The 136,581-nt window shown below is 43.9% G+C and overlaps 3 protein-coding genes across 8 annotated transcripts; 1 reads left to right on the forward strand and 2 right to left on the reverse strand.

Moving 5' to 3' along the window:
* Positions 1 to 11,871: 11,871 nt before the first annotated feature.
* Positions 11,872 to 59,557, reverse strand: LOC115473086 (sulfotransferase 1 family member D1-like). Of its 4 annotated transcripts, none has more exons than XM_030207731.1 (8): positions 59,524 to 59,557; positions 50,738 to 50,877; positions 44,389 to 44,511; positions 43,843 to 43,940; positions 22,464 to 22,590; positions 20,529 to 20,623; positions 12,534 to 12,714; positions 11,872 to 12,278 (listed from the first exon to the last, which is right to left on the reverse strand). In XM_030207731.1, the coding sequence occupies exons 2-8, from the start codon at positions 50,862 to 50,864 to the stop codon at positions 12,154 to 12,156; spliced, it is 876 nt and encodes a 291-aa protein (XP_030063591.1). In that variant the 5' UTR covers positions 50,865 to 50,877; positions 59,524 to 59,557; the 3' UTR covers positions 11,872 to 12,153. The 4 variants fall into 4 exon arrangements, with proteins under 4 accessions (XP_030063591.1, XP_030063592.1, XP_030063590.1 ...); XM_030207732.1 differs by lacking the exon at positions 59,524 to 59,557 and adding an exon at positions 56,510 to 56,653 and having other exon boundaries at positions 50,738 to 50,869; XM_030207730.1 differs by lacking the exon at positions 59,524 to 59,557 and adding an exon at positions 56,510 to 56,652.
* A 941-nt stretch (positions 59,558 to 60,498) lies between these two features.
* Positions 60,499 to 97,601, forward strand: LOC115473084 (surfeit locus protein 1). The gene is made up of 9 exons (XM_030207725.1): positions 60,499 to 60,988; positions 64,009 to 64,093; positions 75,130 to 75,257; positions 75,728 to 75,810; positions 76,221 to 76,412; positions 80,592 to 80,664; positions 90,719 to 90,881; positions 91,927 to 92,008; positions 94,454 to 97,601. The coding sequence occupies exons 1-9, from the start codon at positions 60,923 to 60,925 to the stop codon at positions 94,518 to 94,520; spliced, it is 939 nt and encodes a 312-aa protein (XP_030063585.1). The 5' UTR covers positions 60,499 to 60,922; the 3' UTR covers positions 94,521 to 97,601.
* Positions 97,602 to 109,047: 11,446 nt separating this feature from the next.
* LOC115473085 (sulfotransferase 1 family member D1-like) lies at positions 109,048 to 126,514 on the reverse strand. 3 transcript variants are annotated; one of them, XM_030207726.1, is made up of 8 exons: positions 126,428 to 126,514; positions 120,116 to 120,255; positions 118,931 to 119,053; positions 116,312 to 116,409; positions 114,295 to 114,421; positions 112,101 to 112,195; positions 110,671 to 110,851; positions 109,048 to 109,452 (listed from the first exon to the last, which is right to left on the reverse strand). In XM_030207726.1, exons 2-8 carry the CDS (start codon positions 120,240 to 120,242, stop codon positions 109,328 to 109,330), a joined length of 876 nt encoding a protein of 291 aa, XP_030063586.1. In that variant the 5' UTR covers positions 120,243 to 120,255; positions 126,428 to 126,514; the 3' UTR covers positions 109,048 to 109,327. The 3 variants fall into 3 exon arrangements, with proteins under 3 accessions (XP_030063586.1, XP_030063587.1, XP_030063589.1); XM_030207727.1 differs by lacking the exon at positions 126,428 to 126,514 and adding an exon at positions 122,675 to 122,834; XM_030207729.1 differs by lacking the exon at positions 118,931 to 119,053.
* Between the last annotated feature and the right edge of the window lie 10,067 nt (positions 126,515 to 136,581).

The raw sequence follows: 136,581 nt of genomic DNA on the forward strand, positions 1-136,581 counted from the left end.
GGGCTAAATTAAATAATAATGGGGAGATGGGACAACCCTGTTGAGTTCTATGTGTAATATAAAGGAGTCTGACACCTCTCCATTTGCTAAAATATTTGCTGAGGGGGAGGAATAGAAAAGTTGAATCATTTGAATAAAAGGGTCCGGGAAACCAAAGTGATGTAAAACAGAAAACAAGTATTTATTTTATTTATTTATTGCATTTGTATCCCACATTTTCCCACCTCTTTGCAGGCACAATGTGGCTTACAATACATCATGAATAGTGGAAATACATAAGAAAATATACATTTAGTATTACAGAAGGATCTTGGGTAGCATGATAATGATAAAACATGGTAGTAGTTTAACAAGCAAATATTATAAGACAGTTCCGGATATTTGTATAGGAGTTCACATTTGTAGATCTTTGTGATATGCCTTGTTAAAGAGATGGGTCTTCAGTAGTTTACGGAAGTTAGTTAGTTCAAGGATCGTTTTTAAGTTGATCCACTCCACCCGATCAAAGGCCTTTTCAGCATCTATGGCAACTGCCATGGATAAGACCAGACCTCAATCGGGGAAAGTGGAGAAGATGGCAAAAAATTCTAATGTTGTCCAACCCAAGCCTGCCCTTTAAAAAGCCAACTTGGTCTGGATGGATGAGAGGGGCTATCACTTGTTCCAGCCTAGTGACCAGTAATTTGGTAAAAATCTTGTAATCTAAATTTAACAAGGATATAGGACAATAATTCTGAACCAGTTGTGGGTTGCGATTGGGTTTCGGTAGAACAGCAGCAGTGGTTTCTAAGAAGCGGCCCAAATGAGAACTGTTAGATATGAGATCTTGAAAATATGTTCAATTTGGGAACAAGTAGTGAAGCAAAGGATGTAAAAAATTCTGCTGGCAACCCATCTGGGCCTGGTGTTTTGGCTGGAACTAGTGATTTGATAGGCAAGAGTATTCTGGTGATTCGTTGTTTAATTCTTCTTCGTCCTGTCTTATTAGCTGATGTGTAATAGACAGAGCTTTGATTGAAATGAATGGCAGTTGCTATTTGGCTCAAAATGTGATTATATTTAAATTTGAGTTTACATAGTTGGGAGAAAGAATTGGAGTTATTTTTTTTTAAATAAAGCTGATTCTAATTCATAGATTTCTTTCTCCAATAATGATATTTGTTTCTTCTTGTGAAAAGCTCTGTAGCTTATTAACTCACCCCTTAACCATCCCTTATAGGATTCTCAGCTAATAGAGTAGCTAATAGAGTTTTTTGGGCTATTTTTTGGGTTTTTCCGCTGTTTTTTGTGCGTTTTTTTCAGGCCGCGGGGGCGGGGCTAATGACGTTTTCCATATCATCATGCTGATCAATCCATAGACTGGTGGGTTGTGTCCATCTACCAGCAGGTGGAGATAGAGAGCAATCCTTTTGCCTCCCTATATGTGGTCATGTGCTGCCGGAAACTCCTCAGTATGTTCTCTGTCTCAGCAGGTGGTGGTCACACACAGCAGCAGCTCTGGCTAGGTCTCCAAGCCTAATTTTTAGGTTTTGTTGAGTACCTGGGGTTGAGGGCTCTTCTTGAGCAAGTGCAAACCTGGTGGTGCCAGGTCCCTCCTTTCTCCCCCCTCCTGCTGGCTCCGTTGAAAAAAAAAGATTTGGACGTCCTTTTAGGGTGTTTAATTTCAACGTTTATTTCAACATTTATTGCAGCTGCTCACTGGGACACCAGTTCGTTACAGCACGGAGCGAGAAGCAGGTAATTTTACCTTTTTATAGCGGGCAAGGGGTTCCCCGTTCGATCTCCACGTGGCTTATGGCGTCGGAGGGCGAGGGCGCGAAGATTCGCTCCCCGGACCGCGTGTGTGCGTCTAGCGGGGATGCGGGGGTTTCAAAGACTGAATCGCCTTTGTTGAGCATCAGTTTGGAGTCCGGTCAGTGTCCCGGTTCTTCCTCCGGTGCGGCGTTTTTTCCCGCCATAAGCGCCCATCCCCCGCTGCTCCCCCCCCCCCAATTTTGGCCGGCCACTCTGCTCGGGCGGCTTCTTCTTGGGCCGCCCTCGAGCTGGGAGACGTTAATACTATGGTCGCCCTTGATTCGGGCGACGGTAAGAAAGCGGCCAAAGTTCAGCGCCGTTCTTCCCACGCGGCTCCTTCTCGGAGTTTCGTGCCGGACGCCATTTTGGATGCGCAGCACTTTTCTCCCCCCGCTCTTGCGAGCGCCGGTTGAGGGTGCGTCTAGGGCCGTGGCCCAAGCTGCAGAAGTGCACAGTTCGGGGGCTTCTCCCCTGAGTTCATTTTGCTGCTGCATCAGGCTTTTCATATGCAAAACGCTGCCCCTGCCCCCCCTGTCTGATAAAGGGGTTGAGGCCTCCGGAAGCAAACGCCCTCGGGTGGATTTCCAGGCCCTAGAGGACTCTGTCTCCTCTGATGTAGATGAGGGCAGCGTATCTAAGTTCTCCCAACGGTCCTTTGGGGATTCCTTGGAGGAGACAGATTCCCGCTCGGATGGAGCGGATGACCCCTCTGCAGCGCGGATCTTTCGCTCAGAGGATTTGCCCAACCTGTTAGTGCAGGCCATGAGCATTTTGAAGATTGCCTCTCCCTCAGCCTCTGTTGGCTCCGCCATTATACTGGGGACGAAGCGCCCGCCTAGAACCTTCCACGTGCATGAGGCCATGCGCACCTTGATTTCGGCTCAATGGGATGTCCCAGAAGCGAGCCTCAAAGTGGCTAGGGCTATGTCCCACCTCTGTCCTCTGCCTGAAGGTGAACGGGAGGCCTTTCTTTGGCCTACCGTGGATTCTTTAATCACTGCGGTGACTAAGAAAACGGCATTGCCGGTGGAAGGTGGCACAGCCCTTAAGGACGCCCAAGACAGAAGATTGGAGGCGGCCTTAAGGTCGTCCTTCGAGGCGGCAGCTTTAAGTTTGCAGGCCTCAGTTTGCGGCTCCTATGTGGCTAGGGCGTGCCTGACGATTGTGCAGCGGGCTTCCCCCTCGGATCCTTCCTTGAGGGCTGATTGGCCGGCCCTGGAATCGGGCTTGGCTTATTTGGCAGACTTGCTGTATGATGTCTTGAGAGCCTCAGCTAAAGGTATGGCTCAGACAGTCTCTGCGCGGCGTTGGCTTTGGCTGAAGCATTGGTCTGCTGACCACGCCTCTAAGTCTCGCCTGGCTAAGTTGCCTTTTAAAGGCAAGCTGCTCTTTGGGGTCGAGCTGGACAAAATTGTGACCGATCTCGGCACGTCTAAGGGCAAGAGGTTACCAGAGGTCAGGGCTCGGGCCAGTGGGGCTCGCCCCAGTTCCTCCAAAGGACGGTTTCAGGAAGCCCGTCGGTATCGCCCGGGCAAGTCAGGCTCCTCTGCCCCCTCTTCCTTCAAGAGGAACTTCTCCCCCAAGCAGCATTTCTTTCGCAGAGACCGCCGTCCCGGAGGTACGTCCTCCGGTCCTCCCCCAGGGTCTCGTACCCAATGACGAGGCCCTGGTCCATGGCCCAGTGCGGATTGGAGGACGCCTGTCCTCGTTTCTGGGCGAGTGGACCAGGGTAACTTCAGACGCTTGGGTGCTGGAAGTCATCAGAGACAGCTACAAGCTAGAGTTCTGCCGACCCTTTAGAGACGGGTTTGTGCTCTCTCCCTGCAAGTCTCCGGTCAAAGCTGTGGCAGTGCAGCAGACTTTAGACAATCTGATCCGCCTGGGTGCGGTCGTTCCGGTGCCAGAAGATCAGCTTGGCAAGGGACGTTACTCCATTTACTTTGTGGTACCAAAGAAAGGAGGTTCTGTACGGCCTATCCTCGACCTCAAAGGGGTCAATCGGGCCTTGAAAGTTCGGCACTTCCGAATGGAGACTCTCCGCTCTGTTACAGCGGCAGTCAAGGCAGGGGAGTTCCTGGCATCCTTGGACATCAAGGAAGCTTACTTGCATATTCCCATCTGGCCTCCTCATCAACGCTTTCTGCGTTTTGCAGTCCTGGACCGACACTTCCAGTTCAGAGCCCTCCCATTCGGGTTGGCTACTGCTCCGCGGACCTTCTCCAAAGTAATGGTGGTCATCGCGGCCTTCCTACGAAAGGAAGGAGTACAAGTCCATCCTTATCTGGACGACTGGTTGATCCGAGCCCCCTCTTATGCAGAGTGCGGCAGAGCTGTAGACCGGGTGATTGCTCTGTTGAGCTCCCTGGGGTGGATCATCAACTGGGAGAAAAGCCAGCTGCGCCCGACTCAGTCCCTGGAGTATCTGGGAGTTCGTTTCGACACCCAAGTGGCAGAGTGTTCCTGCCGGACAATCGGATTGTCAAGCTTCAGGCTCAGGTGGACCAGTTCCTAGTAGCCTCTCCTCTTCGGGCTTGGGACTATGTGCAGCTGTTGGGCTCTATGACGGCCACGATGGAAGTAGTGCCCTGGGCCAGGGCTCATATGAGACCACTACAACTCTCTCTGCTGCAGCGCTGGACTCCAGTGTCGGAGGATTACGCTGTGCACCTTCCCTTGGAGCCAGCGGTGCGCAAGGCGCTGAGCTGGTGGCTGAGGACAGACGTTGTCCGCAGGGATGCCTCTTTTGACCCCGGAGTGGGTTGTCGTCACGACGGACGCCTCTTTGTCGGGCTGGGGAGCCCACTGCTTGGGAAGGACAGCGCAGGCACTCTGGTCTCCTGCAGAGGCAAAGTGGACTATCAACCTCCTGGAACTCAGAGCCATTCAGTTGGTGCTTTTGGAGTTTCTCCCGGTACTGGCGTTGAAGCCGGTACGGGTCCTGTCAGAAAATGCCACGGCTGTGGCCTATGTCAATCGCCAAGGAGGTACCAAGAGCGCCCCTCTAGCCAAGGAGGCCATGAATCTATGCCAGTGGGCGGAAGCGAACCTGGAACAGCTGTCGGTGGCCCACATTGCCGGAGTCATGAATGTCAAGGCGGACTTTCTCAGTTGCCATACCTTGGATCCCGGAGAGTGGCAGCTATCGGCTCAGGTATTCTTGGACATCACGAAGCGCTGGGGCCAGCCAAGCCTGGATCTGATGGCGTCATCGGCCAATTGCCAAGTGCCGCGCTTTTTCAGCAGAGGACGGGACCCTCGAACTCTGGGAGTAGATGCTCTTCTCCAACAGTGGCCAACACAGGAGCTTCTCTATGTGTTCTCGCCCTGGCCCATGTTGGGCAGGGTGCTAGACCAGGTGGCAAAGCATCCGGGCAGGATAATCCTGGTGGGTCCGGACTGGCCCAGACGTCCCTGGTATGAGGACTTGATCAGGCTCTCATGGACGGCCCTCTGCGGCTGCCAGCGGGGCCGGGCCTGTTGCACCAGGGTCCCGTGGTGATGGAGGATCCCTCCCCCTTTGGTCTTACGGCCTGGCTATTGAGCAGCAGCGTCTGAGGAAGAAGGGCTTCTCAGACAAGGTCATCGCCACTATGCTGAGAGCGAGGAAGCGCTCTACTTCTACTGCTTACGCCAGGGTTTGGTGTACCTTTGCATCGTGGTGTGAGGCAGGCTCCCTTTCTCCCTTCACTGCTCCAATTTCTTCAGTGTTGGCATTCCTGCAAGAAGGTCTGGAGAAAGGCCTGTCGCTCAGTTCCCTTAAAGTCCAGGTAGCGGCTCTGGCTTGCTTCAGGGGCCGCCTGAAGGGTGCTTCCCTGGCTTCGCAGCCAGATGTGGTGCGCTTTCTCAAGGGAGTTAATCACCTGCGCCCTCCTCTGCACTCAGTGGTACCTGCGTGGAATCTTAATCTGGTGCTAAGAGCCTTGCAGAAGCCGCCTTTTGAACCCTTGTCGAGGTCATTGCTGAAAGACCTGACGTTGAAAGCAGTCTTTTTGGTGGCTATCACTTCAGCCAGAAGAGTTTCCGAGCTCCAGGCGCTATCATGTCGAGAGCCCTTTCTGCAGTTCACTGAGGCAGGAGTGTCTATTCGCACAGTGCCTTCCTTCCTGCCCAAGATTGTTTCTCGCTTCCATGTGAATCAGCAGCTCTGTCTCCCATCCTTTCGTAGGGAGGACTACCCAGAGGAGTACTCTGCTCTTAAATATCTAGATGTGAGACGAGTCATCATCAAATACTTGGAAGTGACCAATGATTTCCGGAAGTCGGATCATCTGTTTGTCCTGTTTGCAGATCCTCGTAAGGGTCTGCAGGCTGCTAAGCCTACAGTGGCAAGATGGGTCAAGGAAGCCATTGCAGCGGCTTATGTGGCCGCGGGGAAGGTGCCGCCTATCTGGCTGAAGGCTCACTCCACTAGAGCTCAGGCGGCCTCGATGGCAGAGGCCGGGTCCGTCTCCTTGGAAGAGATTTGCAAGGTGGCAACTTGGGCATCAGCTCATACCTTCTCCAGGCATTACCGCTTGACTGTGGCTGCTCGGGCGGAGGCCCGGTTTGGAGCTTCAGTGTTGCGGTCAGGGATTTCTATGTCCCGCCCTGGGTGAGTACTGCTTCGGTACATCCCACCAGTCTATGGATTGATCAGCATGATGATATGGAAGGTAAAATTATGTATCATACCTGATAATTTTCTTTCCATTAATCATAGCTGTTCAATCCATAGCCCCTCCCAGATATCTGTACTGTTTTTATTCTGGTTGCATTTCAGGTTCAAGTTTAGTCTTCAGTTCCTGTTCAGGAGGACTTCATGTTCGTTTTTTCAATTGGATTCTTCAGGAGTTGAGACAATTTTGTGTTACAGTGAGCTGCTGCATTCCTCTCCCCTCCGTTTTACGGGGCTGGATTGAGACCTAAATTCTGCCGGCGCTCCCTCCCGCTTCGTGCGGCTGTAGGGCAGCTTTGTACCCCTCCCGCTTCGGCGGTGTTAGGGTCAGTCAGCTCCTCCCGCGGTTGCGGTTGCAGGATAAGCCAGATCCCCCCACATCGGCGGGGTGGTGTCCCTCCCCCGCTCCACGGGGATGAGCTGGACGGATTCCCCTCCCCCACTTGTGTGGGGATGAGCTGGGTTAATTCCCCTCCCCCGTTTCGGCGGTGGTGAGCTGGGCATAGTGTCCCTTTGTGGGTGTAATTCTCTAAGTGCTGAGTCCTGTGGCTGGAGCTTTGATATCGACATACTGAGGAGTTTCTGGCAGCACATGACCACATATAGGGAGGCAAAAGGATTGCTATCTCCACCTGCTGGTAGATGGACACAACCCACCAGTCTATGGATTGATCAGCTATGATTAATGGAAAGAAAATTATCAGGTATGATACATAATTTTACCTTGGGCGTGTTGATGACGTTTTGGGCGGGGCTGATGATGGAGGAGCCAGGGTTGATGACGGCGGGGGCGGGGTTGATGACGGTGGGGGTGTGAACATTTGGGCGGGTTTGGGGACCCGGTAACTGGCAACACTGCATCACAGTCATACCCCTTTTTGAAGATGGCAGCTACTATGGTATGTATCACGTCAGTTCCTGTTTCCACTGCTAGCCTCCATCTTTGATGTTGTCATGTGACAGGAAATGATGTCAAAAAACCCCAACACTGCTCCCTACAGCCTTAGTGGAATTTAGTTGCACATGCGCACCTTAACATTTTTTTTCCTCAGGAAAGAAAAATAGGCATTTGTTGTTTTGTTTTTTTTTCTTTCAAAAAAGGACACAGAAAAAAAAGTAGGCATTTGTTTTTATTTTACTTTCAAAAGGACAGCTTTTTAAGCTGGATCATCTGTTTTAAAAACGACAGGGCTGTTTGCTTTGTTTGCGGGGGGGGGGGGGGGGGGGGGGGGGGGGGGGGGGGGGGGGTTAGGGATTTGTCTCCTGTAAATGTTGATCTTTAGATTCTATTGGATGTATTATTGATAACTTTCAATAAAGTTTTTTGAAAATGAAAAAAAAAATTCATAGCCTTCCAGTTAATAGGTCACCCCTACTCTCACCCCTGTGCTCTGTGGATGTTCAGTAGCCCTTCTGGCAAGTATTTAAGGATTAGACTTTATTATCAACTCTTTTGATCAATAAATAAGCATCTTGATGAGGACCTGTTTTCTGGCATTGCCCCAATTTTGCTCGGTCAAGTTTTATCTCAGTTCCTCTTCTCAGATGACCCTTTTTTATGCTCTCATAATATCCAGGTTAGACTATGGTTACAGTCTGTACAGAATATACTTGGCAAGACTAAGAAATTTGGCCATGTCACACCTCTGTTATCATCACTGACTTCTGATTAGTTTCAGAATTCAAAGTCTTATTCTCTTTTTCTGCCCCTTACCTGACTTCAACCTGTCACCTTGCTCTGCTTGCTCACTGCGCAGTATTCATGATTCTTGGCTCGCTGTCCATTGACAGTGAGAGCCAGACTTGAATTTACATGCGAGTATACCTTCTGTCATACTGCTTCTTCATACTGGAACACTCTCCTCTCTCTAGTCTCTGAATGTTCGCTCCCTAGGTTTAAAAACCACACTCAATACCTTTCTTTTTGCTCATGCTTTTGGCAGTTATGTGGAGTCCATATAGTCTGGCTGTCCAATGGAACACAATGCTTATCACTTTGGTAATTGCTGATAGTGGGGCTCATTTTTGAAACAGAAAAACATCCAAAAAGCGGCACAAAGCAGCATTTCGATATTTTTTTTCCCAAAAACATCCAAATTGCTATTTTTAAAACCTATTTTAAGAAATTTTTCTATGCAGTTCATCTGAAGTGTGTCCAAATCACAAGGGGGGCACGTTGGGGTGGGGGTGTTGGAGGTGGGATTTAGGCATTCCTAACACTTGGATGTTTTTCATCCAAATGAAAAATACACAAAATCAAGCCACTGGGATGCAAGAGGAGCCAGCATTCTTAGTAGACTGGCAAAACAGACATCCACAGAGCAGTGGGGCACTTCACATTAGAGACTTGCACGGGAACGGGGTTTGCAGGAATCCCATGGAACTCACGGGGACAGCAGTTCTGCAGGGTTTCGTGGGGATGGAAGCCGTTCCTGCGGGGTTCCCAAGGGGACGGAAACAATTCCTGCGGGGTTCCCATGGGGACGGAAACAATTCCTGCGGGGTTCCCATGGAAGTGTGTGCTGCACTTGTGCTAGCCTCTCACTTACTGAGTACCAAGTTCTTTGAATGCTGTCTTCTCCTCCTCACTAAAAGCACAGATGCAGAAAGTGTCCATTAAGGAGGTATTATAGAAACAAATGGTGACGGAATTCAAAAAGGCTTGGGATGAACACAAAGGATCTCTAATTAGAAAATAGAAGTTATAAAAAACCTAAATTAATATGACTGCATGTGTGTGGATGTGTCGAGTGACACTTAGATGGCGACTCCAGCTGTGATGAACTAGGGCCAATACCAGGCAGACTTGTATGGTGTGTGTCTCATATATGGCTTAGAGAGCAACTTTAGTAGCTGGAACATGAGGACAGTGCTGGACAGACTTTCACGGTCTGTTTTCTGCAAATGAGAAGACAAATAGGCTGGACTGGGCTTCAATGACAACTTCAGCAGTTGGAACATAAGGATAGGGCTGGGCGGACTTCTATGGTCTATGTCTCAGAAATGTCAAAGAAAGACCATAATCAAGTATATAATATCACATTCATTGTTGATTTAATTATGAATTGATAATGAGTGTGACTACTGGTCAGACTGGATCGCTCAGGTTCTTATCTGCTGTCACCTATGTTACTATGAATCCTCTCTGCTCCTGGGCTGATGCGCAGACCTCAGCTCTGATAGAGGCACAAGCATCAGATGTCACCTGACCTATTGGCGCATGCATGTCCTCTCAGTACACAGAGCCAGTGATTCAGAGACAAGTCTTACGTGTGCACCAGAGTGTGCCAGTTTTCCAACTTCTGTTCCTTCCTTGCCTGCAGCGCTGCGGCTCGAACCCAGAGACAGAGAGCTGACAATTTTTTTTTTTTATGTACCATTAAATTCTTGTGGAGGACAGGTTAAATTCTTGCAGGGATGGGTGGGGATGGGTAAGATTCCAGCGGGGACGGGTAAGATATCTGTCCACATGGAACTCTCTACTTCACATAAAAGGTCCCCAGGTATATATCTCACGGTTACCCCCTTATATTATATGGTGAGCCTCCCAAAACCAACAAAAAAACTACTGTAAGGACTAGGAGTGGCCTAGTGGTTGGAGCACCGGTCTTGAAAGCTTTCCAGCTCTGTCTCTCCCACCTGAACCTCTCTGTAGCAACTTCTTAGCTGTGGTACAAGGAATTTATCCCTTGGAAAAATCTGCAAGGACACTAAAGGTCTCTGGAAGGGGGGGAGGTCTGTTTTCAGAGCACAGTAGCAATTGAAGACAGGAGCTTTTGGACTTTGGGCACCTGCATAGGATTTTATATAAATTAGCTGAAGGACTATGGGAAGGAGCCAGGACAAGTACCTTAAACAAATAAAAGGAAAAACATTTAAAGGCAATGGTCAGACTCTGGACCCTGGAGATTTTCACACCTTCACATTTGGGCTAATCTCTAAAGCAGGGATTCAGAATTTTGTCTTGCATTCAATTACCAGAGGCTGCAGGACCAGTAGAATACTGATGAGACAAGTGTTCTTATAATGGGTTTGTTAGATGCAAAGTGTGATGCCAAGATGCAGAGTCCTGATTTTTATCTATAGGCAGCTTGCAAAACATAAATCTTACTAGTCAATAGAGCTTATTCTCATTTGTGTTTATTTCAGCTTCAGGTTCCTGAACTTTCTCTGTCCCTACTTTTTTAGAAGTCATATTTGGTTGCCTTCTTATTAAAAAAACAAAACAAAGTCTTTACTTCTCCATAAAGGATGCAGTATTTTTCCTCTTCATGTGGCTGTACCTGTCATGCCCTGATGCTGAAAAGCAAATGCGGGCGCTAGAGGCCATTAGCACAAAATGCTCAGAGGATCTAGGGTGGAAAATGAGTGTGCCAAAGATCAGCACAAACAACATGCTAATCTAGTCAAACGGATGTTTATTTCCTAATCCTTCCCAATGCCCATAGAACAACGCACAAAACAAAGCTGCCTTTATCACTGAAAAAATAACACCAGCTCCGAGCAGGCCTTAGGGTGTTTGAAGAGAGGATTTCTCATGATTCTTTAAAATCCAAGCAAAGCTGAAAGTGAAAGCACACATTGGCGCCTGTTTCTTGGGTTTAAATATATGCTTTCCAAGTTTAAAAAAAAAGAAAACAGTTAAAGGCACAGAAAACAGACACCAATGTATGCTTCACATTCGGGTTTGCCTGATGCATGCGCGCACAGGAGCTGGGCTTATCGCAAAACATCTTCCCATGCGCTAAGCACATCCCCCTCCTTGCTTTCGCTTTAACAGCATGCATATAATTTACATACCATTTCCTTTGAGCATTGGTGAGCTAATTTTCTGCGCTGTTCTGGTGCTATAGTTTCTGCACTGTTGGTTTATCGTGGGAGTTCTGAGTATCAGGCCATCAGAAAAAAATGACTATTGCTCTGAACTGGTACTACTTATGTGAACAAGCCATGCTGTGCTGACTGATTGCTTGTAGTAAAGTATACAATAGGGTCATTACTTCAGTCTCACTGTAAGCCCTTGGTTTTCAGTACCAGTAAAGCAGTGGTTCCCAAACCTGTCCTGGGGCACCCCAGCCAATCAGGTTTTCAGGAAATCCACAGTGAATATTCATGAGAGAGATTTGCATGCATATCTATCATGAATATTCATTATGGATATCCTGGAAACCTGACTGGCTGGGGAGCTGCCAGGACGTGTTTGGGAACCACTGCATTAGGGTGAGGTGTTTGGCTCTTTTCCTAGATTAGCACTGTAGCCATCAGTGCAATTTCCAGGAGTGGAGTGGTGAGCCTCTACTAGAGGAGATAGGACAACCAGCAGAAGAAATCTGGGTGGGGGCAGCCTCCTATGCCTTATGAAAAGTATCCGTGAAATACCTAAACTGCACTGCTGAAATCAAGAGACACAAGCCTGAAAAAAGTAAACCTTGTATCCCATATACTTTATTTTTCATCATGGGTAATAAGTAAAAGACTCAAAAACACTAAAATTGAAGCCAAACCAATGCTGGTCAGATCATTAGCTTCACAGACAAAATAAGCAGGAGAAGAGTATTTGCGTGCAGACAGTGTTCTGAACCTCTGATTTCATTTTAATAACTGAGTACCCTGCTGACACCCCTTTGGCATCTACATTTTAAGGAATTTTCTTTACTAGAATAACAGAGTTACCAGCACATTGATTTTTTTTTTTTTTTTTCATTTTAGGACATGCCTTTGATGGAAACTTTGAATTTCAGGGTGGTCTGATTCATTTTCTTGCGATAATCTTCTTCAAATAACTCATTCTGTCTCACAGTAAAGAGATTTTTCCAGTCTCCAACTTGCCCTTAAAAAGAAGCAGAGTTTGACAGTGAAATATGATTTTGTCAAGACCATGCATTTTGTTTCAACTAACAAAATAACTGTATATCCTCTTTTCCAGGGGTAACATGTCTAAATGGGTTAGTTTTGCACATACTTTGACAGTAATGAAACACCCTGGGGCTTAGGAGTGAATGTGGAGCGTTAGATAAAGCCTCTTCCTCTATCAGCAACAAATGCTGAATGGAAGGGAGAAAAGTTGATGGCAGTGCTCTTGTACCTTTCCTCATGAAGGTCTGCTGTGATTGGTCCAGGATCTCCTTGGGGAATGTGGAGTAATTGGCCATGGCATTTTTTTTCATCTGGCTGAAAGAGGTACAGTGAACAATTTTCTCTATAGTGGCATCAGGCAGGTCCTTCCCCAGGAATCGTATGATCTTCCGAATTTCTGAGGCGGGATCCTGGAAGGGAAGGGATTTTAGATTACATTTTTTTTTTTTTTTTTGCAGTTGTAGATCACAGTTACATTCAGGTGCAGTAAGTATTTCCCTGTCCCTGTAGGGCTTACAATCAAAGGCCCTCTTATCAACCTCGGTAGGGGCTCCCGATGCGTTAATGCCAACAAAACCCATTGTTATGATTGGGGTCAGAACCCCTCTCAAACTTACCTCTTTCCTGGGGGTCAGCTTCTTAGCTTGCTTCTGTTTCTTTTGTCTGTCCTTTCTGAGCTGGCTCTCTCTCTCTCTCTCTGTGCTGGCAGCTTCCAGCAGCATGGGGTTAATTGTTTCACTTTACTACAGCTGTGTGGGTGGACTGAGTTAGCTCTACCTCTCTTTGGGTGTACTGGCTTCAAGTGCTTCAGGGTGTTACATTGGTGTGGGTTGGGCCTCTCTGGGTCAGTGTGCTTTTGCCTAGGTCTAGGGAGTGTGACATTATCAGGGAGGGCCTTGATAAGGAAGTGGTGTTGTTTCCTTCAGAGCCGTTGCAATGGTGGTGTTTGCTTTAGGTAGGGTGGTGCAGTGTGCACTTCTGACTTTGTGTCTAGTTTCCCTGCTTGCTTTTGCTAAGGTCCAGGTTAGTGTTAGTGCAGTGTGCACTGGTGTCTGTGTGTTTAGCTTTTCTGCTTTTCACTTGTGGTTCCCCTGCTTTTCCCTCTTGGTTTTGGAAGCATTGCAGTGTGTAGGGCTTTGGTGGCTCTGTTACTGTTAGAAGTAGTTCAGGGTTTGGTGTTATTAGGAACACTACAGATTTTGCTGTTAGAAGTACTTCCGGTGTTTGTGCTATTGGGAGCATTGCAGTCTTTGCTGTTTGGGTTTTGGTGCTGTAGGAAGCACCTTGTTAGTTTCGTATCTAGCTTGCCAGAGTAGTGCTTAGGAAACTCCTTGTTAGTTTTGTATCTAGCTTGCTAGAGCAGTGCTTAGGTAGCTTGTTAGTTTTGTGTTTAGCTTGTTAGTATAGGGCTTAGGAAGTCCTTTTGTTAGTGTAGGCCTAGGAGTGCCCTGGTTAGTCCACTTCCTTGGAGCACTGCTGTCTCTTCTGTTTCCAGTCCTGGTCCTTGTGTCATCCGGTAACCGGTAAGTCCTGCCGGCCACTCGAACCCAAGGGCTGAACCCTTGGGGGGGGGGGGGGGGGGGGTAGTGGCCAAGCGCAGGTGAAGCTGTACGGACCAGTCCAGTGTGCTCCAATCCAGTGTGCTCCGGTGTGTGTTCCAGTCCGGGGGATTGCAGTCCAGTGTTCCAGTCCTGTGTCCTCCAGTCCGGGGGATTCCAGTCCTTGTGTTCCAGTCTGTTGCGCTCCAATCCACTGTGTTCCGGTCCGGTGTGTCCTCCAGTCCAGGGGATTCCAGTCCATGTGTTCCGGCTTGCTGAGCGGTGCCTGCAGTCCCTGCCGGTGCCGGTGTGTTTGCCCAGCGTTGGTTTGTGGGTTTTCCCGGCCCCACGGGCTCTGAACCTAAGAACCTGACACCCATTCACTTTGAATGGGCTCGCTGGTATTGCCATGTGGGAACCACTAGTGCAGCTTGATAAAAGAGGCCCCAAGAGGTTCTTTTACTAAGGTGTGCCCTAAATGCTAACAAACCCTTAGGAATAAAATCTGTTAGCTCACTTTAGTACAAGGAGCCTCAAGTTTGTAGCTAAGGCAATGAAGGGTTCGGTGACTTGCCCAAGAAACAATAGTGGGATTTGAATCCTGGTTCTCAGCCTATTGTTCTAACCATGCCGCTGCTTCTCAGGGAATTCCAGAGAGTACTGCATACCTATAAGCTAAACTTTTCTGAATTTATATTATTTTCATATTTTTGTGTGTGGATTGATTCATCTCACTTGCAAAGCTGCTGGTGCCTATAAGTTGTTTTATTTCTGTCCTCCTCTTGAAAGAGATCATGGATGCCTGTCAAAATGCATTAATCAGAGAAATGGTGACAAAACCCACACGAGAAGGGATCTAGAGCTCACAAATGGAGGAAGCGTTTCCAGCTTCCGGGTAGGTCCCACCTAGGCAATAGTGATCATCACACGATATGGTTTTATGTAAGAGCAAAAGCAGAGTGCAACACACAAAACTCTGGATTTCAGACATGCTGATTTTGGTAAAATGGGTGAATACCTGAAGAAGCTAATGGCATAGGAGAGGTAGAAGCACAGTGGTCCTAGTTGAAAACTGGTTTAAATATTGCAACAGATCTTTATACAAACAAAGCAAACAAAAGCAAGAGAAACAGGAAGCCTATATGGTTCTCCAAACATGTAGCTGAAAAAATAAGGGCAAAAGAGGCTGCGTTCAACAAATGCAGAAGAACGCAACAAGAGGATCATGGAAAAGATTATCGGAATAAACCCAAAGAAGCGAAGAGGGAAATACAGCTAGCAAAAGCATGGTGGAAGAAAAAAATGGCTAAAGATGTAAAGAGAGGTGACAAGACCTTTTTCAGCTATATCGGGGAAAGGAGAAAAGTTCGGAATGGAATTGTATTGAAAGATGCTGAGAATAGCTATGTGGAAATTGATGAGGATAAAGTGAACATGCTAAACAAATACTTCTCTTCAGTGTTCACAGAAGAAACTCCTGGAGGATTGTGATCAGCTGCTGAGGGTATATCTGGGAATGGCATGGATTTTGCATCGGTCACGGAAGAAAGCATTTATAAAACAGCTTGAAAATCTAAAAGTAGACAAAGCTATGGGGCCAGATGGGAAACATCCCAGGATGCTGAGGGAGCTCAGAGAAGTCCTGGTGGTCCTCTTAAGGATTTATTTAATAGATCCTTAGAGATGGAAGAGGTTCCACAGGATTGGAGACAAGTTGATGTGGTCCCTCTTCACAAAAGCGGAGACAGAGAAGAAGAGGAAAACTATAGGCTAGTATGCCTCACAATGGTGGTAGGAAAAATAATGGAATCACTGCTGAAGGAAAAGATAGTTAACTTTTTAGAATCCTACGAGTTGCAGGATTCAAGGCAACATGGCTTTACCAAAGGAAAATACTACCAAACAAATCTGATTTCTTTGACTGGGTGACCAAATAACTGGATAAAGGACATGCTCTAGATGTAATCTACTTGGATTTCAGTAAAGCCTTTGATACGGTTCCTCTCAGAAACTCATAATAAGCTGAGAGGGCTGAACTTAGGACCCAAAGTGGTGGAACTGGATTGGATTTTATTTGACCAACAGGCAACAGATGGTGGTGGTAAATGGAATCTGCTCAGAGAAAAGGAAAGTGAGTAGTGGAGTGCCTCAATACTGGTACTAATTCTATTTAATATATTTGTGAGAGACATTGCTGAAGGGTTAGAAGGAAATAAGTTTGCCTTTAAGTGGATACCCCGGAGGGAGTAGAAACCATGAGAATAGATCTCCAAAAATTAGAAGAATGGTCAAAGGCCTAGTAGTAAAAATGTAATGCCAGTAATTACAGAGTGATGCACTTGGGGTGCAGAAATGCAAAGGAGATGTACTAGATAGGAGGAGAGAGACTGATAAGCACAGCTCAGAAGAGGGACCTTGGGGTGATGGTGTCTGAGGATCTCAAGGTGACAAACAATGCAACATGACGGTGGCCACAGCCAGAAGGATGCTAGGCTGCATAGATAAAACCAGCAGAAGAAAGGAGGTGTTGAAGCCCCTGTACAAGTCATGATTGAGGCCCCACTTGGAATATTGTGTTCAGTTTTGGAGACCATATCTCACTAAGATCGCAAAAAAGACTTGAAGCGGTTCAGATTAAAGTGATGAAAGTGGTATGGTGTTTGTATCACAAGATGTTTGAGGAGAGTCTTGAGGACCTGAACGTGTATACCCTGGAGGAAAGGAGAGACAGGGGTGATATGATCAGACATTCAAATATTTGAAAGGTATTAATCTACAAACCAACCTTTTCCAGAGATGGGAAGGTGGTAGAACTAGAGGACATGAATTGAGGTTGCAGGGGGGCCGACTCAGGAATAATGTCAGGAAGTACTTTTTCATGGAAAGAGTGGTAGATATCTACAATGCCCTCCCCTGGGAGTTGGTGGAGATAAAAACGGTAACGGAATTAAAAAATGTGTGGGATAAACATAAAAGAATCCTGTATAGAAGGTATGGAACCAAACAAGCTTAGCGGTGATTAGATGGCAACACCAGTAATTGGAAAGCAAAGCCAGTGCTGGGCAGACTTCTACAGTCTATGCCCTGATCATGGCTGGACAGATTCAGCTTCAGTAGCTAAAGAACAAGGCCAGTGCTGAGCAGACTTCTACCGTCTATGCCCTGAAAATGGCAAGGTAGAGAAAGTGTTATCAGGTCACAGACAGAAGTCAGAGGAAACAATGTTTATTCTGACTCCGCCTTGTGGTTCTGTCTGTGGCCTAATACACTTTCTCAACCCTATGACCTCTTATGTTGTTATTCCCTCTGATTTGCCTTCTGAAAATGGCAAGGACAAATCAAGAACAAGTATACATACCGTATTTTTCGGACCATAAGACGCACCTAGGTTTTAGAGGAGGGAAATAGGAAAAAAAAATTTTCCTTTTTCCCTCCTCTAAAACCTAGGTGCTCCGGTGCGTCTTGTCCGAATCCCTCCCTCCGAGTTCGGGATCGCCGTCAGGGTTACCTCCTCCCCCCCCCCCCGGCCCTGTCACCACTTCTCCCCTTACTCACGCGATCTTCCCTGGTGGTCTAGTGACGTCGGGGCAGGAAAGAGCCCCCTCTTTCCTGCCCAGCGCGCTGCTCTCCATCCTCCTGTATGCATTGCTGCCTGACTGTCTCTGCGAGATTCAAAATGGCCGCCGAGAATTGAAGTCTCGGCGGCCATTTTGAATCTCGCAGAGACCGTCAGGCTGCATACAGGAGGATGGAGAGCAGCGCGCTGGGCAGGAAAGAGGGGGCTCTTTCCTTCCCCGACGTCACTAGACCACCAGGGAAGATCGTGTGAGTAGGGAGAAGTGGTGACAGGGCCGGGGGGGGGGGGGGGGGGGAGGAGGTAACCCTGACGGCGATCCCGAACTTGGAGGGCGGGCGGCCTGCCAGCCAGCCAAATCTACCTTCGGACTATAAGACGCACCCCCCACTTTCCTCCCAAATTTTGGGGGAAAAAAGTGCGTCTTATAGTCCGAAAAATACGGTATATAGTATTATATCATACCTTATGCTATGAGTTTTGTCTTGAAGGGCAGACTGAATGGACCATAAAGGTCTTTATCTGCCATCATCTACTATGTTACTATGGAGCTCATTTTCAAAACAGAAAAGTGACCAAAAAGTGTCATAAAGCTTAATTTGGAAATTTTTCTTCTCAAAACGTCCAAATCAGCATTTTCAAAACCTATTTTGCAGACGTTTATTTATGCAAATCATTTGCAGTGCGTCCAAAGCACAAGAGGGCATGTTGGGGGCATTTTGAAAGCAGGCTTAGGGCGTGCCTATTTTACAACATTATTGGCACAAAAAGGTTCCCAAAATGACCAGATGACCACTAGAAGGAATCAGGGGTGACCCCCCAGTGATCACTAACCCTCTCCCACCCCCCCAAATATGTGAATAAAATTATGACTTTGTACCATGACAGCCTCAGCTGTTAAAGTCTTAGAGCAGCATGCAGGTCCCTGGACTAGTATAGTGGTCAGTGCATTGCACTATTTTGTTTATATGGTGGAAACTGTAACCCCTTCCCAAAGTCATCAAAACCCTACAGTACCCACATATAGGTGTCCCCTTCACTCATATGGGCTATTGTATTGGTATACAGTGGAGGACAGCGTGTTTTGAGTGGGTTTTTGAGAGCTGATGTACACCTGGGAGCATTTTTATGAAGTGCACAGAAGTGCCCTCTAGATTGCCCCACTGCTCTCCTGGGATGTCTGGGGGGACCAGTGTACTAAAAATGCTGGCTCCTCCTATATCCCGATGGCATGAATCTCTACATTTTGCACTTTTTTTTTAATTAACTAAAAAGCAAAACGTCCAAAGCACAAAACTGTTCGAAACAGTATTTTTGGAAAAGGGGAAAAAAAATTCTTCAAAAATGACCTTCTTTCCTATTCAAATTTAAGTTGGACTTAGACATCATATCGAAAATGGCCCTCCAAGTTTCTCCACTAGAAATATCAAGTGATAGGAGAAAAAAAAAAAAAGTTTCACCAGAGTGAAACTTGGTACTGCTCACATAGGTAGAATTGGGGAGGCATGGTATGCTTCTTCCCCATAGGGCATAAGAAATGATATACTGTTTCCAATAGTGGCCAATGCCACTATAAGCACTGAATTTCCCCAAGTCTACCTTGATAACCATCCATGGACCTTACTTTCAGGAACATCTCCAAACCATTTTTTTTAAAACCCATTGCAGCAATAAATTAATTGTGCACAGAACGAAAAACTTATTTTCTCCCATTTGTTTTAGATATGTTGTCTTTCAGAAAGCATGACGTTAATCATCAATTTGCTTGTATCCATTATATTACATTCATGATTTTACAGACATCTGTGGTATTTCCCCTCATTTGTCTCTTCTCCAAGCTGAAGAACCCTAATTTCTTTAGCCTTTCCGCATAGGGAAATTGTTCCATCCTCTTTATCATTTTGTTTAGTTATAGCCTACAAGTGAAAGCACACAGAATGGTAGAGGTGCATGATCTAATTATACCCTCATTATTTAATGTGTAATCTCAAGGAAATTAGTTTAACTGTGATCAGACTCTCATGTTGCTGGCACAGAGATGGTTATACACCATCTTCACTGATTTGATAGGTAGCAAATCAAATATTTCACTGCATCATCATAGTGCTAAGAACCCAGGAACAGAGTAAGAATATCTTTGTTATATTGGAACTTGTTTACATTGCTGTTGTATTGTATGTTCTGAGCTGCATTCTAGAACAATGTAAAGGTTCAGGAACTATAACCAGCTCTGATTGCCAGCACGGTGTCCTTGAATGTTCTCAAGGTCTGTAAGTATACCCTGGTCTACAAGCTGCGTTTAATTCATTGTAGAATGAGAGGACATGATATGAAAGTGAAGGGGGCAGACTCAAGAAAAATGTCAGGAATTATTTTTTCACGGAGAGAGAGTGGTAGATGCTTGGAATGCCCTCCCGTGGGAGGTGGTGGAGATGAAAACAGTAGCGGAATTCAAGCATGCGTGGGATAAACATAAAGGAATCCTGTGCAGAAGGAATGGATCCTCAGAAGCTTAGCCGAGATTGGGAGGCGGGGCTAGTTCTGGGCAAGACTTTTACAGACTGTGTCCTGAAAATGGCAGATACAAATCAAGGTAAGGTATACACAAGTAGCAGCACATATGAGTTTATCTTGTTGGGCAGACTAGATGGACCGTGAAGGTCTTTTTCTGCAGTCATCTACTATGTTACTATCAAGCTCATTTTCAAAGCACTTAGCCTCCCAAAGTTCCATAGAAACCTATGGAACTTAGCCTCCCAAAGTGCTTTGAAAATATGCCTCTATGTCTGTTATCCTGAAACCGGGCATTCCCTTGCTCCTTCACTGTTCTCTGTACACTGAACACAGGAAAGATTTGTTTAGGGATGTATGCTTCATTTTGGTTTTATAGAACATGGAGATACTGTCTTTGCAATTATTGTTCTTATGCAGGGTGTTACTACTAAAAGGTATGATTGAAGTGTGCACTGCACAGTCCTTTGCCATCCCTGCTTTAAACTTGAGCTTGTACTTGCCCTAGAGTATTTTGCTTCTCTTGCAATATCACTTAAATGATTAACTAGCCAACAGAAAGCTCCCACTGGCCCTCTAGCCCCTTGATCTAGACACCTACCTGCTTGATATCTTCATAAAACAAATACAGCATATCATGTTTGTCTTTTTCTTCCCAAAATCCTTTGACGTGATCATACCATGAGCCCCAGCCAACTGAGAAAGGCAGAAACAAAGCTTAATGTTATTGCCCAATGATATAATGAGGCGGACAGAGTTTACTAGCAGGCTTATTTTCGAAAGTGAAGGGCACCCCTCTTTCGAAACAAATCGGGAGATGGGTGTCCTCCTAGAGTTGCCCAAATCGGCATAATCGAAAGTCGATTTTGGGCGTCCTCAACTGCTTTCCGTCGTGGGGACGACCAAAGTTCACGGGGGGGGGGGGGGGGGGGGGTGTCGGAAGCATAGCGAAGGCGGGACTGGGGCGTGCTTAACACATGGGCGCCCTCGGCCGATAATGGAAAAAAGAAGGACGTTCCTGACGAATACTTGGCCCTTTTTTTTTTTTTTTATACAACCAAGCCACAAAAATGTGCCCTAAATGACCAGATGACCACCGGAGGGAAATCGGGGATGACCTCCCCCTAATCCCCTAGTGGTCACTAACCCCCCCCCCCCCCTCCCACCGTAAAAAAAAAAAAAAAAAAAAGTTTAAAAATATTTTTCCCAACCTCTATGCCAGCCTCAAATATCATACCCAGCTCCATGACAGCAGTATGCAGTTCCCTGGAGCAGTTTTAGTGGATACTGCAGTGCACTTCAGGCAGGCGGGCCCAGGCCCCCCCCCCCTACCTGTTAAACTTGTGGTGGTAAATGTGAGCCCTGCAAAACCCACCACAAACCCACTGTACCCACATCTAGGTGCCCCCCCTTCATCCCTAAGGGCTATGGTAGTGGTGTACAGTTGTGGGGAGTGAGTTTTGGGGAGGGGGCTCAGCACACAAGGTAAGGGAGCTATGCACCTGGGAGCTTTTTCTGAAGTCCACTGTAGAGCCCCCTAAGGTGCCCGGTTGGTGTCCTGGCATGCGAGGGGGTTCAGTGCACTAGGAATGCTGGCTCCTCCCATGACCAAATGGCTTGGATTTGGCCGTTTGAGATGGGCGTCCTCGGTTTCCATTATCGCTGAAAATCAGGGACGACCATCTCTAAGGTCGACCTAAATGTTGAGATTTGGATGGCCCCAGCCGTATTATTGAAACGAAAGATGGCTGCCCATCTTGTTTTGATAATATGGGTTTCCCCGCCCCTTCGTGGGGACGTCCTGCGAGGACGCCCTCAGGAAAACTTGGGCACCCCGTTCAATTATGCCCCTCCACGTTATTTACACTGGACTATGTCCCAGAGGCCTGTCCCTTGGTTCTCCCTATCAGCACAATGATTATGTTAACATAGTAAAAGACAGCAGATAAAGACACACACCAGTTGTCTTCTCCAGTTTTCTACCACTTTGGGTTGATGTGTATATAAATTTCAGTGCTAACAATCACCAGCTTTCCCCCACCTAACCATATCATTTATCAAGCATCTGACCACTCCTCAACCCTGCTCTTCATATCTATTCTGATCATATTTAAATTATGTTTCAGTGCTAGGTCTCCACCACCGTGCTGGTAAGCCATACCAGGAATTTTCACCCTTCACATTGGTTCTGAGAAGTCCAGTCCTTAAGCCAGAAATTAAGCTCCCACCCATGTCTTACCACTAAAGTTTGTAATAATCCAAACAGCCACCAAAACGAAGAAGGTTGTTAACTGAGCATCTAGCCTCCCCAGCTTCATCAATATTAGAATTATAACAAAGTGGTGACCAAACCACTTCTAGTGTGTGTTAATTCTAGTTCAATCTTTGAACTGCACCTCTATAATTAAATGTCTTAACCTTGAAATGTAAATCTTTGCTCCATCTTATTCTATTTTCTTTTAGAACTTATGACTGATAATGAGACCCCCACATGATGGCTGAGTCTGGTTCCTATTATTGTAGGGCTCCACCTTACCATTTCCACTCATAAATCTCTGAAGATATTGGTCCCAAGACCCTGGCTCTGGGTGTAATTTGGCTATATGGTCAAAATGATAGTAGGAAGTAGCTGCGTCTCTGGCATTCCTTGCCAGGTAGATCACCTAGGAGTAATGAACATAGGCAAGTCAGTGGAGTCTGTACATTCATGTCCCATCTTGTTCTTTTCTCTGGTAATGCCATCTCTTGCGACATTTCGAAGGAAAAGGGAGTCAAACCAGCAAAATCTTAAATATTAGTGATCAACACTCCTACACAGGTTTCAAATCAGGTTGGAGGGATTCAGTTTTTAGATTAGATATTTTTTTTTGTTTGTTTTCTTTTGCTGTATTTTTATATATTCCTACTAGGACTCATTATTTGGGCACTCTTCAGATGCTTAATCCCATAGGATTTACAGAGATTATGTAGATGTGTTTACCTCCTTTATTTTTCCAGTTACAACATGCTTCAGTGCTAAGTGATATGTGCAAACCAATTAATCATTAAACATTTGTAAAATATGAAAAAAATACATGTAAAACAAATCATTTTCCATGCCAACAACTTCTAAAAACAAAGAAAGTATCATTGCTTCCTGTCATTCCTTTTCAAGTTTCTTCAGAGTTCCAAGAGATTCTCCGGCCGATATTCAGCACTATTTTAACCAGTCAGAACGACTGCTGAATAGTGCTTAGCCAGCTATGCACCACTATACAGCAGGAGATAACCGGCTATCCCCCACTGAATATCCCTGGTTAGTGGCTAGCCGTTTATATCGCATTTGGCCGTGTCAAACCCTGGCATAGCTTTGACTAGTTTGAGGATAACTGACTAAGTCTGAATATCAACTGAGCCGGTTATCTTCAAATCGGTCAAAAATAACCCAGCTATTCAATGACGGTCACTGGAAACGGCCCAGCATTGAATATCCGGGCTTAGCACAGAATTAGTCGGTCTAATTCCCATGGTCTGAATATCAGCCCCTCTGAATTCATTTCTTTAAAAACTTGCCTTGGAGAAAAAATTCACAACATCTATAGACAAAAACCTATCAGGAAAAATTTTTGCAGTGCTGGCTGTTACAAGCCTAAAATCTCCTAAAGAACTTAGCTTAGAGAAATGTGATTGCATTTGGACTGGGTCTTGGTCAGTGGTGTGCTGGTAAATTTTTAACAACAGGCTCTCTCCCCGGTCCACCTCGGCGCCCCCTCCCCGTCCACCTCTGCGCCCCCCATCCACCTCTGCGCCCCCCAAAATTGCAGAGCTGGCTATAGCCAGTGGGTGGGGGGGGGGGGGGGGCAATGCATTACTCTTTCCAGGAAAAAAAAATTAAATGATCCCAGGTTCCAATCTAATTTATGTTTAATGTGGGATAAAATGCCATAAATAAGTAAATAAATATAAACTTTTAATGTTGAGCACCTGATTCTCAAAGGGAACATATTCCAAACACTATAATGAAAATAAAATGATTTTTACTACCTTTGTTGTCTGGTGACTGTTTTTCTGATCATGCTGGACTAGTATCCGATTCTGCTGCTATCTGTCCTCTTAACTCCATTTCCAGGGCTTCCTTTCTTTCCTTTCCTCCTTTCTTCTTCATTTCTGGTCCTCAGCTTCTGCCTATTTTCTTCATCCATGTGCAGTTTTTCTCCTCTCTTCCTTTTCCCTTATCTTATCTCCTTCCTCACTCTTCCCTCCCCTCCATCCATGTCCAGCATTTATTCTCTCTCCCCTCCTCTCCCCCTGCCCTCCATCCACCCATGGCCACCAGTGACCCTCCTCTCCCCTACCCAGCATGCACCCATACCCAGTGACCCTTCTCTCCCCTGCCCTCCATCCACCCATGGCCAGCGACCCTTCTCTCCCCTGCCCTCCATCCACACATGCCCAGCAGTGACCCTCCTTTCCCCTGTCCTCCATCCACCCATGTCCAGCAGTGACCCTTCTCTCCCCTGCCCTCCATCCACACATGCCCAGCAGCTCCCTTCTCTCCCCTGCCACGCCTTCCTGATTTGTTTCACAAATTCTCCTGCTTCTTCCCTCCCGATCCGGTCCCTCACCGACCCTACCTTGGCCATGAAATTCTTCGGGACAGGCAGTGTTGCCTACCCGCTACCATCACTGACTTTCCTCCGCCGCCCGATCGTGCTTCAAAATGGCCGCCGAGACTTACAGAAGTCTCACGAGGCCGCCTCTGGAAGTTTCGGTGGCCATTTTTAAAGCGCAAACAGGCGGCGGAGGAAAGTCAGCAATAGCAGCGGGCAGGCAACACTGCCTGCCCCGAAGAATTCGATAGTCAAGGTAGGATCTGTGAGGGACCGGATCCGGAGGGCGGAGGGAGGGAGAGCCGGCTCGCCCTTTCCAACAACCGGCTCGCAAGTCCGGCCAAAATTTAACAACCGGATCTTGCGAGCCGGAGCAAGCCGGCTCCAGCACACCACTGGTCTTGGTCCTATTGAGTAGAATGGATGGGATTTGCATGCTATTTAGCATTGTAGATCGTTATAACTAAAGAATAAAGGCTGATGTTTCTCTCTTTTTTAGTATAATAATAATAATAATAAATTGTAATAGTCTAGGAGGGTGAGCCCTTGGGCGTCTGGCAGCCACGGAATAGACCTATGGCCCAGGCCAGACGCAGACAAGTCACCAGGGACAAGGAAGCCGGATGAGCAGAACACAAGGAGCTAGTAGGCACAAAGCAGCCTATTCCAAAGGCACTTTGACTGAACAGGATATAAGCACAAGGCAGCCTATCCCAAAAGGCTTCAGCGCTAAGCAGTCATGACATCATCCTCGTCCTTGGGGGAGTAGGTGAATGTACTTGAGGAAGGAGTTCTGCGATGCTGTTTAAATGTGTTGGTCCCATCAGCCTTGGTGATAGTTGTTGCAGCAGAGTACGCAGGACCAAATGCAATTGCCATCCTAGTCCCATTAATATTTTCAACAGGAGTGCCGTTTGCTGTTCCACTAGAGAAACGATTGTAGCATGGGTTCTTATTTCCACTCATAATCTAAGTCGGCATTTATTTTTCCAATGATGACACCAACTATCCAGCAGAAAATGGCTGGTGTCAGGTGAAATAAACCAGCTGAGCAGGATACAAGCATGAAGCAGACTATCCCAAAGGCGCTTTAACTGAGCAGTTTACAAGCAGAGTGCCAGGGCCTCTGGGAGACTGAGCCGGGCCAAGGCCGAGTCCCCCCCCCCCCCCCCACCCCTAAATTGCTACTTCTGTCGCCTCCCTTTCCTGCTCCCAGACCACCAGTGCTGCAGTTCCCAGTCTCCACCTACTTACCCTCTGCTCCCTTCTACCTGCCATCCGACCCCCTTCATTTAAAAATTAAAAAAAAAAAAAAAAAAAAAAACTAAAGCAGCAGGTGCAGTGCCTTCTGTGTGAAAGCGGCAGATCACCTCGGGTGAGCCTTCCCTCACTGTGTCCCACCCTCGCAGAAATAGGAAGTTACGTCAGAAGAGGACGGGATACAGTGAGGGAAGGCCAGCCCGAGGCGATCTTGCCGCTTTCGCACAGAAAGCGCTCCTGCTTTGGAGATTTTTTTTTTTAATGCAGGGGGTCAGACACACAGAAGGGAGCTGAGGGTAGGCAGGTGGAGACGGGACTGCAGCACCAGTGGCCTGGGAGCAGAAGAGGGTGAGAGACTCCAGCGCCGGGCCCTCCTTGGTGGCCCAGGGAACTTTTCCTCCCCCCCCACCCCCCTCTCGGCGGCACTGCACAGTGCAGCCTATCCCAAAGGGTTTTGGCTGAGCAGGATATAAGCACAGAGCAGCCTATCCTAAAGGAGCTTTGGCTGAACAGGATACAAGGTGCTAGTAAGCACGGAGTCAACACCACTGCCAGAAGGTCAATAGCTGCAAAGGCAAGGAAGCAGGTCATAAGCATCTGGTAAAGAGGCTTGGGGAGGCTTAAGCCCCTGAAGTACCAGGCTCACTCCCTGGATCCAGCACTTCTGGTTCAGCATCTCTTTCACCCTCTCTACCCCCTCCGATGCAGCATCTCTCTCTCTCACTCCCTCCAATTTGATTAGATCTCCACCAGTAAGCACGGCAACAGCACCGTACTAACTAAAAGAGCTTACTTTGGGGCTTTGGCCTGATGGCATTCCTTGTGACGTGTCCCGCTGCCTCTGATGCAGCTTCCTTCTCTCTCCTGATGGGGATGGAGGAAGAGAGAGAGACTGGCGGGTGTAAATAATGAGCATAGATCATGCACCATGGAACAGGGCCAAAGGGCAAAAACTGATAAGCACGTGAACCAGAAACTCATGATCTGATAAGACATTCCTGTGTGCAAGCAGGCATGAGAAAGGAAATGTGGTTTAGCAACAGAGAGGAAACACAGTGTTGAAAGAAAACAGGATGATCTCTGAGGAACATAACTTGCTAAACCTATGTGAAACGTTGTTTAAAATAAAGGTATATAAACAGTTGAATCAGAACAATACTTTGGAGAGACGGTTACAGATAACACCTATGTGTAGCAGTGTTGTCCTCCCATGAGAAACTATTGATTGTATCTGTACTTTCGTAAGTAATAAAAATTTCCTTCTCATATATGGCCTTGGTCTTTTATCACTCCAAATTGTGAATGGCTGCTACATAATTTTGGAGTGGTGATAAAAAGACTAGAATATAACAAGGGGGGGAAGAGGGAGGGAGAGAGCAAGCAAGAGAGCGACCCCACAGGTGAGAGGAAGGGGACAAGGAGACAAAGAGATGCTAGGCATGGAGGGAGTGTAGGGACAGGGACACAAGAGGGGCAACAGAGACAAGCAAGGGCAATGTTGGACACAGGGATGATAGGAACAGAGGGGCAATGCTGATCATGGGAAGGGATCTGGACACAGTGCAAATGCAGGACAGGTCAACCTAGGGACACAGAAGAAATTATGAATATAGAGGAAGATAGGGACACAGAGGGATGATGAATGGAGGACATGGAGAGAGAAGAAATATCTAATGGACAGGAGCCCTGAAAAGAGGGGAAAAACAAAAACAGAAAAGCAACATCAGGACCAAAGCAAATAGAAAAAAAAAAAAAACACAACAACCTAAAAGGTAGAAAAAAGTATTCTGAATATATTAATTGGAATGTGTCAGCTTTTAGAAATGCATATCTTTGGTATTTTGCATTTAAGTTTCTACTTCTCTATAAGTGCTATGGGCAGAGTCTGACTTCCTGAGGTTTCCAGTTGTTTTTTGCCTTCATATCTCCGATGTGTGGTTCATTGTTTCTCACTTGTTAAGGGTCTGTATGTGTGACCACGGTATGGTATTCTACTAGCACGTAGAGTCTATGTAGAGATCTTGTTGCAGTCCTGTTAATTTTTTTTTTCACTGTTTTAGGGCATGACGTAATATATACAGTGCTACCTTTTCCCGCTAAGGTTTTTGCTTTTTGAGTCCTAGAAGTTAGTGCTGCTGTGCAAAAATACTCAGAACCTTATCATACCATAAAAGTTTGTATATATATTGTTTTACAGTGGAGGAGTTGTGTTGGCCTTACTGAGGTGGCATCAAAACTTTAATTTTAGTTTGTCATATCAAAGTGTTGGCATCTCTACATTTTGGTTTAGTATATTCCTTCCCTCCACTACTCCATGTCCAGCAGTTTCCTTCCCCTGGCCCCCAGTGCCTTCCAACTGCATTGTGCAGCCATGGAGCTCTCAGACATATTTGAGCAACTTGAGGTTGATAAAGAACCTGTTGATCTTGTAGCTCCCAATCAAGCTCTCTGAAGGTGAGAGCGCGAGAGAGAAAAAGAGAGAAGATGAACTGCAGGCCTCTATAGAGATGTAGGTATCAGCTACTGCCACTTTTTTAAAAATCCACTTGCCTATCAACCTATAAATAAAAGAGCAAATTTAATTGTCTGAAAATGTTGAACAGAGAAATAGTTCAAACACAGCTCTTAATATCTTAACCCTTCTACCAATAAAGGGGTCCTTTTACTAAGCCATGGCTAAAAGTAGCCTGCGGTAGTGTGGGCGCGAGTTTTTTGTGCACAAGTCAGGTTTTTACAATATCTGGGGAAAAAAAAGAGCTTTTTTTTTTTTTTCAATGGGCCGGGAAAGGGCCTGAGGTAAAATTGAAACCAGTGCACACCTATTTACGGCCTGAGCCCTTAACGTCACCTGTTGATCTAGCGGTATGGGTGCAATGCCAAATCCAAAATTACCACTGGGGGGGGTGCACTATCCTGGTGGTAGTCTTGTAGAACCTACTGCACCTTTGTGAAAGGGCCCCTAAAGGTGAAGGCAGGTTTCTATCCTTTCCAGAACTTATCCAAATAGGAATAAAAAAAAAGCAGGTACAAATAAAGCAGGTACTAAACAGCAATAAAAAAATAAAAATACAAAGCTTCTCTCATAGTTCAAATCAAAATCCTCCGAGTCCGCCAAAAGGCCTCCTGAAGTCCACACAAAGGAGCGCTCCTTCATCAGAGCAATGAGATGGTATTGTCCCTCCGGCACAAGATGCCACCTGAGCTAATTCCAGCAAGTTATGCTTCTGGTACCAACAGTGACATCAGTGAGTGGGCGGAGCAAGCACTAGTATTGTGTGGAAGCATACCGTGCTGATGGTAAGCTACTACTACTACTACTTAACATTTCTAAAGCACTACTAGGGTTACGCAGCGCTGTACAATTTAACATGGAAGGACAGTCCCTGCTCAAGGAGCTTACAATCTAAAAGACAAATGTACAATCAGATAGGTCAGACAGATTGGGGCAGCCTATATGTTCGAAAGGTTAGGTTCCGAAAGCAGCATTGAAGAGGTGAGCTTTAAGCAAGGATTTGAAGATGGGTAGGGAGGGGGCTTGGCGTAGGGGTTCAGGAAGATTGTTCCAGGCATAGGGTGAGCCAAGGCAAAATGAGCGGAGCCTGGAGTTGGCAGTGGTGGAGAAGGGTACTGAGAGGAGGAATTTGTCATGTGAGCGGAGGTTACGGGCAGGAACGTAGGGGGAGATGAGGGTAGAGAGGTAGTGAGGAGCAGCAGAATGATTGCATTTGTAAGTAAGGAGGAGACGCTTGAATTGTATGCGGTATCTGATCGGAAGCCAGTGAAGTGACCTGAGGAGAGGGGTGATATGAGAATAACGGTTTTGGTGGAATATAAGACGTGCAGCAGAGTTCTGAATGGATTGAAGGGGGGATAGATGGCTGAGTGGGAGGCCAGTGAGGAGTAAGTTGCAGTAGTCGAGACGAGAGGTAATGAGAGGATGGACGAGAGTTCGGGTGGTGTGCTCAGTGAGGAAAGGGCAAATTTTGTTGATGTTGAAGAGGAAGAAGCGACAGGTTTTGGCAGTCTGCTGGATATGCGCAGAGAAGGAGAGGGAGGAGTCGAAGATGACTCCGAGGTTGCGGGCAGATGAGACGGGGAGGATGAGGGTGTTATCAACTGAGATAGTGAGTGGAGGAAGAGGAGAAGTGGGTTTAGGTGGAAAGACGAGGAGCTCGGTCTTGGACATATTCAGCTTCAGGTGGCGGTTGGACATCCAGGCAGCAATGTCGGATAGGCAGGCCGATACCTTGGCCTGGGTCTCTGCGGTGATGTCTGGTGTGGAGAGAGAGCTGGGTGTCATCAGCATAAAGATGATACTGGAAACCATGAGATGAGATCAGTGAGCCTAGGGAAGAGGTGAAGATAGAGAAGAGAAGGGGTCCAAGGACAGACTCCTGGGGAACTCCAACAGATAGCGGGATGGGAGTGGAGGAAGATCCATGAGAGTGTACCCTGAAGGTGCGGTGGGAGAGATAGGAGGAGAACCAGGAGAGGACAGAGCCCTGGAACCCAAATGAGGCCAGTGTGGCAAGAAGTAAATCGTGATTGACAATGTCAAAAGCGGCGGAAAGAAAGATCGAGGAGGATGAGGATGGAGTAGTGGCCTCTGGATTTGGCCAGGAGCAGGTCATTGCAGACTTTAGAGAGTGCTGTTTCTGTCGAGTGGAGAGGGCGAAAACCGTATTGGAGTGGATCGAGGATGGCATGAGAGGAGAGAAAATTGAGGCAGCGGCTGTGAATGGCGCGCTCAAGTATTTTGGAGAGGAAGGGTAGGAGAGAGATGGGGCGATAGTTGGAGGGGCAGGTAGGGTCAAGTGATGGTTTTTTGAGGAGAGGTGTGACTACGGCATGCTTGAAGGTGTCAGGGACAGTTGCAGTGGAGAGAGAAAGGTTAAGGATGCGACAGATGGAGGGGTTGACAGTATGGGCGATAGTGTTAAGTAGGTTGGTGGGGATGGGATCAGAGGAACAGGTGGTGCATTTCGAGGAGGAAAGAAGGCGGGAGATTTCATCCTCGGTGATCTCAGGAAAGGAGGAGGAGAAGGAGGCCTGGGTTGGTTGGTTGAGGGAGAGGGTTAATGGGTGAAGAGGAGGTGATGGCTTGGTAGTGAACTCAAGGTTGATCTTTTGCACCTTGTCGCGGAAGTAATCAGCCAGTGATTGAGGAGAGAGTGAGGGGGGAGTGGGAGCGGGGGGCACCTTGAGGAGAGAGTTAAGCGTGGTGAAGAGACGACAAGGGTTGGAGCTGAGAGAATTGGTCAATTGAGTATAATAGTCCTGTTTTGCAAGGAATAGGGAGGAGTGGAAGGAGGATAGCATGAATTTATAGTGAAGGAAGTCTGAATGAGTACGAGATTTCCTCCAGAGGCGTTCAGCAGATCGTGCGCAGGAGCGAAGGTAACGGATGCAAGGGGTCAGCCAAGGCTGGGAATTAGTACGCTTTGTGGGACGGGAGGTGGATGGTGCGAGGGGTGTCCAGAGCAGAGGAAAGAGCGGCATTGTAAGCGGAGACCGCTTTGTCGACAGTCTCGGAGGACATGATGGATGGGAGGAGATTAGAGATACTAGAGGATAAGGTGGGGGGGGGGAGGTGAAGAAGTGTGAATGTGATCAGGTGAGCCGGAGGAGGATGAGGTCAAGACAATGGCCGTCACGGTGAGTAGGGGTGGTAGAGCACAGCTGGAGGTTGAAGGAGGATGTTAGGGTGAGGAACTTAGAAGCGTGAGGGTCGGATGGGTCATCAGCATGTATGTTAAAGTCCCCGAGAATGAGGGATGGAGATGAGGGTTCAAGAAAAACAGAGAGCCAAGCATCGAAGTCGGTGAGGAAGGAAGAGAAGGATTTATTAGGGGGGCGGTAGATGACTGCCACTCTGAGTGGCAGCGGGTAGAATAGCCGGATGGAGTGGGCTTCAAAGGATGAGAAGCAGTGAGACTGCGGTAGGAGGAGGGGTTGGAAACTACAGGAGGGCGAGAGTAGTAACCCAACGCCTCCACCGCGGCCAAGCTGTTTCAAGAGAGGCAGCCTCAGTCTATTCGTGCAGATGGCAAAGAAGCACGGATGGAACAGACAGGAACACTTCAGGTTCTCACAGCAGGGTTGCCTCCGGTGCTAGTACCAACAAGATATTTTGGTGGTGCTGGAAGCATAACACTGAGCAGAGCCATCCCAACTGTTAGGCAAGACTAGGCTTGTAGCTGCAGTCAGAGCAAAGCAATAAATCCTAACAGCAGCACAAACTCAAAAGAAAAAGCACTGGCTTGTACTTTCATGTACAGGGAACAGAGAAATTTCCAACAGTCCTTTTACCCAGGTAAATGGCTTTCAGAAATTGCCCTACTTTGGCATATAGTAAATAAAGATTAATATTTAAATGTATGATGTCAAGTTATTAATTTCTACAAGACTGTTCTGGGAGATGTAGCATTGAGGCAATCATGACTGCTATCAAAATTTCTAAAAGGACAGTGCCTAGGTTCCTTGAAGTTAATTGAGGGAGTGCAAGGCTAAATATTTACCTAGAGCACCTAATAATCTTGCAGCAACCCTGTACATTAAAACTCCATTTGGGATAGATATGACATTGTAACAAAAACACCTTTTCCAAAGGAATAGGAAAATTTTAGGGCTGCATTTCAATTAAAAATTTTAATTGTGATTAATCACACAAAGGTTGTGACTGGGCAAGTCACTTAACCCTCCATTGCCCAAGGTACAAAATAAGTACCTGTATAGACTATGTAAACTGCTTTGACTGTAATCTTAGAAAGTTAGTACTGTATATCAAATCCCATCCCCATGCTCTTCCCTAAAGTACTGATAATCTCCCTCCCTCCTACCCCCAGATCCAGCATCTCTCCCTTTCATCTTCCCCCAGGTCCATTCTCTCTCTTACTCCCTCCTCCACCATGAGCAGCGACAAACTTGGTGGCGAGCAGAACCAAGCTTTTCTCATGGCTGCTTGAGCTCACTGCCTCGGTCATAGCTTCCACCGGTGGCCCCTCCAGTTCTGCTGAAGTCCCATCCCCATTCTCTTCCCTGAAGTACTGATAATCTCCCTCCTTCCTACCCCTAAATCCAGCATCTCTCCCATTCATCTTCCCCCCTCCCCATGATCTCTCTCATTCTCCCTCCCCTCCACCCCCGTGAGCAACGACACAAACTCGATTGTGAGCAGCACCAAGCTCTTCTCATGGCTGCTGGAGCTCACTGCCTCGGTCATAGCTTCCACTGGTGGCCCCTCCACTTCTGCTCACGGGTCTTACAGTTCACTCCCCTCCCTCCATCCAATGTTCAGCATCTGCACCTCCCAATCTACCTTAAAGATGGTCTGCTGTTGGTCCCCAGAAGTGGCAGTGTTTGCGGCCTGCTCTGAAGATTTCCTTCTGACCCATCCCGCCTCCTCTGACACCACTTCTGTTTCTGAATGGGCAGAGTGGCTCAGTGAGAAAGATTTGGATCAGGCTGCAGACAGTTTATGTGCAATGCTGCCATTGGTGAAGATCCACAGAAGACCACCTTTAGGCTGCAGACAGCTTATGTGCAATGCTGACATTGGTGAGGTTCCACAGGAGACCACCTTTAAAGGTAGACTGGCAGCTCAATGTTGAATTAAGATGGGGGGGAGGGGAGAGAGATGTCAGATTGCCCTGAGGATGGGTTGGGGTGTGATTAATTTTTTTTTTAATCACAGTTAATGACTAATGCATTAATCACAGTGTTTACTGCAATTAAATGCAGACAGAACTGTGAGACAGGTTTAAACTATACCTGGGTTGCCTAGGTGGGTACTTCTCTAAGGCTTCCCTCAAGAAAGCAGTGATCAAGATCAGTGCACTGGTACTGAAGCTCTGAGTGAGAAATAGGGCTCAAAGAGTGTTATGTTAAGAGAAAGCTTTCAAATGAGTGTGAGACAGGTGCTGTGGAGGACTTGCTGTGGAGGACTTGCAGCCCTTCTGCATTTCCTCACAGCTGTATCCGGGGTGACTCCAGGTCCACCCCGATCTTCCCAGGGCCCTCGCTCCAAGTGCACAGAGTTTCCAGGTGCTTTTTGGCTACGATCAGGCGACCCTCAGGGGGAGGAATGCTGGCTTCGGCCTAACCCCTGGTAAGCCTTTCCTCAGCTGAGAGGTGCCCAGCTCTACCACCGGCTGCCTTTCAGGTGCTGTGGAGGACTTGCAGCTCATCTGCATATCTTTACAGCCTTCTCTGGGGTGACACCCAGGTCCACTCCGATCCACTCAGGGCCTCCGCTCTAGGTGCGGCGCACGGGGCATTTTTCTCTTTACATTTAACCTTCCCAGTTGCTAAAGTACCTCAGTCGTTTATGGCCCCTATTCACATTATCTTCCTAGCCCTGTCCTTTCCTAATCTTTTCCCTCACCCCCTACTTCTCTCCGCTACAGGAACTCACTGCCCATCCATCGACTTCATCACCTCACCTTCTCTCCTACCCTCTTCCTTCCTCTTGGCTTTTAATCTCCGTCTCTTTCTTCCCTCCATTTTGCCTTCCCCATTCCACTCTTCAGATCTCACCGCGACCTCTCTAACCTCATCTCTATTCCTCTACTCCCCTCCTCTTCTCTGCCCTTCTCTTGCGCCCTATGGAATGCCCGCTCTATCTGTAACAAACTCCCCTATATCCAGGACCTCTTTATCTCGCGTCACATCCATCTGCTCGCCATAACAGAAACCTGGCTCTGCCCTGATGACTCTGCTTCAGTCGCAGCCCTCTGCCATGGCGGTTATCTTTTTTCACATACTCTTCGCCCTGCTGGTCGCAGGGGTGATGTTGGATTACTTCTCTCTCCCTTCTTCCACCTCAATCTCACTGTTTTTCCTCCTTTGAAGTCCACTCTATCCGCCTTTTCTCTCCTCTGCCTCTTCGAATAGCGGTCATTTATCGTCCCCCTGATAAGTCCCTTTCATCCTCTCTCAGTGACTTTGATGCCTGGCTTGCTTTCTTCCATGATCCTTCCTCCCCCTCTCTCATCCTTGGTGACTTTAATATTCCTGCTAACTCTTATATTTCCAAGTTACTTGCTTTAACATCCTCCTTTAATCTCCAACTATGCTCCACCTCCCCCACTCATCAAAATGGTCACTGTCTTGATCTCATCTTCTCCTCCAACTGTTCACCCTCTAGTTTCCTTGCCTCTGATCTTCCCCTCTCTGATCACCATCTTATAACTTTCACACTTAAATCTCCTCCCTCCCAGTCTCGTCCTATCTTATCTAATTTATCTAGGAATCTTCACGATATTGACCCTTCATCTCTATCCTCCCATGTTTCAAACCTCCTCTCTACTGTGGCACCATCCACGTCTGTCAACGAGGCTGTTTCTTCTTACAACAATACTCTATCCTCTGCCTTAGACACACTTGCACCTTGGATGACCCGCCCTATAAGGCGTACAAAACCCCAACCTTGGCTGACTTCTAATATCCGCTACCTATGTTCCTGTACCCGCTCCGCCAAACGCCTCTGGCGGAAATCTTGGGCCCTTGCTGATTTCTTACACTTTAAGTTCATGCTGACCTCCTTCCAATCTGCTCTTTTACGCGCCAAACAGGATTATTATATTCAACTGACCAACTCTCTTGGCTCTAACCCTTGACTTCTCTTCACCACATTGAACTCTCTCCTCAAGGTGCCCCCTCCCCCAACTCCCCCTTCATTATCTCCTCAGACCCTTGCTGAATTCTTTCATGACAAGGTTCAAAAGATAAACCTTGAATTCTCTACCTCGCCACCTCTCCCTCCACTTGTCCGTTCCCCTCTCTCTCCTTCCCCTCATTCCTTTTCCTCCTTTCCTGAAGTTACTATAGAGGAAACTACACTTCTCCTTTCTTCCTCAAAATTTACCACCTGTTCCTCTGATCCCATTCCCACCCACCTTCTTAATGCCATCTCACCTGCTCTTATTCCTTTTATCTGTCACATTCTCAACCTCTCACTTTCCACTGCAACGGTCCCTATTGCCTTTAAACATGCTGTGGTCACACCTCTCCTTAAGAAGCCTTCACTCGACCCTACTTGTCCCTCTAATTACCGACCCATCTCCCTCCTCCCTTTTCTCTCCAAATTACTTGAGTGTGCTGTTCACCACCGCTGCCTTGATTTTCTCTCCTCACATGCTATTCTTGACCCACTACAATCTGGTTTTCGCCCTCTCCACTCAACCAAAACTGCGCTTACTAAAGTCTCCAATGACCTATTACTGGCTAAATCCAGAGGTCAATATTCCATCCTCATTCTTCTTGATCTTTCCGCTGCTTTTGACACTGTCGATCACAGCATACGTCTCGATACCCTGTCCTCACTTGGATTCCAGGGCTCTGTCCTTTCCTGGTTCTCTTCCTACCTCTCCCTCCGCACCTTTAGTGTTCACTCTGGTGGATCCTCTTCTACTTCTATCCCTCTGCTTGTCGGCGTACCTCAGGGTTCTGTTCTTGGTCCCCTCCTCTTTTCTATCTACACGTCTTCCCTTGGTTCATTAATCTCATCCCATGGCTTTTCCTACCATCTCTATGCTGATGACTCCCAAATCTACCTTTCTACCACTGATATCTCAACCTTGCATCCAAACCAAAGTTTCAGCATGCTTGTCTGACATTGCTGTCTGGATGTCTCAACGCCACCTGAAATTAAACATGACCAAAACCGAGTTTCTCATTTTTCCCCCCAAACCCACCTCCCCACTCCCCCTGTTTTCTATTTCTGTTGATGGCTCTCTCATTCTCCCTGTCTCCTCAGCTCTAAACCTTGGGGTCATCTTTGACTCTTCTCTCTCCTTCTCTGCTCATATCCAGCAGACTGCCAAGACCTGTCGTTTCTTTCTTTACAACATCCGTAAAATCCGCCCCTTTCTTTCCGAGCACTCTACCAAAACCCTCATCCACACCCTTGTCACCTCTCATTTATGTTGGAATAATGTATTGTGTTTTACATGCATTGTCTGTGACCTCTGATGTGAATTGCCTAGAGAGGTCACACCCATGCAACTTCCTGTGGGTGTGGTTAGGAACAGCACATGGAGCTCATGATCTCTCCTAACCTGAGGATCTATGGTGTGAGCATCCATTACCATCTAAGCACATGGAAAGAGCTGATAATCCAAATGTATTGTATTATGTTATATAAGCCTACCTGAATATCAATCTAACTAAAACTGTGAGTAAACAGATGTTTTGTTAATTCAACTTTAAAGTGACTCAGCAGTGAATTATTCTGGGGTGTATGTGAGAGAGATGAAGAAAGAAATTAACATTTCTAAAGCTGAAGCTGTGTGTATAAAAATCTGCTAATTATTTACTACAAATAATCCAACAAAAGGGTTATGGGCCCAGCCCAGGAATTGAAAAAGGAAGAAGAGAAATATTACCAGGCAGTGAAAAAGCCAAATTTTTCTCTTAAGTTTTAAAAGAAAGATTCAGTCTGTCTCTCTCTCCCCCCCACACTCCAAACAGAAGGCAAGGCTAAGAAATGGCTGAGGGAGGAAATACACCATTTTTCCACTCTCTCAAGGTGCCTAAATTAACTGAATATAATTATCAGCAATGGGAGCTAAGATTCAGATGTCTCCTTCAAGCAAAGAAATTAAGTGTATGTTTAGACCAAAACAGAACAGCTGAAAATATGGCTGAATGGGACAATGCAAACTATTATGTGAAGTACATGTTTTTTGAAGCTCTCTCAGAGAAACAAGCCATATTGGTGGAGGCAAAAGATACAGCAAAGGAAATTTTAGATAAACTGAGAACTATGTATGCAACTACATATGCAAAACAGCAACCAATTTGGTTGGCAGAGTTGAATGAAACCAAATTAAGGGATAAAAGTAAGTGTAATGATCACATTATGCATCTTATGTCTTCATTTCAAAAGCTAGAACTTTCTGGAATTCCCATGTGTGATGCATTGAAAAGAGCATTTCTTTTTACCTCACTATCAAAGAAGTTTGATGTTTTTAGGTCTGTGAATGAAGCCATTGAAGGGCAATCGTTTGAACAGGCAGCATCAAAACTGAGGCAGGAATGCATAATTAATGATTATGAGGAGATGTGTTCTCAAAGACAGTCAGAGAGAAATGAAACAAATTTCTTGGCAAATAATAGAGGAAGGCGGAGCTATGGGAAAACTCCACCCAAGGGCAAGCTGATTTGCTACTCATGTGGAAAGGAGGGACATGTATCTAAATGGTGTAAGGAAACACAAAACACCCCCTCTAGCTCACCTAAGCCAATGGAACAAAAGAATTTTCCAAGCAGGAAATGTACAAAGGACAATGATAAACATAAGAGCTTTCTAATGGCAGAAAAATCTTTGACTATGGTAAATAATAATTCAAATGAAAATACTTGGATTTTGGATTCGGGGAGCACATGCCATTTAACCAATTGTAAGGATTTCTTTCAGGAAATGAGTCCAGAAGAAGGTGTTCTTCATACTGCAAACGCAGGGACTACTCAGATCCAAGCAAAAGGCATTGGATTCTTAAAATGCAAAGTGTCTAATGAAGTTAAAGAAATTCCTGTAAGTGATGTCTTGTATATTCCCCAAGCAGTTTGCAATATGCTTAGTGTATCTACATTAGATAAGAAGGGATTTGTGATTCATTTTGAAAACAGTAAGTGCACAATCTCTAAAAATGATGAAGTGTATGCTGAAGCTTTTATGCATAATGATATTTATAAACTGAGCATTTCAGGTGAAGCCTCACATATGGCGCAAGTAAGGAAGAATGATGGTAAATGTAGTCTGGAAATCTGGCACCGCCGCCTGGGACATCGTGATTTTAAGGTGATCCAGGATCTTCACAGTAAGAAACTTGCCACAGGCATTCAAATAAGTGCAGATACTGGTAAAATGGAGAAATGCATAGACTGTGTTACTCAAAAAGGTGTGAGACCCTCATTTCCTGCATACACAGGAAATAGGAGTAATAAAGTACTGGACTTAATACACAGTGACTTATGTGGACCGTTTAATATCCCATCATTGGGAAATAACAGATTTGTGCTAATATTCTTGGATGATTTCTCTAGATACTGTGTGGCCTATTTGCTAAAAGAAAAAAGTCAAGTCACAGACATGCTGAAGAAATACGTAGCCATGGTGAGCAATAAATTTGAAAGAAAACCAAAGGTTCTTCAGACCGACAATGGTGGTGAGTTCACTTCACAAAGCATGCGCACATTTCTACAACAAGAAGGCATTCAGCATATCACAACAGTAGCTTATACACCAGAGCAAAATTCTGTTGCAGAGAGAAAATTTAGGTCACTTGTGGAAATGACCAGATGTATGCTGTCAGATAGCAATCTCCCTAAAAGACTATGGGGGGGAAGCCATTCTCACAGCAGTGTACCTACAAAACAGAATGCCAACTAAAGGCGCTGAGCGCACACCACATGAGACATGGCATGGTAGGAAGCCAAACCTGTCACACATAAGAACATTTGGAAGTACAGCATATGCTCATGTACCAAAGCAAAGAAGGCATAAGCTGGATTCCACAACAGAAAGGGGCATTTTAGTTGGCTATGCTCCAGGACACAAAGGATATAGAATTTTGAATCTGAAAACTGGCATTGTTGGCATAAGACATGTTACATATTTTGATGAAAACAAAAGGGTTGATAAAGGCTGGATTATCCCAGATGAGCCTTATCATCCAGAATATGAAACTAGAACCATAATAGACATGCCAGTGTATATAAATGCTATACCAAGGCAGATGTCTGAAAGCAACTCATCTGTATCTAACGAGGAACAGGCAGAGGAAGCAGACACAGAAAGGATCATTGAAGAAGACAGTACAGTTGGAGAAGGGGAATCAATTGGAGAAGGACTCTCAGATTTAGAGGATGCGGAAAGGTCGGACCAACCTGTTGTCAGACGCTCATCCAGGGAAAACAAAGGTGTTCCACCCCCAAGACTGTCTTACCTAACAAAGTCAGCAGAAGCTCAAGAGCCCTTAACATGGGATGAGATTGAGAAAATGCCAGCAGAAGAAGCTGCTGAATGGCGTAAAGCTGCACAAGAAGAAATTGATGCATTGCATAAAAATAAAACTTGGATTCTTACAAAATTACCTCCTGGCAAGAAAGCTATAGGATGCAAATGGGTATTCAAGTTAAAAAGGAATGCACAAGGAAAAGTGGAAAGGTATAAAGCCAGATTAGTCGCAAAGGGATATCTTCAAAAATATGGAGAAGATTTTGATGAAGTGTTTGTCGTGTGTTTCACTACAGGTGCAATTAGAACACTTCTGAGCATTGCAGTCTCAAAAGGCATGCAAGTCAACCACATTGATGTGAAAACAGCATTTCTTCATGGAGATATAACTGAAGACTTGTACATGGAACAGCCAACAGGTTTCATAAATACAAAACAAAGACAGCTAGTGTGTAAATTAAACAAAGGTCTTTATGGATTAAAGCAAAGTGCAAAATGTTGGAATGACAAATTGCATGAAATATTGACAAATTTAGGATTTAAGCAAGGTGAAGCAGATAAATGCTTGTACACTAGGTGCAGAAATGGACAATATGCATACATTTTAGCTTTTGTTGATGATCTGCTCATTGCAAGCGAAAGTGAGCAAGAGTACAAGGACATTGTAAAATATTTAAACCTGAATGTTGAGATAAAAGAACTTGGTAATGTGTCATACTATCTTGGTATAGAAATTGAGAAACAAAATGATGGTTCTTATCTTCTAAGCCAGAAGCAGAAAATAAATGAGCTTATTGAAAGTTTAGGTATGCAAGATGCCCAAGTTGTAAGCACTCCCATGATCACTGATTTTCTGAAGGATGAAACAGTAAGAGAACCTTTACCAGATAACATCCAATATAGATCAGCCATAGGTAAGCTTTTATATCTGACTACCACATACAGGGCTGATATAGCAAATGCAGTAGGAATTTTGAGCAGAAGGGTCAGCTCACCTACCAAATCAGATTGGACTGCAGTTAAAAGGATGATAAGGTATTTAAAAGGTACCATTGATTGTAAATTAAAGATTTCAGCCAATAGTAATCCAAAACTAATATGTTACTGTGATTCAGATTGGGCAGGGGATCATTCTGATTATAAATCCACAAGTGGATATGTGTTTATGTATGGAAATGTACAAATTTCTTGGGCCAGTCATAAACAAAGTATTGTGAGTCTGTCTTCTACAGAAGCTGAATATGTGGCTGTATCAGAAGCATGCAGAGAACTGATGTGGATTGAAAAACTTTTGCTGGATTTTGGAATAGATGAACAGAGACCAATCCAGATAATGGAAGATAATCAGAGCTGCATCAGACTGTCACAGAATGACAAGGTTCAGTCACGCACCAAGCACATCGCAACAAAATATCACAACGTGCGAGAGCTGGCGAAAGAAGGGGTTATCAGTCTACACTATTGTCACACCAGTGAGATGACAGCTGACATCATGACCAAACCGTTATCCAGAGAACATTTTGAGAATCTGCGAATAAAGCTTGGACTTTGTATGAATTAATAATTGCATGACAGTTATGCATGAGAAGGGGTTTGTTGGAATAATGTATTGTGTTTTACATGCATTGTCTGTCAGCAATGTTTTTTTTTCTCTCTCTGTGATTACTCTGTGACCTCTGATGTGAATTGCCTAGAGAGGTCACACCCATGCAACTTCCTGTGGGTGTGGTTAGGAACAGCACATGGAGCTCATGATCTCTCCTAACCTGAGGATCTATGGTGTGAGCATCCATTACCATCTAAGCACATGGAAAGAGCTGATAATCCAAATGTATTGTATTATGTTATATAAGCCTACCTGAATATCAATCTAACTAAAACTGTGAGTAAACAGATGTTTTGTTAATTCAACTTTAAAGTGACTCAGCAGTGAATTATTCTGGGGTGTATGTGAGAGAGATGAAGAAAAGAAATTAACATTTCTAAAGCTGAAGCTGTGTGTATAAAAATCTGCTAATTATTTACTACAAATAATCCAACAATTTAGACTACTGCAATCTGCTTCTTGATGGCCTCCCACTTAGTCACCTCTCCCCTCTCCAATCGGTTGAAAACTCTGCTGCCCGTCTCATCTTCCGCCAGGGTCGCTTTACTCATACTACCCCTCTCCTCAAGTCGCTTCACTGCCTCCCTATCCATTTTCGCATCCTGTTCAAACTTCTACTAACCTATAAATGTACTCACTCTGCTGCTCCCCAGTATCTCTCCACACTCGTCCTTCCCTACACCCCTTCCCGTGCACTCTGCTCCATGGATAAATCCTTCTTATCTGTTCCCTTCTCCACTACTGCCAACTCCAGACTTCGCGCCTTCTGTCTCGCTGCACCCTACGCCTGGAATAAACTTCCTGAGCCCCTACGTCTTGCCCCATCCTTGGCCACCTTTAAATCTAGACTGAAAGCCCACCTCTTTAACATTGCTTTTGACGCGTAACCACTCGCCTCCACCTACCCTCCTCTCTTCCTTCCTGTACACATTAATTGATTTGATTACTTTATTTTTTGACTATTAGATTGTAAGCTCTTTGAGCAGGGACTGTCTTTCTTCTATGTTTGTGCAGCACTGCGTACGCCTTGTAGCGCTATAGAAATGCTAAATAGTAGTAGTAGTAGACTTGGCATCTCTGTACAAGTGCTGTGCTTAGTCTTTAAAAACATTCATTTCCCTCTGTTTGTACCACTTGAATGTGGAACTTTCTTGGCTCTATGAGGGCCTCCTGCAAGGGTGATACGTTCATCATGCTATATATATAACATAGTAACATAGTAGATGACAGCAGAAAAAGTCCTGCACGGTCCATCCAGTCTGCCTAACAAGATAACTCATATGTGCTACTTTTTGTGTATACCCTACTTTGATTTGTACCTGTGCTCTTCAGGGCACAGACCGTATAAGTCTGCCCAGCACTATCCCCGCCTCCCAACCACCGGCTCTGGCACAGACCGTATAAGTCTGCCCAGGATGTCTGTGCTTAGGTGCTTTTAAATAGTAAATTCAGAGGCTTATTTTCCAGCTAATTAGGGACTTTGAGAAATACAAAAGAAAACATTGTTTCAGTGTTTTTGCTGCACAAGTGCCCTTGCTGGGCATTCTTTTACAGTGGAATCAAATACATTTGTGCAGCTGGGGAGTCATCACCAAAGAACAAGCACACAAACAAGGGGGGGGGGGGGGCGGGTTGGGCCAAAAAGGTAAAAGTACTAGGGGAACTTGTTTTATTCTGTTAACTATTTTTATATTACGGATGTTTTACCTGTTAAAAAAAAATAATATCAGAAATCCCGATCATATACATATATATAAAAATAATGCATCTGGACGTATTCCGTACTATACAATGGCGTTAAGCATTTGGGTATAATAAATTCCTGCCACAAAGACCTTACAGTCCGAGGGGGTCTTTTACTTAGGCACGCTGGCATTTTTAGCGCATGTTAAAAATAGGCATGTGCTAAAGATGGCCATAGGAATACATTGGCATCTTTAGAATGCGCTAAAAACACCTGTGCGCCTTAGTAAATGACCCCCCTAAGTGAATACTCGGGCAACAGCATATAAAGAGGAGAAGTTACAGACATAGGGTGCCAGTAAGAAAGATGAGTTATTTTACTGTTAACCCTAGTTATTTGTAAAATGGGACCTATGGTAAAATAACACATTTTAATGGTAGCCCACATTGATAAATAAGCCCCAAAGTGATTTGCTCTAGGTTACATGGGGGTGGCAGTGCAGAACATGGACTGGAGCCCACTGCTCTAGTCATTTGGTCACTTCTCCTCATCTAGGATTTGGTTTTGTCAGGTGCCTCAACCACTGAGGTTTGGTGTCCTTTGAATTAAATCTCTCCTGGGCTAGAGCCTGATTCTTTAATACAGTCACTCTGAACACAACCATGTCCCAGATAAAATACTATGTAGTCTGCCATCAGTAACTCTGAGGCAATGATGATATATATGTTTTTTGGAATACACACAATCATTTCCAAAATACTTGTCCATTTTTAAAACATGGGTCCCCTTTTTGGGAGGTGGGGGATGTTTTCCTACCTTGCAGTTGTGGTCCCAGAATGATGATGGAACTAGTTGATAAGGAAGATGGGTTTTTAAGTATCGAGGTGAAGGCAAAGCATTTACTGTTTCTGCATCTGCAAGATAAAGCAGGGAATTGGCAATAACCAGTACCTGAATATAAATAGCACCATGCAAACCCCATCTCCATTCAAAGCTTATCAGTAGGTTGGTTTATTTCATCAAGAACTGCTAACAGTAGAGCAGGGAGTTCACTTAAAGTGCATTTATATTTGAATATGAAATTTTAAAGTCACGCCCCAGTCCAGATTCAGAATGGCAACCACAGCCATTATTTGAGAAGAGTCACATTCATCCCACATGCCAAGCTATGAAACACTGGCACAATTTAAATGTAAAATATTTTTAGGCTGAGGATGTTGGTGTTCAATACTTATTTACTGCCCCATCTCTGAAACTTGTCAGCTGTGTGCCAGTGCAGCGGATCTGTAGCTGACCTATTGGTTCTATAGAGATGAGAAGCCACATTGAGGACTGAGTAGCAGGTTTAATGTAAAGAAGTACCTGGAGGCATGCACTGCAGCAGCTCAATAAAGGGGATCCTCTCATAGATGGGCGCTTGCTGGCACTTCTCCAGGTCTCCATTATGCCTGATCATCTCCACCATTTCTTGGAGCCATGTGGTTCCTTTAAAAAAAAAAAAAAAAAAAAAAAAAAAAGATATTTTTAGTGTAACTGCTGTGGACATCCACTCCAGAGATTAGATAGTAAATATCATACACTATATGATTCACTATTCAAGGAAGTAAGCCAGAGACAGTGGAGAAATAGCCTAGTGGTTAGAGTACTGGCCTAACAACTAAGGAAACCCAGTTCAAATCCTGCTGCCACTTCTGATCTTGGGCAAGACACAACCCTCCAAGGAAAGTCTTGCCTCACCAATTTGCTTCATTTCTTTGAAGGTGTGAAAAAAACATGTTGATGAAGGGGAGCTGGTGGATGTACTATATCTAGATTTTCAGAAAACGTATGACAAAGTTCCTCATGAGAGACTCTGGAGAAAATGTAAGAGTCATGGGATAGGAGGCAATGTTCTGTTGTGGATTAGGAAAGATGGTAAATAATACCAGGGATACTATAATGCCTCTGTATTGCTCCATGGTGCAAACTCAACTTGCCTATTGCATTCAATTCTGGTCACCATCTCAAAAAAAAAAATGGAAATAGAAAAGGTTCAAAGAAGAGCAACCATAATGGCAAAGGGGATGGAACTCTTCATATCCAAGGACACCAATTACCTGTTATTATCTCTTGCCTATTGCTGTTTAATTGTTATTTCCTATCTTATTTTCAATTTGTATAATTGCTTTTATTGCACTGTAGCATTACTACAGATTTATGTAAGCCACTTTGAGCCTGCAATCAGTGGGAAAAGGTGGGATATAAATGTAATAAATAAAATATGAGGAAAGAATTCATTCAAGGCGGTGTACAGTAAGAATAAATCAAACATAACAAGACAATTACAGCAGTAAAAATATTCAAAGTATGACATAGTACACTACTTACAATGTCACAGTACATAATACAACATAGGGTATAAGCAAAGGAGGAGCATATAGATAGGTAAGAGGAGTTAGAAAATAAGGTGATTAATTTAAAGAAAGTTGCACATTAGGGTTCTTCAGCTTGGAAAAAAGACAGCTGAGGGGAGATATGATTGAGGTCTATAAAATCCTGACCGGTGTAGAATGGGTAACAGTGAATTGATTTTTAACTCTTTCAAAAAGTACAACTACTAGGGGACACTCAATGAAGTTACATGGAAATACTTTTAAAATAATTTTTCACTCAACGAATAGTTAATCTCTGGAATTTGTTGCCAGAAGATGAGGTAACAGCGGTTAGTGTATCTGGGGTTAAAAAAGATTTGAGTTCCTGGATGAAAAGTCTATAGTCTGCTATTGAGATAAACACAGGGGAAGCCACTGCTTGCTCTGGAATTGCTAGCATGAAATGTTGCTACAATTTGGGTTTGTCAGGTACTTGTACCTGGGTTGGCCACTGTGGGAAACAGGATACTGGGCTGGGTGGACTATTGGTCTGACCCTGTACGGCTATTCTTATTTTCTTATGTACTTCATTGCCTCATGTAAAAATTTAGATTGTAAGCACTCCAGGGACAGGAAAATATCTGAGTGTAACTCACTTTGTGCTGCTACTGAAAAAAAAAAAAAAGTGTGAGCTAAATAAGTGTTCAGGGCTAGATGTAGATGGTTCACAGGATTGCTATAAATTATCTGTTACTTGTACCAGTGGATATATTAGAAATCGTTCAGTAGAACAGAAGAGAGCGGATCCACTAAGGTGGGAAAAAAATGCTTACCAACCAATGTGGCAACGTTTCACCGAAAAGACTGTGTCAGGGGTTCATAAATATACTATTTAAAACAAATATCAGACATGCATAAAAATCTTAAACAATCATATCTATTAACAAATTAAAATAACATGCAAAATATGCTGGAAAGGTGAATAATCATGCAAAAACCAAAAAAAAAACACACTAATTATGCTGAAGATAATAACACAACAGTCAACATGCATAAAATACACATTAAAAACATGAACTTAAAACAGTACCAGATATAGATGGCCAATACTAAAACCAAAACCATTTGTTTCATAATGGGATGTGAACCAGAAAAATGTATCAGATATACGTGATCAATACAAGTTGGTGATAAAATTAACACAGTTCATTGTGGGGCCCATTTACAGAGCAACGGTAAGCCCAACGCGGGCTTACCGCTCAACTCTTCCAGGACTAACACCGGCCCAACACGGCCGTCGACAGTAGTCCTGCCCCAAGCATGCGCCATTTTCGGGAGAAAAGAAAACCCTGGAAATGGCTTGCGTGGCAATAATCCAGTGGTAATCAGGCATCGACACGTGCTGCCAGGTTAGCATGGGAGCCCTTATCACCACCTCAATTGGTGGCAGTAAGGGCTCCCTGCCACATGGGCATGTGGTAAGAGTTCTCTTATTGCATGGCCATGTGTGTCTGGGGGCTGTTTTACCCGCTGCAGTGCAAAAGGACCCCTGTATGATAGAATGTGAGTGATGATGTATGCTTGTGACTTAGTGAATGAACAGCATACATGATTAGACCACAAGGGACACATATATATTCAGGGGTAAAATGGTGCTTCCCTTGAGATAGTTTTAAAAGAAAAAGCATACAAGACTGCCTACGGGTTTAAAAGCCAAAAATAAAACTGTTTAATACCAACCTCAAAATGCCTCTTAAGAAAAATTAAGATAAAAGCTCTAGCATATTCTTACAAAATAGTAACTCCTGGATCACACAAAGCAGCAAACAATGCTGAAAAGCAGCTCTCCACTAGGTTCTCACAAAAACAAGCTTCTGTCATCTTGAAAGTGAAGCCACTATCCAGCTTATAATTGAAAAAGAAAAACGCCTATATTGCGACCCAAATCGGGAGATAGACGTTTATCTCACAAAAACGAATAAAGCAGTATAATCGAAAGCCGAATTTGGACGTTTTCAACTGCACTCCGTCGCGGATGCGGACAAAGTTGATGGGGGCGTGTCAAAGGCATGGTGAAGGCGGAACTGGGGCGTGGTTATCGGCCGATCAGAGATGAGCGCCTTTCGCCGATAATGGAAAAAAATATGCGTTTTTAGCGAGAATTTAGGGCACTTTTCCTGGACCCTGTTTTTCCACGAATAAGGCCCCAAAAAGTGCCCTAAATGACCAGATGACCACTGGAGGGAATCGGGGATGACCTAGTGGTTACAAACCCCCTCCCACCACAAAATATGCCGTTTCACAACTTTTTATTTTCACCCTCAAATGTCATACCCACCTCCCTGGCAGCAGTATGCAGGTCACTGGACCAGTTATTAGGGGGTTCAGTGGACTTCAGGCAGGTGGACCCAGGCCCATCCCCCCCCACCTGCTACAGTTGTGGTGGTAAATGGGAGCCCTCCGAACCGCCCCCCAAACCCACTGTACCCACATGTAGGTGCCCCCCTTCACCCCTTAGGGCTATAGTAATGGTGTAGACTTGTGGGTGGTGGGTTTTGAGGGGGATTTGGGGGGCTCAACACCCAAGGGAAGGGTGCTATGCACATGGGAGCTCTTTTACCTTTTTTTTTGTTTTTGTAAAAGTGCCCCCTAGGGTGCCCGGTTGGTGTCCTGGCATGTGAGGGGGACCAGTGCACTATGAATCCTGGCCCCTCCCACGAACAAATGCCTTGGATTTATTCGTTTTTTAGCTGGGCGCTTTCATTTTCCATTATCACTGAAAAACAAAAACGCCCAGCTCACAAATTGTTGAATAAAACATGGACGTCTATATTTTCCAAAAATACGGTTCGGTCTGCCCCTTCACGGACCCGTTCTCGGAGATAAACGCCCATGGAGATAGACATTTTTGTTCAATTATGCCCCTCCAAGTGTTCCAGCAGCCATCTTGGATGCATTCCAACATGGGAAGCACCAAAACAAAATGTATGAATGTTGAAATGCCATTATAAACACAAGTAAACTAAAATTACATTAAAAACATTATAAATCCATGAATCACATGTACTAGCTTCTTAAATAAGACAAATATATAAAAGAAACAATTAGGTAAATAATGAATAAATATTGACTACAATCATTAGATATGTCCCTTTTGATTTACAAAAATACTGAAAGATCATATTCTTGATTCAACCCTGCTGGTGTCGTGTTAAATCTTAATCTTCACCTTTTTTCCTCCTGTGACAATAGCTAATCAATATCATCTCCTCTCCAATACGGTGCAATCTTATGTATAGCAGCAAACCTTAGAACTGATTTAGTATCAGATGTTCCTCTAGTGCTTTGTTCACAGCTTTTCTCTTAATAGCACTTCTGTGTTAAATAAACCTTTTATTCAGTGCCCTTTTTGTTTTGCCAGTATATAATTGGCATGGGCATATCACAATGTAAATCACCTGCTCTGACTTGCAATTTGACTAGCGTCTCAATTCATAAAGTTCCCCGCTTGTGGGATGTGTAAAAACCTTTATAGAAACGCTAAATAGTAGTAGTAGTATTTTGATGGCAAATGAAACATCCACAGCATAGGTAATGACCCCATATTTTGTCACTTATGACACCGGTGAAGCAGAGTGTACTAGGTAGGATATCCTTAAGATTCTTATGTCTTTTGAATGACATCAAGATATCCTTATCTGCAAAAGGAGGTATAGTCTGAATAACTCACCAGTGCCTTCTAAGAATTTCTATGTCATGAGCTAAGTGATTAAAAACAAAAAATTGGACGTACTATCTTGTCCTTAACCATTGGAGCCGACTCTGTGGGTGCTTGAGCACCCCCAATATTGAGAAAATTCCTTGTATCTGGCCAGGGAAGTGTTATTTGCATTGGGCTTAGCACCCCCATTAATTTTGAAAAGTTGTCTCCATAGGTTGCGCTGTAAGTAGGGAACTCTGATCTATCATACTGGCCTTTTTGAAGTCTTCCCTTGTATACTTTACCGGATATCCTCAGTCTTTAAATTTTTGAAACATAGTACTTGCTTCTTGGATTTGATCATTTTAAGTTGAACAAATTCTCTTTACTCTCAGAAACTGGCTATAAAGGCAAATTGCATTTCAGCGGCATACTATGACAACTGTTGAAATGTAAGAGTTCGTTTATATCTGTAGGTTTACAAAATAAGGTCATCTCAAACTTTCCTCTTGCGTACTTTAATCTTAATATCCAGGAAGGCTCTCTGTTGCATCATAATTCATATCAAACCTTAAATCATCTTTAGTATTCAGCTATATATGAAATTCTAGTAGTTTACCTTCTTGGCCTTTACCACATCACAAAAATGTTATCTATTGCAGCACTATATAGTAATATTCCTCAGAAAGAAGCATTAATGATTATCAGAGATTCACTACAACGCACTGTTTTGATTTTATCACACAACTTGTATTGGATCATCTATATCCAATTCTTTTTTTCTGGTTCACATCCCATTATGAAACAAATGGTTTTGGTTTTATGAAAGTCACCAATTTGTATTGATCACCTATATCTGGTAAGTCAAGCTCATTTTTAAAATATGTATTAATAATGCATTTTGATTATTTATGTGTTTATGTTGAGCATTATCATATTAACTAACCCTTATTGTGATTTTGCATGATTGTCTTTTTTGCATGTTATTTTAATTTGATATGTTTATGATTTTTTGCATGTCTGTTAACAGTGTACTTATGAACCCCTGATGCAGCCTTTTTGGCAAAACATGGCTACATCTGGTCCTTGATTTAAAAAAAAACAAAACATTTTTCTTGTCCACAGTGGATCTGCTCTTCTGTTCTACTGGTTTACCTGCTGGCAGATCACAGCCTTTTTTGCTGTTTGATAGATTAGTGATAGTTACAGAGCCTTCATGAAAAAGGACTGGATAGTATTAGGACTGGTGCCGAGCTGCTCTCTCTCTAGGGAAGAATGGTTGAAAGGATTAGTAGAAACAAAGCTACTTCCATTCAAATAGAACTAGTGAACATCATGCCCAAGCCAGTACAACCTTTGGATCTATTCATCTAATTCAGTGAAATGGTAAGTGACTTCTATCCAGTGTCACTGTCCCCACCGACTAGCTACAGAAAAGTTCAACGTTCCAACTCCACCATGTTCAATTACCATTACCCACCTTCAACTTGGGACTGAGCTTTGGCACTCTGAGCTAAAATAGGAGATGCAAAGTGTTTGTGATCTGGCAACATAAGCACTAATTACTGGGGATGCAATTAGAGGATTCCTTTGTATGTGTCTTTAGCTTGCCTTTCAAAAGGATTATAGTGATAGTCCAGAAAAAGAAAATACATCTTACCTGATTTTGGATATGTAGCTATGAGAACATCTCCTGGTCTGGCTTGAAAATTATGGATCTCCTGCCAGTGAGGGGCAATTATGTCAGACAGAGGCACCCCTTCCACCAGTATTAGCTGACTGCGCATGATCTCTGGTCACCTCAGATCAGAGAAAGATTCTGGTTACTACTTCCCTGGAGTTTGCTTGCTTTATTACAAATTTTCATGAATAGAACAGACCCAACTCCTTTCTCTGAGCCACCTTTATGGTTGCCTGTAGCCTGACTTTATATAATACTTGGAGACTTTCACACATTCCTTCCAGCTAGCAGAAAGCCCTGCCTACTGGTATCCCCTCTTTTTTGAGGGGGTACTGAGTACCGGCACCTTTTCCACTGTCTGCTAAACTTGACCCATGGTTCTCGTATTTTAATGAAAGAACTCAGGTTCTACATACAAATTCTGCCTTGTCATAGATTCTATGACTGGTTGCAGGGGTCCTGGGTATTGTGGGGTGAGTCCCTCAATGATCACTCCACCCCTGAAGGGTGGCCTGGCATTTGAGTACCGGCACCTTTTTTGCTAGACAAAATGCACTGCCAGTAGGGACTAGATCCTGCCACAAGCCCTGTAATATTGGATCTCTATAGATCTCTGAACTCTTGAGAACAGTTAAATTTATAGAGATATCAGAACTACAAAAGGTGGCAGGAATTCTAAGGGCCATTTTGAAAGGTGCACAGCCTATACTATAGGTCATCCATAAACAAAAAGGGGACTAAGATGACACACATTCTGATATCTGCCAGGTGTAACTAAAATACTAGGTGGTGACCTTTTGCATAGAATTAGAAGTTCAAGGCAAGGGATCATCATTTGAACTGAAGGAAGAAAAGTTCTTGAAAGGATGTGGTAATATATTTTTCTAGTGAGAGGGTGGCAGATCCTGGAAGAGACTTTTAGGGGCATGTTGATGGCCATAATAGTAAAGTTAAAACATCCTCGAGACAAACCCAAAAGGGATTTTAGTTGCAGTGGGAGGAAGACTAGTGACAACAGAGTGGGCAGGCACAAATGGAGGGTGGCTGGGTCAAGAGCTTTTCAACACCACTCTATAACATTCCAATATCATTATTTACAAACATTAATGCAATTAGCAATTTTATTCAATTAACCAAACTAAAGCACGTAATGGACATAACACAACTGTTCCGTTCTCCGATTCCCTAATGTGGCTGCGCCACATAAACTTGATCTTACCACAACATCATTCTGTATTTGTTCACACCGGAGCCTGCAAAGGCCTCTCCGGTACTACGTAAGACACATTGAGCCTACAAATAGGTGGGAAAATGTGGGATACAAATGTAATAAATACATTGACATTCTTACATTTACAGATCACATTCCTTAAAGTCAACCTAAATCAATTTGCAGTAAAATACCTAATGGGCATCAAAAAACCCCCAAACTTTTCTTATTTCCCCTGCACATACAAAAAGGGCTGGCTTCAGTACATAAGTATTGCCATACTGGGAAAGACCAAAGGTCTATCAAGCCCAGCATCCTGTTTCCAACAGTGGCAAATCCAGGTCACAATATATCTGGCAAGATCCCAAAAAGTACAAAACATTTTATACTACTTATCCCAGAAATAGTGGATTTTCCCCCAAGTCCATTCAATAACGGTCTATGGACTTTTCCTTTAGGAAGCTGTCCAAACTCCGCTAAGCTAATCGCCTTTACCACATTCTCTGGCAACGAATTCCAGAGTTCAATTACACGTTGAGGGAAGAAAATTTTTCTCCGATTCGTTTTAAATTTACTACATTGTAGCTTCATCACATGCCCCCTAGTCCTAGTATTTTTGGAAAGTGTAAACAGACGCTTCACATGTACCCATTCAATTCCACTCATTAATTTTATAGACTAGTAAATGGCAATCAAAATTTGGTATCAAGAGTGATTCTATAATGGGTGTGTTCACTTTATAGAATTACACACCAAGCTTTTAGGCACCAGATTTACAAATGCCGACACCCAACTTAGGCACAAATAGGGGTAGATCTTTATAGAATAGTACACAGCAAAATATGTGTGTAACTTCCAATCAAAGCCAATTAACTGCAATAATTGGTTGTTAGCACCCAATACTAGTTGAGGGTTTGTTAATCAAAGTTTCACACACATTTTGGCACACAACTGTAAATGCAATATACAGAATTTGGGGGAACCTTCAAAACTCCCCCCACATCTATCCCATTCACTCCTAGGCACAATAGTATAGAGCAGTGGTTCCCCAACCTATCCTGAAGGCACTTCAGCCAGTCAGGTTTTTAAGATACCCACAATGAATATTCATGAGAGAGAAGCATGCAGTGAAGGTCATGCATGCAAATCTCTCATGAATATTTATTGTGGATATTCCGAAAACCTGACTTGCTGGGGTGCCTCCAGGAACAGGTTTGGGAAGCACTGGTTTAGAGGTTTATTAGTACTTATATATTTGGGGATTCAAAGTCTAAAATTTAGTCAGTTTCATTTATAAAGCTCCTCATCTATGGAGGCAGTGTATCTCTATAGTTTCCACATATGCCCAGGGAAGGATTAAGGCATAAGTAGACTAGGCATGTGCCTAGGGCCCATACATTTAGGCAGGGGCCTTTCCAATGTGTAATTCAATGGCTACCAAGGCAAGAGTATTGAGGGAGGGGAGGGAAACCAAAGCCATCATTGCCCACAGATCTTCCCCACACCCTGTGCAATGTCTTCTAGTCAGTAGAGGTAGTTAGCAAGCAGCACCTACCATTTCCTTTTCTGCCCGTTTTCTTCTGCAGTCAGAATCACACAGGACTCCATTTATAGCAGCTTTAAAATATATATTATAGTGGGAGTGGAGCAATCCTGCCTTGCATATTTGTCTGAGGTTGGCATACAGGCTGGCAAAAAAGGTTTTTAGTTTTATTAGTGTGGGAGGGGGTTGGTGACCACTGGGGGAGTACGAGGAGGTCATCCTCCATTCCCTCTGGTGGTCATCTGGTGAGTTGGGGCACCTTTTTGAAGCTTGGTTATGAAAATAAAAGGACCAAGTAAAAGCGGCAAAATACTGATTAACGCCGCTTTTTTTTCCATTATCCGCAAAAGATGGCCATCTGGTAGCCACACCCATGCCCCACCTTCGCTTCGCCGCCGGCATGCCCCCTTGAACTTTCGCTGGCTTGGCGACGGAAAAGCGGCGATGTGTCAAAAAAGCAACTTTTGATTATACCGATTTCGCCGCTTTTGCGAGATCGCCGGCCATCTCCCGATTTATGTCGGAAGATCACCGGCGATCACTTTTGAAAATAAGCCTGTTTGTCTCACTCTGTATATTATATACTTGCGCTTTCTATGCTACCTATGATGTCTCATCTGTTCTCTGCTTACATATTCCATTATATGACTATTCTACTGTGCATATTTCTGAATCTTAGTCCTATTACTAGGATTCAGTTTGCCATGCCAGCATTACCTCATTGATTGCTTTTATTTGGTCACTTTACTATTGTTATGCTGTTTAACAAAGTTATGTTTTATGACCAGCTGTACATTGAGTGAATCTTCATAAAAGCAGTTAATAAATCCTATGTGATACCATTGAGTTCATCTACTTTCATGATTATGTATTATTGGATTTAAAGATGATTTAAAAGAAGTTTGAGTCACAGTGCTGGCTCTAGTCCCCATTGCACCCAGTGTATGCAGGGGAGAAATGTGTCTCAAAAACTGAGTCCAGAAGGAGTAAGTTCTCCCTGGAGTGCCTACAGTACAGCCGCTCTAAAACAGCACCGATTCTATGACCCTGGCAAAACGTGAACTTTCAGCTCTGCAAAGCTCCCAGGACTTAGGGAACGGGGACCCATTCCCCCTGAAAACGGACAGCAAAGCAAGTTAGACACTTTCAGGAAATGATTTCATTCTTAGCCTCCTACTAGCCATAGTCCTTGGAGAAGAAAATATTTAACAATGAATCTTCCTGTTAATTCTTTCTGCTTTAATACCCTCATAACTTTTTATTTGCTGTAACCACACCCATAGTAGGGAAAGCTTTTTCCCTGACCCTAGAACTTTGGTGTTCCCTCCCAGTCCTCAACAGCTGCCGAAAGGTCAGGTTTTCCAGCTATCCTTAGTAAACATGTATGATGGTAGTACCTTCACTGTATGCAAATAAGTACCTGCATATATGTAAACCGCTTTTGAATGTAGTTGCAAAATACCACAGAAAGGCGGTATATCAAGTCCCATTTCCCAAATCTCTCTCATGCATATTCACTAGGGATAACCTGAAAACCTGTCCTCTTGACAGCCTCAAGGACTGGGAGTGAAGAGGAACAAGCCAAAAATGTATTATTGATATTAGGATGCTATATATAATAGCATCCCAGCAGGTCATGAAATGTGGCGCCTTTTTCGAAGCATTTGTCCATAGAATCCTTTGCAGAAGCTGCTCTGTTATCAGCAGGATAAGTTAAGCAGTTACAGGATGCATTCTGACAACTAAGCAGGGTCACCACCGTTCGCGATGCCCCCCCTTCACACTGGCGCTCTCGCCCGTCCCCTTACCCTTCTGTGTTTGCCTCCAAGGGGAAGGGGCAGTCACCAGCAGGCTGCTTCTGCTGTGTACCTGCTCCCACAGTCTATCCTTTATTGTGCCTCTCCATGCCGGGAATCAGGACACAGATGATTGGATGATTGCAATCATCTGCATCCTGGGCGGAACGCAGCAGCAGTGGAGAGCAGACCCGAAGCAGGCAGAAAGGAGAAGCTTGGCAGGCCCGGGGAATTTTGGCCCCCTCCCTCTTGGCAGTCCTGCAACTAACACCCAATGCACTGTTCTTGATCAGACTATTTCTCTTTCAGAATTACTTCCCAGAGTATCTCATATAAATAGGTAGTATGTTGTCCTCTCTACTAATAGGCCCCAGAAGAAGTTGTTCTAGTTTTGTTGAATTACCAATATGTTCTCTCATGAGGTCTGCAAAAACCCTGGGAGGTCTGAGAAAGTTTTACATCCTTGCACATCATCTTTCCTCTTTAATTTGGTATTCATAATCTGCTTTTATGGGGAAGGTCTTACAAAAACCCCCAAAACATCCATTGGTAGAACTATATGTTGCCACTCCTATATAATGTTACAGAACCAATACTCAAATATTTTGCTGTCTAAAAAACTTAGTAAGTAATAAGAGGTGAAACACTTCTAACATATTGTGCCAACATTTTTTATGTCTGTTTATTTCCGTGTTAAGTAACAGATTAATTTTATTTGGTATTTGTAAGCCACCTAACCCAAAGTTCAAGGCAGTGAACAGACTAAAAAGACCAAGACAAAGGGTCTTGTAAAATGTAACCTAGAACTTAATGATGCCTAGTGGTTAGTGCAGTTGACTTTGATCCTGATGAACTGAGTTCAATTCCCACTGCAGCTCCTTGTGACTCTGGCCAAGTCACTTAACCCTCCATTGGAAAATAAGTACCTGAATATATATATAAACCACTTTAAATATAGTTGCAAAAACCTCAGAAAGGCAGTATATCAAGTTCCATTTCCCTTTTCTACATTTTAACACATGACCTAACCTATTATTCAGAAAAATAAGTGAGTTACTCAGCTTTGCGTTGTCTTGTGTATAGCATTCCTCTTGATAAAAGTCTTCCAAAAACGTTTAAACATTACCTCATTTGATTTTCACACTCTCATAGATTCCTTAACTGCAAAAGGCCCCTTAGAGTTACCATCCCATTTTACTTACAAATTCAATCTTGCTGCTTCCCAAACTCTTCTTTACTTTTGGCTGTCAAAACCAAACTGAGCTCTGAGCTTTAAATAAGGACAAAGTTCCAATAAGTTTCTCCTCCCACAACTCTGAATGTGAGCTCTCTCACATGTAGGTGCTATTTGATCTTAAGGGTGGGGGTTACAATAATCCTCAACCTAACACATTGTTCTGCAGCTGGTGATTAAGCAGTTTTCAAATTCTTGCTAAAGATGATGTAATGATTGAAACATTCACCAGTTTACACAAGAAAACTGGCAGATGACCAGAGAGAACAGAAAAAAAAAATATATATATATATATATTTTTTTTTAACCCAATACAATGAAATGGAAAAGCAAGGTGGGGGAGCCTGGCTGTTTTGCATTTGGTCTGAAAAAACAGATTGGCCCAGTTACCTGCAAGACACAAAATGCCCCCCCCCCCAGCAGTTTTGGATTAACATCTTGTTCACAACAAATGAAAGAGCTGGTGCCCATGAAGTCTTCACACGTTTGCATATTTTTCACATTAGAAAGTAGGAATTCCCATACTGGGTCAGTCCAAAGGTCCATCTTGCCCAATATCCTATTTCTAACAGAGGCCCGTCCAGGTCACAGGTAGCTATCAGAATCCCCCAAAGTAGCAAGATTATGTGCTACTTAACCCCAGGGATAAGCAGTGGCTTTCCTCACAGAGGTGTAGCCAGATCTCAAGTGGGAGGGGGACACATTTTGGTTGCTGCCTTTGCCACCCCTCCCTCCACTGCCGCCACAAATACCTTGGCTTGCGGGGTCCACAACCCCTGCCAGCTGAGGACTTCATCCAGCGCTGGTCTCCAGCAGTGCTGCCGCATTGCCAGCGCTGGATGAAGTCTTCAGCTGGTGGGGGTTGGGGACCCCAGAAAAAAGAAGTAGGATGGTCTGGCTCTTTCAATAACCCAGGGAGATGTATATGGTTTACAAAGTCTTTATTAATGGTCATCAAATGACTCGACACGGCAGCCGTGTTTTGGCGCTTGTGCGCCTGCCTCAGGAGTCTTATGATGTTCCAAAATGTTTAAGAGAAAAAAAACAAATTTTCTTGTGTGATAAAATGATGGGAGTTCAACAATCCAAATCAGTCTGAGAAAAGTACTTCCAGAGCTTGCAGCGGCAACGTCAGCAAGGAGTGCAAACAAAAAAGGGAGACCCCCGCCAGCCAACCAGGGGCCCAGAGCAAAAATTTTTTTTTGGGGGGGGGGGGCAAGCCCCTGTGGCCCCACCTAGCAACACCACTGGCAGGAAAGTACACACGTGCACACAGAGCTTTTAAAGTTCTGTGCTATTGGAAGGCCGTTTCAGTAAGATCACCCAGACCAGTTTAGCTGTGTGGCTAGATGATCACACTGTCCATAACAACAACAGTTAAGATGAACCCATCATTAAACAGGATATCCTCACTGAAATTTGGCCATGAGCACAAAATACAGCCTTTTAGTGCTGTTTCCCAGCTTCAATAATTTTTGAAACTTTTAGTGTTATTCAGTATTTATTTCATGATATTTATATCTAGGGTTACCATATGTCCGGATTTACCCTGACATGTCTGGGCAACCAGGTGGGTTTTGCCAATCTGCCCGTTTGTCCAGAAATCCGGACAAACGGGCAGATTGCTAGCCTCCCCTTCCCTTAGTTACTACTGCCCTGGTGGTCTAGTGACCTCGTCCACCTTCGGGGCAGGAAAGAGCCCCCTCTTTCCTGCCTGGAGCGCTGCCCTGCATGCATCCTTCCTGCTGGTGATCTCGGCGCTGATTGAAAATGGCCTCCGAGAGTTGAAGTGACCTCACAAGACTTCAACTTTCAACGGCCATTTTGAATCGCAGCCGAGATCACCAGCAGGAAGGATGCATGCAGGGCAGCGCTCCGGGCAGGAAAGAGGGGGCTCTTTCCTGCCCCAAAGAGGTCACTAGACCACCAGGGCAGTAGTAAGGTAAGGGGAGGGGGTGACAGGGTGTGTGACAGGGGGGAAGGGAAATGTGATGGGGCGGAGCGAGGGCGTGAAAGGGGGTGGGGTAGGGCAGGGCATGTGTCCTCCTTTTTGGGGGACAAAATATGGTAACCCTATTTATATCTACATATCCAAATAAATTAAAAAGCTGTCAAATAAGTAAAAAAAAAATCTTGTGTCCTCCACCTTTCAAGGCACTGCCTACCCAGCTGGAACAGCTTTTGACTTTTTACAGATGGACCACGCATAAGAAGTCCATTATTTCTAATCTTTTACTATTGTTTTCAATGCGTTCGCTATTGTCAGGGCCGGTCTTAGCAAGTGCGGGGCCCTATGCAGACCAATTTGGTGGGGCCCCATCCTAGCCCCGCCCCTATCCTAGCTCCGCCCCCGCCCCACCCATTGATAAGATTATTCAATTTTTAGAAAATTTTCTATTTATGAAATTTCAAATAAAGACAAATGAAGCTAAACTTGTACAGAAAAACTGATTGAAATAATAAGCACAATGCTATCATGAAACCCCCCCTCCCAAGAAATTATTCAGTTCAAGTCCACAATTAGTAGTTCAAATTCTCATAACCCCGGGGGGGGTCAGAGGTGCGGACACACAATCTCTCCACTGCAAAACACTATACACAAACGTGTGCAAAAACACAGTCAGAACCTTACCAAACCATAACAGCACTAATTCCAAGGACAGGACGAGCTACAACCTTATGCATGGAAAGGCAGAACTGTAATTACACCAGGCTCTATAACACCAATACACTACCTTGTGAAAAAAAAAGGGCTGCAAATACTACACGCTAGCAGGATACTGTACCTTGATCACACATGAAAAACACATGACAACAAATATGAAGGCAAAATACTGAATGGAAAGTTACCTCAAGAAGTAAGACTCAGCCTGCAGCAATACTAGAAAAATGGAAACTTACATGCAAAATATCACAGATGCACATTTCTAAAAGCTGACATATTCCAATTAATAAATTCTGAATAAAATACTTTTTTTCTACCTTTGTTGTCTGATCATTTAGTTTTTCTATTCGCTTTGGTCCCAGTGTCTTCTGTTTTATGCAGTGTCTTCTTTCCGTTTGATATTTTTTCTCTCACCGTGTCCACCATCCTCCTGTGTCCTTGTGTTCTGTCTACCATCTGTAGCCCCCTGTCCCTATCCTTTCTCCAGTTTCAGCATCTGCCTTCAAAGTGTTCCGATCCAGCCTTAAATTCAACAATTTGCCCTCCATACACATCCAGCATTTCTCCTCTCTCCCCTCCGCTCCATTTCCAGCAATTTCTCCTCTCCCTGGGCCCTGCCATCCCATCCAAGTCCATCCTTGGCCCTCTGTACCCTTCCCTCCTCCATCCACATCCAGCAATTCTCCTCTCTCCCCTCCCCTCCATTTCCAGCAATTTCTCTTCTCCCTGGGCCCTGCCCTCCCATCTGTTCCTCTCTCCCCTGCCCCCCTCCATTCACCCATGTATCCAGCAATTCCCCTCTCTCCCTGGGCCCTGCCATCCCATCCAAGTCCATCCTTGGCCCTCTCTGCCCTTCCCTCCTCCATCCATATCCAGCAATTCTCCTCTCTCCCCTCCCCTCCATTTCCAGCAATTTCTCCTCTCCCTGGGCCCTGCCCTCCCATCTGTTCCTCTCTCCCCTGCCCCCCTTCATTCACCCATGTATCCAGCAATTCCCCTCTCTCCCTGAGCCCTGCCATCCCATCCATGTCTCTCTTTCCCCTGCCTGCCCTCTTCTTTCCCCCACGATGCACGATCGATCATCGATCCCTTTCCTTTTTCGCTTTTAAATTTACCTCCAGTCCAGCAGCGTCAGTGAAAGCGCTCCCAGCCAGTAAAAGCGCTTCTCTTCGCTGTGTCCCGCCTTCTTCTGACGTCATGACGTCAGAAGAAGGCGGGACACAGCGAAGAGAAGCGCTTTTACTGGCTGGGAGCGCTTTCACTGACGCTGCCGGACAGGAGGTAAATTTAAAAGTGAAAAAGGAAAGGGATCGATCGTGGGGGAGAGAAGAGGGCGGGCAGTTCGGACGAGCGGCGGCGATCCCCGGTTGGACCTAGGTCAAGGCTGACTGAGGCGTGCCGCGCGGGGCCCCCCTAAGCGCGGGGCCCTATGCGGCCGCCTCGGCCTAAGACCGGCCCTGGCTATTGTTTCGGATAAACCAGTGTAGTGGCAATCTTCGCCTACTGGGCTCGTTGTACTGTCGCGGTCTCCAGTTCATTATCTAACATTCTAGTTGGTCTACTGTCTATGAGGATAATTAAGCAAAGCGCAGCGCACCCCTGACCATAGAGAGCGGAAGTTGGGGAGGAACAGGAAGGGAAGACAATGACCATAGAGACTAGGAAGAGAGAGACTTCTGTTTTCATTTTTCAATCGGGCCAGCCTGCCAGACGAATATGTTTTCTGTTAGCAGGCTGCTGACCGGTGCTGCCTTCCTGAGAAGAGCATTCAGCGGGATGCAGGTGAGAGACGAGGCTGGGAAGAAAGATCCAATATCACCGTAGAAATAAATCGAACTTTTGTTCATTTTTACCCGAGGTGCTAGCTAAAATAAATTATTACTCAAGTGGTGTAATGAGCAGTGTGCAGGGCCGGTCTTAGGCCGAGGCGGCCGCATAGGGCCCCGCGCTTAGGGGGGCCCCGCGCGGCACGCCTCAGTCAGCCTTGACCTAGCTCCAACCGGGGATCGCCGCCGCCGCTCGTCCGAACTGCCCGCCCTCTTCTCTTCCCCACGATCGATCACCGATCCCTTTCCTTTTCGCTTTTAAATTTACCTCCAGTCCGGCAGCGTCAGTGAAAGCGCTCCCAGCCAGTAAAAGCGCTTCTCTTCGCTGTGTCCCGCCTTCTTCAGAAGGCGGGACACAGCGAAGAGAAGCGCTTTTACTGGCTGGGAGCGCTTTCACTGACGCTGCCGGACTGGAGGTAAATTTAAAAGCGAAACAGGAAAGGGATCGATGATCGATCGTGCATCGTGGGGGAGAGAAGAGGGCAGGCAGGGGAAAGAGAGACATGGATGGGATGGCAGGGCTCAGGGAGAGAGGGGAATTGCTGGATACATGGGTGAATGGAGGGGGGCAGGGGAGAGAGGAACAGATGGGAGGGCAGGGCCCAGGGAGAGGAGAAATTCCTGGAAATGGAGGGGAAGGGCGAGGGGACAATTACTGGATGTGGATGGAGGAGGGAAGGGCAGAGAGGGCCAAGGATGGACTTGGATGGGATGGCAGGGCCCAGAGAGAGGAGAAATTGCTGGAAATGGAGGGGAGGGGAGAGAGGAGAATTGCTGGATGTGGATGGAGGAGGGAAGGGTACAGAGGGCCAAGGATGGACTTGGATGGGATGGCAGGGCCCAGGGAGAAGAGAAATTGCTGGAAATGGAGGGGAGGGGAGAGAGGAGAATTGCTGGATGTGGATGGAGGAGGGAAGGGCAGAGAGGGCCAAGGATGGACTTTGTAAGTCTAAGTGCTTTGAAAATGAGCCCCATAGAGGCATATTTTCAAAGCACTTTGGGAGGCTAAGTTCCATAGGTTTCTATGGAACTTTGGGAGGCTAAGTGCTTTGAAAATGAGCCTGATAGTGTAACAAAACATTGATGGAATCAGAATATCCAGTAATTACAGGCATAAACGTACAGTCATGTGTATGCCCTTTATGCATGAATAAACCACCATGTTCCCTTTCTGAGACTGCATCAGCCACAGAGCCATTGTGGAGGTTGGGGAGGAGGGTATGGGTGTCAACCAATGTAGAATGTGTATATATGTATAGACGGTCAACAATATGACAGTGAGAGGATTTAGGAAGATGGATAAGTGAACATGTGTAATCCCTACCCTATTATTTATCCTTATTCTCTGGCCCTCACCATCATCCCCCAACTTTCTCCTTCTGACCTTATTCCCCCTATATCTGTCATCACCCCCCCCCCCCACACACACACACACACACAATACCAACCGCTTTATTTACTACTACTACTATTTAGCATTTCTATAGCGCTACAAGGCGTACGCAGCGCTGCACAAACATAGAACAAAGACAGTCCCTGCTCAAAGAGCTTACAATCTAATAGACAAAAAATAAAGTAAGCAAATCAAATCAATTAATGTGTACAGGAAGGAGGAGAGGAGGGTAGGTGGAGGCGAGTGGTTACAAGTGGTTATGAGTCAATAAATTATTAATTAATTATTAATAAATTAATAAAACCTCAACTGCCCAGGGGCTACTCCCAATCAACCCTAAGCTCCCTACAAAAGGCCTCAACCATTGTCTTCCGACTCCAGCAAAAAGAAACAGCAGGAAACAACTCCAAAAAAATGTGAAGAAAAAACTGCCATTCCAAAAACCCGGAAGGTATCAATCACAAACCTGCAAAGAAAGGATCCTCCCCTGTGAACCAAAGATGTCCACAGGCCTAAAATACAACACCTGAAAAATTGAGCCATGTAGCAAAAAAATCATAAATTCAAAGCTGCGCACAACACAAAAAAGCAAAAAAAAAAACTTATCTGTATGCAGGGCTTTGCACTAAAATTAAGCGCAATCTTCTCCCAAATAGATCAACAAGCAACCTTCATGTTCTTAACATGCTGGCATGCCAAAAAATCCTCAATAAGGGAAATGGGACTTGATATACTGCCTTTCTGAGGTTTTTGCAACTATATTCAAAGTGGTTTACATATATTCAGGTACTTATTTTGTACCAGGGGTAATGGAGGGTTAAGTGACTTGTGTGGAGTCACAGGGATCTGCAGTGGGAATTGAACTCAGTTCCCCAGGATCAAAGTCCACTGCACTAACCACTAGGCTACTCCTCCACTTCTGTGTCAGCAGGAACAGACAACTTAATTTCCTCCTGACACAGCAACTGCAAAACAAGGGGGTCCTTTCCTTGCTGAGGATTTTTTGGCATGTCAAGATGAAAACTACTTGTTGTTCTAATTGGGAGAAGATTTGCGAAGCCCTGCATAGATACGTTTTTGCTTTTTGTGCTACGCACAGCTTCCAATTTATTACTTTTCTGCTGTGTGGCTCACTTTTAAAAATTTTGCATTATAAGCCTTCAAACATCTTTGGCTCACAGGGGTGGCTCCCCTCTCTGCAAATCCGTGACCGATATCTTCCGGATCTTCTTGGAATAGCAGCTTCTTCTCCAGATTCCCTAGAGTTGTCTTCTGCTGCTTCCCTTCACCGGAGTCAAAAACCAATGACAGAAGCCCCCCTTAGAGAGCATCAGTTTTTATTCTTGAAATCTGCATTTAATCTTTCTTTCCATTGTTTGTGCTTATTCTCTTCCCCCTCCCCCATATCTTTCATTTTTTCTTATGCCTTCCAAGCCCTCATCTCGCTAACATCACAAAGTTTATCATCTTGTAACGTGAATCAGATGGTCTTTGAATACTTCAGCTATTTGTATTTTGAAATATTTAAAATTTGGTGAGCATAAACTATTTATAATACTCTTAATAAGAATCTTCTTTTGCAGGTACTACATAGATCTTTTCAAAGTCCTGCAGCAGGGTACCTATGGAGGAATCCAGGATCTTGTCTGTTAATTCACCCAAAGAAAGGTGAGAAAAGGGGCCCTGACTCCTCAATCCACAAAACTGAATTCTAGTCTCAGACCCTTCCTGAGGTTTGAAATAGTAATTGTCCATCTTGTCAATGTTAACACATGAACACAGATACTATATATAGTAGCTCTGCCTGGCCATGATATATGTTTAGTTTGAGATGCAGTTAATAATGGTCCTCAAAAGAGCAATGGAAAAAGGCTAAGTTATATCTATACTTTGCTTGATCAGTCTATTCTAGTATGCTGCTAGTAGTGCTAGCATGGACTCAAAGAGTATCACTACCATTCCCACCTAATAATGAGAGGGACCACCGGAACAGGAATTATGCCAGCAAGATTTCTGGCTCCGTTATGTCAGTCATCAGTCCAAATTTATATTAATTTTTCAGTGCAGTTAAAACCGCATATCCATAAACTTTTAAACGTTGTCACATTTAACTAATTTCTGGTATCCCTTTAAGTGTCAAGTGCACATGACTGAAAACAAGTACATGAAAAATTAATTTTTGACAGCCATCACATTTAAATTTACAAACATCTGACTAAAAAACAATTGATCGTAACCATATTGGAATGCTTATCAAAGTAAGCTGAAAAATGCCAAAATTGCTACCAACAGAGCAATAGGCTTCAAATAATTTACTTTCCATGTAAGTGATTGCCAACTCAAACATTAAAAATGGTGTGTAAAACTTCAAATGGCATTTCCAATTTAAATGCGTTGACTGTTTTTGACAGCTTTGTGTAATGGACACTTCATTTTAAAAAGGTAACGGAAATGATATTTGAATGGGACAGTAGCAATTGCTATAAGACTAGGGCTGTCCATTTAATGCATTAATAAAGCGATTAATGCATTAAATGTATAACTCGCGTTAACATTGTCATCCCTCTCCCGCTAGTCGATACGTCTTCTAACCTCTCCCAGCATGGCACTCCAGCAGCCCCCCTTCTCTGCGTTTCCTTCTCCCTGCTCCTCACTGCTGCAGTGAAAACAGTGCTGCTTCTCACCCTGTCCACAGTGTCTCTCTGTAACAGGAAGTTTCACCTCAGAACTTCTTGTTACAGAGAGACGCTTCGGGCCAGTTGAGAAGCGGCACTGTTTTCTGTGCAGCCTGCAATGGTGAGGAACAGGGAGAAGGAGCCACAGAGGAGAGGGGGTGTGCTGGAGTGCCATGCTGGGAGAGGAAAAAAGAGGTGCCGAAAGACAGAAAGAAAGATGCTACCACGGTGGCAGCAGTGGGAGGGTGGGGGGCACGGAAGACAGGAAGCAGAAAAAAGAAGACAGAGAAAGATGCGGACCATGGTGGTGGTGGGTGGGGGCACGGGAGAAAGAGGAAGTGGAAAAAAAAAAGACAGACAAAGATGCGAACCATGGGGGGGGGGGGGGGGGAGAAAGAAAAAAGAGGGATGTGGGGGGGAGATGGAAGAATGCTGGAAATAGGAATGAAAGGATCAAAGATGGGTTTGGGGGGGGGCATGGAAGAATGCTGGAAATAGGAATGAAAGGATCAAAGATGGGAGGGGAGGAAAGAGAAGGGAAACAATAGTGATCATGAATGGAGGGAAGGGAGGAGATGGTTCCCATGGAGGGGAGGGTAAGGTAGGAGATGAGATGGTGCCCATGGAGGGGAGGGGAGGAAGGGAGATGGTGGCCATTTGGATCATGTGATTAGCCATGTGATTAAAATTTTTGATCGCGATCAATCATGTGACTGAAACTTTTAATCAATGTACAGCCCTATTTAAGAAAGTTAAGAATTCCTGGATATGTTTTTTTTCAATGCAATGAAAACCACATATAAATTTGGACTGATGCAGCAAAGCCTTGCTTTAAATAGGCAGAAATCATGCTGCTGTAAGCTTCTGTTCTGAGAGTCCCTTTCTCATTATAAGTGGGAATAGTAGTGATACTTTTTGAATTGTTTCGGTGTTCTCTTACCTGCAGGTATTATTTTTTGATAGTAATATTAGGACATATATATAAACTAAAGCTGTAATTTAATTGCAGTTAAATTAATCATGATTTATTTATTTAACACATTTATATCCCACTTAGTTGCAGACTCAATGTGGCTTACACAATACCGTAGAGGTAGACTCCAGTTCAATAATACAAATACATAGTACAGTAGCAAGCATGTAACAAACATCAGTATAAAACAACAAGGAAATAAAGAGAGGGTAGATTATAGAAATCTAGTACGGTCCATATTTTGTTGTGTCACATGAAGTAGGAAATTAATTTGGATCAGGGGGGTAGGCCTTCTTAAACGAGTTGGTTTTCAGTAGTTTCCTGAAGTTAAGATGGTTATGGATAGATCTAACAGTTTTGGGCACAGTTGTGTGTGCTCTGAAGAGGACAGGTACAAATCAAAGTAGGGTATACACAAAAAGTAGCACATATGAGTTTATCTTGTTGGGCAGAGTGGATGGACCCTGCAGGTCTTTTTCTGCCGTCATCTACTATGTTACTATGTTTGTGTACTTATGTAAGAAAAGCTGGAAGCATAAGTTGATTTGTATCTAAGTCCATTGCAGTCTGGATAATGCAGATTTAAATAAGTTCGGGATAGGCTGGTACTGTTTCTGGGTGGTAATTTTATGAGGTCCAACATGTATCCAGTAACTTCACCATAAATAATCCTGTGGACAAGAGTGCAAACCTTAAAGGCAATATGTTCCTTGGTGGGAAGCCAGTGCAGTTTTTCACGAAGGGGTTTGGCACTTTCAAATTTTGGTTTTCCGAATATCAGTCTGGCTGCTGTGTTCTGTGCGGTCTGAAATTTCTTTGTTAGTTGTTCTTTGCAACCTACATAGACTCCATTGCAGTAATCTAAATGGCTTACAAGCTCATTTTCAAAGCACTTAGCCTCCCAAAGTTCCATAGAAACCTATGGAACTTAGCCTCCCAAAGTGCTTTGAAAATATGCCTCTTGGTATCATAAATTGTATTAGGTTGCAAAATACATCTCGTGGGAAGAAATGTTTTATGCGTTTAAGTTTCCACATTGAGTGGAACATTTTCTTTGTAGTGCAATTTACTTGACTTTCAAGTGTCAGATTGCGGTCAATTATGACGCCAAGCAGTTTTAGGCTATCCGAGATTGGAAGAGAGTAGTTTGGGATGTTTACGGTAGAAGGTTTATACTTATTGTGTTTTGAAGAAAGGATAAGACTAATGAGTCTTTTCAGAATTTAGTTTCAGTTGGAATGAGTTTGCCCATGCATCCATTGTATTCAAACCGATCTTAATTGTATTGGTGATTTCTGTCAAATCATGTCTGAAAGGTATATAAATTGTATCATCATCAGCATAAATAAATGGGTTAAGGCCTAAATTGGATAAGGATTTGGCCAATGGAATCATCAATATGTTGAAAAGTGTTGGTGAAAGTGGTGAACCCTGAGGGACTCCGCAAACTGGTTTCCAGGAAGATGATATGTTTGAATTAGATTTTACTTGGTAAGATCAAGAGGATAAGAAGCCTTTAATCCATCTGAATATATGTCCGCCAATCCCATAGTAATCAAGGAGATTTAGTAAAATGTCATGGTTGACCATGTCAAATACGCTAGACATATCAAATTGGAGGAGAAGTATATTTTTTCCAATAGCTATTTCTTGCTTAAATTTGCTCAAAAGAGTAACTAAAACATTCTCCAAAGACAAGCAGGCTGATATTCTCACAAGTGGGTGACGCCACGTCGGCCCCGGAGGATTTTAAAGCAAAATCTCAAAATCTCTTTACGGCGTTCCGTCGCGCGAGCGATCGTACTGCGCATGTGCGCACACCTATTCCCGCTCGCCGAGCAGACACGCCCCTCAGTTTTTCTTTTTCCGCGTCTGAGGAGACACGGAGTTCGTTAGGGCTTCGTGTTTTCTTCAGGTCTTCGGAGTAAATCTCTTTTTTCTTTTTTCTTTTTATGGCAGGCTCATTGTGGCTTATATATACAGGTATTTTTTGTACCTGAGGCAAGAAAAAAATTTAAGTAATTGCCAGAGTCACAAGGGGCTGTGCCTCAACGAAGCTTATAAGCTTCTCTTTTTCTTTTTTACTTGAAAGTGCTGGTATATTGTTATCTGTGGGCTCTCTCTAGCCAGCAAATAAAACAAGCCCACATTTTTTGATCCATTTATTAAATAAATTGCTCTCGAGAGCTGTGAGAGCCTGCTTCATGGTGAAGATGTATGTCACAGCCACTGAATGGGCAGCCTGGTGACACAATATCAGTGGTGTAACCTTTGAAGTGAGTCTCCACCCGTCTCGGCGTCTCCTGCTCTGCAGGTCATTCGGACGCATCGGCGGAAGTGTCTTGGGCCGGATCATCTCCCTGTGAAGCGCAAGTAGTGTCTCAAAGTACCGAGACGTATTCTACTCTGCCAGGGATGCCCAAAGGACCGCATCATCTCCCTGTGAAGCGCAAGTAGTGTCTCAAAGTACCGAGACGTATTCTACTCTGCCAGGGATGCCCAAAGGACCGGATCATCTCCCTGTGAAGCGCAGGTAGTGTCTCAAAGACGAGACTTATGCTACTTGTCAGGGAGTCCGACAGAGACCGATGCACGCTGGGTATAGTTATGCATCGAGTAGGTCTCCACCTGCCTTGGCGCCTCCTGCTTGGCAGGTCATTCGGGTGCATCAGCGGGTGTCGGTACCATCGGTGCCCAGAGCTTTGCTCCCTCTGTTATGGAGGTATTCGGGCTTCAGACATCAGTCGGTGCCGAGAGCGTTGCTCCCTCTATTATGGAGGTATCCTGGCATTGGACGTCGATACACCGCATCGGTACCGGCCATCATCGGTACCGTCGGTACCGAGTATCATCGGTACCGGGTGTCATGGGTACCGTCGGTACCGAGTATCATCGGTACCATGGGTGCCGTCGGTACCGAGTATCATCGGTACCATGGGTGCCGTCGGTGCCGGGCATCATCGGTACCGTCGGTACCGAGTATCATCGGTACCGGGTGTCATGGGTACCGTCGGTACCGAGTATCACGTCGGTGCCGAGTATCATCGGTACCGGGTGTCATGGGTACCGTCGGTACCGAGTTTCATCGGTACCATGGGTGCCGTCGGTACCGAGTATCATCGGTACCATGGGTGCCGTCGGTGCCGAATGTCACCGGTGCGTCGGTACCAAGGAGTATCGGTACCGGGAACATTGGTACCATGGTCGGTGCCATGGGTCCCGTCGGTACCGGTACCATTGGTACCATGGATTCCGTCGGCACCGGGTATCATCGGTGCCGAGTGTCTTCGGTGCATGGGCACCGTCGGCACCAGGTATCACCATCGGCATCAGATATCATGGGCACCATCGATCACAGGTATCATCGCCCATCGGTACCGAGTATCACGAGTACCATCGGTATCGGGTATCGTCGGTACCATGGATAGCTATCATGGATACCGTCGGTGCATGACCAGGTACCATCGGTACCATGGGTGCCATTGGTACCAGGTGTCTTGAGCACCGTCGATACCATGTGTACCATAGGTACCGTCGGTGCTGTTGGTGCCGAATATCATGGGTACCATCGGTACCACATGTCAAGGGTCCCTTCGGTACTAGGGTATCATGGGTACCATCGATACCAGATATCATGACTATCATCGGTACCAAGTACCATGGGTTCCATTGGTACCGGGGGTCATCGGTACCATGTGTATCATCGGCACCGTCGGTGCCATGAGTACTATCAGTACCATCGGTCACATCTCTGTTATGGAAGTCATCTGGCAGTCTGGTTTCGATTCCCTTGCATTGCCAGATGTTGTCCTTGGCTTCGAGACCATGGGTACCATTGGACGCCATGGATGCTACCGCCTCCCGCGGCATCTAGCTTTTCAACTGGTCTCCTTCACCGATGCTGCCTCTGGTATGGGTGTTCGCTCGTAGAACTTACCGCGCCTCCATACCTTGGCTTTCAGGCCCAGAAATGCATGTTAAGAACAGCCATTTTACTACAGGAGAACATATTTTCCATAGCTGTTCTGTAGAATTGTATGTATGACAGTTGCTCTATACTGGTCAATGTTTGCATCTGAGCTGCTCTGTTTGAGTAGTTGGCTCAGTTCAATGATGGTTCATCTGATGAACATGAAGGTCATGGGGTTTTCTCTGCTGAGAATCCTCTAGATCCTCTATTTCTCTTGACACATTACAATGGAGATTGTCAATCAGCCCAATGCCAGATGCTCGAGGTCCTGGACTACCATCTTCAACTCAGAACTGATAGCAGTTCTAAGAACTTGCTTCGGCGCCCCCGAGGCCAGAGCATACATTCTTAGCCTCCCTTGGAGAATGGCGTACCAGGCTGGCATGATCGCGTCCAAGACCAAGTCCTGCCAGATCTTTATGAGCATTCCCACCGGAGTAGGCTACATCTTTTTTCCAAGTGTCGCAAGTTCCTGTCCAATGGCGTTTTCATCACTTGTATTGTAACACCTAGATTTCTGCTCTAGGTATGGTGATGCGCAGACTCTCATGACTGTGTGCCTCTCACCTGGAGGAGGAGACTCAGCAGAAAATTGTTGATATGCTGTGCATACACTTCCTCATCTCGGAACTTCTCTAAAGAGATCAGCACGCTCGTTCTAGTCAACGGCGTGCACCTAATCAGGCTCCTGCAGCTATTCCGCAGGAACCAGAGAGGGGTTTTGGAGTGGCTCCAATTCAGCATAGCCACTATATATAAAAAAAAAAAAAACAACGAATGTCCGTACCGGCCAATCTGCCTGTCGGGGGGAAGTTCAAATTTTCTCCACCACAGGTGACTTCTATATCCTCCAACCGGGGGGTTTTTTCAAATAGTCCGGTTAGGATACATTCTCAATCTGGAATCAAACCCTCCACATTGTTCATTGGAAGTTTAATCCTTTAGCTTCCATCAACACTGAGTACTTGCAGAGAAACTCTCTGCCTTTCTCGGTACCAATGCAGTCGAGCCTGTTCCACAAGGGTAAGAAGGATTGAGTTTCTATCCCAGGTCCTTCCTTGTGGGTTCCGTCCCATCATAGACATAAGGGGCCTCAACTGATTTCGTTCAGGATGATTTCCCTGAGCAACCTTCTTCCCATACTTCAGGAAAACAAATGGTTATGCTCTCTGGACTTACAAGATACTTCTACTCACTTTGCGTCCAGAGTATGTTTTTCCTAGTGCCTAGCTGTTGTTGCAGCGTATCTTCATGGACTGGGAGTGCAAGTGTTCCCTTAACACGTTGATTGCCCGTCTCAACAGATTACAGCACAGTAATATTGAGACTTCTAGACACATGGCTTCCACAGTTCACGTCACTCCCTTGACACTTTTGCACATCTAGAGGATGTAACCCAACTGTTCGCCAGTCTTCGGAATTCCCCTCAGAGGTGGTTAATTCTCTCCATTTTGATTCTGAGGTGTTCAGTCCACCTTACTCAGTCAAAAGCTGCTGACGAAGGTTGCATCCCTCCTGGCTATCCAACCTAATTATTTTAATCAACCACACAATCGGGTTGTGATGTACTCGATAACAAAGGAGTACTGGATCTTGTCCTCTGAGTCAAGATGCCATGCAGATGTAGCGGTGGGCTCGCCAACGCGGCTTGTTTTCTCCAAGCCATTTATCTAATTGGCGTAAACAGCAGTCTGGCCGACAGGCTGAGCAACTTAGTTCAATCACAAAGTCCCTCAGTTCTGTTCCAGGCTGCAGGTTCACGGCAGGCTACCATCGGATGCCTTTCTCCTTCTTTGGGGGACAAGTTTTCTGTATGCGTATCCTACCATACATCTGGTGGAAAAGACTTTGCTGATTCTCAAGCAAGATTGTGGAGCCATGATTCTGATTGCTCCTTTCTAGCTACGTCAGATACGATTCCCTCTTCTTCTGGAGTTGGAATGTTTTCCAGCTCTCATTACGCAGAACGAGGGGGCACTTCTACATCCCAACCTCCAATCTATGGCTCACACGGTCTGGATGTTGAGAGTGTAGGTTTCGTTGACTTTTCCAGAAGAGTGTCTCCCGACTCTTGCCTGCTTCCAAAAAAGATTTCACAAAGAGGTGTTATTCTTTTCATGGAAGAGGTTTGCCGTCTGGTGTGACAGCGAGGTCCTACATCCTGCCTCTAGTCTTATACAGACCTTGCTTGAGTTCTTTCCACACCTGTCTGAATCTGGTCTCAAGACCAACTCGGTCTGTATTCATCTTCGTGCAATAAGAGCTTATCATCAACGTGTACAAGGTCAGCCTTCAGCTGTCCACTTTATGATGTTTACTTCTCCCACAGTATTGAGAGAATTCCTTGTCTGTATCTAAGGGGGATTATTTCTGTTGGGCTTAGCACCCACAATAATTTTTCAAGTTGGCTCTTATGCTTCGGTCAGAGCCCCTATCACTCCTTATTCAGTATCTTGGGGTCTCAATGTCGTTTTCATCCAGCTGCTGCAAGCTCAATTCGGGCCACTGGATTCCTGTCATCTGAAGTATTGGACCTGGAAGGTCATTCTCCTTGGTGGCTGTTCCTTCAACTCGAAAGGTCGGTGAGCTTCAGACTCTAGTAGCTCAAGCTCCTTACCTTACTTCTCATCTTAACAGAGTAGTTCTCCGCATGCAGCCAAGGTTCTTACTGGCGCTGGTATCAGAGTACCATCTGATCCAGTCAATTGTCTTGCCAACATGCTTTCTCCCTCATCTTACAAGCCCTGGCGAAAGCAAGCTGCGCACTTTTTGCGTGGAGCAGACGAGCTCCCTCGGAAGGTCCGCCCAGTTGTTTATTTCTTTTAATGCCAGTTGCTGTCGGAAACCGCATCATTTCTTCTTAACTGGCAGATTGCATCTCCTTCATTTTTGTCCAAGCTGGACTGACTCTAGAAGGCCATGTCACGGCTCACAAAATTAGAGCCATGGCTGAATAGGTGACTAATCTAAAATCAGTCACTTTTGAAGGGATCTGCAAAGCTGTGGCGTGGTCATCAGTCCACACATTCACATCTCACTACTGCCTTCAGCAGAATAGCCGACGCGTCAGTCGGTTTTTGGGCAGTCGGGGCTGCAGAACTTCTTTGGGGTTTAGAATCCAACTCCAACCCTCCTAAGCCCATGTTTGTTCTGTTCCAGGCTACACTCATTTACATATTTCAGGTCAATGTTTATTCTGGCCTCGCCGTTGCGAGACTCTATTGACCACTGTTTGTTGTGTAAGCCTGAAAGCTTGGGATACCCCACTTGTGAGAATATCAGCCTGCTTGTCTTTGGAGAAAGAGTAGTTACTTACCTGTAACAGGTGTTCTCCGAAGACAGCAGGCTGCATATTCTCACAAACCCTCCCACCTTCCCCTTTTGGAGTTGTCTCCTCCTTCTTTTGGATATAACTGAGGGGCGTGTCCGCTCGGCGAGCGGGAATAGGTGTGCGCACATGCGCAGTACGATCGCTCGCGCGACGGAACGCCGTAAAGAGATTTTGAGATTTTGCTTTAAAATCCTCCGGGGCCGACGTGGCGTCACCCACTTGTGAGAATATGCAGCCTGCTGTCTTCGGAGAACACCTGTTACAGGTAAGTAACTACTCTGTTTCAGTACTATAAAGGGAGCGGAATCCTGATTGCGAATCATGTAGTATAGAAAACTTGGTTAGGTAGTTCGTAAGTTGTTTAGTCACAATGCTCTCCATTAATTTAACCACCAGTGGGATAGAGGCAACTGGGCGGTAATTGGTAATATCATCGGTCTTTTTCTTGGTGTCCTTTTGTATTGGGGTGAGAAGAATGTTACCATGATCCTCAGGGAAGAGACCTTGTTGAAGCATGAAATTTAGATGGGTTGTTAAATCTACTAAGTATCGATAAGGAGCAGATTTGAGTAAATAATTGGGACAAGTGTCCAATTTGCAGTAAGAATTGGAGAACCTTAGGACCGCCTGGGTGACTGATTCAATGGTGAGAGGATCAAAGTTTGACCAGATACGATCAGCAAGATAGGCACCCAAGGTGGGTTCAAGTACAGTAAAGAAATGTTCTGAGTTGGAGTTCTGTTGGGGGAAGTGAATTGCGTAATTTTAATATTTTTTCATTGAAGTATTTAGCAAGATTATCAGCGGATGGAATGATTAAAGAAGTTAATCACATTGCAGCATCTCCTGACTCCTCCAGACGTCTCTTCTGCTCTCTTCCACTCCCGAACCCTGTCCTCAGCATGTTCCAGCATCTTTCTCTCCAAGCAGGATTCAACATCACCCCCTGCATGGTCTTCTGTTGGTGTCCAGCAATGGCAGTGGTACACATATGCTGCCTGCAGTCTACTCCAAAGCTCTGGCCCATTGTGCCTCCTCTGATATCACTTCCTGTTTTTGCATGGGCAGCATGGGTCAGAGAGAAAGCTTCAGACCTGGCTGCAGGCAGCCACAGCCAAGGACCAATAGAAGATGGGGGAGAGGGTAATTGAGAGGGGCAGATGCCAAACCCTGAGTGGGGAGAGTGGAGTGAGCTGCAGACTTGCAAGCAGAACTGGAGGGGTCACCAGTGGAAGCTATTGCCAAAGCTGTAAGCTTCAGCAGCCACGAAAAGAATTTTGTGTTGCTCACCACCAAATTTATGTTGCTGCTTAAGAGGGTGGAGGGGAAGGAGGGTGAGGTGCTGAACAACAGGAGGAAGGGAGAGAGAAAGAGATAATGGACCTGAGGGAAGGAAGAGAATGGGATAGATGCTGGATCTAGGGGGTGGGGATGGGGGAGATTATCAGCTCTTTAGGGAAGGGAAGGGGGGATGGGATTTGATATACTGCCTTTCTGCATTATAATCAAAGCACTTTACATATTATATACAGGTACTTATTTTGTACCTGGGGCAATGGAGATTTAAGTGATTTGCCCAGATTCACATGGAGCTGCAGCAGGAAATAAATAGATAAACTTTAATCATGCAATTAATTGCTATTAACATTTTTTAATTGCACAATTATTCTCATTTAAAAATTTTAATTGAAATGCAGCCCTAATATAAACAGACCCCTTATAGTACTAACTCCCTGCTTTGTTCGGACCCTCTAGAGCTTCCTTGCATTGGCTGCAGGTTGAACAGCTCCTCTGCAGCTGCTGTAGAGTCTGAGCAGGATGCAGTCCTGAAGTGGTTTCTTCTGCTGATTCCACTGACCACCTTCGGCTTGGGCACATGGCAGGTAATTGCATGAATTATCTGGTTCTTAACTTTCAACTGTCTGCAGTTTAGTGGCTGCTGTACTTTGTGTTATTGGCTGTTACATTTGTTTTGCTAGGTACTGGGTTTTTTGATGGTAAATTGAGCGGTAACAAGACTTAGAACCAGCATGTGCCTTGTGTGAGGGATCTGCCCACCTTGAAAAAAATGTGGGCAAATTTACTATTGCTGTGTATCTGAAGAATGGGAAAATGTATGGTTGTGGTTCATGTGTTTAACTAGTTATTCATGCAGCCTAACCCTAGTAAAGAGTGATTCCACTAGTTCATAATATGCAAATTTCCTTTATATGTTTCCAAATGGACCAAGTTCCATATGTTTTGAAGAATCTCACACAGTGGCTTTTACATCGTCTTTGAAGACAGATTATTCTTTTTGTGTGTCATCTGTGCTTTGTGTATTCTTTAAAAACTTGATTTCCTTCTCTATTAGGTGCAGCGTCGGAAATGGAAGCTGAAGCTAATTGCGGAGTTGGAAGCTAAGGTTACAGCTGATCCAGTCCCTCTCACTTCAGAGTATGAATTGCTTCTACTTGTAATGCAAGGCATGCTGGCTCTGCCCATCAGCCACTGATTAGTGCGCAATGATTTCCTTTTGAGATTTGAATGTTGCAGGATTCATTGGCATTGTACTGTGATACTTTCACACTACAGACTTTTCAAAGCAGCACAAAAGCTGTTGGTTAGTACATCCTAGTCATAGCACAACCACTTTCCTGTCATCTTCTTAAAAGGTTTAGTTTCCACCTTGTTTTTTTTTGTTTTTCCCCTGCAGCTAATCCCTTTTAGTCCTCCACCCCTTCTGGAATGGGCAGAGAAAGGTAGCCCAACCTGAAGAATCGCCACCTATTTCAAAAAAGAAACATCAAAGTTTGACTTGTGAGTTTAAGTGGTTTACTTCAGTCCTCTCTTCTTACGATTTGCAGTCCTATGGAGCTCACAGCATTGGAGTACCAGCCAGTGAATGTCAGAGGTTACTTTGATCATTCCAAGGAACTCTACATTGTTCCACGAACACTGGTAGATCCTGAGCGGGAAGCCAGAGATGCTGGACGGCTGTCCTCTAGCCCTGAGAGTGGAGCTAACGTCATCACCCCATTCCACTGTACTGATCTGGGGTGAGTTCTTACCTAAGCTGAGAGCCTGCAAAATCTCAAACATCCCTGAAAAACAGCAGCAGTGAATCTTGTTTTGGGAAAAATAAGGCCCTGCCTTCCCTTGGTGTGATAAAAATGACACCAGACTAATTAGGTTAATATTTTAAAACACTTGATATACCACCCTTCTATAAAAAATCAGAGTGGCTAACAATCTAAAATATAAAATACAGAAAAGAACGCAAAATCTTGATAGTAAAGAACCCAATCACAGTCCAAACATACAAGTTAAAAACAAGATTCTAAATGCATTTAAACAACCGTTCACTTTTTCTTGATTCTGTGTTTGTTTGTACTGTAACTTTTTACTTATATATGTAAGCCACATTGAATTGATATTAAGTTTTGGCAAATGTGGGATATAGTGAGATCATTTTTATTAAAACAGAAAATAAAACAACCAACCAAGGTACAAAAATTTTCAACATGATGAACTATAAAGCCTAAATAAAAGGAACTAAAAAGAACCCCCCCCCCCAAAAAAAAAAAAATAAAATAAAAAAAAACCCTACAGAAGTGATTCTGTCTAGGTGTCCCACCAGAAGCTACTAAACAAAGATTAAGTACCCTAGTACGAGCTCTATGAGTTAAGGTATTCCAAAAATGTTCCCAGATTCTCTGAAAGCGACGACCAGCAGGTGCATTGATATCACAAGTTTTCAATCACTGTATCTGAAAAAGATGAATCATGGGTTGGTGCCACAAAGACAAGGATGGAGGGTCTGAAGATAACCAAAGGTTAAGAATGCAAATGTGGGATATAAATATCAATAAATAAACACGCACTCTCAATGTCATTGCAGGTCACCAAATGCTGCCATCAGTTACCCAGACCAAGCACCTCTTGAAAAAATAATGCATTTTTAATTTTAATTTATGTTTAAACTTTTTTTATTGAGACAGTAATAACTGCACAAAGGAACTTCAGACCAATATATAAAATTAGCAGGAAGCTTGGATTCTTATGGATACCCGCTAATAATACTGACATTTATAACTGTCTACCCAACAAAACCCCTGCCCCCTCCCTTCCCAGAACCTGTACCCATAATGGTTCAAAAATGGTTAAAGCAATGATGCATCAAAACAAACTCTTAACATCTACCAGAATACAAATTATTCAGTATCGAACTCTGTGCTGCAGGTGAAACAGATTGTAAAAGTTCCAAACAGAAAGGTATTTTGTTACTCTTTTTGCAGATGCGCCTCTAACCTCCCACAATGTTAGATTGTGAGCATGGGCATGCAAGGACCAAAATGATGGAGGCTCTGGACTCGCCCATGAACATAGTATACACTTATTCCCCACTACAGTACACTTTCTAAGAAGAGCCTTCCTTTCTTTACCCAACCCTTCCATCCCTCCTGTCAGATCAAAGAAAACCAATTCCACAGTAAGTTGGATTTTCCAGTGAAATAGACCACTTAAATATGATACTGCCTTAGACCAGAAGTGTCAAATGGACACACAGGCCCACATGGCATGATAAAAATTGTTGTCCTCCCTGGAGCACTAGACACAAGTTGGAGAGGACAATCCCCCCACCCTTCACAGCTGCACCTCAGTAAAGTAGGCCCTATGGAACACTCTGAATGCACACGACTTGAGATCTGCTCCTAGAGTGAGTTGAGGTATTCTGCTAATGGTACCAGCTCGTTCTATTCCAGAAGCAGTTTTCCCAGATACGCCTCCGATCCCACCTGAAAATATTTTCCCCCTTCCAAGGGTTGAGACGCTTTAAAAAGACCTGAAATAGTCAGCTTGTCTCAAAAAATCCCCTTCCCCTCAATTTATCTCCTAACTTGGATTTTAAACTATCGGGGTCTAAGGATTTGACATAGTTTTTGAGTTGACAGAAGGCGAATCGGTCCCCCCACTGGCGAAAGGACTCAAAAAGACGTCATTGTCCCTTCCTCAATGAGCACACTTTAATCCTCGGTTTTCCCAATGAACAAAGTAACATTATCCATCCCTGGCAGAAAATGTATAATACCTCTGATTGTCAATTGGTTCATATCTGTAGAGTTACTACCTAGCCAGCATGTCAGTTTAATCAAAGTGTCTTTTAAAGGTCTAAACAGTACACTTCTCCCCAATGAATATGGCAGGAGGTGGTGGGAAACTTGCAAAAGAGATCTATTACTATATGGTGTATATAGTAGCTGTTCATAGACAGTTGATGTGTAGTCCATTTGATCTAAAAGCCAGTCGCCCAAATGGTGAAAGAGACATGCATAATTATACAATTGTAAATTTGGTAGACCTAACTCTCTACATCTCCAATTACCATAGAAATATGGTATTCAGTCAATAATTTTGCTACCTGTGAAAGATATCTCTTGAGGAGGCAGACAGGCAAGACCTGGAGCACACGGAGCCACTTGGGGAACACCATCATCTGGTATAAGCTGATTCTACCTGAAAAGGACCAGGGCAATGCCAGCCAACCCTCCAACTGCCGTTTTGCGTGTCTAAAAGATAACCCACATTAAGGGAACTTAACAGCTGGTGGAACAAGACAACTGAATCCCTAACTATCAGAAAGATTGTGCAGCCCACTTCAGCGGGACCCCCCCCCCCACCAAGTCCGGCGCACTGCTTCCTCCGATTTTGGACAGATTCAATTTGAAACCTGCATAGTCCCCATATTCTTGGAAAATGCCGAGCAACTCCTCGAAAGAGCTCTGAGGGTCAGTAAGGTACACTAACAGGTCATCTGCAACAGCTGCTATTTTGAAAATATCTCCCATCCCACCCCCACGAGCCAATCACTTAAAAACCAGAGGCTGAAAAGTATGTCCATCCCACCTGCTGGAGATAGAAGATACTGAAGAGCTGGACTGCATGCCAAGAGAGAGATGTCTCAGCTCAATTCTTAGTTCTCTATCTCCACCTGCCGGTTGATGGACACAACTATCCCATAGGTTCTGAAATAGTGGGAAGCTACATAATGGAAGATTAGTGTGAAGTGATTCCACATCTAGTGTAACAAGTAGATCTGATGTATCCCCATCAAATTTGTCCAAAAGGGTAATGGCATGGCTAGAGTATCATGCATAGGATTTGATGAGTAGTACAGAAGGTTGCAGAAAGGTATATAGTCAGCATGATTTGGGGCCTACTGTATTTCTTACTGTGCCCAGAATATATGCATGGTTGGTTTATTTGAGTTGTGCTAGGTTTTATGTATCTTGTATGAATATGTATGATGATTTCTGTCCTTTGATTTTATGGTGTTCTTTTCTGGTTATGAATTTTTTAATTTAACCCATTCTGACTTGCATGGCAAATAGGTACGGTATAGGAAATTTAATAAATGATTTAAAATACTGTATTTAGTTATTCCCTGCCTTCTCGTTACTTTAAGTGCTTGCTTTTGCCAAATGTTTTCTCCTCAATCTAATATGTTCTTTGTAGAAAGATAATCTTAGTTTTTATAGTGTATAACATATAAGAAGCTTGGGCGTTACTAAGGAAATAACACAATGCCACAAATCATTTTTAAAATTATATATATATATATATATATATCCTAATTACGTGAGTTAATATGAAGTACTACTTATGAGATTAAAGACTTTACAACTTCTCTAAAAGTACCATAAGATCGAATATTTCTATTTGAAAATGGATGAGAATTCCAAATTGAAGCTGCCTGGAAAGATAGTGAAGAAGAATAGAATCTTTTAAACCTAACCTTCGTTAGTTTTGGGAAAATAATTGATTTTGGAGACCATATCTATTTTCTCCTGTCATTAATGACGCCGGACAGTTTAAATACTGTGGAGCATATCCATATTGAATGAAGTGACCCGCTTGTATCTATGTGCTGAAAAAATGAACCCAAAATGTCACTGATGTTCAGGTTCTGGACTGGACAAGTTAATTTATTAAAGACATCTCTTCTTGTCAGTCACAGCTGACGTGGTTGAGCCTGTTACACTTTACAGTGTACTGGCAGGTAGGAAATGGATTAGTACTCAGGCATGTGCACTCAGCACGATTAGAAATGAGATGTCAATCTGAAACAAAAATTATACTCCTAGAATATCTGTGTGTGTGTGTATGTAGCAGAGGGAGGACAGGCCATAGGCTGATTTCTGTTTACATGCTGTTTTCTTTTCCCTTTTGTACTGCAGGATCACAATCTTAGTGAACAGAGGATTTGTCCCTAGAAAGAAGATGAATCCAGAGAGTAGAATGAAAGGACAGGTACAAGGGGGCACACAAAAGCCACTTGTGAGTGGGGCTGAAAAATGGGAAAGGCTAACAATGCTGACAGGCTACCAGGTAGCAGCAACACCCTTGGTATGAATCCAGAATGTCGGAGGCGAGATCTCAAGTTCACAGTCTGAAATTCCATCTTTGGAGTAGTTTGCTTGCCAGCTTCAAGCAGGAAGTTTATCACAAGATTCTTACTTGTGGGCCAGGTCAGGCATCTGTGCATTATACTGCCAGGAGACTGGGGCCAATTTCTAGCAAAGGTTCCTGTATCATTTGGCTGTTTGGAAATGGAGGTTCTTGCAGTCTCAGAGTGTATAGATAAATTGGACATTGCTTTGAGGAAACGCCTATGGTACTAGTCTTGAAAGTAATTATGTCCTATCCATTGAATACAGGCAGGTGCTGCAGTATTTGGATTGGGTATAGATAGGGTCTGGAAGCAGGTAAAAGCAGGGATTATGTGGAGTCTCCTCCCACCTTATATATAGATCGCCGCAATAAGTTAAAGCATCTCCTCTTCTTAAGGATCTGCATTGGTTACCTATCAATGAAAGAATTTCATTTAAGCTTTGTGGTGTTGTTCATCAGATTATTTATGGTATCTTACCATTTTATATGATCTCATTTAGTTATCGCCACCAAACGCCACCTCCTCTAGAGAATATCTCATATTACATTTCCCAAGTTGTAAAAACTTAACCTACAAAACTATCCATAATGCTAATTTTTCTTACCAAACTCTGGAACTCATTACCCAAGTATATCAGACACTCAATCGATTATATGTCTGTGTTCAGCTAATATGAAAAGAAATTTTTTTAAATAGTTGTATTCTTATATTAATATTAATTGTCTTTTAATGCTTCTTAGTTTAAGTAAGCACATTGAGCTTTCTTGGGAAAATGCGTGGTAGAAATTTTGACGTAATAAGAATAATAATAATATTTCCTCCCAGACTTCAGGCTCGTGGATCCTGATGAGTTACCATTATGGATATAACACTACTCAGGGATCTCAGGAGGAGGTCTGTTGGCTGCCCCATGTGTTATGCCAAAAAGACCTGCATGCATGAGAGTGCAGTGACTGATGTAAAAGACTTCCGCAATATAGATAAGCCTGGCTTTTTGTTGATGTTTATCCTGCTTGATTATGTTTCTTCCTTAGCTTCCACAACAGAACTTATGGATTTGTGTCCATTTACCAGCAGGTGGAGATAGTACAGAACTGTGCAACTCTCCCAGTTCAATATTTCTGTATCTCCAGAAGGTAGAAGATAGTTCCCTGTGCAGATCCTAAATTGCTCTTTTGAGTCTTGTTCCTGATCCAGTATTCCTAGTCTAAAATTGAGCTAGAGGAACGGCTTCTGGCGGCATGATTTATTAAGAAGTGTACCTGGTGGCAGTGGCGTAGCCAGACTGCCAATTTTGGATGGGCCTGAACCCAAAGTGGGTGGGCACAAAATTTTCTCTCTACCCCCCTCCCCCAACAAAATGTAGTCACGCTAATCAGATGCATTTGTCACACAGGGTAAAGTGCTGCTTTTCAGTGCATCAGATTTCAGAAAATTTATTTAATAGCCTAACACCCTTTTCAATGAGCTTTCAGAGGGCAAAACCTCCTGCCTCAGGTCAGTTTAATGCTGTTACGGTATCCTCGCCTGACCTAAGGAAGGAAGTATAGGTCTCTGAAACTTCATTAACACAGGTACCATATTACTTTATCCTAAATTAAAAATAAAATTATTTTCTTTACCTTTCTTGTATGGCCATTTACTTTTTCTCATTGTGTCGCTCCCAGTCTCTAGATTCTGCTTTCCTTCGTTTTCGCTTAACTCTTCTGCCACGGTTTCCTGGCCATTTCTCATTTTTCTCTCCTTTTTCTTTGCGTTCTTCAATATTTTTCTGCCTCTCTCTCTCTGTCCTGATTTAATTCATTCTTACTATCCATTCTTTAATTTCCTTCATCTACTTATGGCTTTTCATCTTTTTCTCACCCTTGTTCTCCCCATGCCCCTTCCTCTTATTCTCCAGTCTTTCACTACTCTCCTTTTCCATCCAGCAGCTCTCTTCTTTCTCTCCCCATCCTTCCAGTCTCCCCTCTCTCTCCCCATCCTTCCAGTAGTCTCCCCTCTTTCTTTCTGCATCCTTCCGTCCAGTGTCACCTCTTTCTCCCTACCCTTCCATCCAGCGTCTTCCCTCTTTCTCTCCCCATCCTTCCATCCATCTATCCTCTCTCCTGATCCTTCCATCTAATGTCTCTCTCCCTCTTTCTAACCAGTGTCTCTGTATCACTCTACCCTTTTCTGTTCAGTGTCCCTTCTCTCTCCACATCCTTCCAGTCTCTCACCTTTCTCTGCATCCTTCCAGTCTCTCCCCATCCTTCCATCCAGAGTCTCTCTCCCCATCCATCCGTTTTCCCTCTTTCTCTCCCCATCCTTCCATCTGTTTTCTATCTTTTCTCCCCATCCTTCCATGTTTTCCCTCTTTCTCCCCATCCTTCCATGTTTTCCCTCATTCTCTGCCATCCTTCCATCTGTTTTCCCTCTTTTCTCCCCATCCTTCCATGTTTTCCCTCATTCTCTGCCATCCTTCCATCTGTTTTCCCTCTTTCTCCCCATCCTTCCATGTTTTCCCTCATTCTCTGCCATCCTTCCATCTGTTTTCCCTCTTTTCTCCCCATCCTTCCATGTTTTCCCTCTTTCTCCCCATCCTTCCATATTTTCCCTCTTTTCTTCGACGAGGCCCGCCCTGCATGCCAGCGCCAGCTCCCATTGCCGGCCACTGCTGCTTTTCCTGTTGAGCAGCAGGGCCGGCGCTACAAAAAGAAGAAGCACTAACGGCGCTAAGCACGTGAAATGTTTAAAAAAAAAAAAAAAAGCGCGGCACCGGCAGGCACTGTCTCGGCAGCCTTGAGGCATTGGCTGCTGGCTCGCAGGCTCCTCCCGCAGACGGGAGGAGCCTGCGAGCCAGCAGCCAATGCCTCAGCAGCCAATGCCTCAAGGCTGCCGAGACAGTGCCTGCCGGTGCCGCGGTTTTTTTTTTTTTTTAAACATTTCTCGTGCTTAGCGCCGTTAGTGCTTCTTCTTTTTGTAGCGCCGGCCCTGCTGCTCAACAAGAAAAGCAGCAGTGGCCGGCAATGGGTGCTGGGGCTGGCGCTGGGCGGGCCTGGGCTGAAATTGGGTGGGCCTGGGCCCACCCAGGCCCACCCGTAGCTACGCCCCTGCCTGGTGGTTCTGGGTACCCACACACCCATCTTCCACGCCCATCCTTTTTCTTTTTTCTAGGGACTCCTTTTCTGTTACCTGTGGGGGGAAAATAAGTAAGGAGAAGTGTTTGAAGCACTGCTTCCTGCTGCAACCTTTAGAGTGTTAACTTTTGCACTGTATCGGCTCTGGGCCTGCCTCCTGTCAATTAAGTGGCTGACCTAATTTGGCCTGCAATTTATTTTTAGGCCCTCAAGACATTTCTGTGGCTCAGGAATGTTTGCTTGTTTTCTTTCAGTGGCCATTGGTGCTGGCTACCTGGAGGGGTGGGGAGAGGGAGCGAAAGGTTAATCTCCACTGGAACATTTTCCCTAGTTGGGGCTTAGGGAGAGGGTATACAAGAGGGAGGGGGCGGATGTGGGTAGACTGTCCAAGGTGGGTGGTGGGGGGGGGGGGGGGGAATGGGATATTTGATTTGGTGGTGGGGTATGTTCTTTCTTTTCCAACCCCAAATGGGATTGTACTATATGTTACAAAGTTCAGACAGTGCCTTTGTTTCCCTTTCACATGGCATTATTTCCTTGCTATGGTTGGATGGTGGTGATGGGCAGGGACACCTTTCTCTGTACTTTGTATTTGCTTTAGCTAGTCTGATCCCAAGGTAAACTGGGGATTATATGAATATTAAAATTCCATCATGGAATGTGGGAGGGGTGTCCACCCCAATTAAGTGCAACAAAATTCTACAAGTCTTGTATAGAAAGCACATATCAATAGCAATGCTGCAAGAAACGCATGTGGTTGATAGCGAACATGCTAAATTTAAAAAATGATGGGTGGGAACTTATGTGCCTTCCCCTGTTACTAAGAAAAAGTCAGTAGTATTATTTTATTCCGTAAATTGCTGAATATTTATTTATTTATTTGTTACATTTGTATCCCACATTTTCCCACCTATTTGCAGGCTCAATGTGGCTTACATAGTACCATAAAGGTGTTCACCATTTCCGGTATGAACAAATACAGTAATGTTGTAATTTGATATCCAAATTCACAAAAAGATTGTTGGTTCAAATGGCTGTTTTGTGATAGTTCAAATGGCTGTCTTGTGATAGTTCACATGCAGGCTTATTTTCGAAAGAGAAGGGCGCCCATCTTTCGACACACATCAGGAGATGGGTGTCCTTCTCCCAGGGTCGCCCAAATCAGCATAATCGAAAGCCGATTTTGGGCATCCTCAACTGCTTTCCGTCGCAGGGACGACCAAAGTTCACGGAGGCATGTAGTAAGCATAGCGAAGGCAGGACTGGGGTGTGCCTAACACATGGGCGTCCTCGACCGATAATGGAAAAAATGGCGTCCCTGACGAGCACTTGGGCGACTTTACTTGGTCCATTTTTTTTTAACGACCAAGCCTCAAAAAGGTGCCTGAACTGACCAGGTGACCTCCCCCTACTCCCCCAGTGGTCACTAACCCCCTCCCACCCTAAAAAAAACAAACGTTTTAAATATTTTTTGCCAGCCTCAAATGTCATACCCAGTTCCCTGACAGCAGTAGGAGTAGTTTTAGTGGGTGCAGTGCACTTCAGGAAGGCGAACCCAGGCCCATCCCCCCCTACCTGTTACAGTTGTGGTGGTAAATGTGAGCCCTTCAAAACCCACCAGAAACCCACTGTACCCACATCTAGGTGCCCCCCCCCTTCACCCCTTAGGGCTATGGTAGTTGTAGTTGTGGGGAGGGAATTTGGGGGGCTCAGCACATAAGGTAAGGGAGCTATGCACCTGGGAGCAATTTCTGAAGTCCACTGCAGTGCCCCCTAGGGTGCCCGGTTGGTGTCCTGGCATATGAGGGGGACCAGTGCACTACGAATGCTGGCTCCTCCCATGACCAAATGGCTTGGATTTGGTCGATTCTGAGATGGGTGTCCTCGGTTTCCATTATGGCCGAAAATCGGGGACGAACATCTCTAAGGTCGACCTAAATTTCGCGATTTGGGCGTCCCCGACCATATTATCAAAATAAAAGAACACCCATCTTGTTTCGATAATACGGGTTTCCCCACCCCTTCGCCGGGACGTCCTGCGAGGACGTCCTCAGGAAAACTTGGGCGCCCCTTTCGATTATGCCCCTCATGATGATAGATCAACAACGGGTGACTCTTTGTAACGCCTTTGCTACTTTTTATTAAGTAATTAGCCTCTCTGGGTGATTGCTCTTTAATACTGAGGGGAGATTTCAATACCATGTCTGAGCCTTCTTTGAATAAATCGAATCCTGGAAGGTCTAATTGGATTGATTTGACTAAAGAATTACCATTGCTTAATAGGGCCCTGTGTTTGTTAGATATCTAGAGGACCTTGCACCCTGCTACTTGAGATTATACTCCTCTCTCTCCAGAGCCCACGGTACTCAGTCCTGTACAGATTACATATTGGTCTCCCAGTCTTTGTTCTCTCTTATTAGTTCCGCAGACATTGATGCTTACCAAATCTCAGATCATGCTTTTGTTTGGTTGCTTTGGTGTCCTATAGGGAATGGATGGGATCCTCTTCCATGGCACTTCTCCCCTGATCTTTACAATACCACTTTCTAATCATTTGTTGATAGCTAAGTGGAAAGATTACGAGGCCTTTAATGCCCAATATCAGATGACTCCTGTACTGTTTTGGGAATGCGGCAAAGGTGGTTTGGGGGGGGGGGGGGGGGATACGCTTTTGTGGTGCAAAAGCTTAGAGGTCAGGTAAGAGAGATCGTACAGTTGAAGCGATTGCTCCACTCCCAGTGTAGGCTGTATGAGAAGGTTCCTACTAGGGAACACGGAGAACAACTCCTGGCATCCCAGTCAGCTCTGAAAACTTTACCAGAGGACAGTGAAGTCCCGACTGTATTACAAATATAAATTGTACTGCCACAGTAATAAAACAGGGGCTCTTTTGGCAAAGTGGCAGAACAGTGGGAGGGAAGTAAAAGGGTCCAGTCTTTGAGAAATTCCTCAGGTTCTTTGGTGTCAGGTGATAGAGATATTGCTGCTATCTTTCTTAGATATTATGCCTTTCTTTATCATTCGAATTAGGAACTGGATTTGGATGGTGCAACCTATTTGAATTGTATGGATCTTGCATCTTTAGATGTAGATTCTATCCAGATCCTTCAGAGACCAATTTCAGTGGATGAAGTTAAATTGGTTATTAGTCATAGCCCCAATCATAAAGCCCTGGGGCCAGATGGATTTCGGGCAGAATTTTATAAAATGCTCTAAGAATATGTTGCCTCCCTGTTGACAGAGATGTTTCATTCAATGTTAATAGAAAAGAGCATGACATTCCCTTTCTATGGAGCGAATTGTGGTCCTGCCTAAATCAGGTAAGAATCACTCTTTGCCAGGGCCCTACCACCCAGTTCCCTTCCTTAACTTTGAAGTAAAGCTTCTAATTAAGGTGACGGCTAACCATTTGGCCCTTGTACTGCCTCAGCTGATCTCTGATCTGCACACTCGTCCTTCCCTACACCCCTTCCCGTGCACTCCGCTCCATGGATAAATCCTTCTTATCTGTTCCCTTCTCCACTACTGCCAACTCCAGACTTCGCGCCTTCTGTCTCGCTGCACCCTACGCCTGGAATAAACCTCCTGAGCTCCTAAGTCTTGCCCCATCCTTGGCCACCTTTAAATCTAGACTGAAAGCCCACCTCTTTAACATTGCTTTTGACTCGTAACCACTCGCCTCCACCTACCCTCCTCTCCTCCTTCCTGTACACATTAATTGATTTGATTTGCTTACTTTATTTTTTGTCTGTTAGATTGTAAGCTCTTTGAGCAGGGACTGTCTTTCTTCTATGTTTGTGCAGCGCTGCATACGCCTTGTAGTGCTATAGAAATGCTAAATAGTAGTAGTAGTCAGGGAACGGACGGTATCTAAAAATCTACGCAAAATTCTGGCTTCCCTTGAAGTGGTTCACCATAATAAGCTGTGTTCCCCTTTAGTGAGTTTTGATGCAGAAAAGGCTTTTGTTAGGGTCTCCTGTCAATTTATGCTAGTCATCTTGGGAAAATATGACCTAGCGGATTATGTTGTAGGTGTTGAGACCTTGTATGATTTCCTCAAATCTGGGTGAATGTGGGTGGGGGGGGGTTCTCTGACCTAGTTAGCATTGCTCTGGAGACCCGTCAGGGCTGCCCCATCTCCCCCCTGTTTGTTTTAACCCTGAATCCTCTTATTTGAGATATTTTAAATAACTCAGCTAGAAGGCATTCGTATAGGTACTAATATTTTCAAGGTGTCAACTTTCGCAGACTATCCATTGGTCCATCATTAAACCTAGAGAACTCTTTAAACGCATTAATAGAATATTTTAGAGAATATGGGGATTTTACTGGGTTCAAATTAAATCTAGAGAAGATAGAGGCTCTTCCTAACTTTGAGGTGGTGCGACGGCCCTGGTTTGGTCCCTTTTCATTACGCTGGGCAGAGTTTGTTTGTTTATCTGGGGGTTCTCTTGTCTGTGAACACCAGTTGACTATATAAACTCAACTTTCATAGGCTAGTGACACAAACTAAAGCACAGTTGAGAATTTGGTGGAACCTTCCTCTCTGTCTTTCAGGTAGGATAGCAATAATTCAAATGATAATTTTCCCCAGAATATCCCTATAGCGTTTTGTAGAACGAGATTTTGCAGAGGGAATTAGTGCATTTTTGTTGGAATGGGGGAGAACCTCTGCTCCAATATGATTTTTGATTGGCAACTGCTCGTGTGGAAGCCTGTGCATCCTCAATTTTAGACTTTTTAATTGGGCCTGCTTGATGAGACATTTTGGTGATTTGGCTTAGGGGAATGGAAATTTACTCTCTATCAGATGGAGAAAAAATATTTTGCACTTTTACATTTAAACTTCTTGGTTAAGAGTAATATCGTACTAGCTCCTCTCCAGAGACTTTGGTTCTCACATCACTCTTAAGTCAAGATCGTCATTGACCCCTTTTGTGGGAATTTGCATTTTAGTCATGGCCAAGATAATGTAATATTTTTGAGGTGGAATCATGTGGGGCTGCAATTGCTAGAACATTGTGTACAGGATACTGGACAAATTTGTTTGTTGTAGCAGCAGGGGCAAAGACTGGAAGACTATTCAGGAAATTATGCATATTCCCAGTTAGGCCATTATTTTGCTTCTCTCAACCCTCGGTCTTCATGAACTGCTTTTATAGCTAAATTGAGAGTGCTTTTTAATACCCAAAATGGAGACTCTCCATCTGTTTCTATCTTGCCCAAGAGACTATGGACGTGGAGACCCCCCCCCCCCCCCTAAAGGTTATGAACACCTTCGTAGGCAGTGGGAAACAGAAATGAACAGGGATGAAGATAACGTTGCTTTTTCCATAATCATCAAATGAATTCCCCAGACCTTCTTTAATTTAAAATAAAAAGAATGTTGGTATAGGGTTCTTCATAGAGCATATTTTCCTCTTACCAATTGCCTAAAAATGGGGAAACCTTCTCTTTCTCCGTGCATTAAATATGGATACACTCGGAGGGGGGGGAGGGTGGATTTGGGCCATATGCTATGGAGCTCTCCTTTAATTCGGTCCTGTTGGGCTGCCATTGTTCGTTATTTGTCCTTCATAACTGGTCAGTTGAACGCTTTTCACCCATAGAGGCTGGTACTTGGGTGGGATAGGGTATTAACTATACAGAGAAGGGACACCATATTACTAATTAAAAAATCTTGTGTGAAAGCATTGAAATGTGTTCTTCAACATTGGTTACAAACTGAGCCACCTTCATATTGGGAGTGGAGGAGCGGGCTGCATGATCTTTGTTTATTGGAATCTCGAGGGGTATTTCTAAACTTAAAAAGCGTTTCCTGTCGGTTTGGGATGTCCATCTTTGTCCTCATTTTCTGAGAGCACGGAGTTCGATTGTGAATATTTTAGGTGGGACTGCCACACTTGTAATTTCAGCCCTGGGTTTGGATTGCTTTCCAAAGAATTATTGTTTAGGTGGGGTGGAATGGGTGGTAGGTTCGGACTAGGAGCTGGGGGATGGGAGATTTGGAGATGAGAAGGAGGGTTTTCACTGAGCTGTTTTACTGTTTTTTATGCATAATTGTAAGTTTTATGGATGTTTATATTCTTCTCTAACAGACTAAAGAGTAGGGTGGGTAGGCTCTTCCAAAGGACACAAGGGAGATGCGATGATGCTTATGCATGATATTTTATTGAAAATACACCAAAATATTTGACACAGCTGCTGTTTTGGCGCATGGGCGCCTGCCTCAGGAGTCTGAAAGTAAGGTGTATACAAATGTATATTGTACATCCAATCGAGCATGCACGGAAATGGACAGTGTTTCTAAACAACACTGTGCAGACAGAAGGAACAGCTTCAATTCTCAAAGAAAATTGCCTAGAGTAACCATTGGGCAGTACTTTCAGATTCCTGAGGCAGGCACCCATGCGCTGAAACACAGTAGCTGTGTCGATTCTTTTTGGTGTATTTTCAATAAAATATCACCCATAAGCATCATTGTATCTCCCTTTGGAAGAACCTACCCACCCTATCTTTAGTCTGTTAGAGAAGAATATAAACATCCATAAAACTTACAAACAACCCAGCATCAAAGGAGAAATTAGGACTTGCCTGCTAATTTTCTTTCCTTTAGTCTCAACAGAAAGTCCAGACCTTGTGGATTTCTGCCCATCTACCAGCAGATAGAGATAGTATAGAAACATATGGTCGTAAGGATAGAGTATTCCTCCACGTTTTGTGATTGTTCTCTCTTTATTCTTCTCTAAACCAGGTAAAACATAAATAAAGGTATCAATCTCTTCTCTTCCTCTAGAACACGGGTGAACTGGAGCTCACAGGGATAGTCAGACTCTCAGAAACCCGGAAGCCATTTGTACCAGAAAATGACCTAACCAGGAACCGTTGGCATTACCGTGACTTGGAGGCCATGGCACGTGTCACAGGAGCCGAGCCTATCTTCCTCGATGCAGATTTCAGTAAGTGCTGAGAGAGAGTGCCATGGGGAGGAATATTACTTGTACATAGGGTGCTGCTCTTCCTTGCTAGAGCCCCCACACCCAGTCTTTGCGCAGCTTATTGTGCTTGTCTGTGCCAAGGAAATATATTTTTATTATTATTATTATTTATTTATTTCAAATATTTACCTAGCATTACACTTGAAACAGAAAAAGTACATTCGTCAGAATATTTTAAATAGCAAACAAATAAGAACAATTGTTTTTTGACTAGGTACTCTCAGGTCCTCAATAATGATCCAAGATTAACTTATGTGGAGATATATTAAATTTTTTTAAGGAAATTTAAACCAGTCTATTTGATAGTATTCCATTATCCATTTGAGCTATTTCACCTCATAGATCTCTTGGCTGCAATAAATTCAGTAAGTTGCACAGATTAAAAAAAAACAAACATACTTAACCGACTGATAACAAACAATACACTTGCAAGGATAACGTAAAAAGAATGTAGCTCCCAGATGGAGAACCCCTGGCTTCAACAACAGAAACTGCCTTTGTTTTTTTTTTTTGAGTCTCCTTAGAGACATCAGGAAATATATGGACTTTGAGACCCAAAAACTCTTTTTCTCTATTTTTAAAAAATTTCTTCATAATCAATATTTTATCTATAGATAAAGCTAAAGTTACTAATAAAGTTGCAGAGGTTACTAAGTCTACAGTTGAAGTTTCTAATATTGCTGCGACAACTAGTGGTTGAAACCAGTTGCTTTAAAAACTCTATTTATTCTACAAGGTCAAACATTTTCTTGTTCTTGGTGGGGGTGGGGGATTTCATACCCCATTTCAAAAAGCAGTGGGCTTTGGCATCATTTGCAGTATAACTTGATCCCATCTCAGACAAGTCCTGCATTTGTGTTTTTGAATATATGCTAACCAAACCATAGCACTGTACTTAAATCAGACTCTGCCTTGCAAACCTCTGATTTGGTTTATTTAAAAATTTAAAAAAAGTGCCCTTTAAACGGCAGCACTTAACTTTGTTTGTTGTTTTACTGTGTTACAGAGAGCACCATTCCCGGAGGGCCCATTGGTGGCCAAACCCGAGTAACCTTGAGAAATGAGCACACGCAGTATATCATTACATGGTAAGTTTATCCAAGTCATCAGAACCCTGAAGACAAAGCTGTGTTTCTTCGGACTTCTTATTTCTAAAACTACTAACCATTGTTCAGTTAATGTATAGGCTATCACATTTTTCCTTTCTAACTTTTTTTTTCCTTTGTAAGGCACAAATGGCATTAAGAGGTGCTCAGGTGATAAGTCTGAGAGGAATTTGTGCTGATCTGCCCCACCTCCTTTCCAATCAGTATTACATTCCTGCCAGGAGCTCTTTTACCTGACTCCCCTTCCTTTTAATCACATAAGAGTGGCCCAATGGTTCCAGCAATGGGATGAGAACCAGGAAAAATCAGGGTTCAAATCCCATTTCCTCTCTGTCTCTCCATGACACTTATTCCATGTGATCCTCAGCCTGCCACTGTTGTCTGAGGTACCACTAAGATTGTAAATTCTGTAGGCAAGGGATGTATTGAACATGTATTTTTTTTTTTTGTAAATCTGTTTATTCACAAGCAGTAAGTTAACAAACAGAGAGAACATCATCACAGAGCAAAAGCACCAACATCCATGCTGCATAACAGACTGATACCTCAAATAATACATATCAAGCGCTACAGCCAAAACTTTGAAAACTGCTTGTCATTTTCAATATATAAAACGAACCAATGGATATCCCCATCTTCCCACCCCCTGTACTACCCAAAAGAAAACTACCGCCCCTCCCTCCCCATCCTGTGTCTGGGTGTCATGAAACTAAAAGTTAAGAGGATATTGCAGAATTGGAACCAGAATCTGTAGGCATCGCTTCTAGCACCCTCACACAACTCTTCCAGAGACGCTCGTACTTCCAAGGAGACCTTTGTGGCCTAGCCGAAAGTCGTTTATTTTCCCACTCAGCCATCTGTTTCATACTGTTATACCACTGTTGCACATGAGGAACCGACTGGGCAGCACATCTAGCTTAAGTTGCAGATAAGCGTCGAGCTTGCGTTTTGTAATCCATGAAGAAAGGACCAAGTAGAGCATAAGCTGAATCCCTATGTTTCTCTCAAGATAGCCTTGCCAAAAAGGTTTTTAGCTCCTCTGGAGTTATGAACACTGTGCTGTTCTCATGCACTACACACACCTTGGCTGGATATTGAAGAGAAATCTTGACCCCTTTGTTAAACAATTGAGAGCAATATGGCACCAACCGCCTACGCAAATCTGATACTCTTGGTGAAAAATCCTGGAAGAGCAACAGCTTGGATCTATGATAGCCACTGCCTTGTGCTGTCGAAATTTAGACATGAGTTGAGCTTTTTCTGCATAGTTAAGAATTCTAGTGAGTATTGGTCGTGGCCTTGCATTCTGATCCTTTATTACGCCCACGCGGTGCACTCTTTCAATGCGTAGACGCTGCCCTTCTACCTCCAGGCCCAACTCTTTTGGAAGCCAAGACTCAACCAGGTCCCATAGTTCTTTATCTCTGATTCCCTCAGGCAACCCAACAATACAAATATTGTTGCGACGACTCCTGTTTTCCTGATCGTCAACTCACTCCTCTAGCTGCTTGCAACGGTTCTCCAGCGTCACTGTTTGAGCGGATATGCCTGAAGTCAGGTCCTCCTGGGTCGAGATTCTGTCCTCTGCCTGCTGGATGTGGGTGTTTTGCACGGTCATACTCTCTTTGAGTTCGTCCATTGCAGCATATAGTTTGGAAAGCTTGTCATCTAAGATATCTGCTAGGTTTCTTGTTATTTCTTTGATTGCTGCATCTTGCAAAGTAACCATTGGTGGCTCCTGGCCTCCCGAGGGGCTCCTCTCAGACGCCATCTTTGCCGCGTGAGTACTCTCACGCTCTCGAACAGGTCTTGGGGTTTTAGCAGGCATACCAGCCTAGCTGCCTATGAAAGCAGCCAATCTGCTCCACTGCCTTCAACACTGCACCTTTACACTCACTGAGGTCTAGGAAAGAGGGGGTAAAGCAGGTATAAAAGCCGATTTCCCATGCTGAGGGAGAGGAGATCAGTCACCTGGCGTCCGTTCAGGTTGCTGCCTTCACGTGACCCCCCCCCCCCCCCGAACATGTATTATAATTATCTAATTGTTTCTGTTTTAACATTTTAAATGCTTGATACAGATTTTATTCTCACTCCAGTTTTTGTTCTCAGCCCAGTAGAGCTATGGGTGGTAGTATGAAAGACCAGCATTAATGGATGGCTTTGTGATAAACGGGCTCATTTTCAAAGCACTTAGCCTTCCAAAGTTCCATAGGTTTCTATGGAAGTTTGGAAGGCTAAGTGCTTTGAAAATATGCAAAGTCAACTTAGAAATGCTATCAGTGTCTTGCAGCCTTATCAACTCCTCCTAGGTATGATTTTTTTTTTCTGTATTCTGAGGAGTTCCTTCTAGGTTTTATCTCAGTTTTTGGAAATTGAAAGGTTTTTTTCACTTGTATCACTCACTTAAGCCATTCTGTTGTCTTGTAGGTTTGGACTCTGCGCAGCAACTTCTTACCTATGGTACAGGAAATTTATCCAAAAGATGCCTCTCTAGAAGTGAAGTCAGAGCCTTAGACCTTGGTGACAGAAAAAGAAAACAAGGCACAGAACTGTCCACAGGCCCTTGGAAGAATCTGCAAGAACACTGAAAGTCTTGTGAGGAGACAGAGGAGGGAGTCTGTTTTCAGAACTCAGTAGCAATTGAAGACAGGAGCTTTTTGGATTCTGGGCACCTCACAGTATTTTATATAGGTTAGTTGAAGGACTAAGGAAAGGAGCCAGGATCAGTACTTGGTGAATGCCTTAAACAAAAAAAAGGGGAAACATTTAAAGGCAATGGTCAGACTTGGAACCCTGGAGATTTTCACACCTCCACATTCGGGGTCATCTTTAAAACATGGATTCAGAATTTTGTCTTCAATTCAGTAGCTAGAGGCTGCTAGACCAGTAGAATATTGATGAGACGTGTTCTTATAATGGGTTTGTTAGATGCACAGTTTGATGCCAGGAATGTCTTCCTGATAGAGAAGCCGAGTCCTGCTCTTCACCTATAGGCAGCTTGCAAAGCACAAATCTTACTAGCCAATAGAGCTTATGATTATTTATATTTATTTTAGCTTTAGTTTATTAAATCTCTTCACCCTTGTACTTTACAGCAATCAAATATGACTTCTGTTACTGAAAAATTGCTTTGTTTTCACAAAAACAAGGCTTTACTTATTTGTGAAGATGTTGAAATGTATTCTTACCTGTTAACTTTCTTGCCTTGAGTCGTGTTAGACCAGTCCACATTGATGGGTATATTCCCCAACCAGCAGATGAAGGTAGAGAAAGAACAGACATGTTCCGGTATAACAGCAGGTGCAACCTTGAGCTAGAAGCAAGCCTAAGCCTCTCAAGGACCAAATAAGAGAGGTCCTCCAAAAACTAACATGTGAGAAACGCAAAAGATCACTTTGCTAAAAATTAACAGTATTCCAAGGAACAGACGATACTGCTGATCCCAGAACTGTCTGCAGAGCAGGTGTTTCCCCCCTCTCCCCCCACCCCGCCTTCCAAGGAAGGAAGAGGAGTGGTCTAACAGGACTCAAGGAAAGGAAATTAACAGGTAAGAATAAATTTCACCTTCCTTATCATCCAGCTAGCTGGTGTACCAGTGGGATGTACCAGAGCTCATTCATCCAGGCAGGAGGAAGACAAAGCTCCCTGCACTGCTGCCCTGCCAAAGGTGCTGTTGCCTCTGACCCTCAAATCTAGTTTGTAGTGCTTCACAAAAGAATGCAAAGTTGATGCATGGCAAATGTTCTCTTGAGTGGCAGCTCAAGCCTCCCCCCAGGAAAATAGGCTGGGCCCTTTCGAGTGGGCCCTCTGGCCCGTTGGGACTGACTTTTTCGCCAAAATTTAAGCTAATTCAATAGCTGCCGTGATCAAGCAAACAATAGAAGCCTTAGATGCTGCCTACCCATTGTGCACACCATGAAAGAGGACAAACAAAATGGTCTGATCTCCGGAATTCATTAATGATTTCCAAATTCTATAGCAGCAGATGGTGCATGTCCAATTTATGGAGCAATTGATTCTCACACACCCTCCACCCCCTCCTGTGAGGCCTCCTGGGGAAAGGAGGGCAACGAAACTACCTGATTCAAGTGAAAGTGCGAAACCACCATCAAAAAGGAATGGGACCCAAGGAAATGGCTTTATCTGAGAATAACAAATAAAGGATCCTGACAAAGATCCTGCAGCTCAGAAATTCTGCAGGCCAAAGAAATAGTGACTGGAAAGGCTGTCTTAAGGAAGAAATCTTTCAAGGATGCCAGTTGAATGGGCTCAAAGGAAGCCCATGGCAGTGCTCTCAACACTAAAGGAATATCTCACTGGGGCAAGACCACTCAAAGCGAAGGCCAAAGCTTTTTTTTTTTTTTTTTAAATACCCATAAGAACTGGACAGTGTCTGGTATAGACACCAACAATCTGCTCCCCAGGGGCCCCAGAAATGGGACAGAGCTGCCACATGAATCCAAAGGGCGTTTAGAGCTAGGCCCTGATTGAAACTTTCTTGCAAAAAGAAGAATTCTACAGGGATATCCGCTCTCCACAGAAAGAGGGACCTCTTGCTGCATCAGGTCTCAAAGGTCCTCCAACTCTCACAGATGCCAAGGAGGTTGAGGTCTTCCTTGCCTGCCAAGGTTTCTACCACCACCTCAAGGTAACCCTTATGTTTCAAGTACCAGGCTATGAGCCAGAAAGGATGGATTTTCCATGGTGACTAGACCCTGCTACATAGTGCCACAGCCTTTCAGGAGGAGGAGAAGCTCCTCCACCAAGAGATGGATGAGGTCCACATACCATGGGTGACTCGACCAGTCGGGCACCACCAAGATGACTCAGCTTAGAAATGGATCTACTAGATACCAAGGAAGAAACATATAAAGTAGGGTAAGTGTGGACCAAACTTGCATGAATACATCTACCTCCACTGAATGTACCGTAGACTGGCAAATGAAGAACTGAGGACACTTTGAGTTGTCTGGTGATGCCATCAGATTGAACTGTGGAGACCCGCTCCGTCCACAATGAAACTTGAAGGCCTCTTAGCTCAGGGTCCATGCCCCTGGATCCAGATCCTCAAGACTGAGAAAGTCTGCCTGCATATTGTCCAAACCTATGATATGCATGGCTAATAATGCATTCAGATTAGTTTCTGCCAGCTGCAAAGCCACTGAATCTCCAGAGTCACTTTTGCGCCTGATGCCTCCCTGCTTGTTGGCATAGGCTACTGCCATCACATTGGCTCCAAACCATCTTTCCCTGAATGATGGGAAGGAAGCCCTGCAGCATCAAAAGGATCACTACAGACTCCAGGCAATTGATGGACGAGGAAGCCTCCTCTATTCTCCAGCTCTGGAACGTGTAACTGATAGCCCCCCAGCCCCTGAGGTTAAATATCGGTCGTAACCACCATCCAATCCAGGATCGCCAGCAAGTTCTCTGTGAGAAGATGGGGAGGGTAGTCTTACCACTCCACATCTTGCCTGAGGGACACTGACAGAGGATGATGGGCCTTTTTCTTTTGATGTAGGCACAGGGAAAAAAAAGATGTTAACTGCTTCCAGGTATCAACCTAATTAATGATTTTTTTAAACTGTACGCATAAATAGTAAGTCTGATTGTTAAGCATCTGATACTCATAATGTCTGTTTTGGTGGCCCTTTACTAGGTGAAAACATCAGAATACTGTGAATCCCTATAACTAGCCCCTCCATATGACACAGTGATTATGATTTAGAACTGATTACTATTCTAACTGATGAAACCAATACTTTCTCTGTGTCCATCTGTATGCTGCACAAGCCAGCATGTTGAAAAATATAAGTGAAAGATCAAATAAAAATGCTACCTACAATAAAGAATGACAACGTGGATAGAGAAGCTTATAGATTTGCTTGTTTTGTTTGGGTAACGAGTTGATGGGTGTGTGGAGGAGAGGGAAAGGGAGACAAACCTCATGGGCTTCAGCCATTTCAGTTTAACTGCCTTAGCTCTCTCCTGCTCGCTCCTTTAGTTCTGTCTCCCAGCACTGCTGCCTTCAATTTTCTGGGCCGCTGGCAGTGTGAGTGAGGTAGCACACTGCCTTCGGTGGCTCTGGAAGTCCTCTCTCTGTTGCAGCATCCTGCCTATGTGGGACACAAAATTGCACCAGAGGGAAAGATTCCAGGCCGCCGAAGGCAGTGTGCTTACCTTACTGACACTACGGAAAATTGAAGAAGGCAGTGCTACAGGGAGCCAAAAGGGAGTAGGAGAGAGCTGACCAAGGCAGTTAGATTGAGAACAGGAGATAGCAGGACTGCTGAAGCAGGGAGTGGGAGGGCAGCCAGTAGTGCTCAAAACTCAGGCACATGACTGGCAACCAGAGTTGGGTGGGGGAAGCCTGGGCTCCCAAGGCTCCCCGAAGCTACGCTACTGAGTGGGACAGACTCGCCCTTTCTGAGAAGTTCTGAGAGAAGAGGACATTTCTCTGGTAAGTGAGCGCTATTTTGCTTTGTGCTTTGGGAACTTAAAGATTGGAGTTTAAAGGAGGAATTGTAGGTTAGTGTTAGGCAAAATAAAAATATAAAAAGCAATTTTATCAACTAATCTCCATAGTCTTTTCCACTTAGTTTTGAAAACTTTGTACCACAGCATTAACAGATAGAATCTAGCAGGCACTGCAGGATCTAGTTTAATATTAAGGGGGGAATAAAAAAGAGAGAGAGAGAGAAAAGCAAGCATCATTAACTAGTTGCCAAACCCTTTTCCCATAGTTTTAAACTGAAATTTTCTCTAGAAATAGGTATTTTCCCATAGTTTTAAACTGAAACCTTTTCTAGAGGTAGAAACTAAACAGCCAAAAACTCTTGTTCTAAAAGACAATTGTTTTCTGTTCCTTGGCTGCTGGAGAGGTAGTTCATCCAGCGACCTCAATTAAGTGTTAATTAAGGTGTGGGGAAGTAGAATATTTGCATAGGTTGCTGAGTCAGCTTCAAAGAGCCTGTTTAAAAAAAGTCCCCTTAGATTCAAAACTATATAAAGAGGAAAGGTTCCACTGAACTTTCTTTCTGAGAAGTTCTGAGAGAAGAGAACATTTCTCTGGTTAGTGAACGCTATTTTGCTTTGTGCTTTGGGAATTTAAAGATTGGGGTTTAAAGGAGGAATTGTAGATTAGTGTTAGGCAAAATAAAAATATAAAAAGCAATTTTATCAACTAATCTCCATAGTCTTTTCCACTTAGTTTTAAAAACTTTGTACCATAGCATTAACAGAATCTAGCAGGCACTGCAGGATCTAGTTTAGTCTTCCCGCCCACCCCTAGGACAACTCTTCATTTATAGTCAGTTATTGCAATTAGGGTAACAAGCAAGGAGTGCTCTTACAGAGTTTTAATACATTTAATTACCGTCTAAGAAGGAAACAATAAATCATACAATATACTATATAAAATAAAAGACACTTTTATATTAGGCTAATATCCTTAATACTGTAGCAAGTTTTAAATTATTGAAAAACTCAAAAACACTAAGATGGAGTCAGCAGTCCAGCAGCGAGAGGAGTGCTATCCAGTCTTTTGCATTGAGTGTCACATGTATGATTATCTCCCAGTTGGTGAGATGTCATATGTGTGTGCCTGATGCAAAGAGCTCCTAGCTCTCAGAGAAAGTGTCCGTTCTTTTGAGGCTAGAATACCAGACTTGGTGGAGCTGAGGGAGACAGAGGTAGGTAGAGGAGACCTACAGGGATGTAGAGAAGTCCCACATCCATTCTGGTAGCCCCTGGGCCCAAGAGACAGGCAGAGCTCCGGAGTCTCAATGCGTGGATGAGACGATGGTGCAGGGAGGAGGGTTTTAGATTTGTTAGGAACTGGGCAACATTCTGGGGAAGGGGGAGCCTATTCTGAAAGGATGGGCTCCACCTTAACCAGGGTGGGACCAGGCTGCTGGCGTCTGCATTTAAAAAGGAGATAGAGCAACTTTTAAACTAGAAATGGGGGGAAGGCTGACAGTCGCTCAAAAGCGCATGGTTTGGGATAAGGTATCTTTCAAAGATATCACCAAAACAGGGAAGATAGGGTATCCTGATAGGTTGCAAAAGAGACTAGTAGATCAGGTGTCCTTAAATAAAAATCAGACAAAAGATTGCAAATTAATACTGTCAAGTACTAAGCATGATGTAAATAGGAACAACAAACATAGTTTGAAATGTCTATATGTGAATGCCAGGAGCCTAAGAAATAAGATGGGAGAGTTAGAATATATTGCAGTAAATGAAAAATTGGATATAATAGGCATCTCTGAGACCTAGTGGAAGGAGGATAACCAGTGGGACACTGTCATACCGGGGTACAAATTATATCGTAGTGCTAGGGTGAATCGAATTGGTGGAGGGGTAGCATTGTATATTAACGAGAGCCTTGAATCAAATAGATTGAAAATTCTACAGGAAACAAAACACTTCTTGGAATCACTGTGGATTGAAATTCCATGTGTAAAGGGGAAAAGGATAGTGATAGGAATGTACTACCGTCCGCCTTGCCAGGATGAACAGACAGATGCAGAAATGTTAAAGGAAATTAGGGACGCAAACAAACTGGGCAACACAATAATAATGGGTGATTTCAATTACCCCAATATTGACTGGGTACATGTAACATCAGGACACACTAGGGAGGTAAAATTCCTTGATGAAATCAAGGACAGCTTTATGGAGCAGCTGGTACAGGAGCCGACGAGAGAAGGAAAAATTCTAGACCTAGTCCTTAGTGGAGCACATGATCTGGTGCTGGAGGTAATGGTGCTGGGGCCGCTTGATAACAGTGATCATAATATGATCGGATTTGATATTAGCTTTGAAGTAAGTATACATAGGAAATCAAATACGTTAGCATTTAACTTTAAAAAAGGAGACTATGATAAAATGAGAAGAACGGTGAAAAAAAAAATTAAGAGGAGCAGCTGCGAGGGTCAAATATTTACATCAAGTGTGAATGCTGTTCAAAAACACCATCCTGGAAGCCCAGGCCAAATATATTCCATGTATTAAAAAAGGAGAACGGAAGACCAAACGACAGCCGGCGTGGTTGAAAAGTGAGGTGAAGGAAGCTATTAAAGCTAAAAGAAAATCCTTCAGAAAATCGAAGAAGGAACCGACTGAAAATAATACGAAACAGCATAAGGAATATCAAGTCAAATGCAAAGCGCTGATAAGGAAGGATAAGAGGGACTTCGAAAAAAAGATTGCATTGGAGGCAAAAACACTAGTAAAAAAAAATTTTAGGTATATTAAAAGGAAGCCGGCAAAAGAATTGGTTGGACTGCTAGATGACCAAGGAGTACATAAGTATTGCCATACTGGGAAAGACCAAAGGTCCATCGAGCCCAGCATCCTGTTTCCAACAGTGGCCAATCCAGGTCACAAATGCCCGGCAAGATCCCAAAAATGTACAAACCATTTTATACTGCTTATCCCAGAAATAGTGGATTTTCCCCCAAGTCCATTTAATAAGGGGCTATGGACTTTTCCTTTAGGAAGCCGTCCAAACCTTTTTAAAACTCAGCTAAGCTAATCGCCTCTACCACATTCTCTGGCAACGAATTCCAGAGTTTAATTACATGTTGAGTGAAGAAAACGTTTCTCCGATTTGCTTTAAATTTACTACATTGTAGCTTCATCGCATGCCCCCTAGTCCTAGTATTTTTGGAAAGCGTGAACAGACGCTTCACATCTACCTGTTCAACTCCACTCATTATTTTATAGATCTCTATCATATCTCCCCTCAGCCGCCTTTTCTCCAAGCTGAAGAGCCCTAGACGCTTTAGCCTTTCCTCATAGGAAAGTCGTCCCATCCCCTTTATCATTTTCGTCGCCCTTGTCTGCACCTTTTCTAATTCCACTATATCTTTTTTGAGATGGGGCGACCAGAATTGAACACAATATTCGAGGTGCGGTCGCACCATGGAGCGATACAAAGGCATTATAACATCCTCATTTTTGTTTTATTTATTTATGGTTCATTTATATCCCACGTTTTCCCACTCATGCAGGCACAATGTGGCTTACAGAAAAAAATTAGGAAAGTGTACAATGTAAGAAAATAGTGCAGGGAGGACAAAGAGTAGACAGAGGGAGCAGCAGCTAACAATGGGAAACTAAGTAGGGTGGGGATCGTGAAGGACACATCATTCAGCAGAGTAGTTTGGGGAGTAAGTTTTAGCAAATAAGTAAGACTTCAGCAACTTCTTGAAGAAGATGTGGTCCACCTGCGTTTTGAGGTGCTGCGGAAGAGCATTCTAGTATTTAGGGCACCAGTAGTGGAAAGAGGAGGAGAAAATCTTCTTATACTTGACACCCTTGCAGCTTGGGAAGTGTAGATGGAGGTAAGATTGTGATGCAGGCGTGGCATTCCTGGGCGAAAGGTCAATCAAGGGGAGCATATAGACCGGAGCAAGCCCATAGATGATTTTGTGGGTTAAGGAGCAGAGCTTAAACATAATACACTCCTGTACAGGTAGCCAGCCAATGGAGCCTGAAGTGCAGTGGCTCGGCATGTGCAAAACGGTGTCCACCCAGAATCAGTCTCGCGGCAGTGTTCTGGACTGTTTGGAACTTTTTCAGTAGAGAGGCCTTGCAACCCGCATAAATTCCACTGCAATAATCTAGGTGGGAGAGGACTAGCCAATGCACAAGTGTACGGAACAGATCTCTGGTTAGGAAATACCTTATGCATCGGAGCCTCCACATGGCATTAAACATTCTTTTACAGACCAGATGCACATGGTTATCCAACTGGAGGTGAATGTCCAGGTGTACTCCTAAAAGCCGAAGACTATTGGCAACTGGAAGAGTGTGGCCCTTCACTGGAAGCGTGTCGATTATTTGGGCATGGGTGGACGAGAGTATGAGACATTGAGTTTTGTCCTTGTTTAATTTAAAGTGAAACACCTGGGCCCAGTGCTCAATAGTGGAGAAGCAAGCATCGATGAGAGTAGCAATTTCTGCAACGGTGGTATGAAAGGAGATATAGATGGTAATATTGTCAGCATAAATGAAAGGATTGAGGTCTAATTTAGATAGAGCAGAGGCTAAAGGCATCAACATAACATGGAATAAGGTTGGTGAAAGGGGTTAGCCCTGTGGTACCCCACAAGAGGCATTCTACAGAGCAGAAGTGGCGGATTCCACTGTGACCTGGTAAGATCTAGTGGTCAGGAAGCCCTCAAACCAGTGTAAAACAGACCCTCCTATGCCAAAGGAGTCTAATAGATGTAATAGTATGTCATGGTCCACCATGTCGAAGGCACTTGACATGTCGAATTGAAGCAATAGTACCTTTCGTCCAATGGATAGCTCTCGTTTAAAGTTTGATAAGAGGGTGACTAGAACCGTCTCTGTGCTATATTGAGCCCGGAAACCTGACTGTGAGTGGTGAAGGATATCGTAGTCAGCCAGGAATTCATTGAGCTGAGCGTTAACCATACTCTCCATTAACTTGGTAACCAATGGTATCGATGCCACTGGGCGGTAATTAGAGATAACATCTGGTTTTATCTTAAGGATCTTCGGAATGGGAGTGAGAATAATGTTACCATGGTCTGGCAGGAAAGAACCAGAACGTAACATGAAGTTTAAGTAGCAAGTCAGATCTTCAACAAAACACTTCAGGGTGACTTTTAGAAGATGGGTCGGACAGACATCCAATCTACAATACTTGTTGGAGAACTTTAGTAAAGCAGTGGATACGTCTGTAAGTGAAAGGCGATTGAAGCTGGTCCAAATGCGATCGGCCGAGCAGAAATCCGTAGGTATGGCCAAGGAATCCAAGAAGACATGTACGTCAGAAAAACAACTAACAGTTGAAGACCGCAAGGTTAAGACTTCTCTTTAAAGTAAGTGGCCAGTTGGGTGGCAGATGGAAGGCCGGCACTAGAGACTTCTAGCTTTCGGGTATCAAGGAAGGAGTTTAGTAACTGATACACCCTTTTTATGTCCCGGCCAGCAGACTGTAACTTAGATGAAAAATAAGTACGCTTAGCTTGCCGGATGGCGTACTTATACTTGCGGTGACAGTTTTTCCAAGCCCCCAGGGCAAGGTCTGTTTTCTGTTTCCGCCAAGCCCTTTCAAGTCTTCTTGTCTCTGTTTTTAAGGCTCTAAGATCAGCGGAGAACCAGGGCGTTGAGCTGCGGATATAGGAGGTTTTAAGATGTAGAGGCACAATGGAATCTAGCACAGCCTTGCATTTATTATCCCAGACAGAGAGGTAGTTAGGCAGGTTTGGTTGCAACTCCCTGCCATTACTATAGAAAGACTGCCAGAATAGACAGGGGTCAATGACGCCTCTAGTGTAGTACTGGTGAATCTTGTGAGGCTGGGGGAGACCTGAGGTTTGCCAACGCAAGGTGAACTTTAATTTGTAATGGTCAGACCAGGTAGTTTCAAACCATCCAATGTTGTGCAGGGAAAAGTTTGTAGCATCTGAAAATTTAAAGGAGAGGAGATCCAAAGATGGGCCAGTAATAGGGCAGTCGAGGTCCCAAAGATGGAGAAAGTCTAAGAACTGAAGAGTGTCCGGCGAAGTGGGGTGGTCTAAGTGGAGATTAAGATCGCTTAATAGGAGTATGTTCGAATTAGCCAAGCAGATGTGTGAGATAAAATCTTGTAGGCTCAGATTGACTGCTAGACCAAATAACCAGCGGTCTATAGAGCAGCACACAGACTAGGTGGCCATGAAGAGAAGAGTGATGGATGCTGATTGCTGCGATTTCTAGCGAAGCAGATATGTTCCGAACATGGATCCACCGTGAGGTAGGAGCGATATATAATTGCCAAGCCACCGCCTCTTCTATCTTTCCTGTCCCAGTGGGTGATCTTATAACCTTTCAGGCAGAGATCTAACACGATGGGGTCTTTGGGTGTTCTAATCCAGGTTTCTATGATGAACAGCATGTCAAGATCCTCAGAGGTGATCCAGTCATAAATCAGTTCAGGTTTGTTCACAACGGATCTTGCATTTATATACCCAACTCGGAATGAATGGAATTGTGCTGATTTCGCTCTCTCGAGTGGAATGATTGTGCGATGATGTTGATGGTTAAGGCAGGGCTCAGATGCGACTGGAGCAGACCACGGATCGAAAGGGGCTGCAGAGTGGGGTTGCACGTGAGACGAGGGTCTCCTGTGACCATAGATGAGTGGAATGCGAGCATAGGAGGGCTCGGTTGCAGTAAGGATGGAGTGTATTAAGGCAGACAGACAGAGAATTTGCATAGAGGATGACAAGATCATGATTAATACTGAAAGGTAGCTGTGATAAAAGTGGAAGAGGATGAGGTTGAATATCCCTTGGAGCATAATTAGCAGGAGGGAGGAGTCTTCAATCAGACAGAGACATAGAGTGATGGCAAGCAGAGACGCTGGCTAGATGAACTCCTACGTGGAAGGCGAAAAGAAAGCCCTCTGGTGCTACTGACTCAATTGACAAGGTGACAAGTTGTAAATCCACAGGCACATAATATGCAGTCGAGGAATTGTATGGTCCTGGTCCAGGCACTTGAACAGCTGAGCAGAGAGTAGGATGAAGGCGAACAAGCATACACACCCCAACACTCAGTGTAGGCTGGTCCCGGATCGCTCCCCACAGACCCCAGGCTCAGTGCAGCAGCGATCACCTGACGGGGGTTACCGGCAAGAAACAGCAGACCAGCATTAAGACGGAGCTCCTCCTCCGCAACACAGTAACAGCTGACCAGCGTCAGGACGGGGCTCCTCCTCCACAGCACAGGAACTACAATTGAAAGATGCAGCGCCGGAACCACTCTCAAGCAGCAAGATGCCGGTAGGGCAGGCCCGCCGTGCAGGGAGAGTCAACAGCCGTGAAAACTCACTGGACGAGGGGTCGGGAAGATTGTAGTAGCCAAGGTAAACGCCACTATGCGAGATCTTGCTTTCGATGTTGATGTAGGTGTGCAGCTGACTCTCAGTGCGGCCGGATGGATGATCCGGACACGGGCCCAAAGGAGAACAGTTAGTTGCTCCCGCTGCGAAGTCAGATTAATCCAAATGCAGAGCTGGGCTGAGCAGGGTTGTACGAGGGACCACAAAAGTGAGACCAATCTAGATCAATGTCAGATATCGGTAATTAACGTCGACGGTAGCGAGAGCTGACGGGTCCAGCGTCCGTTAGTTGGCAGCCATTTTTTTGGCAAGTGCAAAGTGATGCATGTGGGAAAGAGGAACCCGAATTATAGCTACGTCATGCAAGGTTCCACATTAGGAGTCACGGACCAAGAAAGGGATCTAGTTGTCGTCGTTGATGATACGTTGAAACCGTCTGCTCAGTGTGCTGCTGTGGCTAAGAAAGCAAATAGAATGTTAGGTATTATTAGGAAAGGAATGGAAAACAAAAATGAGTATGTTATAATGCCTTTGTATCGCTCCATGGTGTGACCGCACATCGAATATTGTGTTCAATTCTGGTCGCCGCATCTCAAAAAATATATAGTGGAATTAGAAAAGGTGCAGACAAGGGCGACGAAAATGATAAAGGGGATGGGACGACTTTCCTATGAGGAAAGGCTAAAGCATCTAGGGCTCTTCAGCTTGGAGAAAAGGCGGCTGAGGGGAGATATGATAGAGGTCTATAAAATAATGAGTGGAGTTGAACAGGTAGATGTGAAGCGTCTGTTCACGCTTTCCAAAAATACTAGGACTAGGGGGCATGCGATGAAGCTACAATGTAGTAAATTTAAAGCAAATCTGAGAAACGTTTTCTTCACTCAACGTGTAATTAAACTCTGGAATTCGTTGCCAGAGAATGTGGTTAGCTTAGCGGAGTTTTAAAAAGGTTTGGACAGCTTCCTAAAGGAAAAGTCCATAGACCGTTATTGAATGGACTTGGGGAAAATCCACTATTTCTGGGATAAGCAGTATAAAATGTTTTGTACTTTTTTGGGATCTTGCCAGGTATATTGTGACCTGGATTGGCCACTGTTGGAAACAGGATGTTGGGCTTGATGGACCTTTGGTCTTTCCCAGTATGGCAATACTTATGCACTTATGAGGTAAGAAAGCATACTCCCAGGTATTCCAACTTCTGCGATGGTTTGATATGGCTCTTCACATAGTTGATCACCCAGCCAGTTTCTCCAAAACCTGCACAACCCGGGCCACCTGAATGGCCTCCGCTGAGTCAGCTTGAATTAACCAGTCATCCAGGTAAGGTTACACCCCTCCCCTCCTCGCAGAGAAAAGGGGCAACCACTACCATGACCTTAGAAAAGGTCCAAGAAGTCATAGCCAGATCAAGAGGCAGGGCTTGAAACTGAAAGTGCCTGGCCATTATGCAGAACCACAGATACCACCAGGCTGGTAAGGTAACAAGATGGGACAAAAACTTTGGTACTCCAGAGGTATGGTTCTTAAACATGAGGAGTAGTAATTTAAACTGGACACAGGCAGCAGTGAGCCACTTTAAGAAGGGGGGGGGGGGGGTAACATGATCATATGGTGGCCAGTGATCAACTTGATGGCAAGTGTTTTGAACAATTTGAAGTCATTGTAAGTCTTTTGATTTAATTCCACGGTAAAGGGCATTACAGTAGTCAAGCTGTGTGATGACTAATGAATGGTTTAAGAATATTTAAAGCAGACCAGTCTAGAAAGGATCGCACAGAATGGATCACATGGAGCTTAAAAGAACGAACGTTTAACTACAGAGGAAATTTGAGATGCAAAGGTGAGAGAGTCGACCAGGAACTTCCCTTTTGTGGACACTTTCCCTCACCAGGAGCTGTGCAGCCTGAATCCAAAATGGATCTCATAAAGTCAGTTAATAGAGCCCAATAAATAAAACCCACATATCTGGTGTTTTGGCTTGAGCCCAGGGACTGCTTTGCTCCTCGCTGGCTGATCTGGGGGATTACAGAAGCTAAGCACTGTTATCCCTGAAGGTCCACCCTATATTTGGATGCTCATAGCTGCCAGTTTGGCTTGCCCAAACTGCTGTGCAAGAGCTGTAGTGGTGTGCTGGCTCTGTCACCCTCACCCCACACTCACATGAGGCCAACTTGGCAGGCGGGAGGACCCTCTCCAGGTGCGGCTCAGAGCTACAGACCCTACCTTGTCCTGGCTCTAGAGTAAAATGGGAGAGACTAGCTTTCACTTTCATTTTGCTTTATTGTTTTTTTTTTTTCCCCAAAAAACTTTATGCAGCTGAAAACAAACTGCTACAGCCATCTCCCCTGACTATGATTTTTTTTTTTTGGTTTGGTGAGGCTGTGGAAGTAGGAGAGGGATGAAGGAGAAAGCGGAAGTAGAGATCCTACCTCAATGGTGTTGGAAGGGTCGCTCAGGGCCTGTGTCAGAGACTCTAGGACCCTGGCCACAAGTGGGGACCCTGAGAAAAAGGAGGGTTCAAATCACCCCAAGCTTTATCAGAGAATGGTCCTCCCTGGACAAAATCCTGGGAGACAATGAGGCCCCAGGAATCAATCAGCGCGGCACTAGCTTTAGCCTTGTGATGGGAATCAGGCTGGAACAAAAACAACAACAAAAAAACAACTGTACCATCTGCCGGAGGTAAAGAAATATTGATTAGCTTCAGGCTGCAACTGCTAGTGCACTAGTGATGTCGCTGGAATTTGTCTGTTCTTTCTCTAACTCCCAAGGCCCCACTATCCTTCTCTTCTTCAGGTGGATGTACGTGTCGCAAAATGGACCTGATTATTGCTCAAAACTAGTCCTACTTACACAAACAAACCCTGCTATGCTGTGCTGAAAGTGATTGCTTGCAGGCATACAACGGGTCATAACTTTAGTTTCATTTTAAGTCCTTGACATTCATTATGATTAGAGTGAAGTGTACGACTCTCTTACTAAATTAGCACTAGTATAGCCATCAGTGTACCTTCCTTTGTCCGGGGGTCCACTAGAGGAGATAATTAAGGATGACCAGCAGAAGTTTGGGTAAGGACAGTCCCCCTTACCTTGTGTAAAGTATCCATGAAATACGTAAGCTGCACTGCTGAAATCAAGACACAAGCCTGAAAAAAACTAAATTCTGTATCCTATATAATTTATTTTTCATCATAAGTAATAAGTTGAAAACAATAAAATGAAAGCCAAAGCAATGCTGGTCAGATCATTAGCTTCACAGACAATTCAGTCTTCATCATGACAAAATAACCAGGAGAAGACTGTTTACTTGCAGTGTTCTGTATCTCTGATTTAATTTTAATGACCAAGTACCCTGCTGATCAAGGTCACCCTTCTGGCATCTGCATTTTATGCATGTTAATAGCACAGTGGGGTTTTTTTTTGTTTTTTTTTACATTTCAGGACCTGCCTTCAATGGACACTTGGAATTTCAGAGTGGTCCGACTCATTTTCTTGCGATAATCTTCTTCAAACAGCTCATTCTGCCTCACTGTAAAGAGATTTTTCCAGTCTCCAACTTGTCCTTAAAAAGATGAAGTGAAATATGATTTTGCTAAGATCATGCATTTAATTTCAACTTTACAAAATAACTGTGTATCCTTTCCGATGCTATTTTCTAGGAAATAATCACGCTTATTTTTGAAAGAGAAGGACGCCCATCTTTCGACACAAATCAGGAGATGGGCATCCTTCTCACAAGGTCGTCCAAATTGGCATAATCGAAAGCCGATTTTTTGACACCCTCGACTGCTTTCCGTCGCGGGGACAACCAAAGTTCATGGGGGCGTGTCGGCAGGATAGCAAAGGCGGGACTGGGGCTTGATTAGGAGATGGTCGTCCTTGGCCGATAATAGAAAAAAGAAGGGCGTCCCCGACGAGCACTTGGCTGTCTTTACTTGGTCCATTTTTTTTCATGACTAAGCCTCTAAAAGGTGCCCGAACTGACCAGGTGACCACCGGAAGGAATCAGGGATCACCTCACCTTACTCCCCCAGTGGCACTAACTCCCTCCCACCATAAAAAACAATTTTAAAAATACTTTTTGCCAGCCTCTATGCCAGTCTCAAATGCCATACTCAGGTCCATCACAGCAGTATACACTTCCCCGGAGCAGTTATAGTGGGTGCAATGTACTTCAGGCAGGCGGACCTGGGGGGGGGGGGGGGGTTGGGGGGCTCAGCACCCAAGGTAAGGGAGCTGTGCACCTGGGAGCAATTTCTGAAGTCCACTGTAGTGCCCCCTAGGGTGCCCGGTTGGCATCCTGGTATGTGAGGGGGTCCAGTGCACTACAAATGCTGGCTCCTCCCACGACCAAAGGGCTTAGATTTGGAAGTTTTTGAGATAGATGTCTTTGGTTTCCATTATCACCAAAAACTGAGGACGACCATCTGAAAAACGACCTAAGGACGATCATCTCTAAGGTCGACCTAAATGTCAAGATTTGGGTGTCCCCGACCGTATTATCGAAACGAAAGATGGACATCCATCTTGTTTCGATAATACACGTTGCCCCGCCCCTTCACGGCACCGTCCTTAGAGAGGGGCGCCCTTAGAGATGGTCATCCCCGTTCGAAAATGCCCCTCTATGTCTCCAAATGGGTTAGTTTTTTGCAAATACCATGACAGTAATGAAACACCCTGGGGCTTAGGAGTGAATGTGGAGCTTTAGAGAGAGTCTCTTCCTGTATCAGCCACAAACCCTGAATGGAAGGGAGAGAAGTTGAGGGCAGTGCTCCTGTACCTTTCCTCATGAAAGTGTGCTGTGACTGGTCCATCATTTCCTTTGGGAAGGTGGAGTAGTTGGCCATGATGTTATTTTTCATCTGGCTGAAAGAGGTATAGTGAGCAATTTTCTCCACAATGGCATCAGGTAGCTCCTTCCCCAGGAACCACATGACCTTCTGAATCTCTGAGATAGAATTCTAGAAATATCAAATTACAGGGAAAGGAGTTTCAGCCGGTTTACTTTGTACTTCTCACATAGGTAAATTCTGAAGGAAATTCTATCCAATGAAGTTTGATTAACAGGAGATTGTGTGATGTCACAAAGCTGAAGCCATTCCACCGAAGGAGGTTTTAATTCTCCCCAATGCAGCTGCCGCCATCTTGGTACACTCAAACCAATGTAATTGATAGGGTGACAAGCTCCGCCTACTGGTTTCAGGCCAGATAATGGGCCAAGCACAGTCCGGCCGTCCCCTGTTAATCAAACCTCTTTGGTTCCAGCGCAATTTAAGTCTTTATATGAGGGCTAAGTGTTGAACATGCACAGAATTATAGAGACCCAAATTGTAATTCATCCTGCATCAGTTGATGTGAAATCCCAAGGAAATTTATTTATTTATTTATTTATTTATTTATTTATTTATTTATTTATTTATGATATGTATACCCCACATTTTCCCGTACAATTTAGAGTTCAATGTGGCTAACAAGCTAAAAGAAGTCATTACAAAATATGAAAGTAATTTAAATTAATTAAAAGTGTGCTCAAACTTTTTTGCTGTTTGGCACAGGGGTCCTTTCTCGCTATATATTACTAACTTGGCAGCTACTACAAAAAAAAAAGCAAACAGCAAGTCAAATATAAATTTGTTGCATCAAAGTGGTAGCATATTGCTGGTGTGGAGTTTGTGCTCAGCTGCATTCTGGAACAATGTCAAGCTTCAAGGACTACAGCCTGCTCTGATTTCCAGCATTGTATCCATGAATGTTCACAAGACCTGTAAGTGTACACTGGGCTGCAGGCTGTGTTTAATTAAAACCCTTTAGTGTCCAATGTTCCCTTAATAAGCCATATGGGAACAGATTGATGGGAAAATTGGATACTAAAGGGTAATTTATTATGTTTGTTATCCTGAAACCTGGGCATGGCCTCATTTCTTCACTGTTCTCTCTTCACTGAACATTGCATAAAGGAAGACTTATGCTTTGTTTTGGTTTTATAGAACAAAGAGATGGTATTTAATTTCTTTGCAGCTATTTCTCTTACACAAGATGTTACTTAAGTGTGCACTGCAGTGCACAGTCCTTTGCCATCCCTTCTCAACCCAGTGACTAACAACTTTAATTTGAGCTTGTTCTTGCTGTAGAGTATTTTGTTTCTCTTGTGATATCACTTAAATGAGTAACTAGCAAACTGGCCCTCTGCCCCTTGACCTGACCACCTACCTGCTTCATATCTTCATAAAACAAATACAGCATATTATGTTTGTCTTTTTCTTCCCAAAATCCTTTGACGTGATCATACCAGGAGCCCCAGCCAACTAAGGAGAAGAGCAGAAACAAAGCTTAATGTTATTGCCCAATGATTACAATGATTGTGGCTACAGTAGCCTGGACAATGGTGGACAGAATTTACTATGTTAGGTACACTGTCCCATGGTTCTCTCTATCAGCGTAATGGTTACATTAATGTACTAATAACAGCAGATTTAAAAAAATAAATTCACCAGTTGTCTCCTCTCCAAATTTCTACCATTTTTGATAATGTATATGTAAAATTCAATGCTTAAAACAATCACCAGCTTCCCCCCACCCCCAAATCATGTCATTTAATTCTTCACCCATTTTCCCAACCCTGCTCCTCATATCGATTCAGATCATATTTAAATATGTTACAGTGTTGGGTCTCCACCACCCTGCTGGTATGCCATATCAGGAATTTTCACTCTCCACATTGGTTCTGAGAAGTCCAATCCATAAGCCAGAAGTTAAGCATATTATGAATTCCTGGGCAGATGCATTTCAGCTGAAACTCAATGCTGAGAAAACCCAGTGCCTGGTACTCACCTCGCAATACAATAAGAATAAATTTACCACCATCAACACACCTAAACTAAATCTACCAGTTTCGGACACCCTGAAAATCCTCGGAGTCACCATTGATCGACATCTTACACTTGAGAACCATGCAAATAACATAACCAAAAAGATGCTTCATTCAATGTGGAAACTAAAAAGAGTTAGACCATTTTTTCCAAGGATTGTCTTCTGCAATCTGGTACAATCACTGGTACTCAGTCATCTGGATTATTGTAACTCACTCTACGCTGGCTGTAAAGAGCAAATACTCAAAAAACTCCAGACAGCTCAGAATACAGCAGCCAGACTAATATTCGGCACACCAAAATACGAAAGCGCGAAACCCCTACGAGAAAAACTACACTGGCTCCCACTAAAAGAACACATCACATTCAAACTTTGCACTTTAGTCCATAAAATCATCCATGGTAACGCCCCAGCCTACATGTCAGATCTAATAGAACTACCACCCAGGAACACAAAAACTTCTTCCCGCACACCCCTCATTCTTCATCCTCCCAAGTGTAAGGGTTTGAAATACAAATCAATGCATGCATCTACCTTTTCCTATATGAGCACGCAGCTCTGGAATGCGCTGCCACGTAACTTGAAAACGGTCTATGAACTGACCAATTTCCGTAAACTATTAAAAACTACTACTACTACTACTTAACATTTCTAGAGCGCTACTAGGGTTACGCAGCGCTGTACAAATTAACAAAGAAGGACGGTCCCTGCTCAAAGGAGCTTACAATCTAAAGGACGAAATGTCAAGTTGGGGCAGTCTAGATTTCCTGAGTAGAGGTGTAGTGGTTAGGTGCCAAAGGCGACACTGAAGAGGTGGGCTTTGAGCAATGATTTGAAGATGGGTAGGGAGGGGGCCTGGCATATGGGCTCAGGGAGTTTGTTCCAAGCATGGGGTGAGGTGAGGCAGAAAGGGCGGAGCCTGGAGTTGGCGATGGTGGAGAAGGGTACTGAAAGGAGGGATTTGTCTTGAGACTATTAAAAACCTATCTCTTCGACAAGATATATCACAAAGATCAACATGTGTAACTGTATAATCTTTTGAACTTTTAGTACTGTCTTATAATGTCTTTTGCTTTAACACCATCATGTAATTCACCACCATGTAACACAAACCCTCTGTAAACCTAATGTATATTCACTTCTATTTCCAGTACCCATGATGTATTGTAAACCACATTGAGCCTGCAAAGAGGTGGGATAATGTGGGATACAAATGCAATAAATAAATAAATAAGCTCCCACCCATGTCTTACCACTAAAGTTTGTAATAATCCAAACAGCCACCAAAATGAAGAAGGTTGTTAACTGAACATCTGGCCTCCCCAGCTTCTTCAATATTAGAATTATAACAAAGTGGTGACCAAACCACTTCTAGTGTGTGTTAATTCTAGTCCAATCTTTGAACTGCACCTCTATAATTAATGTAAATCTTTGCTCCATCTTATTCTATTTTCTTTTAAAACTTATGACTGATAATGAGACTCTCCACATGATGGCTGAGTCTGGTTCCTATTATAGTAGGGCTCCAACTCACCGTTTCCACTCATAAATCTCTGAAGATATTGGTCCCAAGACCCTGGCTCTGGGTGTATTTTGGCCATATGGTCAAAATAATAGTAGGATGTAGCTGCGTCTCTGGCATTCCTTGCCAGGTAGATCACCTAGGAGCAATGAACATTGGCAAGTCAGTGGAGTCTGTACATTCATGCCCTATCTTGCTCTTTTCCCAGGTAGTGCCATCTCTTGCGACATTTCGAAGGAAAGGGGAGTCAAACCAGCAAAACATAGTAAAATCTTAAATATTAATGATCAATCTACACAGGTTTCAAATCTGATTTGGAGGGCTTCATTTGTTAGATTTTTTAAAAGTTTTTGCTGTATTTTTATATATCCTTACTAGGACTCTCATATAATTTGAGCACTCATCAGATACTTCTTACCATAGATTTACAGAGATTATATAAATGTGTTTGTATACAAGTTATAGCATGCTGCAGTGCTAAGTGATATGTAGAAACTAATTAATCATTAAACATATATATAAACATGAAAATACTTGCATAAAATAAATCATTTTCCATTCCAACAGCTTATAAAAAAAACCTAGAAAGTGTCCTTCTTCCCCAAGTGTCAGTCCTTTTAAAGTTTCTACATCATTCTGAGAGATTCTGAGTTCATTTCTTTAAAACCCTGCCTTGAGGAAAAATTCATGGTATCCAGACAAAATGCTTTAGCAATGGCTTTTCATTGTCAGCTATAATGAGGACATAGGCCAGAGGAATGTAATTATGTTTGGACTGGGTCTTGCACAGATTATGTAGAATGGAGGACACCTGCATGCTGTTTTAACATTATGAATTGTTATACTTGAAATATAAGGGCTGATACTCCTCTCTCTTTGAATATAATAAATAATAATTGGGCTTAAACAAATTGATGTGACCAAGTAATTTCATTTTATTAGTTTTATCTTTTGTGCTATTCGAAGTTCTGTATGGCTTACAAAATAGCATAGATAAGAAATTATAACAGAAAAATTTTAAATGTATGGGAAAATCCTGAAAAGAATTTGCTTTGAGCTCTGTATAGAAGTGTTCTGATCAGTCCCTAATTACAAATTTTCATGCTCCTCTGTTTGTACCACTTGAATGTGAAACCTTCTTGGTTATGTGAAGGCTTCTTGTAAGGCTGATGCATTCATTGTGCTGTACATTATTTGTGTGCTTTTTTAAAAATTGTAATACAGCTAAGTAAATACTGAGGCAATGAGAAGTAAAGGGGTCCTTTTACTAAGACGTGGCAAAACATGGCCTGCGATAGTGTGGGCATGTGATTTTGGTGCACACCGGGCCATTTTTTACCGTGTCTGGGGAAAAGGGTGTTTTCTTTCAAAGGACCAGGAAAAGGGCCTGTGGTCAAATTGAAACCAGTACGCACCTATTTACAGCCTGAGCCCTTAATGCTACCCATTGATCTAGCAGTAAGTGTTCATGCGTTACATGCACTGTGACCGGTCGGCACATGCCAACTGCAGATTAACGCTGGAAACGCTGCACGTGGTAGGAAATAAAAAAATAATTTGTCCCAGCAGTATGGGTGTGCGCCAAATCCGAAATTGCTGCATGGGGGACCGCGCTAGCCTGGTGGTAGTCTAATTTTGGCGTGCACTGCATGCGCATAAAGCATACTGCGCCTTTGTTAGAGGGCCCCAAAGTGAGGTCACATGAGGTTGCAGTAGCAAACCTTGGACTGAAACCCAGTTTATTAGTCATTTGGCTGCTGCTTTTTCTCCTTGTTTATGAACTGGTTTTTCAGGTACCTTACCTACTGCATTTGGTGCTCTTTGCATTAAATCTCTGCTGATGTAGAGCTTGCTTCATATGTACAGTTACTCTGCACGCAGTCAGGTTCCAGATAAAATACTATGCAGTCTGCAAGCAGTAACACTATGAGGCAATAGTAATTATGTATGTTTCTTGGCGTACACAAATACTTGTCCGTTTCTCAAACATGGGTCCCTCCTTTTTTTAGGGGGGGGTGTGTTTTCTTACCTTGCAGTTATGCTCCCAGAATGATGGTGGAACTAAATGGTAAGGAAGATGGGTTTTTAAGTATCGAGGTGAAGGCATTGTATTCACTGTTTCTGCATCTGCAAGGTAAAGCAGGGAACTGCCTGTGACCAGTGTAGTACCTGAATGCAATCAGCACTGCCCCACTCTGCAAGAATATTCTAGAAATCAAAGTGGAACTACTCCAGAGTCTCAGCTTCTCTTTTCCAAGCTATCTGCAGGTTGGTTTATTACATTAAGGTCTGTCAATAGTAGTGTGGTGAGTTCACTTATTATGACAGAAACGTTTGTTTATATTTGAGTATAAAACGTAAAGTCACACACCAGACCTAGATTCAGATTGGGAGCCATATTTTTTCCATGAAATGTATGAAGACAGAAAAGATACTCAAGTACCAAGAACTGCAGTTGTAGATCACAAAAATATGATAAAGGTACAGAAATATTTCCGATTGTTTTTGGTCCCACATGCTTAAAAAGAATTTTCTAGTACACCTTGAAGGATGCTGTCTTTGGCATGGTGCAAGTACTATGTAAAACATTAGTAGTATATTTGAGAGACTGAGGAGCCCTTTTACTAAGCCGCATAAGGCTCTATGTGCACCCAATGCGCACCAAAATGGAGTTACCGCCCGGCTACTGTGTGGCTCTTATGGTAATTTCATTTTTGTCATGCATCTGATACGCGTGGCCAAAAAATAATTTTTATTTTTGGACGCGCGTATTGGACGCATGCCAAGTGGCATTTGGCACGCGTAGGTCATTACCGCTCGGTTACCGCGTGAGACTTTACTGCTAGGTCAATGGCTGACAGTAAGGTCGCAAAACCCAATATGGGCGCACGGCAATTTTGATTTTGCTGCACGTCCATTTTCAGCAAAAATGTAACAAAAGGGATTTTTTACAGGCATGCTGAAAAATGGGTCTGCGCGCACCCAATGTCACGGACTGTCACGGAGTCCGGAGTAGTGAGTCCTTGGGCCACTGCCAGTGACCGGCAGCAGCAGGTGAACCACCCAAACAGGAGGCGAGGCTGAACACAGGCTGGTTGGTACAAGCAGGACCGGAACTAGCAGGATGGGAACTTAAGCGGTAGATGAGCAGGGCTGGAATAAGCGGACTGGAACAACCGGATGCTGGAACGAACTTGGCTTGGCTGGAACCGGATTCTGGAACGGGGCTTGGCTGGAACCGGATTCAGGATTCTCAAACAGGATTCAGGATTGTCAAACAGACTTGGCTGGAACAGGATTCAGGATTCTCAAACAGAATTCAGTATTCTCAAACAGGCTTGGCTGGAACAGGATTCAGGATTCTCAAACAGAATTCAGGATTCTTAAACAGGCTTGGCTGGAATGGAAGCTGAAAGCAGACAGGGTTGGAACAAACAGTGGAGGAACTGAAGCTGAAGACAAACAGGGCAAACACAAGCAGGATTAGAACTGAAGCTGAAGGCTTGCAGGGCTGGAACAAGCAGGGTTGGAATAGAAGTTGAAGACTGGCAAGACAAGAACTAGCAGGGCTCGAACTGCAACAAACACACACACACACAGACGAAAACTCCTCTGAAGACCTCTGTTGCAAAGGCCAGCCTGAAAGTTCCCAGGTGCTTAATAAAGGCAATTACAGATGAGGTCACTAGTAAGAGTGAGGCTTGGTTGCAAGAGCACCAAAGCAAGTCTGGAATGCTGGAACATCAGAATAGGACTGGAATGAACTCTGGAACATGTTTGAGAAACAGGAAGAAGCCAGTCCACAGCAGCCATAGGGCCTGGTCACCAGGAGGCGAGGTGAGTGTAGGCATGGGATACAGTCACAACCGTGACACCCAAAACCTGCGCGTACAGTACCACAAGCCATTATCAGCGCACTTTAGTAAAAGACCCCTGAGATACTTCACAGACTCTGGCTTAGGAGTGAGTAATTACTATCGTGCTATGCACAAACTAATCCATTTGGACCCAGTGTCCCTGAAAATTAGTACTTTTGAATTTAAGATGAGGAGAGAAGATAAGAATGTGGAGTAATCAAATTCTTGTTTCCCTCCACCCCCCACACCACCCCCAACACTTTGTCAGGCAGTTCAAAAGGCTGAAAAATAAACTTCCCTCTAGGCTGAGTATGTTTTGTGTTTCTCAATGCTTAATTACCACTTATCTCTGAAATGTGCCAGCGACACAACAGAGCACATCACAATACGAAAAGTTTCCTTTAAATCTTTATTCTTATTCGGTCTGAGAATAAAACCAAACAATTCTGACCCTGGCTGCGTTTCACCCACATAAAGGCTGCATCAGGGACTAGGTAATACCAAGTGCTGCTGGATTGCTGTGTGAGGCTGCCACCTTTTAGGAGAGAGCTGTTTTGAACAGAGGTGCTGAGGTGATTGTTATATACCTCACAAGAAAAAAGATTTGAAGGAAACCTTTTGTATTGTGATCTGAACCTTTGTTTTGCTGGTTTGGATCTTGCAGCTCATCTGCCCTGTTGATTCCTTGAACATGTCAGCTGTGTGCAAGTGCAATGGATCTGTAGCTGACCTATTGGTTCTGTAGAGATGATAAGCCACACTGAGTAGCAGTCAGGTTTAATGTAAAGTACCTGGAGGCATGCACTGCATCAGCTCAATAAAGGGGATCCTCTCGTAGATAGGCGCATGCTGGCACTTCTCCAGGTCTCCATTATGCCTGATTAGCTCCACTATTTCTTGGATCCACGTGGTCCCTTTTAAAAAAGATATTTTAGTGTAACTGCCGTGGCCATCCACTCCAGAGCTTAATATTCATGAGGTTAGATAGTAAATAAAATACACTATATGATGAAATCTTTATTCAGTTCAAGCTAGAGACAGCAGGGGAATAGCCTAGCGCAGTTGTTCCCAAACCTGGCCCTGGAGGTACCCCAGCCAGTCAGGTTTTCCGTATATCCACAATGAGTATTCAACAGATAGATTTACATGCAGTGGAGCCAGTGCAAGTAGATCTCTCTCATGAATATTCATTGGGGGTAACCTGAAAACCTGACTGGCTGGGGTACCTCCAGGACCAGGTTTGGGAACCACTGGCCTAGTGGTTAGAGTACTGACCTGAAAATTAAGGAAACCGAGTTCAAATACTGCTGCTGCGCCTTCCGATCTTGGGCAAGTCACCACCTCCTGTGCAAATTTAGATTGCAAGCTCTCCAGGGACAAGGAACTACCTAGTACAACTCACCTTGTGCTACTACTGAAAAATGTGAGCTAAATGTCCGGGGGGTAGATGGTTTACAGGATATAAATCATGTTACCTCTACCAATGGATGCATCAGTGATAGTTACAGAGCACTCATGACAAGGACTAGAAGGGCTAGGACTGGTGCAGAGCTTCTCTCTGTAGGGAGAATGGTTGAAGGGACTGGTAGACACACAAAGCTACTTCCATTCATATAGAACATCATACCCAAGCCAGTAAGACTAAATACCAGTACAGCCTAGGAACTATTCATCTGATGCACTGAAATAGAGACTTCCATCCAGTGTCACCATCCCCACTGACTAGCTATTTCAGAAAAGTTAAATGATCTGACTCTTCTGATTTCAATTACCGTTACCCACCTTCAGCTTGGGACTGAGCTTTGGAGATCTCTGAGCTGAAATGGGAGAGGGGAAACAAGAGTTTGTGTTCTAACTGACAACATAAGCCCTAATTACTTATGTGGTGAGAGAACTGAGGATTCCTTTATGTGTGTCTTCAACTTACGTGGTTCTCAAAAGGCCTATAGTGATAGGCCAGAAAAAGAAAATCTTACCTGATTTTGGATAGGTAGCTATCAGAACATCTCCCGGTCTGGCTTGAAAATTTTGGATCTCCTGCCAGTTAGGGGCAATTATCTCAGACAGAGGCACCCCTTCCACCAGCTTTAGCTGAAATCGCATTGTCTCTGTTCACCTCAAATCAGAAAGAGAATCTGTTCAAACCTTCCCTGGGGTTTGCTTGTTTTATGAATTTTACTCATAACTCCCTTTTCTGATCCACCTTTGCCGTTGCCTCTTTTATTCACAGAATAATCTGACTTCATATAATGGAGGCTCCCATGCCTTCTTTGCTAACAACAGATCCTGCCATTAACCCTGTAATATTAGCTCTCTACATGTATCTGAAAGGCTTGAGAACTGTTTAGTTACAGAGATCACAACTACAAAAGGTGTAGGCAGTTAAAAAAAAAAAGGACCAGTGGCCTGCTCTATCAAATATACCAGTTTGTTAGGACAAGAGGTGGGAGATGTGCCACAAAAAATTTGGTATACACAGCAAGCATTTGCTTTCCTTAATAACCACCTGTGTCTGCAAGCTAGGAAGCGCAAACATCCTGAGCCAGATTCTTGAATTCCACATAAATGGTCCTTTATTTCTCTTCCTGACTGCCCTCAGTAGCAACTGGAAATGGTATAGGTCTGCTGTCTATAGGTTCTGTTTGCTACATAGTTTGAGAGTTGCATATTTGCAGGGTTTTGTATTGCTTCACAATATCTATCCGTAGACTGATTTTGTTTTTGTGTTACTGAGGTGACTCCAGAATTTGAATATATATTTGTTTTGTATGACAAGCGATACATCTGGGACTGGTATGTTACATACAGTTTTTTTTTAATATGGATTGAATTCTAGGCAAATTCACACTAAATTTACTTGTGAACAATGAAATATTTAGGAGTTTTTTTGTTCAGCTGTGAATTTTAGTGTTCAGTGAGTCGCGCACATGAATATTGTCAGAAAAAGGTTGAGAACCACTGGGCTATACCCTCTAATTAGAAGGTGCTGGAATGCTAGAAAAGACTTCTAGTGGCATGATAGAGGCTAAAACAGTAGCAAAATGAAAGCATTTTTGCAGGGCTGCTTGAACCACTTATGGGGCCCTGGGCAAACTTTGTGGTTTGGCCCCCTCATATTTTTTTTTACAGATTGAGCCTTCCTCAAAGTAATGCATTCAGTAAACACTGAATCACCTTCAAGGCACACTCATCTTAAAATTTTTACTTTGTCATGTCAGAAGTATCAATCTAAAGATGACAAACAGCTGGGATAAATAAGCCATGAAACACTAAAGGCCCTGTTTACTAAGGCGCACTAGCATTTTTAGCATGTGCTAAACTTTAGCGTACACTAAAAACACTAGCGTGCCTACGGCACAGCTTAGTAAACAGGGCCCTAAGTGTTTCTATTTACCCCTCTTATGCTTAGATGGAAAAGATGAAAGCAGATCAGTGATAGATATATGGACTTTTATTCATGCAATAGCAATCTCCTTACATCGCCCGACACTGGCCGTGTTTCGCCCAAAAAGGGCTGCCTCAGGGGCTTGTGGATTTAACTGGCAAACAAGTATGTAGGACGTGTTATAATGTCTTCGTTGAAAAAGCCAGCACAGAAAATATTGCAGAAATTAAATCCTGGTAGCTTGTAGAGTAACTGCAACAGTGAGAGGAGTTCACTCATGTTACTCTGCTAGCTACCAGGATTTCATTTCTGCAATATTTTCTGTGCTGGTTTTTTTCAACGAGGACATTATAACACGTCCTACATACTTGTTTGTCAATTACATCCACACGATAGCCCCTGAGGCAGCCCTTTTTGGGCGAAACACGGCCAGTGTCAGGCGTTGTAAGGAGATTGCTATTGCATGAATAAAAGTCCATATATCTATCACTGATCTGCTTTTATCTTTTCCATCTTGTAGTTTGTGAATTGATTGCCTTTCTGTTTTTTGGGACCCCCTCTTATGTTTATCCACTCCTACTCTGAGATAATATTTAACCATCTCTCTGACCTCATGTGCACCTTTCTTTAAATTAGTCACCTTATTTTCTAACTCCTCTTACTCTCTTACCTATCTTTGGGCCCTGTTTGCTAAGGTGCATTAGTGTTTTTAGTGGCTTAAACATAGCGCATGCGCTAACCATGTAGGCACCTATAGGGATATTGTATGCATGTACATGGTTAACGCGCATACATGGTTAAAGCATATTAAAAACATTAATGCGCCTATAACACTGCTTAGTAAACAAGGCCCTATATGTTCCATCTTTGTTTATACCCTACACTGTCAATTAAAATATTCTATTACATATTTTGTTGACTTATAAGTCGTATATTATGCCATGGTTTGTATTATTTGAATATTTTTACTGCTGTAATTGTCTATTGCTTATGTTTGATTTATTCTTACTATACACTGCCTTCAGTGAATTCCTTCAAAAAGGCGGTAAATAAATCGTAATAAATAAATTATGGAAGTTAATTTTGGAGCTTAAACAAGATGGGAGTAAGACTTGGTGTAAACCTTAGAGACCTAGTCCTGTAAACATACCTGCTGCATTCACTTAAATTCTCCCATTGTGCCCTGACAATATGCAGTGGTCTGTGCTTTGTCCATAGCTTGCCTTTGAACAGGAAGTACTGGGATTGAGGAGGAGGTGGGCTGCAGGAAGAGGCAGCACTACATGTTCTGGAGCTCTGTGGCCTGTGTTGCTGTCACACCTCTTACTGCTCCATATGGCATCATCAAATAAGCACAGCAGCACTGAAATGGGACAAGAATTGGCACCATGTGGCTACAGTAACCCTGCACTCTGACATCACTTTATGAGTGCCTCTTGTGAAAGCCCAAGTTTTGATAGGAGAGTCACCCAGGACCAGTGACAAATGAGAGCTGGTGACTTGGAAAAAGTTATACTTTTACATATTCAACCTCCCCCCATCTACCAGATTATCTGCTAGGTTATGATAGTTTATTACTGTATCAGATATTTAGGGATTCAAAATCCAACATTTAGTCAGAATCCTTCATCTCCAGAGGTAATGTATGTATCTCCATATGTTTCTGCACTTGTCAGCATTATTCTCCTTTTTTGCAAGTATCATTAATCTGTCTTCCTAAGATGGTACAAAATCTTTTGCCACCTTGATTCATCAGGTGCTGTTTTTTCTCCTAGGCTTATGAGTATACAGTTCAATGCCATCAAGTCAAACTTACAAATGTGTTTTCTTTGCATGGCCACCTTTAATTGGAGTGGAACTGGTAGACGTGAATCGTTTGTTTACTTTTTCCAAAAACACAAGGACTAGGGGGCATGCGATGAAGTTACAAAGTAGTAAATTTAATATGAATCGGAGAGAATGTTTTTCACTCAGTGTGTAATTAAACTCTGGAATTTGTTGCCAGAGAATGTGGTAAAGGTGGTTAGCTTAGCGGGGTTTAAAAAAGGTCTGGACAACTTCCTAAAGGAGAAGTCCATAGACCATTATTAAATTGACTTGGGAAAATCCACTGCTTATTTCTGGGATAAGCAGCATAAAATGTATTGAACTTTTTCGGGATCTTGCCAGGTATTTGTGACCTGGATTGGCCACTGTTGGAAACAGGATGCTGCGCTTGATGGACTTTGGTCTGTCCCAGTGTGGCAATACTTATGTACATATGTACTTTTAATTCTCAATAAAGATATCAGTTCATCAAGAAGAATGTCCAATACAGTCCTCAGGTTAATTTTCCTTACAATAGCATTCTAAAATGTTTGTATCTTTGGATATTATTAAACTGTGAGGCTAATCTGCACAAACATGCATGACTTAGTGTCTGTGTTGGCAAAATTTAGCTATTGGATGCAAAAGAACCCTCATGCCAGCAGTAGCAGCTCATAAGAAATTTAAAAAAGGGCCCCTTCATATAGCAGTAGTTCTTTAAAGGGACCACTGATCTAGATTTTGAGGGATGCCTCCCTCAACAGGGGTCACAACTTCCTGGTGGCTAGTGGTTCCTCCTGTCCCTTCTGGGGATATAAGCAAAGGAATATGCCCCTCCCTTCCAAGTATGCCTTCTTATTTTGGAAGACTGTTTTTTAGGGGTGTGTTACAAAGGTCAGGTGCTACCATTTTCCAAAATGGCGTCACGGGGCAGGCAGGAAGAAGTGGAGAATCAAAGGTGGGATAGTAATAGGAAATCTTTGTTTTGTTTTTAAGAAGGGGCAGGACTCTGGGACCCACCTTTCAACTCTGGGCCCTGAAATGGGGCTGAGGAGCTTAGGGTTTTATTTTTCACTAATAGCCTCAAGAGTTAGGCTAGGAGAACGAGTGGTCCTATGGTTCACCATGGAATCATGGCCCCTCCAATGGAGGGGACCAGCACCCTGACTCAGTCAGTGGCACCTTTTAAAAGACAGCCACCAAATGGAATCCAACCATGACCCCTAGAAAAAAATAATTACACCTCAGAGAATGTAGCTAGTTGCTTTATTTATCTATCATTCATGTGTGTATACATTAACATTAAAGCCTTTTATGCATACCAGTTTTTTACATTAATGATCTGCTTTGTGTGAATTTGCATCATAACAGTTCATTACTATATGATTTCTATAAACTTTTTTGTGAGGTGATGTTTGTGCAAAGGTTGACTAGAAAAAATGGTCTCTTTCACAAGATATTTTCATAGAAGCTACATAGGTCAATTTACAGGATCCCATATGAAGTTTCTTCCCATGATATCTATATTAAGAGTGAAAAGACACATGCTCGTTTTTACATATAGGATCCAATGTACTAAAGTGTGAAATTTTCCGCAAAAAGGGGTTTTGTGTGTTAAACAATATAAGTTGCCAACATCATCTGTATTTTTATGCTTAATATGTTAAGGTTAAAATCTCCCATCACCAACATTTCATAGTTTAAATTTGAGATTGCACAGCGCATCCCAGACCCGTGCATCACGCTTCTTGATTTCTTCACAATGCTACCATGTCTAAAAGAGTGATCTGCACTGACTGATAGTTTAGTATGAAATATATAACACTTACAGAACTATCACTCGTATATGACAGAGAAAAATGAAAAATCAACTTAAACTCAAGAATTAAAGAAGGGACAGACTATTATGGGGTCCTTTTACTAAGGTGTGCTGAAAAATGGCCTGCGGTAGTGTAGACGCATATTTTGGGCGCACGCAGAATCATTTTTCAGCACACCTGTAAAAAATGCCTTTAAAATTTTTTTTGCTGAAAATGGACGTGGCAAAATGAAAATTGCCGTGGGTCCATTTTACCTTACCACCAGCCTTTGATCTAGTGGTAAGGTCTCATGCGGTAACTGAGCGGTAATGGTCTATACGCATAAAATGCCGATTACCGCCCGGTTTTTGCCATGCACCAGAAAATAAAATTTCTTTTCTGGCGCGTGTAGCGGACCTGTGTCGAAAATGAAATTACCACAAAGGCCATGCAGTAGCCGGGCGGTAACTCAAAACTGACGGGTGTTGGACGTGCGTAGGTGCCTACACGGCTTAGTAAAATGGCCCCTATGTGTGATAAAAATGTTGTAAGCTTCTCTATACAGCTGTATTCCCTCACTTATTTTCTTTTCAATTTTCTGGTTAAAGAACCTGTAACGTGTGATTTTATGCAAATTTAGCTTATAATACAGAAGCCACTTAACTGTGACAAAAGACCTAAAGCACAGAATTCAAAGCACTATACAACAGGCATGACCAAAGACACAAATCCAGATGAAAACCAAAAAAAGGAGGGACTTGAGGAATTAAAAATATGCATCTACTAACCTATAAATGTATTCACTCTGCTGCTCCCCAGTATCTCTCCACACTCGTCCTTCCCTACACCCCTTCCTGTGCACTCCGCTCCATGGATAAATCCTTCTTATCTGTTCCCTTCTCCACTACTGCCAACTCCAGACTTCGCGCCTTCTGTCTCGCTGCACCCTACGCCTGGAATAAACTTCCTGAGCCCCTACGTCTTGCCCCATCCTTGGCCACCTTTAAATCTAGACTGAAAGCCCACCTCTTTAACATTGCTTTTGACTCGTAACCACTTGTAACCACTCGCCTCCACCTACCCTCCTCTCTTCCTTCCCGTTCACATTAATTGATTTGATTTGCTTACTTTATTTATTTTTTGTCTATTAGATTGTAAGCTCTTTGAGCAGGGACTGTCTTTCTTCTATGTTTGTGCAGTGCTGCATATGCCTTGTAGTGCTATAGAAATGCTAAATAGTAGTAGTAGTAGTAGTTAAAACATCACTAATAGGTATAATTATGGAAATTTTGGCTTACGTTCAGTTTATTTCTGTTCTAATTGTTCACTGCTTCAGTCTGGACAGCAACGTTCTGCACTGTCTCTGGTTGAGCCAACTAGTAACATCCCTGCTCATTTAGATCTGGCACTCCCTCCCTACTGGCTCCTCCTTTCCCCAGAGCTCAAAAATGCATGAACTTGTTTTTACTGAAAGGCTGCCAGATTTTTACTAACCTATGGTTTTGCCATCACCATTTTGTGCACAGCTGGACTATGTCAAGATTTACGTCTATACGCGCTTTGGAGTTCCCTCTGCCTGCACTGGGAGTATTCAGAACTATGTTTCTCACAAAGAACAGTCACAACAGTTATTTTCTGACCTTATGTAAAATCATGACCTGGTGTCATAGCCCTGCCCTTCTTTCTCCTTGTCAACTTAACTCCAGACTCTGCCAAACCTGGGCCTGACCCCACCACCCACAACTCAAACTCAGCTACAGAGGTGCCTAGTCAACAGATTGCTTGCATTATATCTCACCCCCACTGAGATGGTGCAGCCTACACAGAAGGCCTGAAGTGCTGGAGGGCAGATAGTACCCAGGACTCGGCATCCAACTCCCAAATGCTACAGCCTCACAGAGCCTGAGCTTGTGCACTAGAGATCCAGGCTCAAGCCCAGATACTGTGATTTATTTGTTCTTTTATTCATTGTATTTGATCATGTTACCTTTATTTGTCTACTGCTCTAATCAACCTTTGTATGGAGAAGAGATATAAAAGTTTAAACATAAACATGCCTTGTCACTCATGACATTTTAAGAATGTAAAATTTTTTTTTTTTTTTTTGGGGGGGGGCATTTCTTTTCAGTCAGTAAATTTCTTTAAGTGACTCAAAACTGTTAAATGAAGAGGTTCATCCAGGCAACTGTAGTAAGCTTATAACATAATAGGGCCTGATCAAAAGTAATCCAGAATTCCCATTGTTTCATTCAGTCACATAGGTTCGGACAGCAGACATATCCAAGCTGTACCTCTCCTGTAGCAACTCCCAGCCAGTCAGATTCTCACTCTCTGAAATCAATATGCGTGAAAGGACTCACTGTATGCCAATTATCTCATACTTCTTCATTATGGCTAGCCACAAGGAACAGAAAACAGGAGTGGCATCACCGAGGTGAGAGGTGAAAGCATGACTTAGTGCATGCTGCTCCCATCATGGGTGTATTATGCATATAGCAAAGTTATCTGAAGTGTTCTCTGAGGACAGCAAGATGAATATCCACACAGATAGTTGACATCATCTGATGGAGCTTGGCACAGCAAGTGGTTTTCAGCATTCTTCTGGAAGATTTTGGAAGCAGCCAACCACGCATGTATGCATCTTCACACCTGCTATTGTCACATGGGACGAGCTCAGTCTAGTACAATAGCCAATAGAATACAACTTCAAGGTGAGGTGGGTGGAACAATTTGACTATTTATCCTGCCGTCCTACTAAACATTTCTAGAGCGCTACTAGGGTTACGCAGCGCTATACAGTTTAACAAAGAAGGATAGTCCCTGCTCAAAGGAGTTTACAATCTAAAGGATGAAATGTCAAGTTGGGGCAGTCTAGATTTCCTGAATAGAGGTATAGTGGTTAGGTGCCGAAGGCAACATTGAAGAGGTGGGCTTTGAGCAAGGATTTGAAGATGGGCAGGGAGGGGGCCTGGCGTATGGGCTCAGGGAGTTTGTTCCAAGCATGGGGTGGGGTGGGGTGAGGCGAGGCAGAAAGGGCAGAGCCTGGAGGGTACCAAAAGGAGGGATTTGACTTGAGAGCGGAGGTTACAAGTAGGAACGTAAGGGGTGATGAGGGTAGAGAGATAAGGAGGGGCTGCAGATCGAGTGCATTTGTAGGTTAGTAGGAGAAGCTTGAACTGTATGTGGTACCTAATTGTCCTCAGAGAACACCTGCTACAGGTGAATATCTTTGCTTTCTCTGAGAACAAGCAGGATGATATCTCCACGTTGATGGGAATCCCTAGCTATCAGGCTGTTCTAAAGAAAAAGGAATAGCAGTGGCCTGCAACAGGCAAGGCCTAACAATGAAGCAGAATTTTAACTTGTTTTTGTAATTTTCTCACTTGTTCTTCTCTCTCTCTTTTTCCTTTAACAGCTTAGAACAGAAATAAATAGGCCTAGGGGGTGGAGTTGGATTTTAGACCCTAAATAAATGATCAAACCGGTGTCACATTGGTAATCTTGATCTAGGCAATAGTGAGAGGTAAATGTGAATTGAAGCCCCATATTGCAGCTCTACAAATTTCCTGTATAGAGGCTGACCTCAAGTGAGTTACCAACACTGTGACGCAACCCTCCCAAGTTAGACCAGGCTGGGCATAAAATGAAGGAAATGCAGTCTGCAGTTAAAGTGCATTTACTGATGGCACCCCCCATCTCTTGGGGTTAAAAGAAACAAAAACCTGAGTAGACTTTCTATAGGGTTTAATCCACTCTAGATAGAAGGCCAAGGCTCTCTTGCAATGTAGTGTGCTTTCACCTTTATAGGCATGGGGTCTTCGGAAAAATGTTGGAAGAACAATTGACTGGTTAAGATGGAACTCTGACACTACCTTAGAAAGAAACTTAGGAAGGGTGTGCAGATTGGATCATAGTCATGCTGTGTTAGTATGCCGGTGTTTGATCATGAAAAAATGGAACCTGTGCAGAATGACAGATACAACTTTGGCCACCTTGTTTGGCAGACTGGATGGACAACACAGGTCTTTACCTGCTGACATTTCCTAAGTTACCTCCCCCCCCCCCCATCAGTCTTTTAAACTTGAAGTCACTTCTTCTAGCTGCAGAAGACAAAACTGGCAGTTAAATCTTAAAGCCTGGTATTAAATCTTCTCTGCTGCTCCAGACCTGGCAAAAAAACTTCTCACATTGTCCATGCAGTAAGTCACTACTTTCTGCTTGCTATGCAGTATTTCATAGCCTTATTACCATACACTGTAATACAATCTGCAGCCATGTCTTCCATGTGAGAATACACATGTCCAACTGCTCTGTGCATTGCTCAGCCATTCACACACATGTAGAATCCCAGAGCTTTCTGTATCAGTCACGTGAAGAGACTATATATGGCAGAGGAGAAACAGAGCAGAGCTCAACAGTATTCAGTTACTATTTGTTCAACTTAGGGGGTACTTGGCGGCTTAAAGTTGAGAAACACTGATGTACAGAAATTCTACCCACTGAGCCTGACTCACCCACAGCAAAAGTAACAGCAATGTAAGAATGAGCAAAATTAAGAAAACAAAAACCCCTATCTGAATCCAAAAGAGCTCGAATGGGTCCCTAACGCAAGTGATTAGATACAGGATGTAATCGGCATTACACATTCTTCCTAAAATCATAGGTCAGGAACCCTTGGCTACAGCTAGACCTGATAAGCTTATTTAGGCAGCCTTCAAGTGTTTCGCTTGCAGCAAATATACACTCTTTCTGTACATCAATAAGGGACATCTGTTCACAATAGTTCATATCATGGTCAAACCATTTTCTAATTAAATTTTCCCTAAGTGACCACCTGAAACAAATGGCTCCTCCCAGAGTTTGGAAGGAGATCAGACAACAAAAGCTGGCCGTTGAGAATTTCCTAGAGGCCTTGGACTATTCACATGTGGAAGTGGATGAAAAGACAACTACAGTGTCGGTACAGTTTGACATTTGGAATACACACTTAGCCAAGACCATAGAGAAAACGGCACCACTAAAAAAAGGTCTTATGTCCCACTCATAAAAGCTCACCTTATTTTATTTATTTTTGTTACATTTGTACCCCGCGCTTTCCCACTCATGGTAGGCTCAATGCGGTTTTCTCCAGAACTTTGGATCCTTAAACATGAAGAACAGAAACTGGAAAGGGGATGGCATAAATCATATCTGCATGGAGACAGGATGAAGCACACAACAAAGTACTGCCAAGACTTAGCAGCAACCCAAAAAACAATATTTCTCTCAATGCATTGCATAGGCTACCAATTTAACTAAGCAGTTGTTCAGTATAGTAAACAGTGTACTGCAACCCCCACAACAGAACCAGCTTGCACAGTCTAAACTGAATGGCAATGATTTTGCTGCACACTATGCCAACAAAATTAAAAAGTCTCTGCCAGGATTTACAGGCAATCCCACCCAGTCTCCAATCAGTTAACCAGGAGTGCACAAACTCACCCCCTCCTGACAGAGACAGATGGGGCACTTTTAACCCAGTGACAGAGGAGAGCCTTGACAAAATCCTAAGAGACCTTCGACCAACTACCTGCTCCCTCAACCACTGCCCATCAAAGATAGTGTAGCTGGCAAGTATGGCCTCATAGAAGGCACCACAAAAATTGTGAATGCCTTTCTAATGGGCAACTACCAACAGCATTAAAAAGGGCAGTGGTTCACCCTTTGCTAAAGAAAAACAACCTTGATCAGGATAAACTTGAAAGTTACTGGCCAGTATCCAACATTCCATTTCTGGGAAACAGAGAACAGTCTTTGTTCAACTTAATGATTGGCTAGATCAATGTCAATCTGGATTCAGACCCAGTTATGGAACAGAAACGGTCCTTATATCCCTCTTAGATGATCTTCACAGAAACCAAGACAGGGAATTTGCCTCTTTACTGCTAGATTTCTCAACAGCTTTTGACACTGTGGATAATATCTTGCTAGCAAGACAGACAGAAATGGGTATCATAAGTACATAAGTAATGCTACACTGGGAAAAGACCAAGGGTCCATCGAGCCCAGCATGCTGTCTACAACAGCGGCCAATCCAGGCCAAGGGCACCTGGCAAGCTTCCCAAACGTACAAATATTCTATATGTTATTCCCGGAATTGTGGATTTTTACCAAGTCCATTTAGTAGCGGCTTATGGACTTGTCCTTTAGGAAACCGTCTAATCCCTTTTAAACTCTGCCAAGCTAACCGCCTTCACCACGTTCTCCGGCAACGAATTCCAGAGTTTAATTACGCTTTGGATGAAGAAACATTTTCTCCGATTTGTTTTAAATTTACTACACTGTAGTTTCATCGCATGCCCCCTAGTCCTAGTATTTTTGGAAAGCGTGAACAGATGCTTCACATCCAACTGTGCTACTCCACTCATTATTTTATATACAGTGGGGGAAATAAGTATTTGATCCCTTGCTGATTTTGTAAGTTTGCCCACTGACAAAGACATGAGCAGCCCATAATTGAAGGGTAGGTTATTGGTAACAGTGAGAGATAGCACATCACAAATTAAATCCGGAAAATCACATTGTGGAAAGTATATGAATTTATTTGCATTCTGCAGAGGGAAATAAGTATTTGATCCCCCACCAACCAGTAAGAGATCTGGCCCCTACAGACCAGGTAGATGCTCCAAATCAACTCGTTACCTGCATGACAGACAGCTGTTGGCAATGGTCACCTGTATGAAAGACACCTGTCCACAGACTCAGTGAATCAGTCAGACTCTAACCTCTACAAAATGGCCAAGAGCAAGGAGCTGTCTAAGGATGTCAGGGACAAGATCATACACCTGCACAAGGCTGGAATGGGCTACAAAACCATCAGTAAGACGCTGGGCGAGAAGGAGACAACTGTTGGTGCCATAGTAAGAAAATGGAAGAAGTACAAAATGACTGTCAATCGACAAAGATCTGGGGCTCCATGCAAAATCTCACCTCGTGGGGTATCCTTGATCATGAGGAAGGTTAGAAATCAGCCTACAACTACAAGGAGGGAACTTGTCAATGATCTCAAGGCAGCTGGGACCACTGTCACCACGAAAACCATTGGTAACACATTACGACATAACAGATTGCAATCCTGCAGTGCCCGCGAGGTCCCCCTGCTCCGGAAGGCACATGTGACGGCCCGTCTGAAGTTTGCCAGTGAACACCTGGATGATGCCGAGAGTGATTGGGAGAAGGTGCTGTGGTCAGATGAGACAAAAATTGAGCTCTTTGGCATGAACTCAACTCGCCGTGTTTGGAGGAAGAGAAATGCTGCCTATGACCCAAAGAACACCGTCCCCACTGTCAAGCATGGAGGTGGAAATGTTATGTTTTGGGGGTGTTTCTCTGCTAAGGGCACAGGACTACTTCACCGCATCAATGGGAGAATGGATGGGGCCATGTACCGTACAATTCTGAGTGACAACCTCCTTCCCTCCGCCAGGGCCTTAAAAATGGGTCATGGCTGGGTCTTCCAGCACGACAATGACCCAAAACATACAGCCAAGGCAACAAAGGAGTGGCTCAGGAAGAAGCACATTAGGGTCATGGAGTGGCCTAGCCAGTCACCAGACCTTAATCCCATTGAAAACTTATGGAGGGAGCTGAAGCTGCGAGTTGCCAAGCGACAGCCCAGAACTCTTAATGATTTAGAGATGATCTGCAAAGAGGAGTGGACCAAAATTCCTCCTGACATGTGTGCAAACCTCATCATCAACTACAGAAGACGTCTGACCGCTGTGCTTGCCAACAAGGGTTTTGCCACCAAGTATTAGGTCTTGTTTGCCAGAGGGATTAAATACTTATTTCCCTCTGCAGAATGCAAATAAATTCATATACTTTCCACAATGTGATTTTCCGGATTTAATTTGTGATGTGCTATCTCTCACTGTTACCAATAACCTACCCTTCAATTATGGGCTGCTCATGTCTTTGTCAGTGGGCAAACTTACAAAATCAGCAAGGGATCAAATACTTATTTCCTCCACTGTACCTCTATCATGTCTCCCCTCAGCCGTCTCTTCTCCAAGCTGAAAAGCCCTAGCCTCCTTAGTCTTTCATCATAGGGAAGTCGTCCCATCCCCGCTATCATTTTAGTCACCCTTCGCTGCACCTTTTCCAATTCCACTATATTTCTTGAGATGCGGCGACCAGAATTGAACACAATACTCAAAGTGCGGTCGCACCATGGAGCGATATAATGGCATTATAACATCCTCACACCTGTTTTCCATACCTTTCCTAATAATACCCAAGCCGCAGCAGCACACTGAGCAGAAGGTTTCAGTGTATTACGACGACGCCCAGATCCCTTTCTTGGTCCGTAAAACGTGGAACCTTGCATGATGTAGCTATAATTCGGTTTCTTTTTCCCCACATGCATCACCTTGCACTTGCTCACATTAAACATCATCTGCCATTTAGCCGCCCAGTCTCGTAAGGTCCTTCTGTAATTTTTCACAATCCTGTCGCGCGTTAACAACATTGAATAACTTTGTGTCATCAGCAAATTTAATTACCTCGCTAGTTACTCCCATCTCTAAATCATTTATAAATATATTAAAAAGCAGCGGTCCTAGCACAGACCCCTGAGGAACCCCACTAACTACCCTTCTCCATTGTGAATACTGCCCATTTAACCCCACTCTATTTCCTATCCTTCAACCACTTTTTAATCTACAATAGGCCTTTTCCTCCTATCCCATGGAACAGTACTTGCCTGGTTCAGATCCTATCAGACAGACAATCCATAATATTTGGCAGCAACTCATCACCATGGGCACTGACCTGCGTGATACCACAAGGATCGATACTGTCACCTATTCTGTTCAATATCTACCTCAAACCACTGGATGAGCTGATTCGGTCAATGGACAACTCAGTCCTACAACTACTCGGATGATGGGCAGCTACTCCAACCCACTAAACCTGACTTACCTACAGCCTTGAATAAACTGATTGCCTGTCTAACATCAATTCAAGAATGGGCTAAACACAACAAAAATGAAATTGTGGCAAAAAGAACAAAAATTAATTTATTATTACAATACAGTAGAACCGTATGGTCTAAACAAAAATGTAGAATGGAAGGTGTTTTTGAGGTATCAGACCTTTCATGTAAAGTAATTAAGAGAGTAGCCCTTTAAAGACAATGTAACATCTGATTGGATAAGGACAATAGTGGGCGTTCGTCATAAAAACCGTGGCCATTTTGAAAATGTAGAAATGTGCAAGAAGGATGTCAGAGAAATTGTTTCCTTCCTGACGCAGCTGTGACAGCAGCGAAACGAGACGTTCTTGTTGAAGGGACAGAAGGAATTAGAAAACAACACAGAGGGAACCAGGAAATAAGCAGTGCAACATACAGCCGGCAGCTTGCAGGCAGCCCTGAAGCTAAGTACAGACTTTCTGTTTGTGTTGGATAAAGATCCGCAAAAGAAATCCTAATGACTCATGGGAAGGAGAGAACCAATGGGAAAGGTCAAAGATAACCTGTGAGACAGGGAGCTGCAGTAACAAGCTGGGCTGGATAACTTCAAGATTTGGCACTGTATTCAGTCCTATCTAAGTGTAAGGAAGACAGAAACAGTTGCAGAAAATATTCTGCTCAGTACATTGTGAAGCTTTATTTCCGAGGTCAGGAGTCATTGGTTTTTCTCCTAAAGGGAGTTTTTTTCCAATTGACTTAAGAGACCTGGCCTCTGAAAGATTTTGATAGCAAATATAGGACCAGTGATGATTACTTTCAGCAAACAGCTTGAGTGCATGTATGAAAATATTATGCAAATGAGTTCTGAATAGAACAGTCAAGCTAGGAAGTTTTGAGGTCCTCTTAATAAAATTAAGAACTAAGAATTGTGATTACCAAGCAGCTATGGATGTTTGAAGCAGAATATTTTGAATACCAAGTGGTAAATAGCATAAGGATTAGAATAGAAAACCAGTGATCCCTATTTAGAGCATTTTTGTGGTTTAACATATTGTATACTATGCCATACTTTGTACTATTTGAATATTTTTACTGCTGTAATTGCCTATTGATCATGTTTGATCTATTCTTATTGTACACCACCTTGAGTGAATTCCTTCAAAAAGGCGGTAAATAAACAAACATTAACATAAAGGCTACACTGTAATGTGCTATACATTGGTTTGACCACTAGAGGTCCACAGCGCTCAATTAATTTAGAATGCAACAGCAAGACATGATGTGACTATACGGAGAAATTTAATACTTTCCTTTCCCACAGCAATCCTTCCAACCAGGAGTGTGTGTGTGTGTATATATATATATATGTCTACTAGAAACAAGAATACTGAGCATAAACTCATTCATTTAGACCAGGGGTTCTCAACCCAATTCTCAAAACACACCTAGCCAGTCAAGATAGTGAATATGCATGAGATAGTCTTGCATAGATGTGGTACATGCAAATTTACCTCATGCATATTCATTGTGGATTTCTTGAAAACCTGACTGGCTAGGTGTGTCCCGAGAACACCTGATTTAGACTGATTAAGCAGAATATAGCCATATCATTCCTCTGAAATCTTCCCTGGTTACCTGTACACTGGTGCCAGATTTAAAACTTGTCCTCTAAGGACCTTGATTAATGAACCAGTGTATCTGAAGAACAGGTTTTTTCCCTCTATGCATCTTCCAGTCTTGAAGGTATTCCTATGGACTTTCCCTAAATACCCTTGTCACATGACGTCTCCCCTGCTAGTGAGCCTTCTCAGGAGCAGCTCCCACACTCTGGCACTCACTCTCACAAGATTACCTCTTCTTCAGGAAGCAGGTGAAAGACTGACTGCCCAGTAGGCAAGGCTCCGACACACCCCAATTACGAGCACACACTGCAGCACTGGTTAACTACACATACTGAGATCAGTACATGCAATTTCTCCTTCAGGTCACTTTTACCTATCCCAACTCTTTTGTTATATCATGTTGCATTCCACTTGTTGCTACTAAAATATTTGCACATCTTACATGAATGTACTACAGCTTTAATGTGTTGTATGCCAACACTACAATATTTATTGTAGATACTATTGTTTAACCAATTTCCAAGTTTACATGTTGTTTTAATATAGGCATACTGTCACTATCACTGTACGTTATCTATGTCCAGCTACACTTGTGTACACGATAATTGAATTTCTTCAAAACAGTGGTAAATACTTCTATTAGGAGCAGTACTCATGACAGTTTTTTTGTCCTTAAAATTACAATGGTGAGGGAGGAGACAGATTCTGGAACCTTATGAACATCAGATTGGTGGAAGCTATTTCCGCTCTTATTTCTCTCTCTCACCTTCACCAACACCCCAATATTCCTATCCTTGGGAAACCCCTAAGTGCATATGCCATGTCAAATATACTCATCTTTTCAGTCCAGCTCCTAGGACAGCAGTACCATAAACAAGCC

This window comes from Microcaecilia unicolor, chromosome 6 (genome assembly GCF_901765095.1).
Source record: "Microcaecilia unicolor chromosome 6, aMicUni1.1, whole genome shotgun sequence".
NCBI classification, from domain to species: domain Eukaryota; kingdom Metazoa; phylum Chordata; class Amphibia; order Gymnophiona; family Siphonopidae; genus Microcaecilia; species Microcaecilia unicolor.

Excerpts from the sequence above, each read along its gene's own strand:
- LOC115473086 (XM_030207731.1), bottom strand. The coding sequence starts at position 50,864 with ATGCGCAGTCAGCTAATACTGGTGGAAGGGGTGCCTCTGTCTGACATA. Across the intron at positions 43,941-44,388 it reads GCTGCAGTGCATGCCTCCAG|ATGCAGAAACAGTAAATGCT; the intron begins GTACTTCTTTAC and ends TTTATCTTGCAG. Across the intron at positions 12,715-20,528 it reads TTTATGAAGATATCAAGCAG|GATCCCGCCTCAGAAATTCG; the intron begins GTAGGTGTCTAG and ends CTTCCCTTCCAG.
- LOC115473084 (XM_030207725.1), top strand. The coding sequence starts at position 60,923 with ATGTTTTCTGTTAGCAGGCTGCTGACCGGTGCTGCCTTCCTGAGAAGA. Across the intron at positions 75,811-76,220 it reads CCAGTCCCTCTCACTTCAGA|TCCTATGGAGCTCACAGCAT; the intron begins GTATGAATTGCT and ends TACGATTTGCAG. Across the intron at positions 90,882-91,926 it reads CTTCCTCGATGCAGATTTCA|AGAGCACCATTCCCGGAGGG; the intron begins GTAAGTGCTGAG and ends ACTGTGTTACAG.
- LOC115473085 (XM_030207726.1), bottom strand. The coding sequence starts at position 120,242 with ATGCGATTTCAGCTAAAGCTGGTGGAAGGGGTGCCTCTGTCTGAGATA. Across the intron at positions 119,054-120,115 it reads AGCTACCTATCCAAAATCAG|GGACCACGTGGATCCAAGAA; the intron begins GTAAGATTTTCT and ends CTTTTTTAAAAG. Across the intron at positions 116,410-118,930 it reads GATGCAGTGCATGCCTCCAG|ATGCAGAAACAGTGAATACA; the intron begins GTACTTTACATT and ends TTTACCTTGCAG.